The 144,179-nt window shown below is 41.5% G+C and overlaps 1 protein-coding gene and 1 long non-coding RNA gene across 2 annotated transcripts; one reads left to right on the plus strand and one right to left on the minus strand.

Moving 5' to 3' along the window:
• Positions 1 to 10,803: 10,803 nt before the first annotated feature.
• LOC139437106 (uncharacterized) lies at positions 10,804 to 118,174 on the plus strand. The gene is made up of 6 exons (XR_011646695.1): positions 10,804 to 10,907; positions 53,111 to 53,187; positions 109,579 to 109,779; positions 110,558 to 110,765; positions 116,851 to 116,978; positions 117,948 to 118,174. It is a non-coding gene; the product is annotated as an uncharacterized lncRNA (long non-coding RNA).
• On the minus strand, positions 103,249 to 109,342 carry LOC101426186 (NUT family member 2G-like). The gene is given in 7 exon segments (XM_071210039.1): positions 103,249 to 104,022; positions 104,358 to 104,416; positions 104,419 to 104,473; positions 104,805 to 105,097; positions 105,580 to 105,719; positions 106,979 to 107,107; positions 108,675 to 109,342. Coding segments are annotated over 7 exon segments (2,118 nt in total).
• Positions 118,175 to 144,179: the final 26,005 nt, after the last annotated feature.

The raw sequence follows: 144,179 nt of genomic DNA on the forward strand, positions 1-144,179 counted from the left end.
AAAAGTTGTCAAATTAAAAAATTCAGATATCTGCTGAACTGTCATTTTGTCTTCCTTTAAGATCTGAATTGCAGTGGGGAAAAGAGATGATATTAAGTAGTTACTCAAATCTCAGCATCATAAAATGAGTTAGGCACTGGTCTATCTGCTAGAGAGGTGAATAGACAGTTGAAAAACAGAAATATTCTTGCCATCTTGTCTCTTACATTATTGCAAGATAAAGAAATACAAAAAACACCATGGCAACTAGTTTGAATTTCTTCAAGTTTCCAGAGTTAGAAAAATTCCAGGACTCTGGCTGGGCCTTTCTTAGTTGAGAAATGTGGGTCCATAATTCAACATCCTGTACTTTAGTTATAGTACCAGAAGTTAGATGAACTTGGTAGGGGGTCTTTTTATTAATGAGGGTCTGTCACCTTGATGGAGCACCATAACTTGCCAAAATGTTTCCATCATTCCAAATAGGAATGCAGTCGATTTTAAACCTGTACTTCTCATTCTGTATACACACCGCAGGAATGAATACTCTACATTCTGATGCTATGAGATTATTTATTTTTTATATTTCAAAAAAGTGAGACTACAATACTTGTCCTTTGTGTCTGGTTTATTTCACTCAATAGGATGTCTTCCAAGTTCATCCATATTGTCCATGTATCATGAATTCATTTCTTTGTACAGCTGAATAATATTCCATTGTATGTCTATACTGTTATATATTTTATTTATCCCTTCATCTATTGAGGGAAACTTGTGTTGCTTCCATCATTTGGCAATTGTGAATAGTACTTCTATGAACATCGGTGTTCAAATATCTTTTTGAGAGCTGCTTTCAATTCTTTGGGGTATATACTGAGTAGTTGAGTTGCCAGATCATTTGATAAGTCTATACTTTGCTTTCAGAGGAGTCATCAATCTGTCATCCACGGCGGCTACACCATTTTGCATTGCTACCAGCAGTGAATGAGGGTTTCTTTTCCTCCACATCCCCTCCAACACTTGTACTTTCCATGGGGTTTAATAAAATAAGAGGTGGCCACTTCAGCTGTAAGAAGGACTCTCCCACTGCGGAGGCTCCCTTCTGACAGTGGGCCTGGGAAGCAAGTGCTGAGAGGGCAGGGCCACATGGGGAAAGAGACTCGGTCATCAGTCACCTCCAGGAGAGACCCCCATCCAGGAAGACTTGTATTAGAGGGGGACCAATGTCTCCACAGAAAATCCATGAAATTCTCAGACACTGCCAGTCCCAACAGATTTCTCCCAAGATCCTATGACTGTCATGCAGATCAATTTGGTGAGATGCTGCAGAAGTCCAGTGCCCCTGCTTGCCTTGAGGAAAGGGGAACCCATGGAGGGGGGAGGTTTCCTGTGATGCCTGCGGCAGGATCCTGCTTCCCAAAGGCAGAAAGTAACACTTAGGAGAATAAACTGACCAGGCTGTGGGCACAGGGGCCCTCTATTGGCATGACGGCCACCATTGTGCCCTGACATGCTCCTGTGCAGGGGAGGGGTGAGGTCAGGGCACTGCTTGATCCACTGGGCTTGCTGTAGGCCCAGGTGGGGCACAGAGAGGCCAGAGCACAGGGGCTGGTCTCCTTTGCCTGCCATCAGCAAGGCCCTTTCATTAATGCACAGGGCAACTAGCACTTTCTATTTATACAAAGAGCAAAACTAGAGAGCCCTGTTGTATAGAGCCTTGCTGGTCTCCCCCATGACAGCCCAAGGACAGTCTTCCCTGGTGACATCAGGACAGCTTCTCTGAAGACCCCAATACAGCCTCCTCTGGCTCTCCTTTCAGGGCTAAGCTCCTTAGAAACAGTCCCATGCCATCCCTCTCCAGACCTATTCATCTCTATTTCAGCCCTCTGTGTTTTTGAACTTGCTGAACCCTAGCCAACCTCTCCAGTGGAACAACTCTCCTATGGGTATTCCAATTACTTTCAAATTCTCACATGCAAAGGCCACTGTCTTTATCATTCTTGAACTTTCCTTCCTGAGTTTTCAGCAGTTTTACAGATTTGATTATGTTCTTCCCCTTCTGCTATCTTGGCTTCACCATATTTCCCTGGTGGGGCTCCCTGCTAATTTTCTTTCATACATCTCAGTGTCCTCTTCCTCTGTTAACTGTTTACATGTTGATGTTCCACAAGGTTCAATCTTCTTCTCACTTTCCTTTTTATTCACCATAATCTATTTCAGTGACCACATCCAAACCTATTGTTTAAAACAGGATGCCAAGGACTCTTAACTTTTCATATCCAGCCCAGATCTCGTTCCTGAGTCACACATGTGAATTTCACTTTTGTCTTTCATAGATCCCTCAAACTAAGGCTGTTACCCCACTCAACATCATTTTCTTTTTCAGTATGAATGTCACCACCCTTGCCCAATTCTCTAAGCCAGAAACTGGATGATTTCCTTCATATTTCACACTCTATCATTCTTAAATACAATTAGTCTAAAGATGTGTCAGTACTACTTCCTAAATATATCTTCTCAATTCCACTCCACCTCCCCATTTCTCACTGTAGACTTAGTCCAATATTTCATCACTGATAGGTTGGATTATTGTCACAAGCTTCCAAATATTTTTTCCACTTCTGGTCCAGCCTCCTTCAAATTTATCTTCTACACTGTGGCTACAAAATGTATAAAATTCAAAATATTTCTTATCAAAAACCATTCAATTATTTATAGAGTTTGTATAATAAAAATGAAATCCTTCCAGCATTTTAGAACAGAAATCTCCAAACTGGCCACGATTCACCTCTACAACTCATCTGTGAACCACCCAACAGAATTCTCTTACACTAAAGGTCAGCATATTCTAAAGTGTTCTAAGGAGCACTTCTTCCAGATATTAATAAAATTCTGGTCTAATAAGTTTGTGAACATGGAGAAATGGACTTAAAAACAGTGATGGGCAGAGAGTGTAAACTACAATGTAAATTATAATACACATTAGTGGCAATGCTCCAAAATGTATTCATCAATTGTAACAAATATACCACACTAATGGAGGATGTTGTTAATGTGGGAAAATGTGGAAAGGGTTGGGAGTGGGGCATATCGGAATCCCCTCTATACTTTTTGTAACATTTATATAGTCTAAGTATCTTTTTTTAAATTTAAAAGTATATTTAAAAAAATAAACACAGTAATGGGCATTGGGTATATCCAAATAAGAAAGAGAGAAGATAAAGTTTGAGTACTGAACTCCTGTTTTTCATCGAATAGCTACTAACATCTGAAGGCATTCAGTTTGGAAAATGTTACTGAAAGTGTTTGGGAAAACCTAAAGTTCCGACAATATGCTCTGCTCTCCTACTTCTTTACCCCTGCCTGGTGAGCCATCCATTCATTCAGTCATTCATTTGTTCACACACTCCAAAACAATCATTGGAAATCAACTAGTATATGCTTTACATTCAGGGGGAGAACATGCTCTTGGTGAGCCAAACTTTGTAAACATATGATTAAAACTGTCAGGGTAAGTGCTCTGAATTTTGGAGCATAGTGCAAGGACCTGAGTTTGGAAGATCAATCAACAGCAAGCTTTCCCCCTCTTCCTTGACAGGGCTATCCCTCAGATAGGTGTCAATTTTTTTTTTTTTAACTTTAGGTATTAAATTGAATCTTAGGTGTTAAACGAGCATATAGTTACATGTGTCATATCTTTCCCTTAGGTTGATCCTTTTATTGTTATGAAATCTCCCTCTCTGTTTGTAGAGGTATAGGTAAAGTATATGTACATGTCATGAAAGTTAAGTTGGTATCAAATGAAATATGATTTTATTATTTAGGATGTTGCATTTTAACGCCATGGAAAACACAGAAAATGGAAATGACAATAAATCCATATAGGAAAAGGAAGATAATCGATGTGGTACAATTCAAACATCCAATACATATAATAATAGGAAAAAAGTGCTGTGTTTAAAATGAATTGTTACATTAGGAAAAACTTTCTGGATAGAGTAAAGAAATTTATACTAATAATAATTTGTAAGAGTGGCAGAGTAAACCAGGCTGAAGGGACAGAAGTGACCGTGAGATTATTCTAGATAGATATTTTTCATTATGCACATGTACCTAATCAAGAAGACTAATATATTTTAATAAAATGCAGATTTCTGGTTCTCCACACTAAATCACAGATAAAAATAGCTGGGTATAAGTTATAGAAAATAGTATTTTAAATATGTTTCCTACAAGATTTTCATGTACAATAAAGATTGACACTTTCTGTTGGGAGACTATAATAAATTCAATAATTGAAAAGTTCAGAATCCCTGATATAAGTCATATATATTGGCCTCTTCATTTTCCACTGACCACTAAAATATTATATACTTGGACCACAGCTTAACCTCCTGCCAAAATGTCTTTATCAAGTGATACTTTATAATTATACTTTTGTTTTTTATTTACCAAGAAAGAGTTCTCATTTGCTAAAAAAAATTCTTTTTTATTATTGTTCTTTTTTATTCATTGTCTCTAATAACAGTTATATGTTATTTAATTACCCCTGTAAAAGCTACTACTTTCAGCATTCTTGCATCAGGAAAACTTTTTCTTAAGAATGGTATGTTTTCTTCCCTGTGAAAAACAAATACGTAATTGCTTTTTGGCCTGAGAAACTATTTAACAAAAATGAGAAAAGCAGGGCTGACCTGATGAAAGGGGCTGAGGGTCAGAACTGTGTACTCTCAGTTTCCTCCATGACTCCTGTGTTAATTTCCTACCTGCTCTAACAGATTCCATATAATGGGTTGGCTTACCAACAGGGATTTACAGACTCAAGGTTTCAGAGGCTAGAAGGCTTGCTTCCTCCCAGAGTCAGTATTTAGAACTCACCAGCAATCTTGGTGCCCCTTGGCTTTTCTGTCACGTGCAGATGTATATGGCTGCATCTTCTCCTTTCTCTTCTGGGTTCCATTGACTTCCAGCTTTTGGCTGCTCCCACAGCTTCCTTTCCACGTCCAATTTCTTTTGCTTATAAGGACTTCAGCCACACTGGATTAAGGCCCATATATTCAAAGGTCCTATTTACAAAAGTGTTCACACCCACAGAACAGGGGTTGGAACCTGAACATACCTTTTGTGGGGGATATTATGCAATCCCCAACACCAATGATACCCTCTGACCACTCACCTTTCCAATGGGATGCATAAAGCAATTCAAAAAATCATTAAGTGAAAAATCACTTTAGAAATCAGTATTTCAAATGTCCACAATTCTCGCTTTGCTCTGAATACTAAGAAATTCAGTCAAATTTAACACAATATTGTATTAACTCTCTTTGTGAGAATGTTTACTTTTGTCTTCTTTATGGTTTAACTTCTTTAGTACTTTAGTTTCAAGACAATTTCTTAATTATTTCTATAAATATATATTTTGTTCCTCTACTAAAAAATCATTATGGAAAGATGGGGTAGAAATAGTCTGAATACATATGCATTATTATTATCTTTATTAAAATCTTGTGAACTCAAATGGCTTCCATTACTTTACAATGATTCTTCTGGGAAGATGGCAGATTAGCAAGAGAGAGGACTCTCTTCTCTTCCAGAAAAATAGCTAGAGGACAGGCAGAAATGGCCTGGAAAGAAACTTCTAGGGTTCAGGACCCCAGGGGAAGGCTGGACACCACCCAGTAGAGAGAGGGGCAACGGAAAAGAACCATGATGTCAAAACTGTGAGTACATGTTGCAGCTGCCAGTATCTACCCCACCATAAGACACTTTGAATTCTCAGGCCTCAGGGCCACTGGCTACAAAGGGGGACCCACCTCCCAGGAGAAGTGAGAAGAGAGCACCACAGCTTAAGGACGACTCTGCTTTTGACTGACACCTTTGTTCTGCTGTGCCCCTGAGCTCCTGCAGGCAGCCTGGGGCCCTGCCATTGTTTGCCTGGGGAGCCAGCAGGGAACTAAAGAGATCCAGGACTAAGGGGATCTGGCCCTCTCAATGGCCCTCTCTATTGACCAGGACTGATTGTTAGAATTAGGAGGCTCTTAGCCTCCAGGCAGGATTCTCTATCACAGTGATCTGGTCTGGTGCATGCAAACACACGCTGACCAGGCTTTGAACTGAGGGGCTGACAAAGAGTGCCATCTGCTGGTGGACCAAGGAAAAGCATGTGGGGAACCCAGACATAAATAAGCAAGAGAGGCATTTTCTGGTCTTTACAGTCTCCATCACCAAGGCCCTGGGAAGCAGGTCTGCAACACATAACATTGCTCAGGGCCCAGATCTGAGCAACTAACAGGGACAATGCTAAAGACCCAGAACAAGTTGAACCAAGAATCAAGGACACCAGTAACACACAGCCTCCTGCCACTAAATCCCTATGAAAGGAAAGTGAGCATCTGAGTAAACTCACCATCCAAATCAGATGCCTAGACATCAGCAAAAGTTACAAGTCACTCTGAGAAAAGAGAAGAAATGACCCAAGAAAAGGAATCTATCAAAGTCCCCAGAAGAGACACAGGATTTCAGACACCTAACCAAGGAGATGCACACAAACTTCCAAAATCAAATTAATGAACTGAAAGATGATATGGATCAAAAGATAAAAGATATAAAGAAGACACCAAGTGAGCACAAAGAAGAATTTGAAAACCTGAATAGAAAAGTAACAGAACTCATGGGAACGAAAGGCACAATAGTGGGATAAAAAACAAATTAGAGGACAGCAGTTTAGCTCAAATGATTGAGGATCTACTTCCCATGTACAAGGTCCCAGGTTTGATCCCTGGCACCTTCTAAAAACAAACAAATGAAAAAATGAACTCTCACTGTGGAGCAGAAGCAGCTGAGGGGTTGGGCACCTGCTTACACTGCACAAGGTCCTGGGTTCAATCACCAGTACCTCCTAAATAGGAAACAAACAAAAAAACAACAACAACAAAATTACAGGCATACAACAGCAAGTTTGAAATGATAGAAGAAACAATAAGTGATGCAGAAGACAGAACAGCAGAAATGGAAGAGAGAAGAGAACAGAAAGAGAAAAGAATGTGAAAAATTGAGCAAGGGCTCAGGGAGTTGAGTGATAACAGAAAACACAACCACATGCGTGTCATGGCAGTTCCAGAAGGGGAAGAGAAGGGAAAAGGGGCAGAAAGAGGATCTGAGGTAATAAGAGCTGAAAATTTCCCAACCCTCATGAAAGTAATGACCTTGCATGTTCAGGAAGCACAGTGTACCCCAATCAGAATAAATGTGAATAGACCTACTCCAATAGGCCTCTTCATATTCATAGTAGGTCTAATAGGACTACTCCAATTGCCAAATGTCAAAGATAAAGAGAAAATTCTGACAGCAGCAAGGGAGAAGCAAACTATCACATACAATAGATGCCCAGAAAGATTTATTGTGAATTTCTCATCAGAACTTGGAGAAGACAGTGGCATGATATAATTAGGATACTAAAAGAGAAGAACTGCCAGATGAGAATTCTTTATCCAGGAAAATTGGCCTTCAAATATGAAGGTGAGTTTAAAATGCAAAGAAAACAGAAATTAAGAGAATTCATAAAAATGATTCCATTTTGCAGGAAATATTAAAGGAAGCCTTACAACCTGACAGAAAAAGACAGGAGACAGAGGCTTGGAGGAGATTATAGAAGAAAGAATAGCAGAAAGGATAATCAAAAGAGCAAAAATACAGACAGAAATAAGATATGACATATGAAAACCAAAGAATAAAATGATAGAAGTAAATAATGCATTTACCATAATATCATTGAATGTGCATGGATTAAACTCCCCCATCAAAAGATATAGGCTGGGAAACAGACATGGCTCAACTGCTAGAGCATCTGTCTACCACAGGGAGGGTCCAGGGTTCAATCCCCAGGGCCTCCTGGCCTATGTGGTAAGCTGGCCCATGCACAGTGCTGCTGTACTCAAGAAGTGCCCTGCCATGCAGTGGTGCCCCCACATAGGGGTGCCCCACGTGCAAGGTGTGCACCCCACAAAGAGAGCCGCCCCATGTGAAAAAAAGTGCAGCTCGCCCAGGTGTGGTGTCGCACACAGAGAGCTGACACAGCAAGAGGACGCAACAAAAAAAGAGACAGTTTCCCAGTGCCACCAGATAATGCAAGCAGACACAGAAGAATGCACAGGAAATGGATGCAGAGAGCAGACAATGGAGGGGGAAGGGGTTAGAAATAAAATAAATCTTAAAAAAAAAGATATTGGCTGACACAATGGATGGAAAAACATGAGCCATCCATGTGCTGCCTACAAGAGACTCACCTTAGATCCAGGGATAAAAACTGCCTGAAAGTGAAATCTTTGAAAAAGATACTCCATGCAAACACTGACCAAAAAAGATCATGTCCTCTACACAAGTAAAAGAAAAAACTTGCCAATTTTGATGAATGATTCTGCAGTTCTTTGGGATTTGAGGGTTCTATGACAAAGGAAATGAGGCCACTGCCTCTTGTGGTTTAGAAAAGCCTGAGAGAAGAGAGAGAAGGAGGAGGAAGAGGAGGATGGGGAGGAGGAACTGGAGGGAAGAGGGGAGAAATGGGACATAAAGAATGGCAGGGAAGGTTTCTGTGGTCAGAGGGGACCCTGCAAAGGCACTAATAGAAGAGGGGAAGCTTAAGGGAGCTAGGAGAAAAACCCTCTGACCAGGTTCTATACTAGAGCAGGGAAGAAAAATGATTTAATTGGTTCTAGTAATGAAGACTAGCAAGAGACTTGCTCAATTGCAAAATTCCATTTTCCTCCTAATTCACTCTTGAGTATGTCTGTGTTGATAATACTGGTTTAACTTAACACCCTAGCTTTTAGCCATTTTTAGAACTAGAGAAACCTATTCCTTAAACAGGAACCAGTCAGGATTTTTGTGGCTCCTTTCCAATGTAGGTACACCTTGTCCTTTTGGATGGCATGGAACCCTACCTTCAGCAGGTGACAACTCAGAACTATGCAAGTGAGATATACAGTAGAAAATGTTCCTTTCAAGCACCAAAGAGCATTATGATTATGAGAGTTTCTTTTTCCTCCACTTCACATTATCTATATATTTTTTTGTTATGTGTAAGTGACATAAAATTAACAATTTTAACAGTACATTCTGTGGCATTTAGTACATTCACTATGTTGTGCACCAAATTTATCTAATTTCAGAACATTTTTATCCACTCCGAAGGAATGGACCCAAAAGGAGTTACTCCACCTTCCCCACGCCCCTCAACCCCTGCCAACCATTAATCATCGTTCTGTCTCTCTTCATTTGCGCAGTATGGTGGGGGTGGGGAGTGCAGGAACCTCATATTTTTTAATGTAACATTTTTTGTCATCAAGGTAGCTTTAAAAAAAGGCAATTAAGTAAAACTTTTAAAAAAAGTTTCCATTTATATGATAGTTTTTTGACATTACAGGAATAATGTGTTTGGGGTGATTACACAAGTCCTAAAAGATGAATTACTGACAGTTGGTCTCAAATATTGCTCTAAAATATTCCAAGTGTTGATTCACTTATAACCATAGCATTTCATAGATTTTAATTTCCCTTTAAGATTTTCTGCTTTAAAATTCCCGTGTATCTTGAGAAACTACAACAATTCTGCCCATTTTAACTATTTTTATTATCTTGGGTCCTGGCATCATGACCTGTTGAAAAGGAGTCAGTAACCATCTGCTTACAATGAAACTCCCTGCTCACCCCACCAGCACACCTGCTGCTGCCCTTTATTGCGCTGCACCCTGAGCTTCAGTCTTCTATGACCTAGAAGAACGTTTAACTCACAACAGGGGGCGCTAGCAGCTCTTCCCGGGAGGTGTCCCCACTCCTGGCCAGGGGCGCGCCGCGTGGTCGCCAGGCGCCGGTGGGGTCTCGGAGGTGGGGAGACACTCCGCTCGAAGGACGCAGGTAGGGGTCCCCGAAACCTTGTGGGACTGGAGCGCGCAGGAGCCCCAAGTACCCTCGGGTCCGCCTCGGGCCGTGGCGGGGACGGGCTCCTGGTAAGGGCGTGGCCGGGCGCTCAGCCCCGCTGCTGGCCGCGCAGCCGCTTTCCCCACCGCTCAGCCCCGCCCCTGGCTGTTCAGCCCCGCTCTTGAGGCCACGCCCCCTGAAGCCCCGCCCAGCACGCGGCGCGGCGGCGGCACCTTCGGAGCATCCGGTGTTCGGGTCTGGCGGTTGATCTGGTGCTCAGGGCCAAGCTGAGGCGCCGAGCGGGGATCCCCGTGTGTGCCCCCCCCATATGCAGGGCCCCCCTGTGTGTAGGCCCCCCGAGTGTGGGCCCCCCGTGTGCGGGACCCCGTGTGCGGGGAGGGGCCTTGTCTGGCCCGCGGGCGGGCGGGCAGCGAGCGCCGGGCCCGGAACCTCAGGCGGGGCGCGCGGCCCCTCCTCAACCGCCGCCTGCGCGGGGCTCTAGGCCTGAACGTGTGCGGGCCCCACCTGACAGCGGCGGGGCGGGCCGGCGGGGAGCGCCCGCGGGCCTGTGGCAGGGCGGGGCGCGGGGCTGCGGGGGCCGCTGGCAGCGCGGAAAAGCGGGCGAGCGGCCGTCCCCGCCCTGCGCTGCGGGAGCGCCTGGCCCGGGCGGCTGCCGAAGCTCCCGCGCTCTCTGGGGTTTGGCGCCCAGGGGGGTGGGGGCTCCGTTCGCGCCGGGGTGGGGTGGGGTGGGGAGGGGCGCGCTCAGGGCCTGCTTCAGTCTTTGCATTTTTCCAGACAGGGATAACTTGTTTATTCTGTGAAAGTTAGTTGAATGAAATTACCTAGTGAGACCTTAGCGCTATTTACGCATGTACCACCTTCTCTTATCCAAGCCCTGGTTGATAGATCTTTGTATTTTTTTCCAGTTTTGGTGGCCATGAACTTGCTGTGGTAATCATGGTACAGCAAGTTGTCTTGGATAGATATCTCGGAGTGGAACTAGGAACAATGATGTAAGTTTATATTTTTAAGAAACTGACAAAATGTTTCCCAAACTGGCAGCACTATTTGGCATTCTCACTGGAAATATAATGAGAGCTCCAGGTTTTCCACATCTTCTTTAACAGTTGGTATTATCTTTCTTGATTTTAGTCATTTTACTATGTCTATATGATAAGTCATAGCAGATTTTAATTTGTGTTTCCCTAGTGATGGAAAGAATTGAATGTTTCTTCTCTGGTGAAAGTGTTATTTACATGGTTTCCCATTTTTAAGTACTGTTTGTCATTTTTTTTAACAAATCATTTTTATTGATACTTATCAACAAACAAAACATACAGTCACCACACAATCAGTGGTGTTTGGCACCATCACATAGTTGTGCATTCATCACCTCAATCTTATTAGAGCATTTTTAAATTTCAATAATAAAAAAAGTAAATCCGTCACTTCTCCATCTGTGCTTCCCCTACTGTTCACAGCTCCCGTTTTTGACTATTCTTCCAGAAATACTTTTTCCCCCTATAAATTGACTTATATTTACATTTTATATAAATGGAATCATACAATATGTTATACAATATATTTAGTTCACAGTAATGCTGTATTTATGGTATTGTCCTTTTGTGTTTGGCTTGCTTCACTCAATATATTGTTCTCCAGGTTCATTGACATTGTCAAGCGTTTTTTTACTTCATTTCTTCTTCTTTTTTAAAGATTTATTTTTTATTTATTTCTCCCCCCTTCCCCACCCCAACACCAGTTGTCTGCTCTCTCTGTCCATTCGCTGTGTGTTCTTGGTGTGTGCTTGTATTTTTGTCAGCGACACCCAGAATCTGTGTCTCATTTTGTTGCATCATCTTGCTGCGTGGGCTCTCTGTGTGTGTGGTGCCATTCCTGGGCAGGCTGTGCTTTTTTCACGCTGGGTGGCTCTCCTTATGGGGTGCACTCCTTGCACATGGGGCTCCCCTACGCGGGGGTCACCCCTGCATGGCATGGCACATCTTGTGAAAATCAGCACTGTGCGTGGGCCAGCTCATCACATGGATCAGGAGGCCCTGGGTTTGAACCTTGGACCTCCCATGAAGTAGGTGGACACCCTATCTGTTGGGCCAAATCCACTTGACCATTTCTTCTTAAGAGCTGCATACTATTCCATTGTGGGACTAAAGCACTGTTTGTTTATCCATTTCTCAGTTGATGGACATCTGGGTTGTTTCCAGCTTTTGACATCGTGACTAGCACTGCTATGAACAGGGTGTGCAGATGTGTATTTGTTTCACTGCTTTCATTTCTGGGTGTAGACCCAATAGTGATAGTGCTGGATCACTGGCAAATCTATATTCAACTTCTTTAGGAACTGCCCAACAGTCCTCCACAGTGGCTATACCATTTGCACTCCCACCAATTGTGAGTATCACTCCACATCCTCTCCAACATTTGTAGTTCTCTGACTTTTTAATAGTGGCCATTCTGATAGGTGTGAAATGATATCTCTTAGTTATGATTTGCATTTCCCTAATCATTACTCATATTGAACATTTTTTCATGTGTTTTCTTGCCATTTGTATTTCATCTTTGGACAAATGTCTATTCATGTCTTTCGCCCATTTTTTAATTCAGTCATTGGTTTTTTTTGTTCTTGAGTTGTAACATCTCTTTACATATCATGGATATTAAACCCTTAATGGACATGTGATTTCCAAGCATTTCCTTCCACTGAGGCAGCTGCTTTTTCACCCATTTGACAAAGTCCTGTGAGGTGCACTCATGTTTAATTTTGAGGAGGTCCCATTTATCTATTTTTTCTTTTGTTTCACGTGCTTTTGCTGTAAGGTCCAAAAAATCACCATGTAGCACAAGGTCTTTAAGATGTTTCCCTACATTTTCTTCAAGCAGTTTTATGGTCCTTACTTTTATATTTAGGTCTCTGATTCCATTTTGAGTTGATTCTTGTATAGGATATAAGATAGGGGTCCTGTTCCATTCTTTTGGTTATAGATATCCAGGTTTCCCAGCACCATTTATTGAAGGGACTTTTTTCCCATTAACATGGACTTGGTAGGTGTCTGAAAAACTAGTTGACTGTGGAGGTGAGGGTTTATTTCTGGACTCTCAATTCTATTATACTGATCGATGAGTCTCTCTTTATGCCAGTGCCATGCTGTTTTGACCACTGTAGCTTTGTAATATGTTTCAAGGTCTGGTAGTGAAATTGCTCCCACTTTGCTCTTCTTTTTTAGAATGCTTTTGTTTAGTTGGGTGCATTTTCCCTTCCAAATGAATTTGGTAATTGCCTTTTCTATTTCTGTCAAGTAGGCTGTTGGAATTTTGATTGGTATTACATGTGAGTCTATAAATCAGTTTAGGTTGGATTGACATCTTCACGATATTTAGTCTTAGAGTACATGAACACAGAGTGTCATTCCATTTGTTTAGGTCATTTTACATTTCTTTTACCACTGTTTTGTAGTTTTCCACGTATAGGTCCTGTACTTCTTTGACTAAGTTGATCCCTACATATTGAGTCTTTTTGTTGCTATTGTAAATGGAATCTTCCCCCGATTTCTCCTCAGATTGTGCAGTACTACTGTACAAGAACACTGATTTCTGCATGTGGATCTTGTATTCTGCCACTTTGCTGAACTCATTTATTAGCTCAAGTAGCTTTGTTATAGACATTTCAGAATTTTCTAAATATAGGATCATGTCATCTGCAAATAGCACAAGTTTTATGTCCCCTCTTCCTATTTGGATACCTTTAATTTTTTTTTTTTTTTATTCTCTAATTGCTCTAGCTAGAACTTGTAGTACCATGTTGAATAGCAATGGTGATAGTGGGCATCCTTGTGTTGTTCCTGATCTTAGATGGAAAGCTTTCAACATTTCCCCACTGAGTACCATGTTGGCTGTGGGTTTTTCATATATGCCTTTTATCATATTGTGGCATTTTCCTTCTATTCATACCTTTCGAAGTATTTTTTACCAAGAAAGAATGCTAGATTCTGTCAAATACCTTTTCTATGTCTATTGTGATCATCATGTGTTTTTTCCCTTCAATTTTTTAAATGTGGTGTATTATGTTGATGGTTTTTTAATGTTGAGCTAGCCTCGCATACCAGGAACAAATCCCCGTTGGTCATGATGTGTAAGTCTTCAATAATGCTGCTGGATTCAATTTGTCAATATTTTGTTGAGAATTTTTGCATCTCTGTGTTCATCGAAGAGATGAGTCTGTACTTTTCTTTCCTTGTAGTGTCTTTATCTGGCTTTGGTGTTAGGGTGATGTTGGCTTCATAAAAAGAGTGGGGTAATTTTCCCTCCTCTTCATCATGTTGGAAGAGTTTAAACAGGATTGTTGTTAATTCTTTTTGAAATGCTTGGTAGAATCATCTCTGAAGTCATCTGGTCCTGAGCTTTTCCTTGTTGGGAGGTGTTTGATGATGGATTCAGTCTCTTTAAATGTGGTTGGTTTGTTAATTCTTGTATTTCTTGTAGTGTCAATGTAGGTTGCTTGTGCCTTTCTAGGAATTTACCCATTTCTAGGTTGTCATTGTTGGCATACAGTTTCTCATAATATTGTCTTTTGATTCTTTTTATTTCTGTGGGGTCAGTCATTACTTCCCTCCTTTCATTTCTGATTGTATTTACTTGCCTGTTTTTCTCCTTTGCTAATCTTGCTAGTGATTTGTCAATTTTACAGATCTTCTCAAAGAACCAGCTTTTGGTTTTGATTTTCTCTATTTTCTTTTTGTTGTTGTTGTTCTCAATTTCCTTTATTTCTGCTCTAATCTTTATTATTTCTTTCCTTCTGCTTGCTTTGAGGATTGGTTTGCTGTTCTTTTTCCAATTTGTCTAGGTGTTCAGTTAAGTCTTTGAGTTTAGCTCTTTCTACTTTTTAAATATAAGCTTTTAGGGCTATAAATTTCCCTCTCAGGACTGGCTTTGCTGTACCCCTCAAGTTTTGGCAATTTGTGTTCTCATTTTCATTTGTCTCAATACATTTACTGATTTCACTTGTAATTTCTTCTTTGATCCACTGATCAATTAAGAGTGTGTTGTTTAGACTCCACACAGTTGCAAAGTTACCTTTTTCCTGTCTATTCTTGATTTCCAATTTTGTTCCATTATGATCTAAGAAGGTGCGTTGTATAACTTCAGTCTTTTCATATGTACTGAGACCTGCAGTGTGCCCTACATGTGGTGTATCCTGGTGAAGGATCCATGGGCATGTGAGAAGAATGTATAGTATAAACTGCTGCGTTTGAATGCAGCATTCTTTGTGTCTGTTAGGTCTAACTCATTTATTACTCTTTAAGTTCTCTGTTTCCTTGTTGATCTTCTGTCCAGTTGTTCTGTCTCATGATGTGAGTGGTGTATTAGAGCCTCCAGTGATTATTGTTGAGATGCCTGTTTCTCCCTTCAGTTTTGACAGAGTTTGTCTTATGTATTTTCGGGCACCGTGGTTAGGTGCATAAATATATCTTCCTGGTGGGTTGTCCTTTTTATTAATATATAATGGCCTTCTCTGACTTGTAACTTTTTTTCACTTCAAGTCTGTTTTGTCCAATAAGAATATAGCTGTCCCTGCTCTTTTTTGGTTACTATTTGCATGGAGTATCTTTTTCCAACCTTTTACTTATAGCTGGTTAGTATCCATGAGTCAAAGGTGGGTCTCTTGTAAGCAGCATATGGATGGCTCATGTGTTTGTTATCCATTACACCTCCACTGAGGCTCAGGGCCCAGTTGACACAGGAACTGTCCAGATTTTCAAGTCTTTTGGATGTACACCTACCAATTCCAGCATCAACTATAGGTTCAAATAAAAGAGATAGAAGAGGCGTGTGTAGAGAAGTCACATTTGAGTCCAACTCTGTCACACTCGGGAGCACAAACTCCAAAGGAGAACCCAGTGGCCAGGCCCAATCTCTGGAGTTACCTGCCCTGACCTTATGAGCTGGGTTTCTCTGGATCCCTCAGGTGTCCCACTATTCATGGTAGCATCTGCTTTGGCAGTCTATGAGATCCTGTGGATACTTTTATAAGGATAACTCTCTGATGGCCTCCTGGCTTACTTTGAAGTCTCTTAGCCATATCAACTTAAGTATCTTTACCTTTTCCCCATTTAGTTCAATGTCCTTTTCCAGTTGCATCATCAGCTGGTGCTTGATAGTAATCCCTCAGTGTCAGGGAGTCTCATTCCTGGGAGTCATGTCCCACATTGGGGGAGAAGGTAATGCATTTATATGCTGAGTTTGGCTTAGGGAGAGGCCACATTTGAGTAACATGAAGGCTCTCAGGAAGTAACTCTTAGGTATCCTACATCACTAAGCTAAGTTGCAAATTTAAGAGCAAAAAGCACATAAGCATAGTCATCAATCTCAAGGGTATATCAGTGGGCCATCCTTTTTCACTAGTCATTGCGCCTTGGGGGATTGTTGCTGTAGCATTAGAGAATGTGGCAGAGCTCCCAAGGATAGGACTTCAATATTCTTTCAGTTATTGTGTGAATTTCTACACACTGTAGCAATGCCCCATGAACATTTGAACATATTTATATACCTTGTACATATCCCCAGGTGAACTTCCTCCCATGTATCCCCCATCATGGACACCCCACACCAATGATCCTCCCCTACCATAATTGTAACCCTTCTGTGATCTAAAACTTCTTAAAAAATTAAGCCAAGAATATTTTCAAATTTACTTAATAGGAAAATGAAGTCATAACAAAAGGTTTAAACATAAATAAAATACATAATAATTTAAGAAAAGTAAAACTAAAAGAAGGTTAAAAAAGAGGTATCTAAAAAATGTAAAATAGTTAAAAAATTGTTTAAGTTTTGCCTTTCATCACTGTAATGTTTTCCTATATGTACAGTTATATTTTCTTCCATTACTTCCCCAGTATTTTACCTTTTTCATTTTGTCTTCAAAGAAGTCTTAGGTCACAGTAAAGTCACATATAGAATATACGGGACTCCCATATATACACAACATCCTCCCCTTTTTCCCCTTTCCTTGTTAAGAACCTTTTTTACATGTGGATGGTACATTTGTTACAACTGATGTACAAATATTAAAACAGCTGCAAACTATGGTCAGTGGTTTCTATTATGGTTTACATTTTAGACCAGATACTTTTATACATTTCTGATGAAATTTAACATGGCCTGTATCCATCATTGCAAGATCATACAGAACACTTCCTTTTCCCCCTAAATACCTACTCTTCCATTGATCCCTTTCCTCCCTCTCCCTCCCCTCAGGACCCACTGTGACCACCAGGCTTCACTCCTTGAAGGACAAAATTCATAATTCTTGCAACAATGCTGAAGGCTTGACATAGTAGTCTGTCCTACCTTATTAGGAACCACCCATACTCTCCAGAGACTCCCTCCCCTGTGTTTGAGAACATATCAAGACTCCCCTGTATGGGAGTTCAACTCCTTTCCACTCATTATGTGGGTCTCCCTCCACTGATCCAACACACTATGCCAACATCATCACTTGCACCTTCTCTAGAAGACTGCCCCAGGTGTGCCCTGTCCCAAATGTACCTCCATCCAACACCCTAAACCAGTAGCCCTTCCTTGTCATATTGTCAAAACAATTTTCTCAGCATCATAGTTTCAGCCACATACCTGCCAATCCCCAGTGTTCACCTGCTACCTTCCCCAACCCTTCCTCCATTTCCATGGACCAACCAAACCATCCTCCCTACCCTAGCTCTCTGTCAAGCTTGCACCACCCAACCGAATAGTATCCCTACACCCCTGTCATATCCCTTCACTGCACAACTACTCACACCTTATAGATTTCACCCCTATGGGCATTGGGTCACAATCTTCTGTTTCTATTTCCTGTAAACCCATCTTCCAGACTCTAGCTCCCTGAGTTGGCTCACTTAGCTTAATTCTTGTCAAAGAGGTCATGTAATATTTGTCCTCCAATGCCTGACTTGCTTCACTCAACATAAGGCCCTTCAGATTCATTCATGTTATCCCATGTGTTGTACTGTATTCCTTCTTACAGTTGAATAATATTCCATTGTATGTATAGACTATATTTTAATTATCCATTCATCTCTTAATGAGCATTTATGTTGATTCCAGTTTTGGCAATAGTGAATAATGCTGCCATTAACATTGTTGTGCGTAATCGGTTCTTGTCTTTGTTTTCAGTTCTTCTGTGTATATACCCAGCAGTGGAATTGATGGGTCTTATGACAGAATTACAGTTAGTTTTTTGAGGAAATCCCAACCTGTCATCCACAATGGCTGGGCCAGTCTACATTCCCACCAGCAGTAGATAAGGGTGTCCATTACTCCACATTCTCTCCAACACCTTAGTCCTCTGATTTTTTTAATGTCCACCAGTCTAATGGAAGTAAGATGGTGTCTCGTTGTAGTTTTGATTTGCATTTCCCTAATAGCTAGTGATGTTGAGCATCTTTTCATATGCTTTTTAGCCTTTTGTATTTCTTTGGAGAAGTGTCTATTCAAATCACTTGTCCATTTTCTTTTTTCCAAATTCTACTCAATTTATTCATTTTTTTAAAAGATATTACATTAAAAAAATATGAGGTCCCCATTCGCCCCCACTGCCCCCACCCCACCACTCCCCCCCCAATAACACTCTCCCCCATCATCATGTCACATCCATTGCATCTGGTGAGTACATCTCTGGGCATCGCTGCACCCCATGTCCCGTGTTCCACACCATAGCCCACACTTGCCCATGTTCCATCAGGTGGGCCATGGGAGGACATACAACATCCGGCAATTGTCCCTGGGGCACCACCCAGGAAAACTCCAAGTCCTGAGAATGCATCCACATCTCTTCTCTTCCTCCCCTTCCCCGCACCCAGCAGCCACCATGACCACTTTTTCCACATCAATGCCACATTTTCTTGATTATTAACCACAATAGTTCATGAATAGAATATCATTAAGTCCGCTCTGATCCTTACTGTATTCCTCCTTCCTGTGGCCCATGGCTTGGTTGTGTCCATTCCACATCTATGTCAAGAGGGGGTTTAGATTCCATGTGGATATTGGATGCAATCCTCCTGCTTTCAGTTGTAGGCACTCTAGGCTCCATGGTGTGGTGGTTGACATTCTTCAACTCCATGTCAGCTGAGTGGAGTAAGTCCAATAAATCAGAGTGTAGGAGCTGAAGTCTGTTGAGGTCAGGGCCAGAGATTCAAATCCCCTAGATATATCTTAAACCCCAGCACCAACTACAATTCCAGTAAAGTAGCATGAAAGATTTGTGAAAAGAGATCCCATCTGAGTCCAGCTCCATCACACAGAAACACCAGCTCCAAAGAAGGGTCAACTGGCATGGCAGTGAACCCCATCTGCCATGACCATAGAACCTGTGGGTCTCTTTCGCCCTCAAAAGGACAAATACCTGTATCTACTTTATCTGTCTCTGAGACTCTGCTCAGATGTGCATAAGGGCAATCCTTCTGACAACCTCCAGACTCTTTTTTTGAGACTCATAGCCATATAAACTCATTTGTCCTTTCCATTTCCCCCTTACTTTAGGTCAAACAGCATTTTTAACTTCTGTTATTATATGTAGACAGGGATATTCTGCTGGTCCACACTGAACCTTTAATTCAAGGTCATTTTCTAGTTACATCATCAGCTGGTACTTGGTAGTGGTCCCTCGGTGCCAGGGAGGTTCATCCCCTGGTGTCATGTCCCACGCTGGGGGAAATGTATTGCATTTACATGCTGAGTTTGGCTTCGAGACTGGCCACATTTGAGTAACACGGAGACTGTCGGGAGGAAACTCCTAGGCACAGTGCTGCTCTAGGCCTTTTTCTTATTTCAGGCATATAGGCTCACAAGAATAGTCATTAGTATCAGGGGCTCACTGTTGGACCCTCATTCCTTCCTGGTCCTTACCGTTGCACCTGGGGGACTGCCGCTGCTCCCCTAGGGACCACGACAGAGCCCCCCCTGGCTGGTAACCCATTACCCCCCAGCTGTTCTTTTTAATTGTTTCTACTATGAGTATATCCAAACATTACCATGCACCCTGGACATATGCCCTGTATAACTCCCTGTCTACCATATATCGCCTGTCAATAACATCCCTTACCAGTATTCCTCCGCTGCCATTGTTGAACCTCTCTGTGATCCAAAACTCCCTGAAAAGTGAAGCCCAATATAATGTCAGGTTCCCTTACTAGTAAAATGGAATATAGCAATGAGTTTAAAGGTTAGATATAGAATACATATTGATTTGGAAAAATTCTACATCCTATCTTTTTCTTTTCTTTTTTCCTAATTATTGAGCTTCTCTTCACAAGAGCCTTAGATCACAGTAATTCATATATACAATATACAGTACTCCCACACATCCACCATAAAACCTTTTCCCTTCCACAGCGATAATCTTATAACTTTTTCATATCATATTTACTGAAACTGATGTACAGACTCCGAGACAATAGCTTTCAAACAAGGTGACATCTGTGCTTACATTGTGGTCCTAAAGTATGGACCACTTGTCCATTTTTTAAAGGGGTTGTTTGTCCTTTTATTTTTGAAGTACAGGATTTCTTTACATATGCTGGATATTAGGCTCCTATCAGATATTTGGTTACCAAATACTTTCTACGGTTGTTGAGGCTGTCTTTTCACTTTTGTCACAAACTCCTTTCAGGTGCAAATGGTTTTAATTTTGAGGAGGTCCCATTTATCTATTTTTTTCTTTTGTTTCTCATGCTTTGGGTTTGAAGTTCATGAAGACATTTCCTATTACAAGGTCTTATAGAAGCTTCCCTACTTACCTTCCAAGGTCTTTATGGACTTGGCTCTTATAATTAGATCTTTGATCCATCTTTAGTTAGTTTTTGTATAAGGTGTGAGATAGATATTCTTTTGGATATTCATATCCAGATCGAAGCACCATTTGTTGAAGAGGCCATTCTCTCCCAGTTGAGTGGGCTTGGTGGCTTTACTGAGGGTCAAATGACTGTATATGCCATGATCTATACCAGAACTCTCAGTTCAGTTCCATTAATTATTAAGTCTGTTCTTGTGCCAGTACTATGCAGTTTTGACCACTGTAGCTTTGTAGTATGCTTTAAAGTCAAGTAGTGTGATTCCTCCTCCAGTTTCATTGTACTTTGTCAATATGTCTTTGAATATGCAGGGACTCTTGCCCTTCCAAATAAATTTCATAGTAAGTCTTTCCAATTCATTAAAAAATACTGTTTTGTTTTTTATTGGGATTGCATTAAATCTGTAGATTAGTTTGGGTAGGATAGACATCTCAATGATATTTAGTCTTCTTATCCATGAGCAGGGAATATTCGTCCATTTATTTAAGTCTTCTTTGATTTCCTTTAATCAGTTCTTTGTAGTTGTCTGCATATAAGTCATTTACTTCTTTAGTTAAATTATTCCTAGGTATTTGATTTTTTAGTTTCTATTATAAGTGGTATTTTTTCCTTGATTTCCTCATCAGATTGCTCGTTATTGGTGTAGAGGAATGCTACTGATTTTTTCCTATTGTTCTTATAACCTTTGACTTTACTGAACTCATAATTTCTAGAAGCTTTGTTTCTGAGGGCTTTCTATGTATAGGATCATGTCATCTGTAAATAAACTTTTACTTCTTCCATTCCAATTTTGGTGCCTTTTACATCTTTTTCTGGCCTCAGTGCTCATGAAAGTACTTGTAACACAGTGTTAAATAAGAGCAGTGACAGTGGGCATCCTTCTCTTGTGTCCAATCTTAGATGGAAAGCTTTTAGGATTTCACTGTTGTCTATGATTTAGCTGTGGTTTTTTCCTGTATAGCTTATATTATGTTGAGGAAGTTTCCTTCTATTCCTATTTTTGGAGTGTTTTAATCAGGAAAGGGTGTGTTTTGTCAAATGCTTTTCCTACATCTGTAGAGATGATTGGTTTTTTTTCTTTGATCTCTTTATGTGGTGTATTTTATTGATTGATTTTCTTATGTTTAATGCGCCTTGTATACCCAGGATGAAAGCCATTTAGTCATGGTGTGTAATTTGCTTGATGTGTTGTTGAATATGATTAGCAAGTGCTTTGTTGAAGATTTTAGCATCCAGGTTCATTAGAGAGATTGACGTGTAATTTTCCTTTCTTGTAGCATCTTTGTTTGGGTTTGGTATTAGGGTAATGTTGGCATCCTAGACTGAGGTAGGTGATGTTCCTTCTATTTTTTCACAGAGTTAAGCAGGATTAGTGTTAGTTATTCCTGGAATGGTTGGTAAGATTCACATGTGAAACTGTCAGGTCCTGGGCTCTTCTTAGTTTCGAGGTTTTTGATGACTGATTCTATCTCTTTACCTGTGATTGGTCTGTTGAGTTCATTTTTCTTCTTTCACCAGTGTAGACTACTTGTGTGTTTCTAGGAATTTGCTCATTTCCTCTAAATTATTCTTTTTGCATGTAATTTTTCAAAGTATCCTCTTATGATACACTTTGTTTCTGTGGGGTCAGTGGTGATTTCCCTTTCCTCATTTCTTATTTTATGTATTTGCATCTTCTTTTGTTTTCTTTGTTAGTGTAGCTAAGGGTTTGTCAATTTTATTGATCTCTAAGAACCAGGTTTTGGTTTTATTTTTTGTAGTCCTTTCTTGTTTTCAATTTCATTTAGTTCTGCATTAATCTTTGTTATGTCCTCCATTGTAATTCCTTTGGGTTAGCTTGTTGTTTTTCTAGTTCCTCCAGGTGTGCAGTTAGCTGTTTGATTTTAGCACTTCTTTCTACTATCAGCATTTATGGGTATGAATTTTCCTCTCAGTACAACTTTTGCTGCATCCCATAGGTTATGCTATGTTGTGTTATTTCATTCATTTCAAGGTAGTTACTGATTTCTTTGCAATTTTCTCTTCAATCCACTGATTGTCTAAGAGTGTATTATTTAACTTCCATGTCTTTGTGCCTAATCTGCTTCTCTGCCCCTTGCTGATTTCCAGCTTTAGGTCATTGTGGTCAGATAAGTTACTTTGTGTAATGTAAATCTTTCTGAATTCATTGAGAGCTTCTGTGGCCTAGCATGTAGTCTATCTTGGAGAATGATCCATGTGCTCTCAGAAAGATTGTATATTGCACAGTATTTGAGTATAATGTTATATGTGTGTCAATTAGATCCAGATCCTCTAATACATTATTTAGGGTCTTTGCTTCTTTATTGATTCTCATTGAGATGTTCTGCCTAATGGTGATAATGGTGTATTAAAGTTCCCCAGAGTATTTGTAGAGGCATGTATTTCCCCACTTAGTTATTTCCCTTGTTTGTCTCATGTATTTTGAGGTTCCCTGGTTCAGTGCATAAATGTTTATGATTGTTCTTTTTTCTTGATAGATTTCTTTTATAATACTTAGTGTCTTTTTTTGTCTCTTATAACAGTTTTGCATGTAAAGTGTATTTTGTATGTTTTTTGTATAGCTACTCTCACCCTCTTCTGTTTATTGTTTGCATGTAAAATTGTTTTCTATCCATTTACTTACTATCTGCTTGCATCCCTGGGTCCTTGATGAGTTTATTGTAGGCAGCATACGGATGGTTCATATTTACTTATCCATTCCGCCAATCTATGTGTCTTGACTGAAGAGTTTAAACCTTTAACATTCAGTGTTATTACTGTCAGGGAGTTACTTATATTAGCCATATTTTTTAGACTTATATATGCCATATGTTGTTGTTTTTTTTTCTCTTATCCTTTTATTCTTACACCCTCCTCCACCTCTCTCCTTTTTTTCCATTTCATCCTAAAGAATTCCCTTTAGTTTTTTTTTAAAGATTTATTTTTTATTTTATTTCTCTACCCTTTCCCCCTAACCACCCCGTTGTCTGCTCTCTGTGTCCATTTGCTGTGTGTTCTTCTTTGTCCACTTTTGTTGTTGTCAGTGGTATGGGAATTTGTGTTTCTTTTCGCTGCATCATCTTGTTGTGTCAGCTCTCCATGTGTGTGGTGCCATTCCTGGGCAGGCTGCACTCTTTTGCACTGGGTGGCTCTCCTTATGGGGCACACTCCTTGCACCTAGGGCTCCCCTACACGGGGGGCACTGCAGTGTGACACAGCATTCCTTGTGCACATCAGCACTGCATGTGGGTCAGCTCCACATGGGTCAAGTGGACCCGGGGTTTGAACCACAGACCTCCCATGTGGTAGACGGACTCCCTACCCACTGGGCCAAGTCCACTTCCCTCCCTTTAGTATTTCTTGAATGGCAGGTTTCTTATTGACAAATGCTGTTAATTTCTCTTTATCTGTTAATACATTGCAGTTTCCTTCATTTTTTGAATGCCATATTTGCTGGATAGAGATTTTTTGGCAGGAAGTTTTTCTTTTAGCACCTTAATTCCATCATACCACTGCCTTCTTGTCTGTATGGGTTCAGATGGGAAATCAGCACTTAATCTTTTTGAGCTTCCCTTGTATGTTATGGATCTCTTTTGCTACTTTCAGTATTCTCGCTTTGTCATGAGCGTTGGATAATTTGACAAGTATATGTCTAGGGTAGAGCTGTTGGGATTTATACTTTTTGGGTTGTTTTGTACTTCTTGGACATGTACATCCCTCTCCCTCAGTAGGGTTGGGAAGTTTTCAGCCATCATTTCCTCCAGTACTGCTTCTGTCTCCTTTTCCTTCTCTTTTCCCTCTGGCATGCCTACAGTGCATATGTTTCTGGGATTCAAATCCTTAAGTCCCTGCTGGAATTTTTCTTTTTATCCTTCTGTTTTACTCTCTGATTTCAGATATACTGCCTTCCTCATCACTGATTCTTTCCTCTGTCTGTTCATATCTGTTTTGTGCTTTCAGTGTATTTTTGATTTCCTGCATTGTGCCATTAATCACCATCATATCCATTATCTTTTTATGTATGTATGTTTTAAATTTCTTCAGTATGTTCTCCCAGTGTCTTTTTGTTAAGATTTATTTTTCTCTCCTTCCTCCCCTCCCCCCAGTTGTCTCCTCTCTATGTCCATTTGCTGTGTGTTTTTCTGTGTCTGCTTGTATTCTTGTCAGTGACACCAGCAATCTGTGTCTTTTTGTTGCATCATCTTGCCGCATGACCTCTCCATGTGTGTGGCGACACCCTGGGCATACTGCACTTTTTCATGCTGGGCAATTCTTACTGGGCACACTCCCTGACATGGGGCTCCTCTACACAGGAGACATCCCTGCATGGCATGGCACTCATTGTGCACATCAGCACTGCACGTGGGCCAGCTCATCCCATGGGTCAGAAGGCCCTGGGTTTGAAATTTGGACCTCCCATGTGGTAGGCAGACACTCTATCCATTAAGCCAAATCCCCTTCCGCCTTTGTCTTTTTAATATCCTCAATCTCTTCCTTCATTAAGTTGACTCATGATATTTGGACATCTTTGATTAGTTCCATGTTCTGTATTTCCTCCTTTTTTTCAATTTGTTCATTAGACTGGGCCATGTCTTCCTGTTGCTTAGTATGGGTCATAATTTTTTGTTGGTGTCTAAGCATCTGTTTATCTTGATGGGTTTATTCAGTTGGTTAGCTTCTCTTTCTGCTCTAGTATTTTATTTTATTTTAGCGTGTTGTAATTTTTAACTTTGACTCTACATTTCTCTTATTGTATTTCCTTGTCTGTGTTGTCTTGAAAAAAATATGACCAGAGGAAAGGAAAAAGATAAGAGGAAGAGAATAATAATAACAATAATAATAATAACAGGTAGACTTCATAGGAGTTATACAAGACCTAGGAAAATAAATACTCCACATGAGTAAAAAATCTTAAGAAGGACAGTGGAATAAGTTTTAAAAAGTGGAATAAAAAAAATGAAGTGAGAAAAATAGAGAAAAATGATGAATTAAAAGCCTGGAATGATGAGTAGAGAGGTGAAAAGAAAAGCAAAATGTAAAAAAAATAAGGAAAGAAAACAGAAAAACAGAGTGAGAAAAAGAAATAAAAATTTTTTTAAAAATTGAAGACCAAGCAAAATAAGCAAGGTGCATGAAAAAGAACAGGAAATAGAAGATAGATAAATGAAGGAAAGAAAATTATGTAGGTAGAAAAAATCATTAAAAGTATAAAATTGGGGGAACAAATAGAGGGGAAACTCCACAAAAGAAACGAAACAGCAGCAGCAACAGCAACAAGCCTTCTCTTTAGGCCCCTAAAGAGCTTCTCAGGCTGCTGGTGTTCATCATTCACCCTGCAGCCTACCTTCTGCAGGCAGATGATGTACCCAGGTTTAGTGATTAAAATTTAAAACGTTAAAATAAGAGGGGCCTTTTTTAAAGCAAAGAAATAACAGGTCCAAGAGCACCTAAATAAAAAAGAGTGTCTGTACATTCTTTGTCATAAACTACAAGCTGATGCCTGATAACCAGTTGGGTCACAACTTAGACCAGGGGCCTCATATATGCAAGGCAGGACTCCCTCCACTGAGCTAAATTGTCTCCTTAGGTTAATGGGTCTTTAGAGAGCTAGGTGCCACCTTCTCCAGGTGTTTGTAGACTTCTGTACCTGCTAGAGTTCTGCTGATTAGGTGGTTGTGCCCAGCCCCTCTCTAGTCTAATGGCTTTCTCTCCTTGGGAGGGCATCTGAGTGTGAAAGCCTGCCTGAGGGGATCCCGCCTCCCCTCTCGCAGGCAGGTCTGGGTCTCTTCCAAGATTCAAAGGGGCCTGAGCTGGCCAAACTCACCACAAAGAAACCACTGTCCAGTATCTGCCAGACCCCTCTTCCTCCCAGGGAACACCCCTTTCCAGTCCATTGGCAGCAGCAAGCCAGGGGCCATGTGGCTACTTGCAGGGATTGTGGGGTACATGTGTGATTTCCAGCCACAGGGGTGAGCAACCCTGGTTTTCTTCTTTATCTTTCCAGTACCTTCCAGATAACTCAGAGCACCTTCCTATTCTATAAATATCCAGGGCCCCTCCTTTAGATAGGTACCTGCCTTCTGGGTGCTTTTTTTTTTTTGTAGGCATGTCAGTCTCTACCTACATTCTTCATCACTTTTCCTGGCAGTCCTCAAGTTTGTTTTTTGGTGGAAGCAGGCTTGGTCCGATGAATAGGGCATCCTCCTATCACATGGGAGGTCGGTAGTTCAAACCCTGGGCCTCCTTGCCCCATGTGGATCTGGCCCATGCGCAGTGCTGATGCATGCAGGGAGTGCCGTGTCATGCAGGGGTGTCCCCCAAGTAAGGGAGCCCCATGTGCAGGGAGTGCACCCTGTAGGTAGAGCCGCCCAGCTTGAAGGAAAGCACAACCTGCCCAAGAATGGCACCACACACATGGAGAGCTGATACAACAAGATGATGCAACAAAAAAGAAACATAGATTCCCAGTGCTGCTGATAAGGATAGAAGCGGACACAGAAGAACACACAGAGAATGGACACAGAGCAGACAACGGGGAAGGGGGGGAGGAAGAGGAGAGAAATAAAAATCTTTAAATTTAAAAAAAGTTGTTTTTTGATGTTTGGTCCTCTAGAATATCTTCCCAGTTGTCTCTGTTCCCTTAAAAAAAATGCTAGACCCATAGGAAAGGAAAGAGAGAAGAAGAATAATAGTAATAAGAATGCAAAAAAGGTATAAAGGAACTGCGTAAGAGCTAGGAAACTAATGAATATAAGTAAAAAACCATAAAAGAATACAAGGGAATAAGAATAAAAAAAGTGTTGGAATAGAAAAAATTATACAAGAATGAAAATAGAAAAAAAAAAGAATGAATTAAAATGCCAAGCACATCAGAAGAACATAGAAGGAAAGAAAAAGGAAAGAGAGAAAATGAAAAATTGAAGACCAAAGCTGGTAGAAGGCAATCACCGGACATTGTAAATCCTCACAGGGCCCATGGAATGGAGGAGAGTATGGGCTATGATGTGAACCAATGTATATGAGGTGCAGAGGTGCCCAAAGATGTACTTACCAAATCCAATGGATGTGTCATGATGATGGGAACGAGTGTTGTTGGGGGGGGGAGAGGGGGGTGGGGGGATGGGGTTGAATGGGACCTCACATATATATTTTTAATGTAATATTATTACAAAGTCAATAAAAAATAAAAAAATTTAAAAAAAAAGAACTGGTAGAATGAAAGAAAAGCAACAGAAGTCAGAAGGTAGAAAAAAGGAAGAGAAATAAAATAGATTGAAAAAAATAAGTTTTAAAAAAAAGGAACAAAGAAAGGGAAAAGAACAAACAAAACAAAAGAGTAACAAAGAAGCCACCCCGGAAGAGCAGCCTTCCCTTTTAGGCCCCCAGAGACCTCATAGACTGCTGGTGTTCATCAGTCAGTCACCTACAGCCTGCCTTCCACAGGTGATGCATCCAGTTTTACGAAGTAAAATAAAGGAAAAAAAAAATCCAAGAAACCCTTAAAAAAAAAACAATAGAATCTCAGCCTTATGTCCCTATCATGAGGTGCTCATAGTGTGCCTGCTCTCTCTGGATACCTTCACTCAGGAGGTACCAGGGCTCCAACCAGACACCTACATGCAAGGCAGGGGCTTCCCTCTTGTGCTGCAGCAGCTCTGTGAGCTAAACAGACTTTTGGAAACTTGTCTGGCTCTTCCTGGCCCTGTTTCCCTTAAGAGTTGGACTTTCTAACACTTTTCAGGGGCTGGGCTAGTTGGGTACCTGTCCCTGCCCCTCCTTGATCAAGTTCCTCTCTCCCAGGGTGGCTGGGTGTGACAGCCTGCCTGAGCAGATTCCCTCTCTGCTCTCCCCAGAGCCACCCCCAGCACTGTCTGGTGTCCTCCTTGAGATTCAAAGGGGGCTGAGGTTTCCAAATCCACAGAAGGGAAACCATTCCCCACCCTGCACCAGACCCCCTTCCTCCAGGGAATGTTCCCTCCCCCTCAGCTGGCCTTTTGAGAGCCAGGGGATCCATGGAGGCTATTTGTCTTGATGGTGGGGCTTGCCCACTACCTTTTCCAACCACAGGGGTGAGCACCTCACGGTTTTCCCTTAGGGTCTTTATTTCTTTGTCCAGCTCTCTCCTGAATGATGCCTGCTGCCTCCTGCTCCTTGGATTCCCAAAACAGCTCACTCAAGTTAGGCCCCTGCCCCCTCTCTGCCATTTTTTTTTTCAAAAGAGATGAGCAGTGCCCACTTCCATCGACACCATTTTCCAGATTAGTGTATCTACAAATTTTTAATGTGCTCAGTGAGTGAAAGGAAAACATGAGAATGATGTCTCCCCAAGTAGAGAATATCAATAAAGGGCTAGAAAGTATAAATTTAGTGGAAATAGAAATTCTAGAGTTGAAAAGTAGAATGATGTGAGAACTTCTCTAGAGGTGGTCAACAACAGGTGTTTTCCTGACTAAAGATCTAAACTCCCTCAGCAGCCTGGAGTGTGCATCTTCCTATTTCAGTCCTTCCTCTCCCAGATCATGTGCACTCCAAAAGATGTAGCAGTGAGACCTAGTTTTCTTATTAATTTTACTGGTCACTAGTGATGTTGAATGAATTTTCATACCCTTGCTCATGCTTAACTCACTGCAGATCCTGTGATTTAGGGTATAAAGAGGAGGGGACTTGGTCAATTATTGTGTTTTCAGAGACCTCTGCTTCCTTCTGAGAACCAAAAACTGTACCCAGCCTGAATGAAAATCCACCAATGGAGAAACAGCTCTGTACTCAGAGATATTCTGCATCCTGGCCTCTGAGTCCCCATGAGATTTACAGGAAAATATTGCCCTCCATTAACAGGGAGAATTACAACTCAAATTTCTGTGAAACCCAATATCCCTCAGAGAATCCCACATATTCCTACCCAAGTCAACCAGATCTCAATGAAAGCCCTCCTCATGTTATATAAATTAGTCTGTCCCAGTCTCACAAGGGAGAAAGGTGATTGTTTTCTCTATTAAAGACACTTATTGAAGCCATATAAATTGGAGAATTGGTTTTTCCATTTCTGTAAACAAAAACGGCTGCTGGGATTTTTATAACTATTATAATGAATCTGTAGTTCCCTGTGGGTAGTATTGATATTAGAATAATACAGTCTTATCATCGTTCAACAATGGATGTCTTGCCATATGTTTAGGTCTTCTTTAGTTTCATTCAGTTGTTTGCTAGTGTTCGTGTGTTTTATCCTTTCATTAAATTCATTTTAGCTATTTTATTAGGAGGTAATTGAATGGACTTTTTTTTTTTTGCTGTGCTGTATAAATGAAACTGCCTTTTGTGCATTTATCTCCTACTATGCAAGTTTGCTTAATGCCTTTATTATTGCATTAGTATTGTTGTGGCTTCTTTGGAATTATGTATTTAAAGGAGTATGTCATCTATAGGGATAGCTTTCCTTCTTTCATTCCAATATGGATGATTTTATTTCTTTTTCTTACCCAATTGCTCTGGCTAGAACTTCTAGTACAATGTTGAAAAGCAGTGATGAAAGTGTGTTAAATTATCTTGTTCATGAACTCTTGGGAAAGATCTTCAGTATTTCACTATTGACTGTAATGTTAGCTGTGGATTTTTAAAATATAGCTGTGAACAGAGTAGAATGACTTCCACAAATGACCATCCACACAGTGAGCAGCAGAAAGTCCCCAGATTATAGGCATCCTGTGAGTGCATTCTGAAATCCTGTAATGTGAGTTATTTGTAGGATACCTACGTTTTTGTGGTTTTGAAGAACTTAGTTCTTGCTAATGTCCATATGTTCAAGGTTTAATATGTGGGGGACACCCCTGCGTGGCACGGCACTCCTTGCACACATCAGCACTGTGCATGGGCCAGCTCCACACGGGTCAAGGAGGCCCAGGGTTTGAACCACGGACCTCCCATGTGGTAGAGGGATGTCCTAACCACTGGGCCAAGTCTGTTTCCCTACCTTTTCTTTATTGTGCTCTGAACATTGGCATACAAATACCTGTCTGAATCCTTGCTTTCAATTCTTTTGGATATATATCAAGTGGGATTGCCAGTTCATATGGTAATTTTAGTTTAGCTTTTTGAGTTACTGCCAAGCTGTTTTCCACAGCCAGTGCACTATTTTATATTCCTACCAATGGTGTACAAGGTTTCCTATTTCTATGCATCCTTACCAGCACTTGCTATTTTCCAATTTTAAAAATAATAGCCTTTTGGATGGGTGTGAAGGATAGCTCATCATGCTTTGATGTGCCTTTCCCTAATGGCTAATGGACCTGAACATCTTTTCATATGCTTATTTACCATTTGTATATCTTCTTTGTGGAAATGTCTGTTTAAATACTTTGCACATTTTTAATGGGTTTATTGCCATGCCCACCTCTGTTACCGCCTCTCTCCACCCCTCCTCCCCTTTCAGCCCCCGCCGCCCTTCCCGCCAGTCCCGCCCATATTGCCAACCTACAATCTGCCCTCTTCCCCAGTAACTGCTTACCTCAGGTCTATCCATCAGCTTCAGCCTGTCCACAGCCGCCCCTTAGCCAACCCTCCCTTCATCACGCCCCTCCCTCTACCCAACCCTATATAGCTAAGTGTACTTCCATAATAAAGAGACCTGTTCTTGCGCTCAAGCGGTCTCCGTGGTTTTTCCCCAACCACGCGTCCCCCATGCCTGGAGAACCAGTGCTCCCTCTTGGGGCACCCCCCGCCGGCTGATCGGCAGGAGCAAGCCCCCCCGACTCTTGGGCCTGAGCGAGGTTGAAGCCCTCCCGCTCAGCCACAACTGGCTCCCAACGTGGCAGCTCCTCCCCCGGCCCCTCTCTGCTGCTGCTGCTGCTGTGATCGTCCTCCTCTCCAGGTAGGGATCCCTCACCGTCGTCCTGTCCCTATCCCGTCATGGGCGCCTCTTTGTCATTGCGTCAGGCGCCGCAAGTCAGGGCCCTCGCTGCCCTGCTCGATGCCAATGGAGTCCGCGTCTCCCTGCAGCAGCTCCAAAAGTACTGGGATCTCTTGCTCCCTTTTAATCCGTGGCTCGCCACCTGCCAACTCTGGAGCCCGGACACATACTCGCGACTCATAGATTGAGTCACCTCCGCCATGGAGCATGAGAAACGCACCTTCCCAACAGGCCTCTTACCCATTCTAGTTGCCATTCGCGCTTGTCTCCTTGGCGCTCTGACCGAGGCCGTTTATGAAGCTTCTCCCAAATGGCCTCTAGACTGTGATCCCGATGACCCGGCTGACACTGACTCTCTGTCTAACCAACTTGCTGCTGCTCTCGAGCGCGAGCCTCCCCGCCCGAGCTCCCCGCAGCAGACAGAAACCACTCCTGCCGCTCCCCAAGATGGCGGACTTCCGCCTTCTTCCCCCACTTCTGCCCAAGATGGCGCACATCCGGCTTCTTCTCCACCGGTGTCCTCCTCCTCCCGCCTCTACCCGCCTCTTCCTGCCCAGTCAGCATCCGGTTCGGGCCCGGAAACTGCATGGTCGCCATCTTCCGCTAAACCGGAAGCGCCCCTCGTGCCATTTTGTCCGCTGCCGGATGTGGCTGCTCCGCCATCTTGGCCGGCGCCCGGAAGGGCCCTGCTGCCATTTTGTTGTCGGCCGGAAGCCGCTAAGCCGCCATTTTCTCACCCGTGTTCCGCTTATCCCTTGCCGCTGCCGTACGGCAATAGTCCTTCACCTGCCTTGGCTGCTCCATTGGTCCCCTGTGCCACACCTTCTCAAACCCCTCAGCTGTATCCACTGAATCCGCAGCCTACACCACAGTGACCCCAAACTTGGCTACCCTTTACAGCGGAAGAGGTCAGAACCCTCCGCAAAGCTGTAAAGGAAGACGGGATTGGCAGCCCTTATGCGCAGCAACTGCTTGAGGAGTTGGGGACCCAACTTGTTCTCCCATATGACTGGATTGCACTAGCCCATGCCATCCTGACACCGAGTCAATTTATTGAATGGCGCGCCCATTACCAAGCGGCTGTTGACCGGCAAATCGTGGAAAATGCCCAGGCCGGCGTCCTCGATCCCTCTGATGCATACACGGGCACCAACAATTATGCAAACCCTCGTTCTTATCTCGAAATTGACCCAGGGTTTTGGCACCGGGTAAAAGTCCTCGTCCAGTGGTCATTCTCTCTAGTTTCCACCAAGCAGCCCACCAAGCTCACGCAGCTGCTTCAGGACTCCAATGAGACCTTCCCAGCATTTGTCGCCCGCGTCCTGGAAGCTTGTCAACGGAAAATTTCCAGCGAGGATGCCCAATTTGCGTTAGCCAAAGAGTTAGTCATTGACTGGTGCCTTGCGCCGTTCCGGGCTGTAGTCCTTCCCATACGCGACAAGGCTCTGCACAAATGGGTCCTTGCTTGCCGTGACGTCGACCCACAAGTCAAAACACTCACTACTGCCTTTGCCTCTGCCATGGCTGTTTCATCCGGCCCCACTTCCGTCTGCTTTCGGTGCGGCCAGCCTGGCCACTTCGTCCGCGAGTGCTCCCAGCCAGGCCCAGCGCCTCGCTCAGACCCGCTGATGCGACGGCCAAGGGGCCCTTCTACGCCATGTCCGCGTTGTGGGAAAGGATATCACTGGGCCTGCGACTGCCGTTCCACCCAAGGTTCCCAGCAGCCTTTAAACTCCCAGCGGGGCAGGCCTCAGCCCCACCCCCAAGAGGCCCCCAGAGGAATTCCCAAGCCATAATGTGGACAATGCCCATCACACGCCGCCAAAAACCTTCACTGGAGCTCAAAATCAATGGGCAATGGCTTGATGGGCTCCTGGATTCTGGCGCTGAAGTCTCCTGTGTTCCCTTCGAAATCGCTGTGTTCAATCACTGGCCCCTGGAAACTGGCCCTCAAGTCATCGGCGCCACTGGGGCCGCCACCTCCTGGAAAACATCCCAGCCTCTGCATTGGAGCTACCGAGAAGGCCACGAAGGCCAAATTCGCCCACTCGTCCTTTCGTCTGTCCAAACCATCTTATGGGGGAGAGATGTCCTCAGCCAGCTAAAGGCCCAAATCACCACAGAAGCCTTCTCAGCTGCGCTGCCCCCCCCCTTCTAGGGGCCACTGCTCCCATCTCAAAACCTGACCCTATCCCTCTGGAATGGGACACAGAGGAGCTCATCTGGGTCGAGCAGTGGCCCTTGCCAGCTCACAAGCTGCAAGCTCTCTCTGCCCTCGTCGAAGAGCAGCTACAAGCAGGGCATATAGAGTCATCCACTAGTCCCTACAATTCACCAGTCTTTGTCATCAGCAAAAAGAACACCGGCAAATACCGCCTTCTCCACAACCTCCGTGAGATCAACAAGCATATCAAGCCAATGGGATCACCTCAGCCAGGATGCTCGCATCCCACCGCAGTCCCCCAGCATTTTCACGCGGCGACCATCGACATCAAGGACTGCTTTTTCTCTATTTCTCTTCACCCCCGGGACTGTCCACGATTCACGTTCACGGTTCCACGCATCAACAACCAAGGCGCAGCTCAGGGATTTCAATGGTGAGTATTGCCTCAAGGCATGCGCAACAGCCCGACTATGTGCCAACTGTATGTCAACCATGCTGTTGAGCCGCTGCACTCCAAGTTCAATGCGGAGCACACATACATCCTCCACTACATGGACGACCTCCTTTTAGCAGCGAGCTCCAGTGCGCTCCTCAATGATCTGCTCTCGGCGATAATAACAAACCTCTTCAGCCTCGGGCTTACCGTGCAGTCTGACAAAATAAACCTCCAGCCTCCTTTCCAATTTTTAGGCTTTCATTTTCATCAGTTTATCCAGCCCACAAGCCAAAAAATCCACCTCTCTCCGAAGATGACATTAACTGAGCTCCAACAGCTCTGCGGGCAAATCAATTGGCTTCGCTCGGCGCTTCCCATCACAACAGTGCAAATGCAGCCTCTCTTCGAGCTTTTGCAGACAAGGGACAGCCCTCCAATGGCGACCACTCGCAGCATCATCATCACTCCTGAGGCTCGAGAAGCCGTCCAACAAGTCAGCGCCGCCCTGCAACAGTGTCACCTAGAGCGGTTCTCCCCCACCCTTCCAATCTTGGCTTTAGTTCTGCCAACGCCAATCACTCCCACAGGTCTCTTGTGGCAAGATGGCCCTCTCCTTTTTCTGCATACGTCAAAGAGCAAACTCCCGAAAATCTGCCCTTTTATAAGGGCCTGGATCGCGTTGGCCACTGACTTAGTACTTCTCTCCATACAAACGTATGGCATCCCGCCACACACCATTGTTTGGTCTTTAGATGCCAAGGAAGTTACCTCCCTCATCATGAACAATGCCCAAATGCAGAGCCTGGTAGAGCTCTTTCGCGGCTCCTTTGACAACCACTATCCTCATCACCGATTGCTGCAGGGAATGTCTCAATTGGCGTTTTCCAACCCGTTCCATCCATTGCCCGCGCGGAACCCAATCCCCTCAGCCATCACTGCCTTCACAGATGCCTCAAAAACGGCATTTGCAGCCATTATATACACTCCTGGAAATCCTGAGCCACAGCAACTGCTGTTCGCAAATGACTTCTCTGTTCAAGTAGGTGAGCTTCTAGCCGTCGCTGCAGTCCTTAACCTCCACCCAAATCAGTACAGCCTATACACCCTTCAAGTGTGCCGCAGCCTCCCGCTTGCCACTTTCTTACCGAGTGACTCAAACATTGACCGAGCGCTCGCCTTCGTACAGCGACTGCTTGAGGCGAGGCAGCAGCCTTGGTTCATTGCTCATATCAGAAGCCATTCTGGCCTACCAGGACCGCTGGCTCAAGGGAATGACCTCGCTGATGCTTCTGTGTCCAGCCGCCAGGTAAACCCAGTCCTTCTACATGAAAGCCCTGCCGATGGGCCGCGACTTGGAGACTTTGTTAACCAAGCCAAGCTCCTGCATTCCCAATTCCACTTCTCCACGCGGTCCATCCGGAAGCTCTTCCCCGACCTACCCATTGAAACTTGCAAACACCTTGTGCGCGTGTGCCGGACTTGCGCGCCATTGTTGCCACTTGGGCCTTTGCAGCCTCAGGGTGTTAACCCCCGCAGCCTCCGCCCAAACTCAAGGTGGCAATTAGATGTCACTCATGTCAGTGCATTTGGCCGCCTCAAATATCTTCATGTGGCAAATGACACCTATTCACATCTGTGCTATGCAGTCCCTCTTACGGGGGAAAGTGCTAAACACTGCGTCCAGGCGCTTTGCCAAGCTATTTTGTTCATGGGAATTCCATGGGATCTCAAGACAGACAACGGACCAGCATATCACAGTGCCGCCTTCGCCAGCTTCGTGCAGATGTATCACATCACGCATCATTTTGGCATTCCATACAATCCACAGGGGCAAGGAATCGTCGAGCGCACTCACCAACAGCTCAAGCTACTCATTCAAAAAGAAAGGGCCTCCTCTCCCCACAAGGCCCCAGCCGACGTCGTGACTGCCTGCCTCATTCATCACACTCTCCTAACCTTCGATGACCATGGACTCTCCCCCACCCATAAGCACTGGGGACCCATGTGGCAGCCCTCCCAAGTTCCCCTTGTCCATTGGAAAGACCCTGCCACAAATCATTGGCAAAACCCAGCTCCCCTCCTAGCACAGGGGAGGGGCTTTGCTTGCGTCTTTCCAGATTATGAGCCACAGCCGCTCTGGGTTCCTGGGCGTTGCATTCGGCCTGCCACTGACCCATTAGTTCCACCGAACGATCAGCACCCTATGCCTTCGGTGAGAGATAACATTGACAGTGGATACGGCCCAGAGGTCGCCCCGTTCACCCGGATCCAGCACCAGCCATCATCAAGATGCCGTACTGTCAGAGGATGCCTCTACACAGCCTCGCGACCATTATCTTCGTCCTGGCTTCCCTCGTTCTCCCAGCTGCCGCCAACCCGAGTCACCAGCCTTTCAATTGGACCCTCTCCCTCTGGCAACAAAAAAGACTCCTCGCCTCGAACGTAACCGCCTCCGCCCCCTCTTTCACAACTGATGTCGCCAACCTCACTGGACGCACGAACCTTCCGTCTTATGAGTGGGGGGGACACAACCCCGCTGCCACAGGTTTCTCGCCACCGCTGAGTCCCCCCCCAGCCGTCCACCATGCCCCTTCCGTCCGCGCCACCTACTCCAGACTGCATGCCTATAGCTTCTTGTCTTCCTCTCCTTACTTCTCCCCAACTACTCCTCCCCCTCCGGCGAGGGGTACAGGGGCATCACAGGCCCGTTTCACTGGCAAGGCTCGGCGCGCGCCAGGCGCCGGCGTGCGCCGACCCTAATGGCGGGCACATGCATGCTGGCCAGATGCTATGTTGTCCGCTCACGACCGGCCGGTCCTCGTGGTCTCCCCCCACCCTCGTCTTATCCCCGTGCCCGTCCCTATAACCTCCTTTTCCTCTTACTCTTCCTCCTAATCCTTGTCCTTTGTTGCTGCCCACGCCGAGCCATTCACACCCACCGTGCGCACCAAAACTTGTTGCTTCTATTTCCTTTTAAAACAAAAGGAGCAATTGTTACCGCCTCTCTCCACCCCTCCTCCCCTTTCAGCCCCCGCCGCCCTTCCCGCCAGTCCTGCCCATATTGCCAACCTACAATCTGCCCTCTTCCCCAGTAACTGCTTACCTCAGGTCTATCCATCAGCTTCAGCCTGTCCACAGCCGCCCCTTAGCCAACCCTCCCTTCATCACGCCCCTCCCTCTACCCAACCCTATATAGCTAAGTGTACTCCCGTAATAAAGAGACCTGTTCTTGCGCTCAAGCGGTCTCCGTGGTTTTTCCCCAACCGCGCGTCCCCCACGCCTGGAGAACCGGTGCTCCCTCTTGGGGCACCCCCCACCGGCTGATCGGCAGGAGCAAGCCCCCCCGACTCTTGGGCCTGAGCGAGGTCGAAGCCCTCCCGCTCAGCCACACACCTCCCTTGAAGGTAATGCAGTGATCAAGCTCTGTCTTCCTTCTCCACTTGTCACTGGCTATTTCCTTGGTGTGGAAATAGCCCCTCACCACTTGACTGCTTCCTCCTCCTCCTTTGATCTGCAGCTCCAGTCTTGTCTTCTCTGACTTAGGTAACTTTTTTTTTTTGAGATACCGGGACTGGGCATTGAACCTGGGACCTTGTATGTGGGAAGCTGGCACGGAACCACTGAGCCACATAGGCTCCCTTGAGTAGGTTTATTCGTTTGTTTCCTTGTTTGTTTTTAGGAGGCACCAGGAACCAAACCTGGGACATCCTATGTGGGCAGCAGGTTGAGCTTCATGTACTCACAGCATCTTTCTTACCTGCTCTGTTATCCTACCACTGACCCCTCTTGTTCAAGATGTATTTGCTGATTCTTTATCTCTTGCTCACTGGATTGTAAATCACTCCCTTAAGGTTTACATTCATCTCTCCCTGCCCTGTGCCTAGCACAGAGTCACATAAACAGTCACCATGCACTCACTTTAATAGAGTGTAAAGAGTGGAGACGGTGGCTCTTTCCACCATCTCTATGATGACTCTTCTGGCTGGGGAGGTGGTTTCAGACCATCATATTTGCAGCCCTTGGATGTAGTTGAGGCTCACCATGGGCTTTGAGGGCAGCCCAACTTGGATGGAATTGTGACTCTTGTGAAGTCATTTCCACAGTGGTTTATCTTAAGTCAGACTTCCCTGTATTTAGATCCTGACATGTACTTGGTGGGTCACTTCAGGAAAAGTACTTTGAGATCTTTGTACCTATCCCTCATCTGTAAAATGGTAATTAAAAAAACATACCTAATTTTTAGACCTTGTTTTATAATTGAAATCTAATTTTAGCTTGCCTGACTCCCCAGATAGTCTCCTTCCAGCCCTGTTTCCCAGAAAGGAGAGTGATGGACTCTGTATCCCATGCTTAAAAATTTTTTTTTAAATTTATTAAAGTATACCACCCATACATAAGCTCACATAGACATTAAGTGTATAATAATAGTTGTGAATTTACAAAACAAATATATATAACATCATACAGGACTCTCATACCTCACCCTATCACCAATGCCTTGAATTGTTAAACATTTTTAACTAATGATTAAAGAGCATTGTCACAATATTACTACTAACCTAGATATTTTCCCTCAACCCACCCTATTATCTTTATATCATTTATATATGATCATTCATAAATAAGTATGGTAACAATTGTGAAGTTAGAAAGCAAACATGTAACATCATTTATGGGTCCCATACATCACCCCTCCACCAACACCTTACATTTTCATGAGATGTTTCTTACAAATTATGAAAGATTATTGTCAAAATCTTATTGTCCTTATCTTACATTTCGTGTATTTTTCCCTCAACCCACCCTATTATTATTTTTGAAGTATATTTTTATGGCAGAAGTTGTAAACTTATAACACAATCATGCACATGTACAGAATCCCTGAACAACACCCCTCTATCTGAACATTTGTTAGAGACAAGATAATATCATCTGATTGTTATCATGACCATAGTGTACATTTGGCACACATTTTCCATACTGCCCCATTATCAACACAGTACATCTTTGGCATAGATGCAATAATATATTATTACTGCTAACCAGAGTCCATAGGTCACTCCAGTGTATTTTCCCCATGCTTCTCCACATTCCCACCACCTTGCAGTAGTGATGTACATTTGCTTTAGCTAACAAACACAGTCTGTACCTGTACCATCTTGCATCTGTACCATCAAACAGTTCTCATCTACTTCTTGGTTTACCGTACTATTCAGTTCCTAGATTATTCTTTAGCATTCTGTCAATTGGCATTTCATATCTAGACTACCATTTTCAGCCACATCCCCATTTATAAACTAGCTTTTACTCACTATGTGTTACCATCCACTCTATACATTTCCACACTTTCATGGCAAAGCTAATTAAAACTTCTATGTACATTAACCATCAGTAGTCCATCTCAGTCCTCCTACCTCCTTTAAGAATCCACCATGTACCACCAAGTCTTGAAGATACTTTCCTACAATTTCTTCTAGAAGTTTTATGGTTCTTGCTTTTATTTTTAGGTTTTTGGTCCATTTTGAGTTAATTTTGGGATAAGGTGTGAGATAGGGGTCCTCTTTCCTTCTTTTGGCTATGGATATTGAGTTCTTTCAGCACCCTTTGTTGAATGGACTATTCTACCTGAGCTGTGTGGGATTGACAGGCTAGTAAAAAATGGCTTGACCATACATGTGAGGGTCTGTTTCTGAACCATCAAATTGATTCCATTGGTCTATGTGTCTGCCTTTATGGCAGTACCATGCTTTTTTCAAACCACTATAACAAGGAAGTATGATTTAAAATCTGGAGGTGAGAGTTTGCTTTTCCTTTTTAAGATGTTTCTGGCTATTCAGGATTCCTTACCCTTCCAAATAAATTTGATAATTGTGTTTTCAATTAAAAAAATTCTGGTAGAATTTTCATCAGGCTTACATTGAATCTGTATATCAGTTTGAGTAGAATTGACTTCTTAATGATATTTAGTCTTCCAATGCATGAGCACAGAATGTTCTTCCAGTTATTTACAACTTAAAAAAAAATTTTTAACATTGAGTTGCAGTTATGAATACAAGTGCCTTACATCATTGGTTAAGATTTTTCTTGACTTTTTGAGTTTTATCTGCCATATTTTATTTTCACCATTCTTTTCCTCTTTTAGTTACTTTTATTGATATAATCTTCATTTCTAGACTCCCTCCCAGGCCTCTCTCTCCTGTCTTTTCTTGTCAGGGTCTAGCATACCCTTTAGTATTTCTTGAAAATCTTGCCTCTTTTTTAGAAATTCTCTCAGTTTCTGTTTATCTGTGAATATTCTAATCTCACCCTCAGTTTTGAAACAGTCTTGCTGGATATAAGATCCTTTGCTGGAAGTTTTTCTCTTGTATCTTAAATATATCAGGCCACTGTTTTATTGCCTCCCTGGTTTCTGAAGAGAAATCAGCACTTAATCTTATTGGGTATCTTTTATGTTCTGCATTGCTTTTCTCTTGTTGGTCCCAGAATTCTCTTTGTCTTTGGCATCAGATATTCTGGTTAGTATGTGTCTCAGAGTTGGTTGATTCAGATTTTTTTGGATGGGAGTACATTGTACTTCTTGGACATGGATATATATGTCCTTCAATAGGGTTGGGAAATTTTCTACCATTATTTCTTCAAATATTCCTTCTGCCCCTTTTTCCTTCTTTTCTCCTCTGGGTTACCCATGACATGTATGTTTGCATATCTTTTGCTGTCATTTAGTTCCCTGATTCCTTGTTCAATTTTTTCCATTCCTCATCTGTTCTTTTGTATGTTCACTTTCAGAGGCCATTTCTTCCAGCTTACCAATCCTTTCTTCTGCCTCCTCAAATCTGCTTTATATGATTCCAATGTTTTAAAATTTCATTTATTGCACCTTTCATTCTGAGATCTAATTTGCTATGTATGCTTTCAAATTCTTCTTTGTGCTCCTCCAATGTCTTCTTAATATCCTTAATCTCTTTAACCATCTCATTGAATTTATTAAGGAGATTTGTTTGAACTTCTATGATTAGTTGTCTCAACTCCTTTCTGTTATTTGGAACATTATCTCATTCCTTTTCCTGGACCATATCTTCCTGTTCCATGGTGTAGATTATAATTTTTTATTGTTGTCTTGGCATCTGGAGTAGTAGAGTATTTATTCTGGATGTAGTTTTTCTCTTTTGTTTATGGCTTCCTGCCCTTTCTCCTTTGCTGGTTGTGCAGTAGGAGTCAAGGATGTAGTTGGTGCTCTAAGCTGTGGATGCTTAAGCTGCCCGCATTACCCAGGGACCTATGAAGCGTCTCTCAACTTTCTCCTTTGCCAGGGGTAGGGACAGAATCACAGCTGTGTGGAATAATTCAAGTCATGCAGGCCTAGACTGTAGCTGCCCAGAGACACTGATGAAGCTTCACGCCCCTTTCACCCCTGCCTGGGCAGGGACGGAGCTGCAGGCGTGGGCAGCAATCTATGCATTGCAGGTCCAAGATGACCACAGTTGTCCTGGTACACTTCCAATTATCCAGTCCATGTCAGTTAAAGGTTCCTGCAGTTACCTGGATAGGCTGGTGCAGGGCTCACCAGGTTCCTCCCTGCAGAGGTGGGGCTGAAGCCTAGGATAGGACTGCAGGCTGATCTGGGTGCAAGAAACTGGTCCCTATGTTCACCACAATTTTCTTTCAGCCTGGCTTCCCCTCATGCTGGGGGTGGAGTTAAAATGGTGGCCACCAGCCTCTTTCCAACTTGGACAGGTTCCTACTTTAGCTGTTCTTAGGGTTAGACTCTAGCAAGCTGAATTTACTAATCAGTAGCTGAGATCAGTGGCCAACTCTCTTCCTCCCCTGTTTTTGGGAAAATGGAGCTTCCATTTCTAGCCAGAGGATAGCTCTTGGGGCAGCTTGTGCTGCCATATTAGGATATTCACTGGCATCTCAACTTGGCTGGTAATTTCCTCCCCCACCTTCCTCCCTGCTGGAGGTGAGGCTGGGTTCTATGCTAGAGCTGCAGTCTGATCTGGATGGAAAGGTGCTGGTCCCTACCAGCACTAGGGTTTTTATTATGTCCTGCTTCCCCTTGTACCTGGCATGGAGTTCAGATGGCAGCTCCCAGCCTCTTTCTGACTTGGTCAGATTCAAACTTTAGCTGTTCTTAGGATTATATAATGTAGTCCTCTGAATTTACTCATCAGTAGCTGAAGTTGGTGCCCAACTACCTTTTCCTTCCCCATTTTTGGGAAGTGGAACTTCCTATTCCAGCTGCAGAATAGCTCCCCAGGTGGCTTGTGCCTTCAGTGGAGGATGGGCACCAGCCTCCAGGGCATGGGGTGCTCTATTTCTGAGTCTTCTCTGCAGATGGGCAGTTTCCTTCCTTCCATTCTTTCAAGGATATTGCAGGATGCTCTTCTGGCTTCCTGGCACACCCAAACAGGTGCTTTAGATAGCACTGTGATCACTAACTGCCCTGTAGCAGGATCTGCCTCTAGGAGCTCTTTACTCTGCTGCCATCTTGCTAGTTGTCCTTGAATTTTGGATATTTTTAATATAGGTCTAAAGTTTCCTTTTACATTTTTGTTGTTGTTTATGTTTCTTTGTTGAGAACTATCTTTTCTTTCATTTCAAGAGGATTTACCTTTCTCATTGAGCAGAGAGTGCTTTGTCACATAATTCCTTCTGTGGTTCATTTGGGACTCTATTGGCTGATTGATTTTCCCCCTGGAGAATAGATGAGATTTTTCTAGTTCTTTTGATGTTATGTTGTATAATTTGGGATGATATCTTGGTTGCGTATGCTTATTATATAGTTAGAGACTTCTGAAAGATTGTTTTGGCGAGTTGGTGCCTTGCTATTCCATATGAATTTGATGATCAACTTTTTCCATTCCTAAAAAAAGATTGTGGAGATTTTGTTAGGTATTGCATTTATTTATTTTTCTTCTTTTTTTGTCTTTATTTTTAATGTTACATTAAAAAAATATGAGGTCCTCATATACCCTCCAACCCCCTTACCCCACTTCTCCCCCCATAACAACAACCTCCTCCATCATCATGAGACATTCCTTGCACTTGGTGAATACATCTCTGAACACTGCTGCACCTCATGATCAGTGGTCCACATCATAGCCCCCATGCCCCCACAATCCACCCAGTGGGCCATGGGAGGACATACAATGTCTGGTAACTGTCCCTGCAGCACCACCCAGGACAACTCCAACCCCTGAAAATGCCCCCACCTCACATCTCTTCCTCCCACTCCCTACCCCAGCAGCCACCATGGCCACTTTCTCCACACCAATGCCACATTTTTTTTCAATTACTAATCACAATAGTTCATGAATAGAATATCAGTAAGTCCACTCTAATCCATACTCTATTCCTCCATCCTGTGGACCTTGGAATGGTTGTGTCCACTCCACATCTATATCAAGAGGGGGCTTAGATCCACATGGATGCTGGATGCAATTCTGCTTTCAGTTGTAGGCACTCTTGGCTCCCTCGTGTGGTGGTTGACCTTCTTCACCTCCATGTTAGCTGAGTGGGGTAAGTCCAATAAACCAGAGTGTAGGAGTTGCAAGTCTGTTGAGGCTCAGGGCCTGGCTATCCCATGGACAATCCAGAGATTCAGGTCCCCTGTGTATACACTAAACCCCAGCACCAACTACAGTTCTGGTAAAAGTAACAGGAGAGGCTTGTGGACAAAGATCACATCTGAGTCCAGCTCCATCACACAGAAACACAAACTCCAAAGTAGGGCTAACTGACATGGCACTGAACTCCATCTGCTGTGACCATAGAACCTGTTGGTCCCTGTAGCCCTCAGAAGAACCAATACCTGGGGTAGTATCTCCTTTATTTGTCTCTGGGACTCTACTGAGGTGTGCATAAGGGCTACCCCTCTGATGACTTCCCAGCTCTTTTTGGAGACTCATAGCCATATAAACTCATGTGACCTTTCTATTTTCCCCTTTCATTCAGGTCAAAAAGCATTTTTAACTCCTGATATTATATGTAGACTGAGATATTCTGCTGGTCCAAGCTGACCCTTTTATTTAAGGTCATTTTCTAGTTACATCATCAGCTGGTCCTTGGTAGTAATCCCTCAGTGGAAGAAGTTATCTTGCCAGTTTGCATACAGGGCAACACTTATTGCAGTGATAGTAGGCAAAACATCAAAAATAAAGCTTTTGCATTTTAAAATTTTTGATACCCCAATTTATTTTTACCTTAATTTTTCTATTTAATATGTATTCTATATCTAACCTTTAAACTCATTGCTATATTCCATTTTACTATTAATGGAACCTGGCAATATATTGGGCTTCATTTTTGAAGAAGCTTTGGATCACAGAGAGGTTAACAATGGCAGGGGAGGAATACTGGGGTGGGATCGTATTGACCAGGGACACATGGTTGGCAGGGAGTTCTCCAGGGCATATATCCAGGGTACATAAAAATGTTTGGATATTTTCATAGTGGTTACAATTAAAAACAACTGAGGGAGTGCTGAGTTCCTAGCTAGGGGAGCTCTATCACAGTCCCTAAAGGAACAGCAAAAATCCCCCAAGTGCAAAAGCAAAGACCAAAAAAGAAGGAAGGTCCAACAATGAGCCCTTGATACTAATGACTATGCTTGTGAGCCTGTGCACCTGAAATAAGAACAAGGCCTAGAGCTGCAGTGTGACTAAGAGTTACCTCCTGAGAGCCTCCATGTTGCTCAAATGTGGCCAGGCTCAAAGCCAAACTCAGCATGTAAATGTACTGCCTTCCCTCCATTTTGGGTATTGCATTTAATCTGTAGATCACTTCAGATAGTACTAATATTGTAACAATATTAAATCAGAAACAAGGACACAGTATCTTGCCATTTATTTAGATCATCTTTAATTAATTAAAATTAATTAAGTCATAATTTAGGTCAAATTTACTTAAGTGCTATGTATTTTTCAGTGTATAGGTCATTCATCTATTTAAATTCATTATCAGGTATTTTATTCTTTTAGAGGCTATAGTGAATGGAATGTTTCAAAAGATATTTTTTATTTTTTCAAATGTACTTAGGTTACAGAAAAAGTTACACAAAAAATATAAGGGATTTCCAATGCTCCATTCCACACACCTCCCACCCTTCCCCACATTAACAACTTCTTTCATTAATATGGTACATTCATTGCAATTGATGAACACATTTGGAGCATTGCCACGAAGCATGGAATATAGTTTACATTCTTTGTACTCACTCTCATTCAATTCTTTAGGATATACAGTGGCCTGTATCTGTTTTTGCAGTGTCAGTAAAGACAATTCCATGTTCCAAAAATGCCCCCATATTACACCTCTTTTACCCTTTCTCTGCCTTCAGCACCTCCAGCAGCCACTGTCTCCACATCAATGATATCATTTCTTCCATTACTGGAGTATCAGTAAGTAGATATATAGTAGAATATTAGTAAGTCCACTCTCATCCATATTTTATTCCCCAATCCTGAGGATTCTGGAATGGGGATACCTACTCCACCTCTAATTGAAAGGAGGCTTCAATTCCATATGGCTGATGGATGGGACTCTCTTGCTTGCCATTGTAGACTCTCTCAGTTCGTTGGTATGGTGGTTGTCCATCCCCACCTCCTTGTTAGTTATCCTGGGTGACACCAGTGAACTGCAGAGTAGGTGTTGCAGCTACTGGAATTGATGTTTAATGCCCATTTCAGAGTGTTCTTTCCTGGTATGGAAAAACAAAACTGATTTTTTTAGTGTTTATCTTATACCCTGCAACTTTTCTGAATTTATTTCCCCTAGTAGATTTCTTGTGGATGTTTTGGGATTTTCAATATGAACGATCATATCATCTGAGAATAGTGGTAGTTTTTGATTTCTGATTTGAATGCCTTTCTCTTTTTTTGCCTAATAACCCTGGTTAGAACTTCCAGTTTAATTTTGAATAGAAGTGGTAACAGTGGACATCCTTGTCTTGTTCCTGACCTCAGGCTTCATTCTTTCATTACAAGCTTTCATTGTTTCTCACATTGACTGTGATGTTAGCTGTGAGTTATTTGTGTTTACTTGTTGTGGTTGTTTACCTTCCACTCCTATTTTTCTGAGCAATTTTATTATGAAATCATGATAGATTTCCTCAGAAGACTTCTCTGTGCTATTGAAGTGATCATAGATTGTTCCCTCCATTGTTTTAATGTGGTTTTACTATAGTGAGTGATCTTCTTAGGTTGGCCCACCACTGCATTCTGGGGATAAGTCACCCTTGGCCATGGAGTATAAGCCTTATAATATATGCAGTTTGATTTGATTTGCCAGTGTTTTGTTGGGAGTTTTTGCTTCTACATTCATATGGAAGTTGTTCTTTGTTTTCTTTTGATGTGTCTATCTGGCTTGGGTATCAGAAAATAGTAGCCTTATGGAATGAGTTGGGAAGAATTCCTACCTCTGCGGTTTTTTGGAAGAGTTTGGGAAGGATTGGTGTTAATTCTTGTTTGAATGTCCCTGAAGCCATCTAGACTTTGACCTTTCCTTGATGGGAGGTTTTTGATCATTCAATCTCTTTGCTTTTATAGGTCTGTTAAGATCTTTTATATCTTCTTGAGTCAGAGCCGGTTATTTTTATGTTTTAGGAATTTGTTCATGTCTTCTCAATTATCTAGTTTATTGACATATGAATGTTCATAGTATTCTCATAACCCTTTTAATTTCTGCCAGATGAGTGTTAATGTTCCCACTTTCATTCCTTAGTTATTTGCATCTTCTCTCATTTCTCTTTGTTTGTCTGGATAAAGTTTTGTCAATTTTATTAATCTTTTTAAAGAACCAAATTTTGGTTTCATTGATCTCAGTTGTTTTTCTGTGCTTTATCTCCCTTGTCTCCTTTCTAATCTTTGTTATTTCCTTCTTCCTACTAATGTTAGGTTTAGTTTTCTCTTCTTTCCTCAAGATATGAAGTTAGGTAATTGATTAAATATCATTCTTCCTTAATGTAAGAATTTATAGTTATAAGTTTCACCATGAGTAGTGCCTTGCTCCTGCCCATATTTTTTTGGACATTTAAAAAAATTTTTTTTTCTAAGAATTTTTTGGTTTTCTTTGTAGGTGGATTTCAGAAAATTATCCCATTGGTTATTTTAAAATGGGTCATCTAGTTTTGACTTAATTGTACAATTCCAGTTTCTGTTGATTTTTATATAAATCCATTGGGGTAGGAAAGGATTTTGTGTGATTTCTATCTTTTAATTTTTATTGTCTTGTGCCCTAACAGATAGATGGTCTAGCCTGGAAAATGATCCATGGACATTTTAGAAGAATGTGTAATCTTTTTGAGTGGTGTTCTATATATGTTAGGTGCAGTTTGTTTATAGTATTGTTCACATCCTCAGTTTTCATTCTGAAACTGTCCTGATGATTGACTCATTCTTTTTTTTAAAGATTTATTTTATTTCTCTCCCATTCCTCTCCATTGTCTGTTCTCTGTGTCCATTAGTTATGTGTTCTTTTTTGTCTGCTTGTATTCTTCTAAGGTAGCACCAGGAATCTGTGTCTCTTTTGGTTGCATCATCTTGCTGCATCAGGTCTCCCTTGTGTGTGGTAGCACTCCTGGGTGGGTTGTGTTTTTCATGTGGGGTGGCTCTCCTTGAGGGGTGCACTCTTTGTGTATGGGGCACCCCTACACGAGGGACACCCCTATGTGGCATGTCACTCCTTGCCCATGACAGCACTATGCATGGGCCAGTTCACAACATGGGCCTGGAGGCCCTGGTTATGGAACCCTGGAACTCCTATATGGTAGGCAGATGCTCTATCAGTTAAGGCACATCTGCTTCCCTGATTGATTCTTGAAACTGGTGTTTTGAAGACTCCAACTATTATTGTATAACTATTTCTTCTTTTAGTTTTGCCAATGTAGTTTCATGTATTTTGTGGCTCTCTGCATACATGTTTTTTGCTATACCTTCTGGTGGATTGACCCTTTTCTTAATATATAGTATCCTCCATTTTCTTTTGTTGTAATTTTGGACTACAAGGCTATTTTATTCTAATAGTAGTTTAGCCACCCCTGCTCTCTTCTAGTTACTCTTAATATGTAATGTTTTTTTTCATCTCAAAACTTTCAAACTATTTGTTTCTTTGGATCTAAAATGAGTTCCTTTAAAATAACATAGGTGTTTGAAGTATTTTTTTAATATATATTTTTACTTATTTCTCTCCCCCCCAGTTGTCTACTCTCTATGTTCATTCACTGTGTGTTCCCCTGTGTCTGCTTCTATTCTTGTCAGTGATACTGGGAATCTGTGTCTCTTTTGTTGTTTTTGCATCATCTTGCTGCATCAGTTCTTGGTGTGTGCAGTGCCACTCCTGGGCAGGCTGGACTTTCTTTCATGCTGGGTGGCTCTCCTTACAGGGTGCACTTCTTGCACATGGGGCTCCCCTACACAGGGGACACCCCCGTGTAGCACGGCACTCCTTGCGCACATCAGCACTGCACATGGGCCGGTTCCACATGGGTCAAGGAGGCCCTCGGTTTGAACCATGGACCTCCCATGTGGCAGGTGGATGCTCTATCCATTGAGCCAAGTTCACTTCTCTGAAGTATTTTTAAAATACATTCTGCCAATATGTGTATTTTGATTGGTGAGTTTAATCTATTTCTTTATTTTTTATTTTTTAAAAGATACTTAGATTACATAAATGATGTATAAAAACATAGGGGATTTCTGTATGCCCCATTCCCTAAACCTCCTAAATTTTCCAACATTAACATCCTTCATCAGTGTGGTACATTTGTTACAATTGAACACATTTTGGACCGTTGCTTCTAATCATGGATTATAGTTTACATTGTAATTTATATTCTCTCCCACACAACTTTATAGTTATGGGAAGATACATAATGGCCTGTATCTGTCATTGCAATGTCATTCAGGGCAATTCCCAAGTCCCAAGAATGCCCCCATATTACATCTGTTTTTCCCTCTCCTTTCCCTCAGAACCTCTAATGGCAACGGCCTTCACATCAATGATATAAATCTTCCATTGCTAGAATCACAAAAAGTCTATAGTAGATACCAGTAAGTCTACTTTAGTCTGTAGTTCATTCACCCAGTGCTGAGGATTCTGGGATGGTGATGCCCATTCCACCTCTAATTGAGAGGGGGCTTTGCTCCCATAGAGCAAGATGCATGAGAATATCTTGCTTACAGTTGTAGACTCTTTATGTTTCTTGGGATGGTTGTTGTGCCATCATCCCATCATTATTGTGCCATCATTTCCTAGTTAGTTGTACTGGGTGAGTCCAATGAACTGTTGAGATTCAAAGCCCAGCTGGGACATGGACACTCCAAAGATTTAAGTCTCTTGAATGTACACCTTAAAATCTATTTATTTTGAAGCAAGTACTTTGAAAAGCAGGATTTATTTAGGCATTTTAAATTCATTTCTTATACATCTTGTACTTTCCCCCCTTATTTCCTCCATTCCTGCCTTCTTTTGTGTATAGTTGATCTTTTGTAGTGAAACAGTTTTTTCCCATTCTTATTTCTTTTTCTGTATATTTTTTAGATATTTTATTTGTAGGGTTATGTTGGAGTTTATATTTAATGTCATAAATTGATAATAATCCTCTTTGAATTGATTTGAACTTACCTTCAGTTTCAAGAGTAATAAGAAACTAAAGGGAAGCAGATTTGGCCCAATGGTTAGGGCATCTGCCTACCTTATGGGAGGTTGAAGGTTCAAACCCAGGGCCTCCTGACCTGTGCGATGAGCTGGCCTACACACAGTGCTGATGCACACAAGGAGTGCCGTGCCACACAGGGGTGTCTGCTGCATAGGGGAGCCCCATGGGCAAGGAGTGCACCCTGAAAGGAGAACTGCCCAGCACGGAAAAAGTGCATCCTGCCACACACACGGAGAGCTGACATAGCAAGATGATGCAACAAAAAGAGACACAGATTCCAGGTGCCACTGATAAGAATACAAGTGTACACAGAACACACAGTGAATGGACACTAAAAGACAACTGGGGGAAGCAGTGAAGGGGAGAGAAATAAATTAAAAAAAATAAAAGAAGAGAAACTAAAAGTTAATTATTAGATTAAATACTTTCAAACAAAATTAATTCAGAAATGAATTACATTTTAAGACATATAACTGAAAATGCCTTTAAAACTAAATGATCCTGAAAATATATGCACATTTAAGGGTTATGACTAGATTTTAGCAAGATGATGACAGTTGTTCCATTTTAGAAAAAGAACTTAAGATTGGGTTAAAAGGCAATAATCAGATGCAGAATGAAAAGGACTGGTACAATAGAGACAGTGAGAATAAAGGCCTATATTTAAGAGTGGGAGAAATATGGAACCAGGAAATACCCAGAATTAAGCTGCCATGTCTTTGAGCATTTCACAGAAACTACAGGAGAGACAGCTCTGTGAGGTTTGGAAAGCTGTTCAGAATCATAATACTGCCTACAAATTCAAGGGAAAAAATCATATAAAATGACCAATAGAAAAAATATGTCAATTGACATACAAAGGTAATAAAGGGCAAAAACGGAATAAATGCATAGTAACAGCATACAGTGAAATGAAAAATCTTCATTTTGGTGCCCTTTATGGTGTAGTTTTTCAAAAAACAAGGTGTTAGGCATTAAGAAAATGAATCAAGATATGAAAAGACATCAAATGAAAAATGAAGGGACAAATGTGGAAAGAATATGGGGGGGGGGAAAGGAAAAAATCACTTCAAAATGTAATGCAAGCTAGAAGAAATACAATGAATGATAATGCCTTATAAGAAATAGAAGTTGATGAGAGAAAAAATTATTCAAGAGAAAATAAATATTTTTAAAAGATTTGAGAAAAAGTGTCAAAAGCTAATGATAGGTACAGAACAGCCAATACATGAATAACTGGAGTGCCTGAAAGGACAAAACCAAATCAGAGACCTGAAATAAATTTAAAGGTATCATTTTTGTCTATAAATAGAAGGAATGCTTTCAGCACTGAATGAGAATGAATATAATGACAATATATAGTCTAATAGAATTGATGGACTCTACAGAAAAAGAAAAAATCATTTGTGCATTTAGCACAATAGAAAATTAGATCCTTATCAAGGTTTTTGAAGACAATACATTGTGTCAGAAGAAGATGGAGCCATTAATTTTATACCCAACAAAATTGATTTGCAAGTATAAAAGACAAGGAAGTCCATGTTATACTGTTAGACCCTGGGTAATATTGTTCCCACATTCCCTTCCAGCTGAGTGAACAGAATTCAGTAAAGGTAGTGTTAAGAAAGAGATTGGCCTGAGGACAGATGCTAACTAAGTATTACATTTACATTTGTTCCACTATGACTAAATGGGGTTGTAAGAGAGAGGGAGTGTCTTTGGTGAAAGTTACTAGGGAGACAGACATAGATAGGAAATTCAGGAAGTTCTAACGCTCTTTAGGGTGCTTGATAAATATTAAGAAAACTTGTAGGAGATAAATATTGTTTAATATAATAATACCTAACATTAAAAGTAAAGTCTCTTTCTAAACCTCATTTTATATCTGTCAAACTGAAAACCAGACTTTCACTAAATCAGCTGATTAGAGAATGGGTATAAGGGGTTGAGTACTGAGGTGTCTCCATTTCAGGGAATTATGCCTTCTTTCAGTCTGCAAACACCATCTCCTCAGAGGGTCTGACAAAGACCTTCAGTTCATGCATAGACTTCGTAGCTGTTGATACTAGGGCCTGGAAAGCAAACACAAGTTCCAGAATCTGGAAAGGCACAGAGATTAATGGAAGAGGAAGTTGTACACAGTGACCCTACTTGCCCTCTTGCCCAAATTAAGGAGCCATTGGATGGATGGCCGAGCAACTTGGGCACTTTTATGGAAAGTGTTTCTGTCCCCTGGGTAGAAGTTGTTAGGGCATCCTTTACCTCCTGTGCCTATTTTTACCAACTAGTTCCTAGCTCCACTTGTATGTTCACATAAAATGTTAATCGCAGTTACCTAGTGTTCCCCTCCGTTTTGCTGAATTTCCTGAAATGCCAGAAAGAAAGCTAGAAAAGCAGTGGACTCCATATGCACTTATTTTCCTTCCCCTCTTCTTCTGACCTGCTCCACATTTTCTCTTCTTTCTCTTCATCTCTTTTTTCTTCCCAAGTCTCTTTTCTTGAACCAGAACAGAATAATTTCTGGAACCAGGCTTGTTCTGGAACAGTGTTGACAGCTGGGGGAGGGAGGGAAGAAAACATTTATGCATGTCCAAGTGACCCAGTGCAAGAAAACTCCTGTGTGGCCTGAGGAAAGTTCACAGGGAGGGGGTGGTAGAGTTTGGGGGACAGGGCTGACCCATCTCACTGGAGCTGTGGGTTGAGAGAAGCAGGGAGCCCTGGGCCCTGTGGTCCAGAGACTCTATGGTGGGCCTGGTTCATTCCAGGAGACCAGGTCAGCAGGAGGGTGAGAGCCAGTGTGTGGAAGAAGCCAGGCAGTAGCCCTTTCACACAAGTCCTCCAGAAAGCCTGCCAGGCCTTGGGAAGTAGTGAGGGGCAGCTGGACAGCAATCCCTCTCAACTGAGAGCAAGTTCAGGTTTTATTCCTAATGCTTGGATTTGGGTTCTGGGTGCAGAGTGGAGGCTAGAAGTGTGTTCAAGGATATGCATCCCACTGCCCCTCTCTAGGACCCACACTCACACCCCCTCCCCTGCCCCCACATTCACAAACACACCACTCAGGCTTGCACATACAGTCCCCAGTCCCTGCACACAGAGTCCATACCACCTAAGGGAACACTGATGCTTATAAGAACTAGTTCTTTACCTGGAAAATCTCTTTCTTTAACCATACCCCAATCCTCATTTCTTCCAGGATATGGAAACAGAATGACTCTCCAGACAAAGCCAGGAAGAATGCTCTGATTTTCTTATGCAGATATTTCCTCAAGAGTGAGTGCTTCCAGAATATGTGCTGTTTTTGCTTCCGCTTAGCATCATTCCCAATTACAGAAATGAAAACTCCATATAGGATCATGCTGTATAGTATTTGCTCGGGTACTTTGTTCCCTTGGTGCTTTAGAAGAGCAGATGGGAAACGGTGGTCAAGTCAAAGGCCCCATAAGCAAGTGGAGGGACATCTGTGGCAGAGCACATGCTTTGCTTGAACATAAATCTCTCAAGCCCATTTTGCTTTGTGATTACAAAATTCCTAATCAGTGGAGGAAAAAAGTTGCTGAGGTAAAGATGCCTACCATGGAGTTTATAATCTGCTGCCTTTTGTGGATGCCCTTTTAAAGAAGGGGTCAGTTTGAAGAGGACCCCACTTGACACTTTTCTCTACTAGGAAATTGTGTATATCAAATATATTATCCATAATTAGATTTCCTTATCTGAAGTCAGTGGAAAGAAAAAGAAACAAAAAAGTTAATATTTATATCTTAGACAAAGAATAGTGACCTCACCTCAGCATTAGATGGGCCACCTCATCTTCTTGGTCTTTGGGAAGCTCCACTATCATTTATTCCTTGGGAGCTCGGAGGTCACAGAGTATCTGTGAGCACATTGGTGTTTAACCATGAATTACTCAGGGAGTATTCTGGCTTTGGGCAGGAGGGTAGAGTGGAGTTTGTGGATTAACAAGTACAGTATGAGCTGCTGCTGGGCCATCCTTCTTACTGTAAGAAGAATAGCAAAGACAGTAGAAGAAAAGAATTGTAGTTAATGGCAACCTAAAGTAACTTGTAATAATCAGCCTACAAATGGTTCTAAAATTCAATGACAGATTCCCATGGTGCCTCCCCTTTGTTCTGTATCTCACCAAAATTTCCAAAATTGGCAGTGTCTTCTTGACATCTTCCAGATCATTTCAACCTCCATGGAGTCACAAATGCTGACCCTGCCAATACCATATGTTCTATAGGAATTTCCCTAATGAATAATGACTTTGAATATCTTTTCATGTGCTTATTGGTATTTGATATATCCTCTGCAGAATTATCTGTTCAAGTCCTTTGCCCATTTTTAATTGGGTTGTTTTTCTTTTTGTTGTTGAGTTGTAGGTTTTCTTTTATACATACTGGCTATTTAAACCCATACTGGAAATAAGATTTTGCATCTATTTCTCTAGGTTCTTTTCACTTTCTTGATAACATCCTTTGACAAAACTTTTGACTTCTGATGAAGTTCACTTCTGTTTTTTGTCATTGTTGCACATAGAATTCTGTACCTCAGTTTTTCCACCTGAGGAGGATAGTAAATCAACCATGACGTTTGTCTGTGAATGACTTAATATATGTAAAGTGTGTAGTTTAGATGCTCAGGAAGGTTAAAGGTCCAATGTCATGCCTGAGATCTCACAACTTAATATGACTCAGAGCTGGATTCACACCTGGGAGTGGAAACTCCAAGGTCAGTGCCCTATCCATGAAATGCAGCTGCTTTGTCAATAAATGGCCACTTTATTTTAATCCTTGCTTAAATTTAAGTGTTTGTCAGAAATGGTGTAGAGGGTTGTGAGCCAGTGCCCTTATGGGGAAAACTGATGATAAGGTGGAAGGGTGTAGCTGTGCAGTGGATGGGCATGACGGTGGTACAGTGAGGCTATTGGGATGGGTGGTGCTGGTCTGTGAGGGGGTAGGGTGGGGGTGGGTTGCACTGTCCATGGAACTGGGGTGAGGGTTGGGGGAGGGAACAGATGAACTCTGGGGATTAGTTGTGTAGTGAATGGGTATGACAGTGGTGCAGTGATGCTGTTGGGTTGGGTGGTGCTGGTTTGTGAGGGGTTAGGGAGGAGAGGGTGGGTTGGACTGTACATGGAACTGGGGGGAAGGTTGGGGGAGGGAGCAGGTGAACACATTAACATTTGTGGGTATGTGGTTGAAAGGACAACATTGAGAATGTTATTTTGGCAGATATGGTAGGGAGAGTTATTGGTTTAGGGTGTTGGATGTAGGGAGCATGCAGGACAGGGCCCACCTGAGGCAGACTTCCAGGGATTGTGTGAGTGTTCATCCCATCATAGTATGTGTTATCAGAGAGTGGAGACCCACATAATGAGAGGGAAGGTGTGGCCTCCTGGGGAGTCCTGCTATGTTCTCAGAGTAGCAGGAGTCTCTTGAGATTGTAGGCAGTGCTTAAATGGGAGGACAAGCCAGTATGTGGAGCCCTCAGTGTTGTTGTAAGTAACTATGAATCTCATTCTTTAAGGAGTGAAGCATGATGCTTGCCCAGGTCCCAAGGGGAGGCGAGAGAGAAATAAAATAGGTAGAACATTGGGCATTTTTTGGGGTGATGGAATTGTTCCACATGGTCTTACAGTGATGGATACAGGCCTTGTTAAATGTCATCAAAATTTATAAAAGTGTAGGGTCCAAATTATAAACCATAATGTAAATCACTGACCGTGGTTAGCAGCAATGCTTCAATATTTGTACATCAGTTGTAACAAATATACCACCCACATGTAAAATGTTATTGATAGGGGAAACAGGAAAAGGAGGAGGATATTGGGTATATGGGAATACCCTATATTCTCCACATGGCTTTTCTAGAACCTAAAGATTCTCTGAAGATACAATGAAGAAAAAAAGACACTAGGGGAATAAATGGAAGAAAATGTCACTGTACATACAAGACAACAGATCTTATAGTGATGGAAGGCATAGTAAAAAATTTTTAAATTTTTTTTCAATTAAAAAAAATTTTTCATTTTTGTTATTTTTTAAACTATCATTTCATTTTCTTGTTAATTGTGTTTGGTTATTTCATTGGCTTCATTTTTTGAAGAAATGTTGAATCTAAAAAAGGTTCCAACTGTGGCAGGGGAGGATCATTGGTGTGGGGTTTCAGTGATGGGGGATTCATGGGAAGAGGTTCATCTGGGGCATATATGTGAGGCATGAGGTCAGATGTTCATGGGCATTGTCACAGTGGGTGAAGAATCACACAATAACCAAGAGAACATTAAATTACCAGTTCTGCCACATTCCCTAATGGGACAGCAAGAATCCTCTGAGTATAGGGGCAGTGACTAGTAAAAGAGGATGGGCCATTGATGGGCCCTTGATATTGATGACTGTACTTTTGAACCTTTACTTTTGAAATTGAAACTGAGTTTAATGTTATAGGCTGCCTAAGAGTTACCTCCTGAGAGCCTCTCATTGCTCAAGTGTGGCCTCTCTCTAAGCAAAACTCAATATATAAATGCACTATATTCCCCCTGGCATGGGACATAACGCCCAGGGATGAGGCTCCTTTACACCAAGGCATTACTACCAAGCACCAAGTAGCAATGCACCTGGAAAAAGACACTGACCAAAAGGGGGAAAGAGTAAAGACAAATGAGTTTATATGGTTAAGAGACTTCAAAGTGAGTGGGGAGATCATTCTAGAGGTTACACTTATGTCCTAGTAGGATCTGATTGACTGCCACAGTAAATATTTGCCTCAAATAGCTGGGTTCCTGAGAGCTCTGGAGACATCCAAACACTATAGGCTGGGTCAACATCTGAGGAATTTGGCACCCCACCATTGGGTGCTACTTTGGAATTTATGCTCCCCAGTGTGACAGAGTTGGACTCAGTTGTGGTCTCCAAACACATGGCTCTTCTGCCAATTGTATTTGAACCTGTAGTTAGTAATAGAATTGATAGGTTTATGTCCAAGAGACTTATAGTTTTGGGCTTTCTATGTGCCAGTTGGGCTCTGAAACTCAAGAGATTTGCAACACCTACTCTCCTGTTCATTGGACTCACCAAGGACATCTGACAAGGAGATGAGAATGGACAACAGCCATTCCAAAGAACAGGCAGAGTCTGCAACGACAAGAAGATAGTCCCATCTGCCTGCCCCTTGGGAACTAAGCCTCCTCTCAGTTAGAGACAGACCAGGCATCACCGTTCCAGAATCCTTGCAATTGGGGAATGAATGATGGACTACAGTAGACTTACTGTTATTCTGTTACAGACTTATTGTGATTCTAGTAATGGGAGACCTTTTATCATTGATGAGGAAGCAGTGGCCACCAGAGGTTCTGAGGGGAGGAAGAGGGAAAAATGGGTGTAATAAGGGGCCTTTTCAGGACACAGGAATTGTGCTCAGTGATGTTGCAGTGTCAGGTACAGGCCTTTATATATCTTGTCATAATTTATAAAATTGTATTGGAGAGAATTTAAACTATAATGTAAACTATAATCCCCACTTAGTGGCAGTGCTCCAATATGTGGTCATCAATTGTAACAAATGTACCACACTAATGAGGGATGTTGTTAATGTGGGAAAGTGCGGGAAGGGAAGGGAGTGGGGCATTTGGGAATTGGGAAAGGGAAAGATTTTCCTGAGCCCTTTAACCTTCCCAGCACCTTGGGCCTTCTCTTTGCCAGAGCTCTGAGTGAGGGGCTAGGTGTGGCAGATTAAAACAGTCATCTAGGCTATGGAATTAAAAATCAGTTTGTCCTGTGGTTCCCCAATTTAAACCTTTTGATAGCTTTAAAATAAGGGTGGTTAATAATCCTATTAATGAATTTCAGGAAGCAAATGAAAAGTCCTTGAAAGCTATGTAAGACCTTTTCTAAATTATGATTGAAACAAATTAAACAATTGTAATATATTCCAGAACCTAGCATTCAGTATGCTTTTAAGATTATTCAGTTTTAGAATTTTATTAAACAAGAGAAGTTTTAAACCTTTTTTAAAATAAGGAAAAAGAACATTCCTGGAACAAACTATAATGATTTCAATTTTATTTAACTTAGATGTAATCTGCCTACATTTATAGAATGCCAGTTAAATAAATATTATATTTATTAGGTCTTTAAGACAATGAAATTCTAAATTCATGTTTAATGGAATTAAGTTAAACAGAGGAAATGTAGATCTGCCCTCTTCAATGAATAAAGTAAGCTTCATTGGCTGCTAATTGTAATTTTTAAAAAAAGATTTATTTTGCTGTTTGATCTAATGTAAGGGGGAAATAGAAAGGAGAAATGAGTTTATATGGCTATGAGTCTCTAAAAAAAAAAGAGTCTGGAGGCTGTCAGAAGGATTGCCCTTATGCACAACTGAGCAGAGTCTAAGAGACAGATAAAGTAGGTACAATCCCCAGGTATTGGTTCCTTTGAGGGCTAAAGGGACCCACGGGTTCTATGGTCATGGCAGATAGGGTTCACTGCCATGTCAGATGGCCCTTCTTTGGAGCTGGTGTTTCTGCATGATGAAACTGGACCCAGAGGGGATCTCTTTTCATAAGACTATCATGCTACTTTACTGGAATTGTAGTTGGTATTGGGGTTTCAGATATATTTAGGGGATAGAATCTTTTTACTGACAATATGATAACCAGGCCCTGAGCCTCAACAGACTCCAGCTCCTACAATCTGATTTATTGGACTCACCTCACTCAGCTAAGATGGAGTTGAAGAAGGACAACCACCACACCATGGAGCCTAGAGTGCCTACAACTGAAAGCAGGAGGATTGCATCCAGTAACCATGTGGAATCTGAGCCTCCTCTTGACATAGAGGTGCAACGGACACAACCAATCCAAGGACCTCAGAGAAAAGGTGGCATTGGAGTGGGAAAAGTGGACATGGTGGCTGATGGGTATGGGGAATGGCAGGAAGAGATGAGATGTGGAGGCACCTTTGGGACTTGGAGTTGCCCTGGATGGTGCTTCAGGGGCAATCACCGGACATTGTTAATCCTCCTAGGGCTCACTGGATGGAATGGGGAGAGTGTGGGCCATGATGTGGACCAATGACCATGAGGTGCAGAGATACCCAGAGATGTACTTACCAAATGCAATGGATGTCATGAAAAAAAATAAAAGATTTATTTATTCCCCCACCTTTTTGTTTTTGCTCTCACATGTGTCTTTTCTTTAAGAGGCTCCAGGAACCAATCCTGGAACCTCCGATGTGGGAGAGAGGCATTCACTTTCACAAGCTGCCTCATCTCTCCAGTCTGCATCTCTCAGTGTCTCTCCAGTCTGCATCTCTCAGTGTCTCTCCTCTTTGTCTCACTTTGTTGTGCCACCTTGCTCCACCAGCTGTGTGCAGCATGGGCTGTCAGCTCTCCATGTCAATGGAATTTCAGCTCTACAGTGCTCAGGCCAGTTTGCCTTTACCAGGAGGCCCTGGGAATTGAAGCTGGGGCCTCCTATGTGGTAGATGGGAGCCTGGTCACTTGAGCTACATATGCCTCCCTAATTGTAATTTAATAATCTTATTTTAATGTGAAGTATCCAGTCCATGTGGTTATGGTAAATTATATGGAGTTTGGAAAAGCATCTTCTAAACTGAAGCATTTAAGTGACTAATTCCAGGAAACCATTATTAATTAGAAATGTACATTGATAGTAATAATGAAGGGTAACTTCATAGCAGGGAAACCTATCAGAGGCCACCTCAATCTGCATGTTAAAGTGGTGGTATGGAAAGATAATCTTGATTGCTTTGGGAACCCTTAGTTTTCATAAAGTACTGCAGAAAGTAGTTTCTCCTATACTGCTAAAGTAAAATACCTGCTCATTTACATAACTTGGCAAAAGTAATATCATTTAGTATGTTCTATATCATATTGGAAGTATTTAGAAAGTATATAAAGATTAACAATATGGAAGTCTATTTCTTTTAACCTCTATTGTGCATCCAAACCTGGCTGAAATACCCTGCATGTTGCCTGTCCAATTGAGTTGTTGGCCAAGTTGACCACGGACCTCTACAAAATAAAGGTATCAGATCTCTGGTTATGCTCCTGAAGTGGATGAAGAGTACATTGCAGCTTCAGACTCCTGCAGCAGCCAGCGATGGATTGATAATGGTCAGATGGACAATGGACATTGCCTCCATAGTGGCTCTGTTTCATAGTGTCAAAGGGCACTATGTACCAGGCATGTGAAACACTGGAGCCTTACCTTCTTAGTCTCTCTCTAGGATCAACTGTGCTGCAGCATGCTGGCTGCGTGAAGGACTTACCATGTGGAGCAACAATGATCAGAGTACTGTGGGTAGAACTTAAACACAATTGGCATTATGGCCTGCTCCCATGGGGAGATAACATGTATGGTATTGCAAACCTGGAGCTTAGATCTATTAACTATAGCTCAAAAAGGAATTTGTGCATTGATTCATGCATTGATTGCTATTAAGTACTTACCTACATACTGATGAATATGATAATATCTCTTCAATTCCAGATCATATGCAGAAGGCTTTTGAGCATGTTAAAAATCTTGATAAACTTAATTCATTTTATAAGTAGGTAAGGAATGTAGCTGTAAGATAAAGGAATGGCTCTCATAAGTACCATCTTTATTTTCTTTGCCTTGTGCTTGTCTTGCTACCTATACTGTCTCTGTTAGTTTCTGTCTAGGGCAGTCCTTCTTCACACCTCTCCTAGCTGTCCTAAGCATAACCACTGCTGTAGGAATTGGGATTGAAGTTCATACCAAAATCTAGCAGGTCTACTACAATCTCTCTCAACTTAAAAGAATTCAAGGAAGAATGCTGTTTCTGTCAACTCTGGGAGGAAGCAGCCTCTGAAGGTACCTGTCCTTTCTCACTCTTGTGGTCTAGTATGTCATGACTGCACCCTTTTTTGGGTCTTTTGGCCACCATCTTCTTTATCTCTTTATTGGGACCATGGATTTTCAAAATTCAAATAAAGTTTATTTCTTATCAATCAATGCCTTATTAATCATGTGGGGATTTCATCCAGTTCCAACTAGGATGTGGACACATTTTTCCTCAAACACAATAGAATAGTGAGAGAGGTTCATGCCCTGTCAGGCAGGGACTACTGCCCTAACCAGCAGGAAGCAACTACAGAAGAATGACCTTGGCCCCTCAGCACCCCATTAAGAATAATGGCATGAACTCTCTGAGGGGGAGTTGAGACAGTTGAGTACAGGGAAGTGAAGAGATGAGCCACAACATGGCCACCAGACTATGTGGCCATGAGACCCTACTGAGTCCTTGACCTTGACTTTCAGGTTCCAGTTGGGACTCTTTCCTGGGCTGAGGGGAGGCACTGCATATTCCAAAGAGTACTCAACTTTGGCCCCCATTATTGGTGGGATAACCAATAGCAGCTTGGGACCCTCCCATTAACATTAGTAAAGGGAGGAAAAATTAATAGCTTTGAAGGTGACCCACAAGCCAGAACTCACTTTCTCTGCCTAGAGGAGCTGACACCAGTATTGGTGCTTATTTCCATACTCTCCATTTCTCAGCAAGTTCTCTTCTTTTTCCCATTTCTAAATAAAATCTTTTTCTTGGCCTAACTAAAAAAGAAGATAGAAAGAAAGAAAGAGAGAAAGAGAGAGAAAGAGAGAGAAAGAAAAGAAAGAAAGAAAGAAAGGAAAGAAAGAAAGAAAAGAAAGAAGAGAGATTCCACAATAGATGTTACAGCTCTGAATAGGGTTTAGTGACTTCCACAAATGACAGTCCACGTAGCAGCAGAATGTCCCCAGGGCACAGGAAGCCTGGATGTGCAATTCTGAAATCCTGGAATGCTACCCCATTAGTAGGAGACCAACATTTTCATGGTTTGAATCCACACAATTCTGAGTAATGTACATGTTTTCAAGATGCTCAGTAAGAGAATCAAGGTGTCTTGTGGCTGGCAGGATTTTTATGTGTAGATGGAAAAATTTAAAATATCAGTAAACAAAATTACATCTATTCTTTCTTGCTAGAGGCTATTTCTAAAATAAAGTGTTTAAATACAGTATGCGCAAAAGTTACTGATGAGTTTTGGACCGTGTGATATAAATAAGTTATTTTGGCAGATCTTTTATATGCCTGATAATAGGAAAACCAATTATTGGTAAAATTGTAGGTCCTATTAAAATGACTCTGAACCTATGTGATTGGGAATCTATAGCACTAGAAATAAAGTTTTTAAAAAAAATCTAAAAATAACTGCCACCACTAAAACCAAATTAAAAGACTAAATAAAAAAAAAACACAAATTCAAAAGCCTCATATGAATGATAAGAGTCATTGAAAAGGTAGCACTAAAATACAATGAGAAATTAAAATTTAATTGTAAGAGTAAAATACTCATAAATATAAGCTTAATTTCAGAAATAAAATGTATTTGAAGACATGTAATTGAAAATACCTTTAAAGATAATTGATTCTGAAAATATATACATATTTAAAGATAGTACCTAGACAAGATGGCAGTTGTTCCCTTCCAAAATAAGAGTTTAAATAAGGGGCAATAATAATCAGATGGAGAAAGAAACTAGAGAAGGACAGGTGCAGTGGAGAAAAGCAGTATGAAGACCCATACTTAAGAGGATATGAAGATATCTTGCTGTGGAAGGGGTGAATAGGGTTTGATGTTGACTATATGGGAGTCCCCTATATTGTATATGTGACTTTACTGTGATCTAAATTTTTTGAAGACAAAAAAAAAAAGGGTGTAGACACTGAGGAAGGAATGGAAGAGATTGCCTTGCCACTGTACATACAGGGCAACAGCTATTACAGTGATGAAAGGCAAAACATCAAAACCAAAGTTTTATGATATTTTTCATTTTTTAGTACCCCTGTTTTTTACTTTATTTCAGTTTTTCTAAATTAATATGAATTTTGTTTCTAATCTTGAAACCTATTACTATTTCATTTTCATACTGATCAAATTTGGCAATATATTATGCTTCATTTTTGAAGAAGTTTTGAATCACAGTGGGGTTCAACTATGGCAGGGGAGGAACACTGGTGTGGGGTGTCATTGATGGTGGCACATGGTTGGGAGGGAGTTCTCCTGGGCATGTATATAGAGTATATAAAAATGTTTGGATATTCATTGTGTATTGTCATAGTAGGTAGAGTTACAAACAACTGAGGGAGTGCTGAGTTCCCAGCTAGGGGAGCTCTGTCACATTCCCCAGCAGAACAGCAACAGCCCCCCTAGTGCACAGGCAAAAACCAGTGAAGAAGGATGGTCCAATGATGGGCTCTTGGTACTGATGACTATGCTTATGAGCCTCTGTGCTTGAAATTCCAACTAGGCCTAGAGCTGCAGGGTGCATAAGAGTTACTACTGAGAGCCTCCATGTTGCTTAAATGTGGCCTCTTTCTAAGCCAAACTCAGCATGTAAATGTGTTACCTTGCCCCCAGCGTGGGACATGACTCCCAGGGATGAGCCTTCCTTGCACCGAGGAATTACTCCCAAGCAGCAGCTGGTGATGCAACTAGAAAAAGGCCTTGAATAAAAGGGGGAAATGGTAAAGACAAATGAGTTTATATGACTAAGAGACTTCAAAATGAGTCAGGAGGTCATCAGAGGGGTCACACTTATGCACACCTCAGCAGGATCCCAGAGACAGCTAAAGTAGATAACAACCCTAGGTAGTTGTGCTCCTGAGGGATACAGAGGCACACATGTTCTACAGTCATGGCAGATGGCTCTCATGTTCAGTGCCTTGCCAGTGGGCCCTACTTTGGAATTTGTGCCCCCGAGTGTGATGGAGTTGGACTCACATGTGACCTCTCTACACAAGCCTCATCTTTCACTTTTGCTTAACCTGGCATTGGTGTATACTCAGTAGGCTTGAATCTCTGGGCTGTCCATGTGCCAGCTGGGCCCTGAGTCTCAGCAGAGTTGTGGCACCTTACTCTCCGGTTCGTTGGACTTATCTAAGTCAGCTAACAGGGAGGTGAGGATGGTGAACCACCCCACCAGGGAACCAAGAGAGTCTACAACTGCAAGCAGGAGAATTGTATCCATCAGCTATGTGGGATCTAAGCCTGCTCTTGATTTAGAGGTGGAGCGTACATCACTATCCCAGGGTCCACAGGATGGTGGAATAAAATATGGATTAGAGTGGACTTACTGGTATTCTACTATAGAACTGTTGTGACTCTAGCAATGGAAGAAATGCTATCATTGATATGGAGACAGTGTACAGGGGAGTTGCTGAGTACAGGGAGAGGGAGGAAGCAGTGTGATATGGGGGCATTTTCAGGACTTGGGGTTGTCCTGAAATTGCAGGGACAGATGCAGGACATTATATATACTGCCATATCCCACTGAATGGACTGGGGGAGAGTGTAATCTTTAATCCAGGTGGTATAGCAGTGCTCCAAGATATATTCAGCAAATGCAGTGAATGTATCCCTGATGAAAGAGGTTCATGTGGGAGGAGTGGGGTGGGATGGGGTGTGGCATAATCAGAACCTCTTATTTTTTTAAATTTTTAAATTTTTATTTGAGTTTTTTTTAAGATACATAAATCACAATAAATGTTGCATTAAAATATATAAGTGGCTCCCATGTCTGAGGGACCATAGATATGGTGAGAATCATTAGAAAGAAACTTCTGGTTGTAAAGGTGCACAATTCAAAATGTGTGGAGTAACTGTGAAAGTTAGGCTAATGTGTCAACTCATCCAGGTAATTGTGCCCAGTTGTTTGGCCAAGCAAGCACTGAGCTAATTGTAATATAAGGACATTTATGGACTTTAGTCACCAGTGACTTTACTGCATAGATGGCTGATTGCATCTCTGTCAATCAAGGAGATTGTCATCAGCAATGAGTAATGCTTTATCCAGTCAGCTGAATGCCTTAAAAGGGGAAGTGATTCCAGCATTCTGGGACAATTTCCCAGCTCATGTTTGGACAACCACTGTCTCCCAGAAACTCATCAAGAACCTTCATTGGACTTTCATCAGAGCCCTTGGTTTGCAGTCTGCCTGTGGAACTGGACTTGTGCATCCCCACGGTCATGTGAGAGACTCTTATAAAATCTCTTACTATTGACAGATATCTCCTATTAATTCTGTTTCCCTAGAGAACCCTGACTAATAGAGTAACAATGACTATCAAAAAGATGTCAGAATATTGAATTGTTACATAGACTCACAGGTATTTTCAATCTAAAATATGGTATGTGTACTCTCAGATAATTCCATGTTAAGTGAAGGATTATTTCTAGAAACTGGTCAGAATTATGTTGAAGGAATACATTTTATTCCACTATTCTTGGAAACAGAGAAACATTTTAAGAGAAAATACATGTCCCAAAACTCCCAGAGCCATTTTCTCCACATTTTTATTATGTAATGCATTAATCTCATAGAATGTTGAAATTGAGACAAGTTCCATACATCAATTTTCCCATGAAAACTCTGTAGAGAAGACAATATTCAAGAAACATTCTATTCAAAGCTACCCCAGTTAATATGTTTTATTTAAGCAAAATATTTTAAAGCTGTAATATACTAATTTATGTTAAATTTTATTTCTTAAAGAGTTATTTTTGTCATTTCTGTGTTTAGTTTTCATATCTAAGGATGAAATTTTTGAAATGTTCTTTGATCTTATCTGCCACAGTGATTTTAGTTCATAGTTCTGTGATTCTTCATAGATTTAAGTATTCATGGTCTTACTGTAACTATTTTTACCAAGATAAAATAGAATGGTAGATCTAGTAACACGTGATCTGACTTCTAAACTTTTAAAAATTGTGAATAGTTTTAAGTGGATTTATCTTTTACTGAATTCATTTTGCATACTACAAATGGTCCAATTATTTTTGGTCACAGTCGGCACTTACAAGTATCTATAAGCTATTTGTATGATGGTTTTCCATGGTATAAGTTTTACTCATATATAAATATATCTCTGGCTTTGGAGGAAGGTGTGAGTCAGGAGGGGGACCAAAGAAAATGCCTCAAGCAATTTAAACCACTGCTTGGTGTCATTTTGAAGTGACTTTGTACAAATCTAGCCTGTAGTCCTGGAACATGGACCAGAGTTTCATAGGAACAAAAGGGATGAATCCTTTGCCTTTAGTAAGTTTTAATAAGGAAATTTCCTTGGACACCAAGTACTTTTTAGTATATAATACTGCTACTATAAATACCTATTTTTATTATCACACTAACACAACAATTTACTAAGAATAACTTATTTCCTAGTAAATGTTTTAAATACTTAATTGGGAAAAATGGCTAGATATGAGTCTCTTAAAGGTCTGCATATATCTTTTTATTTTTACCCCATTAATATTGGATTTTTCTATGTAATTGTTTATGTGCATATCTCAGATGTGCCTGATTCATTTGTGTATCATTAGATGAGTGATGTGCATTTTTTTATATTTTAATTTTTACTCATGTTAGACATGTAGCGTCAAGGTACCCAAATCCACATACATAAGTCATAAAATATTAAAAAATATATAAATTCCCTCCAGTGAATGATATACACATCAGTTGTTTATGTTCATTTGTAACTCTTCATACAATATGGGTTAAATACTTCAATTTCTATTTGTGATTCTTTCCATTTCTGATTGTTCAAGAGCATTCATTTTGGTATATTTTCATCTGAGCTGTGTAAGCACTTACTTCATTCAAAAGCAAGCCTCTCATATGTCTTGAGAAGCACTGGAGAGAAACTTGAATGAAAAGGAAGACATGATTATAAGTTTGGAATGCTGGGATAGTATTTAGGGCCTGGTCCTAAATTTATTGCATGACTGTGAGCAACTCTCAACCTGTAGGACAGCCAGACATTTCACTTTTGCTTGTAAAATATTATATATAATTATATGTGTGAAATGTAACTAGAGCTCAGTGAGGCAGTAGGGATAGGAAGTTAAAGCTCTAGTGGTTTCTCTCCATACATCGAAAGGATATTGGGAAAGAAGGAATCAGGTTAGCTCTTAAGTGGTGTGGGATGTAGTGACATCACATGGAATCTATAGTCTATCTCTTGCAGTATCCATGAAGACACATCCAGTTCTAATACAAGAAATTGGGTTATAAAGGGAGACAGGATGGGGAGCTTCCCTCCTTCTCTGACTTCTGTGTGAACCCATGAGGCAAGTGTCACCAGACAGTCTGCCACAGAACAGGCAGCAGAGTATGCAGCTAGGGCTGGAGAGATGAGTGAGCACCTGTCAGTGTGCAGCCTTCTCAGCAGGGATGGGCTGCTGAGAGTTCAGGAATTCTTTCCAGGATTAGAAATGGAAAAAAAACAGATATAGGTGTTGTTTTGTCCTGTCACTAAGAAACTTAAAAAAATTTTAACTTGGCTTGTGGAACTTCTGCATAGATGACAGTTATCAAATTTGGTATCCAAATTTTGGATGGATAACCCCCATCCAAAAAAACCCAAAGAGAGTGTATATAACTTCAAGCAAGACAATTCCTTCTATCTGCCAAATAAGATCTAAACCCCCTCTCATTCTTAAGCAAGTGGATGTCATTCCCAGTACCTCAAGACTGAGGGATAAACAAAGTGGGGAGTGCAACCATGGACCACTGTAGATGTATTGCTATTGTAGTTATTAGCATGTGTAACTGAAGAACTTGTAAAATTGATATAAAATAGTAGTTACCAAAGCTCATGAGAGGAGGAGTAGGGAAGACTAGATGGAACATGGAATTGCTTTAAAGCTGACACAGTTTTGGTAGTGTGGGTGCAATGTCTCTAAAGGAGCTCCCAGATAGCCTTTTGGCCTGCACCCCATTGAGCCCCCGCCATGGCAGCCACCTGTTTGCCATTTCCTTCCGGGTGGGAAAATGCTTAACCCTGGTAGGATGGCATGTGGGTTTGTCAGTCAGTCCCAGGATATGAGTGGGACAGGTTTTGGAATAAGGGCTAGGAAGAGACCTGGGTTAAGCATGCCTTTCATTAACTACTTAGAAAATGAAGTTTACCAGGACCTTTTAACATGTTCAGTATCCATCTGCATATGATCTAGAACAGAAATGTCTCATTATAATTGTTAGGCATATAGGTACTGTGCTTATTACTAATTAATGCACTAACTGATGCATAAATTTCTTTTCGAGTGGCAATTAATAGATCTAAGCTCCAGGTTTGCAATACTATACATGTTCTCTCTCCATGGGAGGAAGCCATAGTGCCAATTGTATAAGATCTACTTACATGTCTCTGGTAATCATTGCTCCACTTGGTATGCCCTTCATACAGCCACCATGTTGCAGCACCATTGACCCTAGAGAAGAGCTAGGAAGGTAGGCTCCAGTATTCCACCAGCCTGGTGCATAGTGCCCTTCAGCACCATGAAACCGTGTCAGTCTGGAGGTGATGTCATTGTACATCTCACCATTTTGAGCCATCGTTGGCTGCAGCAAGACTCTGAAACTCACCCCCACTCTTCTCCATTGAGAAAATCTTTGATTAGTATGGTACATTGGTTCCAATTGTTGAACACATATTGAAGCATTGCTACTGAGCATGGACTATAGTTTACATTCTGCTCAACACAACTTTATAAGTTATGACAAAGTGTGTCGAGGGCTGTATCTGTCACTGCAGTGATATGCAGGAAAATTCCAATGGCCTGAAAATGCACCCGTGTTGAACCTATTCTTTTCTTTCCCTCCCCCTCAGGACCTCTGGTGACCACTGCCTGTACAATGATCAAAGTAATTCCATTGCTAGAATAAAATAGCAATAAGTTTTTAATTGTATACTACTAAGTCTACTTTAGTCCATTGTTCACTCCCCAATCTTGAGGGTTTGGGGATGGTGATGCTCACTCTTGTTTCTAATTGAGAGGAGTTGGATCTCATGGGGCAGATGGATGGAACCATCTTGTTTGCAGCTGCACACACTCTCTGTTCCTTGGCATGGGTGTTGTCCATCATCATCTCCTCATTAGTTGTCCTGGGTGAGTCCAGTGAACTGGTGAGTAGGTGTTGCAACTCTGCTGAGATTCAGGGCTCAGCAAGCACATGAACAGACCAAAGATTTTAAGTCTCTGGGACATGTATTTAAAAGTATAGTGCCAATTTTAGTTTTATAGTTTCAAAGAAATCCTTTTAATTCTGAGTCAGTGATATATTTTATTATGACACTCTCCTTTTGGTATAGTTGAAGAACCACACTTCTGTTATTCTATGTAATCGATTTTTGTGGATGGTGTTTTGTTTTGTTTTGTTTTTTTGGATGCTCAGAATGAGTTTAGAGGACTTGGAATTTTTCTATTGGAAAAATTGTGGTAGAAGAAATAAGTATCCCTTGTCTACAATATTGAGACGTGATATGATCAAGTAAATCTTTCTACATGCACTTGTAAGTTTTGGTCATCCATTTATATCTACACCTACATAAATTTTTTAAATTGATTTTGTAAAAATATTACATTAAAAAAAATATGCGGTCCCATTCATCCCCACTATCCCCACCCCACCACTCCCCCCCCCCCCCCGGCAACATTCACTCCCATCATCATGACACATCCATTGCATTTGGTAAGTACATCTCTGGGCATCTCTGCACCTCATGGTCAGGGGTCCACATCATGTCCCCTACTCTCCCCCATTCCATCCAGTGGGCCCTGGGAGGATTTACAATGTCCGGTGATTGCCCCTGAAGCACCATCCAGGGCAACTCCAAGTCCCAAAGGTGCCTCCACATCTCATCTCTTCCTGCCATTCCCCATTCCCATCAGCCACCATGTCCACTTTTCCCACTCCAATGCCACCTTTTCTCTGTGGACCTTGGATTGGTTGTGTCCGTTGCACCTCTATGTCAAAAGGAGGCTCAGATTCCACATGGATACTGGATGCAATCCTCATGCTTTCAGTTGTAGGCACTCTAGGCTCCATGGTGTGGTGGTTGTCCTTCTTTAGCTCCATTTTAGCTGAGTGAGATGAGTCCAATAAATCAGATTGTAGGAGCTGAAGTCTATTGAGGCTCAGGGCCTGGCTATCATATTGTCAATCCAGAGATTCAAATCCCCTAAATATATCTTAAACCCCAACACCAACTACAATTCCAGTAAAGTAGCATGAAAGTCTTATGAAAAGAGATCCCATCTGAGTCCAGTTTCATCACGCAGAAACACCATCTCCAAAGAAGGGCCATCTGACATGGCAGTGAACCCCATCTGCCATGACCATAGAACCCGTGGGTCTCTTTAGCCCTCCAAGGAACCAATACCTGGGGATTGTATCTACTTTATCTGTCTCTTAGATTCTGCTCAGTTGTGCATAAAGGCAATCCTTCTGACAGCCTCCAGACTCTTTTTTACAGACTCATAGCCATATAAACTCATTTCTCCTTTCCTTTTCCCCCTTACATTAGGTCAAACAGCATTTTAAAGTCATGTTATTATATGTAGACAGGGATATTCTGCTGATCCGCATTGAACCTTCAATTAAAGGTCATTTTCCAGTTGCATCATCAGTTGGTAGTTGATAGTGATCCCTCGGTGCCAGGGAGGCTCATCCCCGGGTGTCATGTCCCATGCTGGGGGGAAGACAGTGCATTTACATGCTGAGTTTGGCTTCGAAACTGGCCACATTTGAGTAACATGAAGGCTGTCAGGAGGAAATTCCCAGGCACAGTGCTGCTCTAGGCCTTGTTCTTATTTCAGGCATATAGGCTCACAAGCATAGTCATTAGTATCAGGGGCTCACTGTTGGACCCTCATTCCTTTCCGGTCCTTGCCGCTGCACCTGGGGGACTGCTGCTGCTCCCCTAGGGACCACGACAGAGCATCCCCAGCCAGGAACCCTACCCCCCCAGCTGTAGTTTTTAATTGTTGCCACTATGAGTATATCCAAACATTACCATGCACCCTGGACATATGCCCTGTATAGCTCCCTGTCAGCCATATATCACCTGTCAATAGTATCCTATACCAGTATTCCTCTGCTGCCATTGTTGAACCACTCTGTGATCCAGAACTTCCTGAAAATTGAAGCCCAATATAATGTCAGGATCCCTTACTAGCAAAATGGCATATAGCGATGGGTTTAAAGGTTAGATATAGAATATGTGTTGACTTGGAAAAATTCTACATCCTATCTTTTTCTTTTCTTTTTTTTTTGTTCCCATAATTATTGAACTTCTCTTCACAAGAGCCCTAGACCACAGCAATTCATATATACAATATACAGCACTCCCACACATCCACCACAAAACCTTTTCCCTTCCACAGTGATACTCTTACAACCTATTCACATATTTACTTAAAGTGATGTACAGATTCTGAGACAATAGTGTTCAAACAAGGTGACATCTGTGCTTACATTGTGGTGCATACTTTAGGACACACAGTTTTCTAAATTTTTAGTTATCCTATGTTTTACATTATGGTTTACATTATCAGTCTGTCATCCCCTATATGTTTATGGTGTAATATTACATGTTTTATATCCATCCTTGTGTACTCTCGTGAAACTCCTCTCTTACCCCACATTTACCTTGGTTCCACACATTTAACATCCATTTTCCCATCCCCTTGGTTCCCACAGTGACAGCCAACCTCCGTTTCCCAAGGAGCCACATGCAGAGATACTTGCAACAGTGTTCAGGGCCTAACCTGCTCAACTGCCCCAATGCCCTGGGAGCCACCCTTTCTCTCGAGAGATACACTTCCCTCTATTTGATGGCATTAGTCCTCCCCAGGATGTGGGTCCACCCCCACTCTCACTACTTGGGTCTCTACCCAATGGTACCACCCACTCTGGCAAAATGAGCATTCAGACATTCCCCAGGAGCCCATCCCGCATCAGACCATCCCCTCCGAGCATCCTAAACAGGTAACACTCTTAATTATATTTTGATACGAATTTCTCAGCATTTTACTCTCAATCAACACCTGATGCTCTCCTATGTTCGTATGCTACCCCTCCCTCCCCCCACTTTTTGGGCAATATTACCCATCCTTCCGTCCCCAGCCCCCCTCAAACACGCAAAGCCCGACCCAAAGGCAACCCCTTGCCCCCATTTTATCTCTTCTTTGTGCTCATACTTACCTCCAGCTCATCATAAATTCCACCCCTGCAGACATCGGCTCACATCCTTTCTCCACCCCCCAATTTCCTGTAAGCCTATTGTTCAGTCTCTAGCTCTCTGAGGCAGCTTGCTTATTTCATATCATTGAGGTCATGTAGTATTTGTCCTTCAATGCCTGGGTTGCTTCACTCAACATAAGGTTCTCAAGATTCATCCATGTTATCACGTGTGTTTACAGTGTATTTGTTCTTATAGCTGAGTAGTATTCCATTGCGTGTATATACCACATTTTATTGATCCACTCATCTGTTGGTGGGCATTTGGGTTGATTCCAACTTTTGGCGATAGTGAACAATGCTGCTATGAACATTGGTGTATGTATATCGGTTTGTGTCCTTGTTTTCAGTTCTGCTGAGTATATACCCAACAGTGGTATTGCTGGGTCATATGGCAAATCTATGGTTAGTTTTTTGAGAAACCGCCAAACTGTCCTCCAGAATGGTTGGATCTTTCTGCATTCCCACCAGCAGTGGATGAGTGTTCCCCTTTCTTCACATCCTCTCCAGCATTTGTATTCTTCTGTTTTTTTTTCATAGCTGCCAATCTTATGGGAGTAAGATGGTATCTCATTGTAGTTTTGATTTGCATTTCCCTGATAACTAGAGATTTGGAGCATTTTTTTCATGTCCTTTTTAGCCATTTGTATTTCTTCTTTGGAGAAGTGTCTGTTTAAATCTTTTTCCCATTTTTTAAATGGGTTGTTTATCTTTTTATTTTCAAGATATATGAGTTCTTTATATATGCAAGTTATACGTTTCTTATCAGATATATGGTTGCCAAATATTTTCTCCCACTGTGTGGGCTCCCTTTTTACTTTCTTGACAAACTCCTTTGAGGTGCAGAAGGCTTTAATTTTGAGGAAGTCCCATTTATCTATTAGTTCTTTTGCTGCTGGTGCTTTTGGTGTGATATTCATGAAGCCATTTCCTATTACAAGGTCCTGTAGATGTTTCCCTACACTGCTTTCCAAGGTTTTTAGGGTCTTGGCTCTTATATTTAGGTCTTTGATCCATCTTGAGTTGATCTTTGTATAAGGTGTGAGATGGTAATCCTCTTTCATTCTTCTACATATGGCTATCCAGTTCTCCAGGCACCATTTGTTGAATAGGCCACTCTCTCCCAGTTGAGAGGGTTTGGAGGCTTTATCAAATATTATATGGCTATATATGTGAGGTTCTATATCAGAGCTTTCAATTCGATTCCATTGGTCTGTGTGTCTCTCCTTATGCCAATACCATGCTGTTTTCAATACTGTAACTTTGTAGTATGTTTTGAAGTCAGGTAGTGTGATTCCTCCAATTTCGTTTTTCTTTTTCAATATGTCTTTGGCTATTCGGGGTCTCTTTCCTTTACAAATAAATTTCATAGTAAGTTTTTCTAGTTCCTTAAAGAAGGCTGTGTTGATTTTTATTGAGATTGCATTGAATGTATAGATCACTTTTGGTAGGATAGACATCTTAATAATATTCAGTCTTCCTATCCATGGACAAGGAATATTCTTCCATTTATTTAGGTCTTCTTTGATTTCCTTGAACAGTCTTGTATAGTTCTCAGTGTATAAGTTTTTTACCTCTTTAGTTAAATTTATTCTTAAGTATTTGATTTTTTTATTTACTATTGTGAATGGTATTTGTTTCTTGATTTCCTCCTGCTCTTGCTCATTATTGGTGTACAGAAATGCTACTGATTTTTGTGCATTGATCTTATAACCTGTGAGTTTACTAAACTCATTTATGAGTTCTAGAAGCTTTGTTGTAGATCTCTCAGGGTTTTCTATGTATTGGATCATGTCATCTGCAAATAATGAAATTTTGACTTCTTCCTTTCCAATTTGAATACCTTTTATATCTGGTTCTTGTCTCAGTGCTCGAGCAAGTACTTCTAAGACAATGTTTAATAGGGGCAGAGACAATGGGCATCCTTGTCTTGTTCCTGAGTTTAGAGGGAAGGATTTTAGGGTTTCTCCATTGTAAACAATGTTGGCTTTAGGTTTTTCGTATATGCTCTTTATCATGTTCAAAAAATTTCCTTGTATTCCAATCTTACGGAGTGTTTTTATCAAGAAAGGGTGCTGTATTTTGTCAAATGCTTTTTCTGCATCTATGTATATAATCATGTGATTTTTATCCTTCAATCTGTTTTTATGGTGTATTACGTTGATTGATTTTCTTATGTTGAACCATCCTTGTATACCTGGAATAAATCCCACTTGGTCGTGGTGTATAATTCATTTAATGTGTTGTTGAATACGATCAGCAAGTATTTTTTTAAGTATTTTTGTGTCTAGGTTCATTAGAGAAATTGGTCTGTAATTTTCCTTTCTTGTGGTGTCTTTGTTTGGCTTTGGTACTAGGGTAATGTTGGCATCATAGAAGGAGTTCAGAATGTTCTTTCTGTTTCGATTTTTTGGAATAGTTTCAGCAGGATTGGTGTTAGTTCTTTCTGGAATGTTTTGTAGAATTCACCTGTGAAGCCATCTGGCCCTGGGCTCTTCTTAGTTGGGAGGTTTTTGATGACTGATTCCATCTCTTTACTTGTGATTGGTTTGTTAAGATCATCAATTTCTTCTTTTGTCAATAGAGGCTGCTTATGTGTTTCTAGGAATTTGTCCATTTCCTCTAAATTGTCATTTTTGTTGGAATATGGTTTTTCAAAGTATCCTCTTATGATCATCTTTATTTCTGTGGGGTCAGTGGTGATATCGCCTTTCTCATTTCTTATTTTGTGTATTTGCATCTTCTCTCTTTTTTTCTTTGTTAGTCTCGCTAAAGATTTTTCAATTTTGTTGATCTTCTCAATAAACCAGCTCTTGGTCTTGTTTATCTTTTCAAGTGCGTTCTTATTTTCTATTTCATTTAGTTCTGTTCTTATGTTTGTTATTTCCTTCCTTCTTCCTGTTGGGTCACTTTGTTGTTATTTTTCTAATTCCTTCAAATGTGCAGTTAATTCTTCAATTTTTGCTCTTTCTTCTTTTTTGATATATGAATTTTATGGCTATGAATTTCCCTCTCAGTACTGCTTTTGCTGCATCCCATAAATTTTGGTATGTTGTGTTATCATTATCATTTGTTTCAAGGTAGTCATTGATTTCTTTTGAGATTTCCTCTTTGACCCACTGTTTTTCTAAGAGTATGCTGTTTAATTTCCAAATCATGGTGTGAAACCTGGGCCTCTCTCCCTTGCAAATTTCCAGCTTGACTCCACTGTGGTCAGAGATATTGTTTTGTATGATTTAAATCTTTCTTAATTCATTAGCCTTTCTTTGTGGCCTAGCATATGGTCTATCTTGGAGAATGATCCATATGCGCTTGAGAAGAATGTATATCCTGCTGTGTTTGGGTGTAATGATTTGTATATGTCTATGAGATCCAGCTCCTCTAATATACTGTTCAAATGTTTTGTTTCTTTAGTGATTCTATTTTGAGATGTTCTGTCTAAGGTAGATAGTGGTGTATTAAAATCCCCCACTATAATTGTAGATGCATCTATTGCTTCACTTAGTTTTTCTAGCGTTTGCTTCACGTATTTAGAGGCACCCTCGTTAGGAGCATAAATATTTATGATTGTTCGATCTTGACAGATTTTCCCTTTCACTAAAATGTAGTATCCTTATTTGTCTCTCACAATTGTTTCACATTTAAAGTCTATTTTGTCTGATATTAATATAGCTACTCCTGCCTTTTTTTCATTATTGTTTGCTTGTATGATTGTTTTCCAGCCATTCACTTTCAATCTCCATGCATCTCTGGGTCTAAGATGTGTCTCTTGTAGACAGCATATGGATGGGTCATATTTCCTTATCCAATGTCCCAGTCTGAATCTTTTGATAGGTGAGTTTAATCCATTGACATTCTGTGTTATTACTTTCAAGGAATTATTTGTGTTAGCCATATTTTGATTGGATTTGTATTTGTCATATTTTGTTTGTATTTTTTTTCCTTCTATTTTTGTCTTTTTTTGTTGCTCTTATACTCTCCTCCAACTCTGCCTGTCCTGTTTTTTCCTTTCTTCCTTTTTTCCTTTCTAGAACTCCCTTTAGAATTTCTTGAAGCAGAGGTTTCTTGTTGGTATACTCTCAGTTTCTGTTTATCTGTGAATATTTTGAACTCTCCATCATGTTTGGATGCTAGTTTAGCTGGATAGAGTATTCTTGGTTGGAATTTTTTTTCCTTTAGTACCTTCACTATATCATACCACTGCCTTCTTGCCTCCATGGTTTCAGATGAGAAATCAACACTTAATCTTATGGAGCTTCCCTTGTATGTGATGGTTTTCTTTTCTCTTGCTGCTTTTAGGATTTTTTCTTTGTCTTGAGCATTGGATAATTTGACAAGTATATGTCTTGGGGTGGGCCTGTTGGGGTTTATGACAATTGGGGTGTACTGTGCTTCTTGGATATGTACATCTGTCTCTTTCAGTAGATTTGGGAAATTTTCAGCCATTATTTCCTGCAACACTCCTTCTGACCCCTTTCCCTTCTCTTGTCCTTCTGGAATGCGTATAATATGTATGTTTGAGCATTTTGCACTGTCATTCAGGTCCGTAAGTCCTAGCTGGATTTTTTTCTATCTTTTTATCGACCCCTTTTACTATCTGTTTGATTTCTGATGTACTGTCTTTCACATCACTAATTCTCTGCTCTGCCTCTTCTAGTCTGCTGATATTTACTACAAGTGTATTTTTGATTTCTTGAACTGTGGTGTTCATTCCCATCATATCTGTTATCTTTTTGTGTATGTCTGCAATTTCCCCTCCAAGTGTTGTCTTCATGTTGCTAACCTCTTTCATTACTTCATCAAATTTGTTGGTGATAAATGTTCTGAGATCTTTCATTGCTTGTGTGAAGTTCTGCTTCCCTTCCTGATTTTTGGTTTGTTGATTGGATTCAACCATGTTTTCCTGATTACTGGTTTGGTTTGTAGATTTTTGTTGCTGTCTGGTCTTCATTTTATCTTGACAGGTTTAATTAGTTCCTTAGCTTCTTTGTCTACTCTTGGAGATTAATTAGCTGTTGTTTTTGCGTAAGTGTTATATCTTCTCTTTGTCACTTTGTTCTTCTTATTCTAATTTCTTGTTGCTGGTTAAGTTAACTTTAAAGGAAAGTATTAGTGCCGGGGAAAGGCAATTGTGTAAACAAGGAAAAAGTATTAAGTAGTATTGGTGATATATGTTAACAAAGCAAGAATATGAGATCTGGGAGGATGGAGGTTAGATTCATGTAAATTGTGTAGAGTTATAGCAGTAGGTAGAGTACCTATTATGAGGTAGATGACTGAATATGGGAGGAATATGGTATGAGCTAAAAAGCTATTGTTTTCGTGAGAGAGGGAAAGAGAAAAGAAAGGTAATAGTTTCAAGAGTAGATAACAGAAAACAAAACAAAGGTATTAGAAATTAAGAAATTGTGGATCAAAGAAAGGGAGGTGGGAGGTGGAATATAGGAGAGACAGTAGATGATGGTGGATATCAAGATGTTGGGGAAAGGAGATAGTGTAGGTAGCCTAAATCAGTTCACACAGAAATGAGGCAGTGGAGGATGAGAAAACCCAGCAAATGTGAGGTGTTCCCTGCTGCACCTATTATATAATTGAGTTAAAATAAAATAAGTAGAAAATGAGGGCCAAGAGGGAGAGAGAAAACAGAAAAAGAAAAGAAAAAAAAGAAAGAAGAAAGGAAGAAAGAAAAAGGGGGGTCAGCAAAGGGTGGGGAACAGGTAGGGGAAAGAAAAAAAACAGATATACACGAACCACAATTGCAACACCAACTACAGCAACAAGAAGGAAAAAAACCCTAAATAACTGAATAAAAAAAAAGACTTTGGGGGATACGCTGGGAGAAAAGACAAGGGGATAATGCAATATTAGTAATCATGACATTAAAAAAAAGTAAAAAAAAGAAGATAAAATGAAAATAAACCAAAACAAAATGAAATGATAAAGAAAAAATGCAAACATTGTAGGCTAGGGCATTCAAGTACCTTGGATAGACCTCAGGGCGTGATGGATTCAGGGGTGGAAAGTCTCAGATATTGAAGGCTCAAGAGGTGTGACACTCTGGGGTGTGGGCCACCAGAGTTTAGGGGATTCAGACCCGGCAACCTCAAATCTGGTCAACAGGAAGCCTAGGAGCCCCGCAGCTGGGTGCCAGCCCTATGGGGGAAGTCACATCCGAAAACTCTATATTATGACTGAACCCTGCAAATCACTTACTCACTAGGGTTTATTTATGTGGGTATATCATCAATTCAGCTTTTGGATAGCTCCCACCCTGTGATCCCACAAAACGGCCACGTGAGGGCACCTCTATACCGCAGCCAATTTAATGACACAGATCTGAAGCCCGACCCATGGGTTGGGCTCCAGTTGGAAAGGCCGAAAACAGATTCTGAAACCAGAATTCCCAGGCTTCGGAAAATATTCCCCACTCGTCTTCCAGACGTGTCCCCCTCCCTCGCCGCACCCTGTAACAGCCTCCCAATTACGTCCCTTTATTGCCAACAATCTAATTCCATTGCAGAGCGGCAGCTGGGCTTGTGGGGGTGGGGCTCCAGGCGGAAGCACTATTATTTGTGTCCACAATCAAAAATTCCCCCGCTTCACAACAAAACACCGTCTGTCTCCCCAAATCAATCCGCAAAGGCGTCCCGTCCCATCAACCCCCAAACAGCCCACCGAGGACTTGCGAACTCCCCAGCACTGCAGAGCCACTAAAAAGCAGAGCCACCGCACCGGTACCACGGCTCCACCCACCCCCAAAGAGGGAGCAACCCGTGTGCAGGTCTCACCTCCGGGCAATAGAACCCAAATTATATCTTATAGACCAATCCTCTCCATTACCTTTCCAACAAATCAATGTCCAGACACTTCCTGCCCTGCAAAAATCCTGAAAAAGCCCGGCCTCAGAGAACCTCCAGCGGCGCCCAGCCACCTCTTCCCAGGAGAGACCGCAAGGCAAGTTCACTCAGCCACCATCTTGCTTCCTCTCTTTACATAATTTTTTTGGTGAAAATATTCTGTAGTTCTAATGAACTAAGAAAAGTCAAAACAGTGATTCAAAATCCAGTGTTTCTTCTTACTCTATCACATTGTTTCTCAAAGTGATTAGAAAGTCACAGACTTTCAAAGTCATAAAAAGCACCTTCCATTGCTATGACATAGATTCTTCCTGAATCGTTGCTTTTTCTTGATTTCTGCAGCCCCGTTGTTCAGATTCTCTTGGGCCCTTATTTCTCCCTCTTTTACAGTTCTTCTATATTCTCAGTTTAATATTAGTGGTTAAGGCTTTTTACTTTTGCTTTTTACCCCCTCCAGTCTTTTTCCCTTTGCAGATCTCTTATTTACCCACATTTACTTGTGCTTTTTATACAATTACCTGCAAATCTGTAACTTAAGCATTGGTTTTTCATCAATTTGTTTGAATCCAGCATCCACCTTTTTTCTTTGGTAGCTTTTACATGAATGTCCCCCCTTTGGATCTGATGTAATGTGTCTAAAATGTAATTTCTTACCTTTCTGTGAAACCAACTGCCCTTTTGGAACTGATCTTGAATCTCACCTGGGATTGGAAACTCATGTCATCCTTCACCTTATCCTCACCTTAAAAAAATGCAGCATTTGCTTGAGTTCTGGAAATTCTGTCCTTTTTAAAATTCTTAGTACCACTTCTTTGCCCCATGTATTAAGAAGTATTTATCTTTGCCTTCAGGATTTTTTTATTAGAGAGATTGTAGATTTCCAGAAAGATGCATAAAGTGTTCCAATTCCTGCCCCCATTTTAAACATTTTACATTAGTGTGGTACCTTTGTTACAATCAATGAGTAAATATTATCATTGTGTTATTTTTTATAACCTTATTTCAAATTCAGAAAAATATAAAAAAAAAATGAAGCTCAACAAGTTATGGATACATTCCTCCTAAAAAGTTCTTTCTTATCTTTATCTGATCTAACTGCAAATTCTAACTCAGTTGTTCCTGTAGTGTTCATAAAGATACAGAAATTAATTAAATGTCATAATTATGCAGTATTAATGAAAAAATAAGAGAAAAACTGCTTAATCCTATTCAGATTTCACAAAACCAAACTCCTGTCTTTTTTTTAACCCTGAGCATTAATGTAGTATCAACCTTGCTTTTGCTAGAAAATCATCACAATGGTGTTAATTATAGTTCCAAATAATTTATATTTTTCCATTGTATCAGCACATTCTTAACATTTAGTAAGTCCATTCCTCCATCTTATTAATCACAATCTCCTGCCAAAATCATTGTTCTACATTCCCAATATTATTATTCAGCTGTCCTCTAACTAACCTTAATTTTCTTAGACACTGTTTTTGGCCACATTCTCATTCATAAATCATCAGTGTTTGTTACATTCATTATAATGTGTTGCCATCAAGTTCAAGCATTACCTTCTATGCATTTTACCTGATTAAGCATTCTATATATTCCCAGCATCATCTTCCCCTTTTCATCCACATTCCATCTCCCACCAAACGTTATTTCATAGTCCCAACTCCATAAGTTTATTCATTGTATTTAGATCATATTAGTGAGGCTATAAAGTGTTTGCCCTCTTGTGTTTGTTTCCTTTACTCAACCTAATATCCTCAGTGTTCCTCCACATTGTCTTTGCTTCTGCAATTGATTTTTCTTACTTCTGAATAATGTTCCACTGTATGAAAATACCAGATTTTGCTTATCAATTCATTGGTTGATGAATACTTAGGTTTTTCCATCTTTTAGCAATTGTGAATAATATAACTGTCCTATTAATTATAGCCCTGTTTCCTTTAGGGTTCACTGTATTGTGTAGTCCTATTGTTGTATACTTTTAATTTTTATTCTGTCAACGTATATATCACCCCAAATTTCCCCTTCTATCCACATTTAGATAGTGGCATTAATTATATTCACAATGTTGTGTTACCATCACCACTGTACATTAACAAAAGTAAGTGATCTTTTCACTTTCCGTTTCTTCCTTCCAGTATGTAACAGTTCTATTCAGTTTGGGCCATTTACTCCTCATGACTTTCCTTGTAGCTGAAAATCTTTAGTTAATAACTTGATCTATGCTTATTGGATCAAGTCCAAACTACATTCTCTGGTTTTCAGACCTCCTCGGGCTTTTTCCTATTGTTTTACAACTTACGGTTTCTTCTTTTTTAATATAGGTAATATAGCTATGAATTTCCCTATTGGTACACCTTTTGCTGCAAAACCATAGGTTTTGATACATTGTGTTGTCATTTTCATTCTTTCAAGGTCGTTACTAATTTCTTTTGTGATTTCCTCCTTGACCCACTGCTTGTCTAAGAATGTGTCATTTAAAATGTATATCTTTGTGCCTGATCTGGTTCTCTGTCCTTAACTGATTTCCACCGTCATTCTATTGTGGTCAGGGAAATGCTTTTGTATAACTTCAATCTTTCTGAATTCATTGAGAGTTGTTATGTGACCTAGCATGTGGTCTATCCTGGAGAATGATCCTTGTGTGCTCAAGAAGAATGTATATCCTGCAGTATTTGGGTGTAATGTTCTGTAATTGTGTATTGGGTCCAGATCCACTAATGTATAATTCAGAGTCTTTGTTTCCTTATTGATTCTCTGTCAAGATGTTCTGTCTAATGGTGATAATGGTGTATTAAAATCCCCCCACTATAATTGTAGAGGTATCTATTTCTCCATTTAATTTTTCCAGTGTTTGCCTCATGTATTTGGATGCACCCTGGTTAGGTGCCTAAATGTTTATGCTTGTTCTTGTGTTCTTGATAGAGTGTCCCTTTTAATATATAGTGTCCTCCTGTCTCTTATAATAGTTTGCATTTAAAGTCTAATTGTTGGATATTAGTATAGCTCCTCCTGCTGTTTTTTGGTTATTATTTGCTTGTAAAATTGTTTTCCAACCATTCACTTTCAGCTTCCTTTCATCCCTGGGTCAAAGGTGCATTTCTTGTAGACAGCATATTGAGAGGTCATATTTCCTTATCCATTCTACCAGTCTGTGTCTCTTGACGGGAGGGTTTAATCCATTCATGTTCAATTTTATTATTGTCAAGGAATTACTTACATTATCCATATTTTCTTTAGGTTTATATATGCTACATATTGTTTTTATTTCTCTTTAAAATGAGAAATTATTGCTCTTATACTCTCCTCCAACTCTCTCTGTCCTGTTTTTTCCTTTCAACCTGCAGAACTCCCTTTAGTATTTCTTGAAAGGCAGGTTTCTTATTGACATAATGTCTTAGTTTCTGTTTATCTGTGAATATTTTGAACTCTCCCTCATTTTTGAATGCCAGCTTTTCTGTTTAAAGTATTCTTGGCTGACAGTTTTTTTCTTTTAGCATGTTAACTATGCCATACTACTGGCTTCTTGCCTCCATGGTTTCAGATGAGAATTTACACTTCATCTTATCAAACTTCCCTTGTATGTGATGGATCTCTTTAACAGTTTGACAAGTGTAAGTCTTAGAGTAGGACTGTTATGATTTATACTAGTTGGGGTTTGCTGCACTTCCTGGACATGTACATCCATCTCCCTCAATAGGTTTGGGAAATTTTCAGCCATCATTTCCTTCAATACTCCTTCTGTCCCCTTTCCCTCCTCTTCTCTCTCTGCGATGCCTAAAATGCATATGTTTGAGCATTTCATATTGTCATTCAAATTCCTACACCCCTGCTGGATTTTTTTTCTTTTTATCTATCTGTTCTACTATCTGCTTCATTTCAGATGTACTGTGCTCCACATCATTGATCATTTCTTCTGCTTGTTCAAATCTGATGTGCTTCCAGTGTGTTTTTGGTTTCTTGGGCTGTGTCATTCATCACCATCATATCCATTATCTATTTAATGTGTATTTACAATTTCTTCAGTATGTTTTCCCAATATCCTCTTAATATCCTTAATCTCTTCCTTCTTTTCATTAAGCAGCTCATGATACGTATTTGGACATGTCTGATTGTTGTTCCATGTTCTGCATCTCCTCCTGCATTTTAGTTTTTCATTTTACTGGGCCATGTCTTCCTGTTTCTTATGATGGATTGTAATTTTTTGTTGTCATCTAGGCATCTGTTTATTTATTTATTTTAAGTAACAGAGTGTACTACAGTAATTTATTTTTAAATTTTAATGGTGATAACATATATACAACACAAAATTTCCCATTTTAACCACTTCATGTATACAATTCAATACTAATCGATTACATTCACAATATTGTGATGCCATCACCACCATCCATTACCAAAACTTTTTCATCATCTTAAATGGAAATGTTGTACGTATTAAATAATTACATAAATTGATTTTGAATGTTAAATAACTTTAAATTTCTGGAATAAATTCCTTTGTATATGTTGCTGGATTTGGTTTGCTAATATTAAGGACTTTTGCTTTTGTGCCCATGAGAAATGTTGGTGTGCAGTTTTCTCTTCTTGTGACGGTCTTGTCTGACTTACATTTTTTTTTTAAATTTTATTTTATTTATTCATTTTTAAAAATATATTACATTCAAAAAATATGAGGTCCCTATTCACCCCCACTACCCCCAACCCACCACTACCCCCACAGTAACACTCTCCCCCATCATCATGATACATCCATTGCATCTGGTGAGTACATCTCTGGGCATCACTGCACCCCATGGCCTGTGGTCCACATCATAGCCCACACTCTCCCACGTTCCATCCAGTGGGCCATGGGAGGACATACCATGTCCGGCAATTGTCCCAGCAGCACCACTCAGGACATCTCCAAGTCCCGAAAATGCCTCACATCTCATCTCTTCCTCCCATTCCCCGCACCCAGCAGCCACTATGGCCACTTTTTCCACACCAATGCCACATTTTCTCGATTATTAACCACAAAAGTTCCTGAATAGAATATCATTAAGTCCACTCTAATCCTTACTGTATTTCTCCTTCCTGTGGACCTTGGCTTGGTTGTGTCCATTCCACATCTATGTCAAGGGGGGGCTTAGATTCCACATGGATACTGGATGCAATCCTCCTGCTTTCAGTTGTAGGCACTCTAGGCTCCATGGTGTGGTGGTTGACATTCTTTAACTCCATGTTAGCTGAGTGGGGTAGGTCCAATAAATCAGAGTGTAGGAGCTGAAGTGTGTTGAGGCTCAGGGCCTGGCTATCATATTGTCAGTCCAGAGATCAAATCCCCTAGATATATCTTAAACCCCAGCACCAACTACAATTCCAGTAAAGTAGCATGAAAGACTTGTGAAAAGAGATCCCATCTGAGTCCAGCTCCATCACACAGAAACACCAGCTCCAAAGAAGGGCCAACTGACATGGCAGTGAACTCCATCTGCCATGACCATAGAACCTGTGGGTCTCTTTAGCCCATAAAAGAACCAATACTTGGGGTTGTATCTACTTTATCTGTCTCTCAGACTCTGCTCAGGTGTGCATAAGGGCAATCCTTCTGACAACCTGCAGATTCTTTTTTAGGGACTTATAGCCGTATGAACTCATTTGTCCTTTCCATTTCCCACTTACTTTAGGTCAAACAGCATTTTTAACTCCCATTATTATATGTAGAAAGGGATATTCTGCTGGTCCACGTAGAACCTTTAATTCAAGGTCATTTTCTAGTTATGTCGTCAGCTGGTGCTTGTTAGTAATCCCTCAGTGCCAGGGAGGCTCATCCCTGGGTGTCATGTCCCACACTGGGGGGAAGGCATTGCATTTACATGCTGAGTTTGGCTTCGAGACTGGCCACATTTGAGTAACACGGAGGTTGTCAGAAGGGAACTCTTAGGCACAGTGCTGCTCTAGGCCTTGTTCTTATTTCAGTTCTATAGGCTCACAAGCATAGTCATTAGTATCAGGGGGTTATCGTTAGACCCTCATTCCTTCCTGGTTGTTGCCGTTGGACCTGAGGGACTGCTGCTGCTCCCCTAGGGACCATGACAGAGCCTCCCCCCCCCCGGCCGGGAACCCAGTACCTCCCCAGCTGTTGTTTTTAATTGCTTCCACTATGAGTAAATCCAAACATTTCCATGCACCCTGAACATATGCCCTGTATAACTCCCTGCCAACCATATGTCCCCTTTTAATAACATCCCATACCAGTATTCCTCCACTGCCATTGTTGAACCACTCTGTGATTCAAAACTTCCTGAAAAGTGAAGCCCAATATAATGTCAGGTTCCCTTAATAGTAAAATGGAATATAGTGATGAGTTTAAAGGTTAGATATAGAATACATATTGATTTGGAAAAATTCTACATCCTATCTTTTTCTTTTCTTTTTTCCCTAATTATTGAGCTTCTCTTCACAAGAGCCTTAGATCACAGTAAGTCATATATACAATATACAGTACTCCCACATATGCATTATAAAACCTTTTCCCTTCCACAGTGATAATCTTTTAATTTATTCATATCATATTTACTGAAACTGATGTACAGATATTGAGACAATAGCTTTGAAACAAGGTAACATTTGTGTTTACATTGTGGTTTATACTTTAGGCTATACAGTTTTCCAAATTTTTTAGTTATCCTATGTTTTACATTATGGTTTACATTATTAGTCTGTCGTCCCCTATATGTTTTTGGTGTAATATTACATGTTTTATATCCATCCTTGTGTACTCTTGTGAAACACTTCTTTTGCTCTCACATTTACTTTGGTTCCATCTCTTCAATATCTATTTCCCCCTCCCCTTGGGGCCCACAGTGACAGTCAATCTTCATTTCTTGAGGAGTCATGATCAGAGATACTTGCAACAGTGTTGAGGGCTTGACTTGCTCAACTGCCCTAACGTCTTTGGAGCCACACTTTCTCTTGAGAGATACAGTTCCCTCTATTTGATGGCATTAGTCCTCCCCAGGTTGTGGGTCTACCTTCACTCTCATTATATGGATCTCTACCCAATAGTATAACCCACTCTGGAAAAATGAGCATTCAGATATTCCGTAGGATTCTGTCCTGTGTCAGATTATCCCCTTTGAGTATCTTAAACTGGTAACTTTCCTAATTATATTTTGAAAAGGTTTTCTCAGCATTATACTCTCAACCAATGCCTGAAAATCCCTGTGTCCATGTGTTGCCCCACCCTCCCCCCAATTTCTTGGGCAATATTACCCATTCGCCCATCCCTAACCCCCCTCAAACCCCCAAATCCCCACCCAAAGGTAACCCTATGCCCCCATTTTATCCCTTCCTTGTACACATACTTACCTGCAGCTTATCATAGATTTCACCCATGTAGATGTCAGCTTACATCTTTCTTCTAACCCCGATTTCCTGTAAGCCTTTCTTCCAGTCTCTACCTCTCTGAGGCAGCTTGCTTATTTCATATCATTGAGGTCATGTAGTTTTTGTCCTTCAATGCCTGGGTTGCTTCACTCAACATAAGGTTCTCAAGATTCATCCATGTTATCACGTGTGTTTGCAGTGTATTTGTTCTTAAAGTCTATTAGTATTCCATTGTATGTACATACAACATTTTATTGATCCATTCATCTGTTGATGGGCATTTGGGTCGATTCCAACTCTTGGCGATAGTGAACAATGCTGCTATGAACATTGGTGTGCATATATCGGTTTGTGTCCTTGCCTTCAGTTCTGCTGGGTATATACCCAGCAGTGGAAATAGTGGGTCATATGACAAATCTATGGTTAGTTTTTTGAGAAACCGCCAAACTGTCCTCCAGAATGGTTTGATCCTTCTGCATTCCCACCAGCAGTGGATGAATGTTCCCATTTCTTCACATCCTCTCCAGCATTTGTATTCTTCTGTTTTTTTCATAGCTGCCAATCTTATGGGAGTAAGATGGTATCTCATTGTAGTTTTGATTTGCATTTCCCTGATAGCTAGAGATTTGGAGCATTTTTTCATGTGCTTTTTAGCCATTTGTACTTCTTCTTTGGAGAAATGTCTGTTTAAATCTTTTTCCCATTTCTTAAATGCGTTGTTTATCTTTTTATTTTCAAGATATAGGAGTTCTTTACATATGCAAGTTATAAGTCTCTTATCGGATATATGGTTGCCAAATATTTTCTCCCATTGTGTAGGTTCCCCTTTTACTTTCTTGACAAACTCCTTGAGGTGCAGAAGGCTTTAATTTTGAGGAAGTCCCATTTATCTATTAGTTCTTTTGCTGCTCGTGCTTTTGGTGTGATGTTCATGAAGCCATTTCCTATTACAAGGTCTTGTAGATGTTTCCCTACACTGCTTTCCAAGGTCTTTATGGTCTTGGCTCTTATATTTAGGTCTTTGATCCATCTTGAGTTGATCTTTGTATAAGGTGTGAGATGGCAATCCTCTTTCATTCTTCTACATATGGCTCTCCAGTTCTCCAGGCACCATTTGTTGAATAGGCCATTCTCTCCCAGTTGAGAGGGTTTGGTGGCTTTCTTGAATATTATATGGCTATATATATGAGGTTCTATATCAGAACTTTCAATTTGATTCCATTGGTCTGTGTCTCTCCTTATGCCAATACCGTGCTGTTTTCACTACTGTAGCTTTGTAGTATGTTTTGAAGTCAGGTAGTGTGATTCCTCCAATTTCGTTTTTCTTTTTCAATATGTCTTTGGCTATTAGGAGCCTCTTTCCTATCCAAATAAATTTCATAGTTTTTCTAGTTCCTTAAAGAAGGCTGTGTTGATTTTTATTGGGATTGCATAGAATGTGTAGATCAGTTTTGGTAGGATAGACATCTTAATAATATTTAGTTTTCCTATCCATGAACAGGGAATATTCTTCCATTTATTTAGTCTTCTTTGATTTCCTTGAACAGTCTTGTATATTTCCCAGTGTATAAGCTTTTTACATCTTTAGTTAAATTTATTCCTAAATATTTGATTTTTTAATTTACTATTGTAAATGGTATTTCTTTCTTGATTTCCTCCTGATCTTGCTCATTATTGGTGTACAGAAATGCTACTGATTTTTACACATTGATCTTATAACCTGTGAGTTTAGTAAACTCATTTATGAGTTCTAGAAGCTTTGTTGTAGACCTCTCAGGGTTTTCTATTTATAGGATCATGTCATCTGCAAATAATGAAATTTTGACTTCTTCCTTTCCAATTTGAATGCCTTTCATATCTGGTTCTTGCCTCAGTGCTCGAGCAAGTACTTCTAAGACAGTGTTAAATAGAAGGGGAGAGAGTGGACATCCTTGTCTTGTTCCTGACTTTAGAGGGAAGGATTTTAGGATTTCTCCATTGTAAATGGTGTTGGCTGTGGGTTTTTCATATATACTCTTTATCATGTTCAAAAAATTTCCTTGTATTCCGATTTTTGGAATGTTTTTATCAAGAAAGGGTGCTGTATTTTGTCAAATGCTTTTTTATGCATTTGCAGATGTAATCATGTGATTTTTTTCCTTCAATCTGTTTATATGGTGTATTACATTGATTGATTTTCTTATGTTGAACCATCCTTGCATACCTGGAATTAATCCCACTTGGTCGTAGTGTATAATTCGTTTAATGTGTTGTTGAATACGGTTACCAAGTATTTTGTTAAGTATTTTGCGTCTAGGTACATTAGAGAAATTGGTCTGTAATTTTCCTTTCTTGTGGTGTCTTTTTTTGACTTTGGTACTAGGGTAATGTTGGCATCATAGAAGGAGTTCAGCAATGTTCCTTCTGTTTCAATTTTTTGGAAGAGTTTCAGCAGGATTGGTGTTAGTTCTTTCTGGAATGTTTTGTAGAATTCACCCATGAAGCCGTGTGGCCCTGGGCTTTTCTTAGTTTGGAGTTTTTTTGGTTTTTTTTTAAGATTTATTTATTTATTTAATTCCCCCCCCCCCTCGGTTGTCTGTTCTCTGTGTCTATTTGCTGCATCTTGTTTCTTTGTCCGCTTCTGTTGTCGTCAGCGGCATGGGAAGTGTGGATGGCACCATTCCTGGAAAGGCTGCACTTCCTTTCGCACTGGGCAGCTCTCCTTATGGGTACACTCCTTGCGCGTGGGGCTCCCCTACATGGGGGCCACCCCTGCATGGCATGGCACTCCTTGCGCGCATCAGCAGTGTGCATGGGCCAGCTCCACACGGGTCAAGGAGGCCCGGAGTTTGAACTGCGGACCTGTTGTTGGGAGGTTCTAAATGACTGATTCTATCTCTTGTGATTGGTTTGTTGAGATCTTCAATTTCTTCTTTCATCAATATACGCTGCTTATGTGTTTCTAAGAATTTGTCCATTTCCTCTGAACTGTTGTTTTTGTTGGAATATAGTTTTTCAAAGTATCCTCTTATGATAATCTTTATCTCTGTGGGGTCAGTGGTGATATCTCCTTTCTCCTTTCTTATTTTGTGTATTTGCATCTTCTCTCTTTTTTTCTTTGTTAGTCTCACTAAAGGTTTGTCAATTTTATTGACCTTCTCAAAAAAACCAGCTCTTGGTCTTGTTTATCTTTTCAAGTGCTTTCTTATTTTCTATTTCATTTAGTTCTGTTCTTATCTTTGTTATTTCCTTCCTTCTTCTTCCTGTGGGATTACTTTGTTGTTTTATTTCTAATTCCTCCAAATGTGCAGTTCTTCAATTTTTGCTCTTTCTTCTTTTTTGATGTATGAATTTATGGCTATATATGTCCCTCTCAGTACTGCTTTTGCTGCATCCCATAAATTTTGGTATGTTGTGTTATCATTATCATTTGTTTCAAGGTAGTCATTGATTTCTTTTGAGATTTCCTCTTTGACCCACTGTTTTTCTAAGAGTGTACTGTTTAATTTCCAAATCTTGGTGTGAAATCTGGGCCTCTGGCCCTCGCAGATTTCCAGCTTCACTCCACTGTTGTCAGAGATATTATTTTGTATGATTTTCTGAATTCATTAAGCCTTTCTTTGTGGCCTAGCATATGGTCTATCTTGGAGAATGATCCATGTGCACTTGCAAAAAATGTATATCCTGCTGTGTTTGGGTGTAATGATCTGTATATGTCTATTAGATCCAGCTCCTCTAATATACTGTTTAAATATTTCATTTCTTTAGTGATTCTCTTTTGAGATGTTCTGTCCAGAGTTGATAGTGGTGTATTAAAATCCCCCACTAGTATTGTAGATGTATCTATTCTTTCACTTAGTTTTTCCAGCGTTTGCCTCATGTATTTAGAGGCGCCCTTGTTAGGAGCATAAATATTTATGATTGTTCATTCTTCTTGAGAGATTTTCCCTTTCACCAATATGTAGTATCCTTGTCTCTCACAATTGTTTTGCATTGAAAGTCTCTTTTGTCTGATATTAATATAGCTACTCCTGCCTTTTTTAGGTTATTGTTTGATTGTAAGATTGTTTTCCAACCATTTACTTTCAGCCTCCATGAATCTCTGGGTCTAAGACGTGTCTCTTGTAGACAGCATATGGATGGGTCATATTTCCTTATCCAATGTCCCAGTCTGAATCTTTTGATAGGTGAGTTTAATCCATTGACATTTGGTGTTATTATTTTCAAGGAATTATTTATGTTAATAAATCTGGTTAACAGGGAGCTTGGGAGAACCACAGTGCAACACAGCCTTCAAGGATCCCTGCAGCTGGGTGCCAGCCCTATGGGAGAGGTCACATCCGCAAACTCTAACCTTTGTGTCTGAGCCCTACAATTCACTCACTCACTCGGGTCTATTCTGTGGCTGTATCACCAATTCAACTTCAGGACACCTCTTACTCTGTAAGTCCCCTGAACAGCCACCTGGGGGCGCCTCTACACTGTAAGCAATTTAATGATGCATATCAGTAGCCAGGCCCGGGGGTAGGGCTCCAGCCAGAAATGCTGATAACAGAGTCCAAAACCGAAATTCCCATGCTTTGCAAAATATTTCCCTAATCGGCTTCCAGATGTCTCCCACCCTGCAGGCCCTGAAACAGTCTCCTGGTGATGTCTCTTTATTGTGAACAATTTAACGCTGCTCCAGATTAGCGGTCGGCTTGGGGCGGGGCTCTAGGCTGAAGTGCGATTATTTGTGTGCGTAATCAAAAATTCCCCGCTTCACAATAAAACTCCTGTTTGTCTCTCCAAATCAGTCTGGAAAGGCCTCCTATCCTGTTAGTCCCCCAATAGCCCGCTCAGGGCTTATGAATTCCCCAGTACCACAGAGCCTCCAGAAATTGCCACCACAGTGCCAGTGCCATGGCTCCGCCTACCCCAGGAGGGAGCGTCCCACATGCAGCTCCCAATTCCATGTAATAGAGCCACAATTTTATCTTATACACGAATTTTCTCTGTTACCTTCCCACCAAATCGATGTCCAGACCCCTCCTGCCCTGCAAAATCATGAAACAGCCTCATCCTGAAGAATTTCCAACGCTGCCCAGCCGCTTCTTTGCAGGAGAGAATCTCAGGTATGCTCCCTCAGCCACCACCTTGCCCCGCCCCTTTGTATGATCTCTTTATATGACACGGATATCAATCCCTTGTTGGATATGGAATTTTCAATAATTTTAATTATTTTCTCCCATTGAGTATGCTGCCTGTGTATAATTTTTTTTTGTGTGTGTATAATTTTTAATGTGCCTTTGGATTCTGTTTGGAAGTGTTTTTGGAACGTTGCTACATATATATTCATTATAAGTATTGATCTGTAATTCTATTTTTTGTAGCATCTTTATCTGGTTTTGATATTAGAGTGACATTGGCTTCATAGAATGTGTTTCTTTGTTTTCTCTCCTGTTTGATTTCTTGGAACATCTTGAGGAAGATTGGTATTAGATCATCATTGAATGATTGCTTGTTCGATTACAATACCTCCTTGAGTTTTGATTCACCTCATTCTGAGGCTTTTCAATTGCCAAACATATGTAACCAAAACCAGGCAAGGGATTTACTAATGGGTTAGAGAGATTTTTTCCCCAGGGTTTTGGGAAAAAATTGACCTGAAAGCAGTTTTTCTCATTGCTGTTTCCCAACTGGCTAGTAGATGACACTCCCTGGCAAACATTTCCAAGGAAGTGCCACAATCCCCAGGTTAGCCTTGCTTCTGGTCTGGCTCTGCTGGTCAAATTCACAGAAGAGAAACCACTCTGTCCTCTGCTACACCCTCCCTCTTCTCAGGGAGGGAGATGGTTGTTCCCCTCTCAGTCAGCTGCACTTAGCCATGGGTTTTATCAGGCTTCATGGTTTGAGAATGGGTGCTGGGAGCCCTTTCTTCCTGCCCGGGGTGTTTAGTACCTCACAGTTGACATTTTGGGCTCTTCGGCTCTCTGTCCCTTGCCCTCCTGGGCCTTGGGAAGTACTGTCCAGGTTAGTTAACCCCCAACACAAGTCCTTCAGATATCTCCTTGCACTTCTCCATTGCTTGTGTGAGAGTTGAGCCCTGCTTGTATACTCTGATGCCATCTTCCCCAAAGTCTGTAAGCTTTGCTCTTTGATGTATCCCATAGGTTGTGATATGGTGTGTTATTTTTTAGATCACATTAAGATATTTAGCAATTTCCCTGTGATGTCTTCATTGACCCATGGGTTATTCCAAAGGGCATTAATTAACTTCCACATATTGGGAGGTTTTCCGGACTCCTTTCAATTGTTGATTCTAATTTCATTCCATTGCAATTGGAGAAAATACTTCACATAATTTTAAAGTTATACATACTTTAGGTTTTTGCCTTGTTGTTTTTTCCATTTGAACAGCAGAATTTCTGTTCTGGAGGACATTTCCTTTGTACTTGAAAAGACTGCATATTCTGCTGTCAAAGGATGGAATGTTTTGTTCATGTCAGTTAGGTAGAGTTGGTGGAAAATGTTGTACAAATCTTCTATACCTTGCTGACTTCATGTCTAGTAGTTCTATCAATTATTGGGAGAGGGTATGGAAACCTTAGACTATGAATGTTCAGTCTCTTTCTCCTTTCAAATCTCTCAGGTTATTTCTTCAGGCATTTGAAGTGTCTGTTGTTAGGCCTGAACGTATTTTACAATTATCATGTCTTTAAGATGTAATAACATTTTAATCATTATGAAATATTTCTCTTTGTCTTTATAACACTTATTGCCTTAAAGTATTCTGTCTTAGTTTGCTAAATCTGCCAATGCAAAGTTACCAGGAATGGGTTAGTTTTTACAAAGGGACTTGAAATATCCAAATCAAGGCACCAGCAGAGATGTTTTCTCAACCAATGTCATCTGCTAGCAGATCCTGGAGTCTTGCCACGTGGCAAGGCAAGATGGCAGCTAATCACTGCCATTCCTGAAATCTTCTCTCTCAGATGACATGGTCAAAGTGGTGGCTCTCTTTCTGAGTATCTCTTCTTTCAGTTCTCAGTTTAAATAAAACCCTACAAATGGATAGAGACCCAACCTGGGTCACACTGCACTGATGTAGCCCAATCAAATGACCCCACACTCGTGGGAATGGATGGGTTCAAGAACATAACCTTTCCTAGCCTTCACAATATTTAAACTTTTGCACTTAGTATATTGGAAAGCAATAGACACTCCACCTCTTTTATGATTTCTGTCACATGATAATCCTTTTTCATCCTTTTACTTTCCACCTATTCTTCCTTTGAATCTAAGGCATGCCTTTGCAGATTACACTTTTAAGACTCTGGCTGCTTTTTCGAATGTATCAATCAGACCAATGCCTATTCAAATACACACAGTTCTCCATTTATTCTGAATATGAATTTTTCTTCTCTGAAAACATCAACCTGACAAAACTACCATCTGTGTACTTACAGAACATCTTATCCTTCATCTTCATATTCCACACAGCTTTGCTCCTGATCATGGAACCCGCTTCATGGTTAATGAAATGCAGTACTGGGCATATGCTAATGGAATTCCCTCATCTTTCATTTTCATACTGGAGCAGCTGAATTGACACATCAGTGGAATGACCTTTGGAAGATTCAATTATGCGGTTAGCTGGGTGGCCATACCTTGCAGGTCTAGATAAATGTCCTCCAGGAAGCTGTATGTACACTCAATTACAATCTAATATATGGTTCTGCTTCTCCCAAAGCCATGATTTGTGAGTCCAGAAATCAAAGGATGGCAATGGAGATAACTCACTAGTGATCCACTACCAAGTGTTTTGCTTCTTATCACCAAAACTTATGTTTTCCTCCAGGAAACCTAAAAATGATTTCATCGAAGTGGAAGTCAAAATTGCTGTGGACCACTTTGGTTTCCTCATGCCTCTGAATCAACAAGTAAAGGCAGGATTGAATGTACTAACTGAGGTTATTGATCCCGATTACCTAGGGGAAATTAGACTGCTACTTCAGAATGGAAGTAAGGAAGAGAATTCCAGAATACAGGATATTCCTTAGGGTATCTACTTGAATTTCCATTCCCTGTGATTAAAGGCAAAGGAGAACTCTAACAATCAATTTGCACAGGACTACTAATAGCCCATACCATTCATTAAAAAGGTATGGGTTACTGCATTAGGGAAAGAACCATAACCAGCTACTTCGTTTGTTGAGGGGAAATGAATTATGCATGTGTAATAGAAGTAGGTGTTTGTAATTACCAGTTATGATCCTGTGACCATTTGCTGCAACAAGGACTATAATTGCTATTAATATTTATTTTGTTAGAAGCATTTTTGCATATGTATATGTTTGTGTATGAAGCAAACGTCTTTCTTTTCATCCCTCTCCTATCTCCCTGTAAGATTAGTTGTATTAACTTTGCATCATAGTATTTATGTTACAGGATAGCAAGGGTAAGAGTGAATATTGGTCACCCAAGGGCTTGCATCCTATTTTGAGGAAACATTAGTGATGTTTCAGTAGTACACGGGATAGTTGTATCATGTCAGATGGAAATGTGGTTTTGCTATTGTCTTTATTTTGAGATAAAGTATAGTGTATCTGAGAAGTCATGGGTGTCCAAATGGCAATGGATAGACAGTTACGATTAGTTTTATGTGTCAACATGTCTAATTTATGTGTTCAGTTGTTTGTCACAACCTGCCCTAGTTGTTTCTGCAAAGTTACTTGATAGATGGGATTAGTGCCTAAAAATGTTTTGACTCTAAGCGAAGAAAGTTACAATGAACAAAATGATTGGGACCAATGCAAACAGTGAGAGGTCTCAGAAGGGAGAAGTGGGTATTCCTGGTATCATAAGGAGTACTTCCACAAGACTACATCTTCCACTGCCTCCTCTAGTTCCAGCATAAGGAATACAGACAGAAGATTTCAACTACCCTCATACTGGAATTTCCAGGCTCTGCACCCTCTTTCAATCAAATGAATCAATTCCTTAAAAGGAATCTTTTCCTGTATATATATTTCTGTCACTGGTGTCCCCTGATTGATCCTGATTCTCTATAGAGTTTCCAAAGAAGAGGATGGGACCATGGAACTCGCTTTATTTTTCCATTTTTAAAACAATTTATTGAGGCATATCATTCGTACATGAACATACATAAACAATAAGTGTATAGTAAATGTGTGGACTTAAAAAACAAATATGCAAAACATGACGCAGGACTCCCATAGGTCATGTATCACAAACACATTGCATTGTTGTGAAATGTAATAAATTATGTAAGAGTGTGGTCTAAGTAAAATTATACTAAGTATACTTTAAGTATAATTATAGTAAGTATAATTTGGAAGACTTTTCAGTGGTATAATAACCGAAGGAAGAGAAGATATTTGAATAGGGTTGAAATAGTTTTGGCAGGAGATCCAAGTTGTGGTCACATATTTGAAAAATACTGCAATTTTAGTTTCCCAGCTCCTAAAAAAATATCATTCAGTGGAATGGCTTCAACAATGGAAACTTACTGGATCATGGATCTCAGGATCGAAGTCAAAAATTGAGGTGTTAGCAAGGTGATGCTCTCGCATTAAGACCTTTTTCTTCTGAGGCTGGCTGCCAGGGACCGTGGGGCATTGGCTTATCTGTCACATGACAATGCAAAGCACATCATCTTCCCTTTTGTTTTCTGAGTTCAACTGACTTGCAGCTTCTGGCTGTTGACCATGGCCACTTCTTCTGTGTCCATTTTCCTTTGCATGTAAGGACTTCAGCTATTTTGGAATAAGGTCCACCCACATTCACTTTGTATTCCATTTGGGCATACCTTTACTCATACCATCTTCAAATATTTTAATTATAAATGGGTCCACACCCATGGGACCAGGGGTTTGGACCTGAAGTTGCCATTTGTGGGGCACATGATTCAGTCCCCAATACCTTCCTTGAGAAGGAAGTGTCCATCCCATATGGACAAGAATTCTATGGGAAACTGTGATAAGCAATATTTTAGGATATCCCCAGGACTTCCCACCCTCTCATGTCTAGTGTGTGCATAAGTCCAAGCTCTGTGGATGAGGTGAACTTCACTCCCTAGACTATGCAGTGCATCAGGACAAGAACCAGGGATTTAAGGCTCCTGGAGGAATTGCTACACCCCTATGTGGTCAGCTGTAGCTTTATATCTGCTCCATAATGACATGCATAATGCAAACTCCCTTTGGAAAGGAATGCCACCTGCTGTAAAATCTGCCCATTCTGAACTTGTGGTAGTTTGGTCAAAAGGACAGAAAATCTGGTGAAAGTATTTTCCTGGGATCCTATGCCCATCAATACCTACCTGTGCTCTGAGATGGTTCAGCTAATCATGGAGATATGAAGAGATGCAATGAGGACACTTGTGTCATTGCCAATGACTTTGCCTATCCTTTTGTAATTGCCAGTGGCTTTGTGGTTTTTGTCAGCCTTCATGGGGAAGAGGCTGTGAAAGGGATATTTTAACACCCATTGCAAGCTGACTCCACCACAAAAGTTATACTCAAAAAGCCAGCGGCAGGGACCTTGAATGTTTCCTTTAATAGGTTTATTCTCCTACCAGCGCTGCCCCAGTCCCACCAATCCCCAATGCACAGCAGGTCGTCAGAATGACCAACACCATGGCTTTCCTTGAAAACCGATGGGGCGTTCTGACTTCAAGATCCACCTTCAGCGTCCTTAATACCAACAAATATAAAAGCATAAACTTTGATTTTCAATTTACTGGGTAATTATGTACTTCAGCCTTCCTTCCTAAATATATGACAAAGTACATATATAACATGAAGTATAATATATATATACCTTAAAAAGTATGCTGAATTTTTTGAAACAATTCTCACTTTGTATTATTTACTCATTTGGATGAGCCACATTGGTGGTATGTGGTTAGTTTGTATTTCCTGTTGATTTAAAATATAGCTCTCCTGTTTAATGTAGAGCATTGGTGGTCAGCTGTGTTTTCCTTGCTTTTTCCCCAAAACCCACATGTCAATCCCATCTATACCGTTGATTGATAGGAGATTTATTTAGAAATTGAGGACATCCTCCCACAGAAGGAAATGCACAATTGCTGTGTATTTGACTCATCCTCTTTGGAGAATATGCTCTCTCTGTCTTCTCACCTCCTGAGAATTATTGATGTGGAATACTAAAACATAGTTGTGGAAACAGTGTTTTAGTCTGCTAATCTACCACAATGCAACATACTAGAAATGGACTGGATCTTACAATGAAAATTTATTATCTTCCAAGCTTAGAGATTTGAGACTGAGAAAAATGTCCAAATCAAGGTGCCATCAGCTGAGAGAATGTCCCTAAAGACCAGCTGCCAATGATCTTTGCTTCCTTTGTCACATAGCCAGGCAATGGTGGTATCTGCTGGGCTTTCCTTTTTCTCTGGTTTTCATTGCTTCAGCTCCTTGCTTTTGGCTTTCTCTCTTAGCTTCTTGGTCTTTCTTTTTATTTCTCTTAGTGTATTCACCCCATTTATAAAGGACTCCATTAAGAGGATTAGGAACCAGCCTGGGTCACACCTTAACTGAAGTAACCTAATCAAAAGGGTCCACCCTCTTTAAGTTCACACCCACCGGAATGGACAGCTTTAAGAACATGATTTTCTGGGGTACATGCAGTCTCAAGCGACCACAGTTTGTTAGCTTTAGAATTTTTTCTGATGCTGTGAATGCATTCTCTGTTGGCAGCGGATGACTTGGATGCAAAAGAAAAAAATTTTAAGATTTATTTTATTTCTTTCTCTCCCCTCTTCCCCCACCCCAGGTGTCTGTTCTCTGTTTTCTGTGTCCATTTGCTGTGTGTTCTTCTTGATCTCCCCTTTTGTTGTTGTCAGCGGCACAGGAATCTGTGTTTGTTATTTGTTGTTGTGTCATCTTGCTGCGTCAGCTCTCCGTGTCTGCGGCACCATTCCTGGGCAGGCTGAACTTTCTTTTGCACTTGGCGGCTCTACTAATGGGACACCCTCCTTGCGCGTGGGGCTCCCCTATGCGGGGGACAACTCTGCGTGGCATGGCACTCCTTGTGGGCATCAGCACTGTGCATGGGTCAGCTCCACATGGGCCAAGGAGGCCCTGGGTTCAAACCGAGGACCTCCCATGTGGAGATGGATGCCGTATCCACTGGGCCAAGTACGTTTCCCAAGAAAATTATTTAATATGTCTAGAAGTGTTAAGTTACACCACCCTTCAGCAGAAGGGAAAAGTAAGTGCAAGGTGCATAATACTGGAAAAGAAACTCTTAGATCAGTGATATGCTTGTACAACTATCCTGCCTCCTGTTCTTTGCCACTATTTATTCCTTAGTTTAAGTTCTGCCTTTTGAAGAAATACTGAACAGCCAAACTCTCATTTTTTCTATGACAGCCTTCAGAATATTTGAACTTCCTCATTTATCTTAAGTTTAAACATTCTCTACTTCATTTACTCTGTATGTGCTCAATAAATATTGTTTCTTTTTTTAAAGTTTTTTGAAGATACATAGATGACACAAAATGTTACATTAAAAAATAGGTTCCCATATACCCCATTCCCCACCACCCCCACTCGTCCCACATTGACAATTTCTTTCATTAATGTGGTACACTCATTGCAGTTGGTGAGTACATTTTGGAGCACAGCTACACAGCATGGATTATAGTTTATGTTGTAGTTTACACTCTCTCCCAGTCCATTCACTGGGTTTTGACAGGATATATAATTTCCTGCATCTGTCCCTGCAAAATCATCAAGGACAACTCCAAGTCCCCAAAATGCCTCAATATCACACCACTATTTCCCTCTCCCTGCCTTCAGCAACTCCCATGGCCACTGATACATTATATCAACTATATCAATTATATCAATGCTATAAATTCCATTGCTAGAGTCACAATATTTCTGTAGAAGAATATAGTAGAATTCTTCTCTGTTATGAATTAAGTAAATCAAACTGTCTCAGAGAGTTAGGGACTGGAAGATGGGCTTACAGGAAATAGTTGATGAGTGAAAGGTTGTGAGTTGACACCCACATAGGGGAGACCTATGATAAATTAGTGGTAAGTATTTGTGTGTGAAGGGATACAACAGGGGCATAGGGTCACTACTGGGTTCGGCTTTGCATGCTTGAGGTGAGGATGGGTCAGATGGTCCAAGGAATTGGGGGACGGTTAGGCGGAGCAGGAAAACAGAAGAGATTGTCAGGTAGTGGTTGAAACTGTAATCATGAGAAACCTCTTTAGAAAATATAATAAGGAAGGGTTACTGGTTTAAGGTGTTTGATGAGTCTTCTGGCACAGGGGGCACCTGGGTCAGGCTTCTAGGGCGTTTGTAAGTGCTCATCATGTCATAGTGTGTTATATGAGTGAGTGTAGACCCATACAATGAGTGGGAAGGTGTTATGACCCCATCCTGGGGAGGCCTGATATTCTCCCACAGAGGGGAGGATGTTTCTCAAAGGATAGGTGGCTCCCAGTGGGGGAGGACAGACTATTGTGTCAAGCCCTCAGCATTCTTGCAAGTATCTACAAATCTTGTCCTTCAAGAAGTGAAGCTTGGGTGTCAGTGTGGGCCCTGAGGGCAGGGGGAGAGAGGAATAGAATAATTGGGAGAGGGGATCACTGGGGAGCAAGGGAAGTGTTCTGCATGATCCTGAAGTGATGGATACAGGCCATGTTAGATGTCACCAAAAATTTATAAAGGGTTATAGCCTAAAATGTAAACCATAATGTAAACCATGATGGAACCATGGCTAGTACCTAATCTTTCAACATATGTAATTGGATATTTAAAAAAAAAAAAAAAGGAGCACACTATTGATGTATGCAATAGTTTGGATGTTCCTTAAGGGATTTATCCTGAGTGAAAAAAAAAATTGAGTCCTATACCTGTATATTTTCATACAGTTCTGGTGTAAACAATTGCAAGAGTTGTTTGCTATGAAATATAAACCCTGGGGAGGACATTGATAGTATATAGTGAGGTGGCTGTGGACAGTGGAGTGTGTGTGTGAATTTGTGAACGTCAAGCAGACATGAGGGCAGCAAATTGGACTTCTCCTCCAAAGGCTTCCTCCATTCCTGACCATCTTGGGAGAATATTCAACACTTCAAGTCACAAACTCTGCCCTTCCGTATGTTCCCAAAGAAGAGATAGAAACCAGGGGAAGAAGTAACAATTCAGTGGAATGAATGCCTAGTATGTGCCAACACTTCTGTTGGGCTTTGGCACATGGTTGCCAGATGGTGGTCAATGAGACAGTTCAGGCAGAATGGCCCTTCAGGCAGTTCTCACTCTGCAGGCTCACGGACATATTTTAGGGATTGGGCACGGAACAGTGTTTGGACAACACCAGAATCTCCCACGTGCTGTCAACTCTTCAGCCAAAACAAGGATGGGAGGTGGAGATGACACCCAGGTATGTGAAAACATGAGAGCAAAGCCAAAAAGCCCTGGACTAAATGTGATGATGAATTCCGTCCCTGACTGAGAAGAGAGACCACAGGAGAGTTGAACTAGTTTCTTACAAGCAGGATTCATTTACTACTTCAAACATCCTGAGCTGAACTATGTTACATCCATTTTCCAATAAAGAACTTGGAGTGGAAAGGACTTGGTGACTTTCCCAAAGTCATACAGCTGTGAATGGTGGTGCATGGGCTCTTTTGTTCTCTCAATATATTATCAATTAATGACTGATGTGGTCACTGATTTAAACAGCAGGAAGAAGCAGTATGGGAACACATGATGAGGATGCTCTACCCAAGTGGAGCCTGCATGACATGGTGCTTAGGAATCTTCTAGACATTTGTTGCTTGGTGCCCAACCCTTGTCATACTGCCTCTGTGACATACAGCCTATGAGTCCCACATCACTTTGGTGAGGTCCAGCTTGGAATGAAGAGAGGACATCAGCTGTGGAAAGCATGGCCAAGTATAAAATTCCATTACAGAAAGGACAGTAGAGGGTAGACAGCCCCTGGATGCTGCTCACTTTGGAACAAGAAGTAGAGGTGAAGGAGAAATTGTGGACAGAATTGTGGGTAATATGTGAAGATGACAAGAGGAGAGAGTCCTGATATGTGACTTTGTATCGCAAGCTCTTTGCCAGCAGCAAGCATGGGTGCCAGGAAACCTTGGTGAAAGGGCAGCCTTATCGCCATTTTGCCTACGTGGTGGGACACTACCCTGCAATGCAACCCCAGCTGTGTGTGCTGAGCTGTTGCAGAGGACACACTCTGGGAGTCATGGGTTGCCTGAAACCACAAAGTCAATGCGGAAGGAATCAGAACTTAGAACTTAGAGAAGGCAGCACTGGCCAAGAACAAGTGTGTGTGTCAGGGAATCTCAGTGTTTGTTAGGGCTGACAGGATGAGTTGAGAGACTGGACCATGGACACCTCAATTTGAGGGGTTAATTAGAGATTGGAGGGTGACAAAGAAAACTTTCAATACAAAGAGGGTGTGCACTGTATCTCCTTGATCTCGGGTTTTTTTTCTTGATTGTATCCTCATAGGACACTTACCGCTTAATTCAGGTCCAGAAGATGTCCACCCAGTGCTCAACTAAACTCTCCACAACCCCCAGAATCAAATCCTAGTTATGAAATCCCACATCCCCAGGCTAACTGCTCTAACAATGGGCCTGGAAAAGAGCCCACGTAGGGGGGTGATCGAGTGCCTCAGCCCTTCTCCACCTTCCTCCCAGCTTAATTATACCTTGCACATGCAGGGCAGCCTACGGTGTGCTAAACAAATCAAACCATTTATTTTTCTCTTTGTTTTTTTTTACAATGAAGTTGGTTTGACTTTCATTGGAAAGAAACAATTTTAGACATGAGTGTAATTTTCTACCTGTGTTCCATATAAAAATTTCAGTCATTATTTAGGGAGGAGAGGAAGCAGTGCTTGTGAAGGGATCCTTGGAAGAGCCCAAAGTTTCCTGAGGTCAGCCCCGTTGGCCACAAAATGAATCCTTCCCCAGCTACTGGGACAAGACTCATTCCTGCACCGAAATACACAAAGTGACTTCATATCCTCTGTCCCTATATCCTATTGCATACACGTATATTTTGATGGACTTGTGAATCTTCTTTTGGCCCACATCCTTTTTCTGTCCTTATTAGCATTAAGAAATAGGCCAACTCTAATTACACATTTAGTAACCCTGAGTCTTAATGTGCTGTCTCCTCTATAGAGGCGAAAATGCACAGATTCATGCCCCTGGGAAGCAGGCTTGTGGGTGTCTACTCAAACCAACCACACAACACATGGCCTGCATGTGCTGAGGACCATGGAAGCTCCAATGTCCACATCCTGTAGGTAAGGAAAGCACAAGAACACTCGGGGAAGGTGTTGACTCACATATCAAGTATAGAAAATTAGCTGATATTCCAGCAACCAAAATTGTAGAAGAGCAATTTTCCATGAGGAAAGTATTAGGAGATACAGATAATATCCTGATGGCCATCCAATGATGACCACCCACAATGGAGCCAGGCCTTGTGAGAAGGCATAAGGAAAGAGACCAGTGGGGACTTGTCACTAAACAGGAAGCCATGACATTTCTCTTTTCCCAGGAGCAGGCTGAAAGAATATAGACTGAGGCAGGAGCACAGAATTAGGTCAGTCACCTGTGGGTCCACCGAGACTGCAGCCATCCGTATCCCTCCACCTTCAACATCCCACCATCCCTGAAGTAACAATGTTGGACATATACAATATTGCAGAATGGAGAGCATTTTAAATCAAAACGAACTTTATATACATTTTCAATAAAACTCCCCAAACTACCACTCCTCCTCCCCTACCAAGGGTATCATATTCATATTGGAAAGTCTTTGAAGGTCCTCACTGTCCTCCCCACAGTCTCTAGAACTTCCAAAGAGTAACAGTAGGACCAGGAAGCTGCATGTAGAGTCATTTGGTTAAAGCAAGAGGAAATCTACTGTGGGGGTCCACATTGGCAGGTCTTCTATGTGGAGAGTTTGGTCCCACGGCTCCCTACACTCCACATCGGGGCTTCTTCTTTCTAGGATCCAAAAGTTGGTCACACCTTCTTTTTTGAGACTGAGAGGATTGACTTGCACCCAGCACCAACATTTGCCTCCCAGGAGCCCCAAAGTCAGCTATGAGGTGGGATTTTCTTCCAGCAGAAGATGGTCCTTCAACTAAAGCTGTGTTTGGAGACTTGGCATCAGGATGAGGAGTTTGATTGTGACCTCTTTTCAGGGATGATACAGACAGATATTCTCCACGTGCTCTCTTGATTCCAGAGGTGTGATGGGCTGAGTGAGCGAGGGGACTCTTGACAAGTCCCCGTGGCAGCAGTTGATGTGGCGGTTTCAAGAGGAATGCAAGGCTGGGAAGCTCCTCATCCTCCTCTTCATTGGACCCATCTGCGGGCTTGGATTTGGTTCTTATAGGAAAGGTTTCTTGCAGAGGCACCTCATCTCTGCTTCCAAATCTAAGGGAAGAGTGTCTTTGGTGTTGGTGATGATAAGACATTTGTTTCTTTATGATTTGTGGGTCGTCTTGACTCCTTGGAGAGACAGCACTGTCTTTAGGGAGGTCCAGGCTGTTGTCTGCTCTGCCATCCCAATGTAGGGTACCAGTACTGACTTGAATCCCTAGAAGTTGGCCATGGTCAGCTTTAGTCTCTGCACCATTGCTAGACTTGCATGTGGAAGGAACTGTGTCCAGTTCAGGTGTATCATAACTCGGAGGTGCTTCCATACCCTCTCCATCTTTCAAGGACAGCAGACGCTTCTCAACCAGCTGTTGTCAAGGAAATAGACAATTAATGACTGCAGATGTTTCTCACATGAGGGGGCTGAATGTGTGGTGAAGATGACTGCACTTGGCCAGAAGGAGGGTAGGTTTTGTATACATATATTATAGCTTATTCTTCCCATCTTCCTATGCATGATTCCCAAACTTGCCGTTCTAACCACACCTGCCCCGTCCCTCTCCATAATTTCCTCCCTACTGGTTCTGCATTTGCCCCCACACCTTCCACTATTTTTCTCCAGGAGCCATGCCACCCGAGACAAAGCAGGTTAGAAAAAGTCATGTGGATTACATGTTGTGAGGCCCTCCCACCCTTGGTTTACCTGGATGGGCGTGAGTCCTTCCTCTTGCTGCAGCTCCTCTGTTAGGGACAAGAAGTCTACATGTGCTCCGGGGAAAGCAATTCTGCTAGGAATCGAGGGTGAATGACAGCCTCCACCTGGGAACAGTAATAAAAGGGGATTGTGCACACTTGGGAAAGAGCCACCTGTCGGTTTTGGAAGCAGGAGGGAAAGCACTGACACTGCACCTCAGTCTGCAATCTGTGGATGTTTTGGATGATGACCTCCACCAGCTACACATATAGACACTCCCACGTGCTCACACACACACAAAGACTCAAATACACATACATGTACCCACTCCACACTGCTCAGGAGATAAGGAATAGCCCCAAGTTTCAACAGACTGGGAAAGAAGCACAGACCTGAACATGCTGACAGTGCTAAAACTAAGGACTCTGCTAGACACCTCTCCTAAAATCCACCCACCTTGGTGATGAAGTCTTCCTCTGCACACAGCTGGTGGATGTAGTTGAGGAGATCCGGGTCTGCATAGATTCCATCACATTCCTGCTGTCCATGTTCTTCCTCTTCCGGTTTTCCATCTTCCCCCTCAGAGGCTGAGTGCAAAGGCCCCACCAGCCCATCCATGAGGTCAATGTACTCTTTTACGGCTTCAGGTGGGATCTCCTTGGGGGCCTTTGTCTTCAGAGCCCGCTGCTGTCTGCATTGCCTCTGCCTGGAAACCTTGGCGTTGGACCCTGACTTTTTTGGATTGGACACTAAAGGTAGGGACAGAGGTCAAGAAGTAAGAGTGCAATGAGTGTCCAGCTTTTATTTTCCAACCATATATTGGTTAGAGTAATATTTTAGGGATAGAAAATGCTTCCACTTGGTTCAGGCTAATCTGAAACTACACGAACATTTATAGGATAAAATTTAAAAGACGAATGCTCTTAGAGAAAGTTTCTGTTCAAGAAAAAGAGGAACTTGTGATATTGAAAGCTATCCCTTCCTCCATCCCCTAATCATCAGGAATATATGAACGTGTCCCTTTTGACAGTCAAGATGAGAGTGCAGTTATGACAGCTGACAAAATTGACCTAGCCCGTGACAAAGGGTAACTGAGAAACTAGGTTCTCGATGTGTTTCTCCTTTGGAAATACAGAAGGCAAATCTTGAAAGGAATGTAGCTCATGAGTCCTATTGCCTTCTCTCAGTCCCCTTTGCACCTAGTCTTCTGTTGGAATGTGACGAGCCATACCTGGCTTCTGGCCTTCCACGGTGCCTGGGGGCACCTGTGGATGAAGATTTGGAGGGGCTGGAGGTGAAGGGCACTGGAAACCATTCTTCTCCTCCAACATCCGAATCTGCCTCTCTTCTTCAATTTCAAACTCCTGGAACCTAGCATGGGACGAAGGCACAAGCAGTGTTGACAAGATGGCCTGGCCCACTGGATGCCTACAAAAAGAGATCAGCACCAACAATAGGGGAAACTAAGTGTCTTGGGAGGGCTATCAAGGTCTTGGATAAGTGCTTTTCCAAGAGGGCTTTTGCTCCTGGCAGTACAACCACAGTTTGGGGGTACTTCGTGAGGTCCCCACATCACCCATTCACCTACAGCAAAACTCATCATCACTTAAGGGGAATGTGAAAGAAATGAATCAATTTGGTACTGGGCAGATTTTCAAAGTTGAGTCTACAGGTTGTAATTGCTTGACTATACACTGTTTTAACTAGGATCTAGTGGGCTTCAACAATCTTGATATAGGTTGTTGAATTAAATTAGTCAGTGTGATACATGACAGGATCTCAAAGGTGGCCATCATCCCCAAGTCAAGGATGTCATAGCAAAAACTAGACAGACGAGCTGACAGTAATCGCATGGTGGGATCTGGGATGTTAATATTATAAATAAAGGAGGGATCAGTGCCCAGATCTAAGAATCCTAGAGCCTTGGAGCAGTAAACTGAATGAAGACATGGGGTGCAGAAATGCTTGGAGAGAAAGTAGAAGGAAACATTATGGAGGGGATTCAATTTCCAATGCTGTACTTTTTATTTTACTTTTTGTCATTGCGTTGTGTTTTAGCCAAGAGTTTAACATGCAGTTGAACAAATTGTTCACAGGATATCTGAGATCCTGGCTTCCCCTAACCAACCTCCTCCACCTCTAACTCATCTGGAATGACAGAGTGCCACTTGGACGTTATCTCATGAGGAGAGGTGGGCCCAAAGTCCTATGCCAATAGGCTCCAGCTGCCCAGACACCCAGACAGGCAGAAACATGCCTTGTCAAGCATGTCACCCCTGCAAAGTACCTACAACCTAGAGGCTACAACCGACAATCCTAGAGGATCTGTAGGAGTTACCCTCAACCCCATCCTAAGACCTTCAATTTCATGTCATCTGCAGACCCAATATCAGAGAAGGGTTGAGCATCCTATGAGAGAAAGGTGAAAAACTGTCCAGTACTAAAGGTGAGAGTGACTGCACAGAGGAGTTTGTCTCTCAGTATCCAGGGAATAGTGACCTAGTTGACACCCCCTCTCTAAGTATCCCTTCTATTGACCAACAACAAAGCAAGACCCCTGCCTGGCTTCATCCTCCCCAATCACACCCAGCCACGAAGCCTCGCAAATTAACAAGGATCCTTGGACTCACTTTGCTGCCATCTCGTAGTAGATCATCCGATCAAAGTTGCTTGTGTGCCGCCACTCCTGCACAGCCCTCTGCAGTCCCTCGTCCAGGCTCATGGTAGGCTTCCGATGGGCCAGTGACCGAAGCACTGGGCTAAAATTCCCCGTGTGAGTAATATGCTACATGCACCTTCTCCTACCCCTTCCTGATACTACCCAGCCAACATCACCTGAACCCCATCACATCTATCCACCATCTGCCCCTTCATGATCTCCTTCCTATGTGTACCCTGTGACTTTAAGTGCATCTGCCTTGTACGATCCCTGACTGAATATTGAATATCAATACAAGGATTCATTTCTGAATGTCCAGCTCAATGAAATGATTGTTTTGGAATCTCTGACTTCCCTTTGTAGCTTCAATGGCACTGTGTAGTGAATGAACTGGGAGAACACTTTAAAAGGAGATTCCGGGCCTATTCCCAGGGGCCCAAAGCTAAGTAAACAACTTCCCAGGTGACTATTAGGTGATCAGTGCTTTGGAAAACAGAGCATCAGAATACGAAGAGGAGTTAATATGCAAAGCCAAGGGTTGTTAAAGCCCATGTCCATGGACAGCCATGGGCTGCCTCAAGATCATGCTGCTGACTGCATTTGAGAGTTTGCTCCAAGAGTGTTCAAGAATGTGGGAGAATCATGAAGACTCTTAAGCTGGAAATTTGGGGGACATCCTTGAATTTTTCCCTGGGGCAGAAGATATTTTCGGGAGTTCAAAAATTGAAAAGCGTTGTGTAAATAAAAAATAAGTGTCTTGTTATTTGATATGGGCTCTATTGCTATTGCCACATAACTACTGGGGGCAGTGCAGAGCAGAGACAGCTGGCAGTTCAGGGTGTGGAAAGAGGAAAATATTATCATGGTTTCTGTCTCATAGTCACAACAGCAATGGTCTTGGGTCACATTGCTAATCATTCTTTCACACTCTTTAGTTAGGATAATTTTGCCTTTTGTGAGCTCTTTTGCTCTTCTTGTCCTTTCAAAATCTTAAAATGATAATATAACAATTAAAAGCACTAAGAATTGTACTAATAAGGAAAAAGACTGGTTATCACGTAATGTAGGAAAGCATGAGAAATGGTGTCTAAGAAGTACTTTATCTATTAGCTCATGTAACCTTCTCAGCAATACTCTGAAATAAAAGGAATAAACCCATACATGTAAGGTCACCAAGTGAGGTAACCTCTCCAGGATTACAAATCAAGTTGGAGCCAAGTACTTCACAACTCTACAGTTTTTACCACCTCCCATTTCTAACTGGGAATCTCCAGAACAATGTGTATGGGGGCAAAACTAGAGTTATTTGCCTGATCTCGGTGGATTTTGCTTTCTGTGGACAACACATGCTCAAATCTTGTGCTGGAAGGTAGAATGCAAGGGGAAGAGTGTGGTGTTTGTAGTCACACCTCGATTCAAATCATGGCTCCTCACTCGATCACAGGACACCTCTCTGTTAGTTTTTATGTCAATGGTTACTAGGATAATGATACCAAAGTAGAGAATGGCTGGACCCCAATAGAGGGAGGTATCAGTTGAGATAAGACTTCTGAAAATCAGTCATAAACCAGAGATAGATCTTCTCTCATCATGGTTATCCAGCCCTCGTCCTCTGTATCCAAATGGTGCAAAACGGTCAAATGTGTCTCCAAGAGGAAGCCACTCACATGAGAAAGCAGGAAAGAGCTTCAGCATCAGGACTTAGGCGAATGTGCCTGCGGGCCATGGGCTTGAAGCACTGCCAACATCAGAAGTTCTGGTAAACTCTCTTGGGGTTCCAGGAGTCATCCTTGGACTGGGTGGAGGGAGGACCTCTCTCCATGGAGGCCCCCTGTGGCCTGAAGAAAGCATTCCCTGGAGGAATGCTGGGGGCCAACTGGGCAGCTGGTGGTGGAGCTTGAGGAGGAAGGCCTGGGGTCCAGCCTCCCTCAGCAGACTGGGTGCACCCCACAGCTGAGGCTGGGATCAAGGGCTCCAGAGCAGAGGCCCTCAAGATCCCAGGAGGGGCATGCCGAGCACCCCCACAGAGGATCCTTGGGTCACTTGAAATGTGGGGCATCTGAGGGAGGACAAAGGGCTGAGTAGGAGGCGGCTCTGCTGGTCCCCCTAGTTTTCTGATTTGAATAATGATCTTCTCAGCTCCAGTCCCACTGGGGGCAAGGCCCCCCTTTCCTGTCACCAACTGTGGCCTGGGGAAAGCAGGCAGCTGCAGAGAGCTGCCAGGGAGGAAAGATGGGGGTAGGTGCTGCCCCCAGGGAGGTGGGGGTGGTGGGCCAGGAATGGGTGAAGGGATTGGCAGGGCAGTGCCAGGATACAGGGAGACTCCGGAGTTCATGGTCTTGTCTGGTCCCAGCACTGGAGATGCTGTAGAGACAAGGAAATGGGTGGATTTAGAGGCCACAGAGGCAACACTCTTGAGGCTCTCAGGAGCTGTCCTTCACTCCTTAGGAAATTGAGAGCTGGAAAATGTGCTTATTAAAACTTTCTTCACCTACGCAGCTCTGAAACTACCCAGACATAACTAAGAAGTTTTCTCTTAATCCAATCTTAATAGTTACTCTTTGTTCTTAGCTCCCTAAAGGACATCAACCAGACCTTCCCAGTTCTGCTTACAGGAATAAGAAGAATAAAATATCAACTGAAGGCAAAACCAGAGAATAGCATCAGAAGCACCAATATCTGAATCTAAACTGTCACTGATAAATCACCGAAACTGGAACAACGGTTATGAGTTTAACGTGCTTGAGATGACACAGGACTGGGAAATTGCAGGTACCCTCCTCACAAGACCCCTGGAAGGTCTAAAGTCATCACTTGCTTCTTGTTTTTGACTTGCTTTTCTTTTCCCCTCCCCCCTGGTTTTTTCCCTATACAAATTCAAGTTCCCATTCTCACTTTGAACTGGTTTTGGGAAGATTCTCCCAGGTCCTTGCTTGTGCATTTGCAATGCATCACCTTCTCACAGAGAGACGTGTTTCTCCTTTGTGGTGCTGGAACAGGCATGCCGTTCTGTTGGAATGGCCATGCATACGTCACGAGAATCAGAGCTATGAATTTCAAAAAGTGAGCAGGCACACAGGTGAAGGAAATTCAGAATAGCACCTGTCCCTCTGGTGATTTTAGGTTCTAGAACTCCAGGTCAGGGCTTTCCCATAAGAGAACTTGCTCCCATTCAGTGAGGCTCCCAGACCTCTGAGTGCTAAGGAGAAAGAAGCATGTGCTATCAGGACAGCCCCTCTCTGAGGAAGTCGCTACCAGAAATTCAGCCAGACTCAATATTTGGTGAAGGCATTCGGTCAGCCTCTTGACCAAAGAGCTGGTGTCAAGGAATTCTTTGGAAAAAATACCCCTCAGCATGCTCACGAGCAGATAAGGGATGTTCTTTTGGGTAAGTTCTAGGCAGCACAAGGGCGTTATGAAGGTGGCAAATTCTTAAGATTATGTTCTGCTTCGTCTCTTCAGACTGTTACCAATACTACTATTACTTCTAGTACTATTAGTGATAGAGTAAAATAGACCTAATTGTATCCCTTCTCCTTTCCCTCTTCAGAAGGAAACCACCCTTCATTGCGTGTTTTACTGAAAACACAATAGCAGCCACTATCTATTCCATGACCATGAGGTATTCATGGACTATGAGCAACATCTTCACCTCAACTTTAAAATGAAGAGCTGCGGGTTCACCGTGAGGAATTAGAGAAGATGAATTGGTTGAACATCTGAGTTTACACAGTTTAAGGAAACGTCATAAAATCCAGGTAAACCCAATCTCTAAAACTAGCTGAAGTTACCACAAGTGCCCTGGAAACATTGAATCGAAGAAAACATTTGCCAGGAGTGAAAGCAAAAGGCCTCTGGGCTGGTAGGAGCTTAGAGGCTCTGGGCTGGGACAGTTAGAGTAACTTCCAGGCTGCCTCACAGACAGGATATTTCACCGCTGACTTGGCCACGATATTTCACTGCTGACTTCGCCACGATGAACTCTCCCAAAAAGTTTTTTTGCGTTAGACCATTGCCTCTAACTGTCCCCATAGGATCTCATTTACTCCAGGTCATATTCTTCCAGTAAAATCATAAATTCCCAGGTGCCTGAAGTAATGACAAAGGGCGGAGACAACCTCTCTACACTACCACACCACGTAAACCCACTGCCATTTAATGCACTTGTTATGTGGCTTTTTTCTAGAGAGAAACTCTTCCTGCATCCAAACTTTCTCATACCTATTGTAGCCCTCTCACATACCTAGATCTACCTCTAAGGAGATCCCTTCCTCAACTCTAAGTCTTGGCTTTCCAACCTACCCCACCAACTTCCAGGTGAGAGGTTCTTGGTGGAGTCCAGTGATTTCTCCTTCCTCTAGATTCATCTGAAATCTTGTTCCAAGAAGATGGGTCAAATTTGAATTTCTATGGATTTGAAGGATATCAGGGACCCTGATAACACACCACCTTATCCTAAGTGCTTACCTTTTTATTTTTAAATTTTATTCATTTTGTAAAAATATTACATTCAAAAAGTATGAGGTCCCATTCAACCCCACCACCCCCACCCCACCACTTCCCCCCCCAGCAACACTCACTCCCATCATCATGACACAGCCATTGCATTCAGTAAGTACATCTTTGGGCATCTCTGCACCTCATGGTCAATGGTCTACATCATAGCCCATACTCTCCCACGTTCCATGGGACGTGGGAGGATTTACAATGTCTGGTGATTGTCCCTGAAGCACCATCCAGGGCAACTCCAAGTCCCAAAAACACCTCCACATCTCATCTCTTCCTCTCATTCCCCATACCCATCAGCCACCATGGCCACTTTTCCCACACCAATGCCACCTTTTCTCTGTGGACCTTGGATTGGTTGTGTCTGTTGTACCTCTATGTCAAGAGGAGGCTCAGATTCCACTCGGTACACTTGGACACTGACCACCACTATCTGACAAACCCAAGCAGAGATTCAATTCTACGCCCTGAGCATGAACCGCTGCCAACAGATTCTCAGGAATCCACGGAAAGGGTGGAGAAGTTTGAATCTCAACAGGACTAGAACAGAGCACTCAGACATTCTACAGGGGGAGGGGCCGAGGGCAGGTGGGCTTGAAGTGGGGGAGGGTAGAACTTTATACAGGACTCTGACAGGGGAAATTGCAGGTGGTCCCTTCAAAGTATAATGGAACAGCACAATTATGATGGACTTTGTTAGAGCAATGTATTGATTCTTCCTAATTCATAGCAGAAAGACTTCTTCCTAGGTCTATACTTAAATTATTTATAAAAAAAAATATTGGCTTGTGCTGGAAAGCCCCTCCACATCAAAGAACTCCAGGCTTGTAGGCTTACAGGAAAAATCGATGCTTTTTTCTCATTAATTGTTTAAGTATTAAAAATTTACATTTCCATGATTTTGGTTGTTTTTAACAGGTAAACATTTCATGGTGTGAAAGTCAAATTTTGCAGAATGGAAAATGTAGTGAGAAGCCTTCCAACCACCCACTTCCCCTGGCGTCCCAGTCCACATCACCAGAGGACACTAATGTTTTTGCTCCTGTTGCATCTTTCCAGGAAAATATCATGCAACTCAAAGCAAACACGTTGTAAATTCGTTATAAACATTTTGTGTTTATTTCTGATTATAAACGGTATATACAAGAGTATATCTATGTTACCTAGTGTCAGTTTTACTGCAATTACTGTCTTTTGGCTGGTAGCTTGTTTTCAACTCTTCTTTCCTTGGCATACACTACAAGGAGAAGTTCTTCAATTAATAAAACCTCTAAAATATCCCTAAGAATAATGTTCCCAGTTTTAGCAAATAAAAAATAAACCCCAGTAAGTTTTGAAATTCAGTAAACAATGAATTATATTCTAACATAAGTATGTCTCAAATTGTATATGACATACATGCTAATATACATTGTTTTTATGAGATTTAAGTTCAAGTTAGGTGTCCTCTATTTCATCTGGCAATGCTACATAAGAAGTGTAACTCATTAGGTTTTTAATGATTACCCCATAAAGAAAAAGAAAGCACTGAACCTACAGTAAAGACAACTGAATTTCTACCTATGCTCCACCCAAACATGATTTTTACATTTCTATGGAATCAGAAAACAGTCACAGGAAGTATTACTGGATTTTTATTCTGCTTCATTGCTAAAAAGCCTGCTAAGAATTTTGCCTCAAGTTTAAGGACTCAAGAAAGCCATGAACTAGTTTCTGGACTCAGATTATCAAGTGTCCTGGTGAAAGCTATCAAAAACATAACCTTCAAACAAAATCTTACTGAGTCCACATTTACTGTAGATATTAAATAAACTCACTTAAAAATATTCTAATACAGGAAAAGTCCTAGGATACAACCAACAATGGAGTTCAGAGGAAGCATAGCTTTGAAGGAGTTTCCAGATCCCAAATACTTTGCCAGGATTGTTCTATAAGGAACCCTGCCTCTGCATAGGGAAAAGACATATTCTTTGAAAGGCCATGAACCAGAAGAAAACAAATGCAGCCAAGGCGTGCATAAGCAATCCTTCCAATCTGAGGACACTGCCCTAGGCTAGACCTCTTCTAAAATACTTCACGGAGGACCCTATCTCAGTGCACGGACTGTCCTCCACATCTGTCAGTCTAAAATCATGAGTGGTCCTTTCCCACATGCTTTCTCCCAGAGCCAGGGAAGGCTGCTCGGGTTCCTGGAGAGGAGGCATGGCCTGAATATGCCTGACAGAGCCTTATGAGGCTCCACCTCCTGCCTCTCCTCCATGCCCCTCCCAGGACCTGGTCCCTGCAGGACCTGGCAGCTTGGCGCTTGTGCACGTGGCTGTGGGGGCGGGGCTCTGTCACGTGTTCTCTGGTCCTCCAACCGCCTCTGATGTCAGTTGGGAACCGGTTCCAGAATGGAAGTGCGTGTGCACAGGGAGGAGGGCGAGTCCATAACTGTGAACCCCAGGGTCTGAGGGGGAGGGGTTGTCCCATCACCCTAGTCCCACCACTTCCACCTGCTTTTCTATGTCAGTTGTGTAAAAAATAAAGGTGAAGAATGCACCAACTCATGGCTTCCTAGTGGTGTCTCTGGGCTCAGCACTGTGTGTGCTCCTGTGAATCAGGAGCTGCTCCCTAAGGCTGTGGCCCTGCCCTCACTTGTCCCTTCCTCTGTGGGGGGAGCATCTATACTGCGGGAGGGAGGAGCACTGCAGACCAGACCCACTGCATTTGTTCAACTAGGTGGTATAGAGTTAAATTAACTTTAAATTGTTAATAATGTGACCTAAGTCTGTATCCGTTACATTGTGATAATACAAAAAATGAGGGACAATATTTCAGTATATAAAATACGTTCTATTGAGGAAAGAGGGAACACTAAAAAGTAAGGGCAATTCCAGCATATCTTGGTTATTTCACTATATTACTTTTTAAGGTAGAAATATTAACCAGTGTTCATGATGAAACCATTATGTTATCACGAACCTGAGAGTCTTTGCTTCATGGACGAATAAACAGTTTTTCAAGGTCTGGTGTCAATTGTGATAGATTTTCAAGCACAGGTTATATATATAATAGATATAAGATGTGGGCAAAAATGGACAAAAGTTTGTGAGAATCAATTCACCAAGTGCAATTTACAAAAGATAATGTATATTTTCTAACTATTTGTAAAATTTGTGCTGCACATACAGTATGGTATTAAATGATTGAAATGTATTCTCTGTGTTTATATATATACACACACAGAATTATTTTAGAGAGAGTTGGTTCACAGTGTTAAACCTGGCTACATACCACTACGTTCATAACTGGAGCTTTAACTACTTTTATGATTGTATCCAGGAGCTGAGTTCCTCTGGGTGGAAGTGTGTTTCGTGGGGTTGTTACCAGGTCAGTTAGTGTAGTTGAGGATAGAAAGATGTTCTGTACCCGATTGTGGGTATGCATAGAAGAGGTTGATTGTGTATCTGAAAATTGTGATATTCTACCCATGTATTGGTGGGCCTCTTACGCACTGTAGAAATTCAGGGAGTGTGAGCTCTATTGTGCATGTCTTTTGGAACTGTGTTCATATGAATTGCAAGTTTGACACTCGTATTTGCATTTCATGGGTTGGTTGGAATGTGACAGATACCTTGAAATCTGTGAATCAGTGGTGTCTGTGTGGATATTTGGGGTTAAGTGGAGGACCTGACTATTTTTTCAGTGAGCCTGCGGCTTTGGGTTCTTGCATCCTGTGAGATGCAGTGCATGTATATCAAGGAATTGGTGTTCTGTATTTGCAGTTTGAGGCTATGGAAACATTATATGTTGTGTGTGCTTTCCCCATGACTCTTTGGGGTTTTTGTGTGTTAAAGTTTGGAATTGCCTCTGCATAGGCATATGGGCAGTGATAGGGAGCATGTCCGTATATTAGTTGGTAGGGACTCTGTATCTTCTGTATATTGGTTGGATGTGTGGGATCATTGAAATGTACTCAGGCTACGTTGAGTGGTGATGTATGTTTGGGTGGCTTTCAGGAGTTGTGCGTAGATATTTTGGTGTTGAAGGGGAACTGTATAATACTGTTTGAAGCTGGCAGATGTATATGTTCAGATGGAAGGATTGTTGTGTTTCATGTGCCTATTCTAGAAGATGCTGGAGAAATTTTGATGATCACTAGCAAGTGTAGGGACTAAGTAAATGCAGGAGCTGTATATGTATTTGGTGATACAGGGTGGTATTTGTTCGTATTTGTATTCGGGAATTGTGGGTAAAATTGAGGCATGTGGTACATTTTATGTGTAATGAGCATGTACTCTGGGTCACAGTGATTTGGATGTATATTTCCCGGTAGTATGTTATTGAAGCTTTCAGTGGAGAGCTTTTAGTACGTCTTGTGGGCACTTAGTATGTGTATATATATCTCACTGAATGGTGGGGTTGTGTGTTTATACATGGAAGTGAACATCTTAGTGTGCTTGAGCTGATCTCACAAACCCCACACCATGGTTTTGCTTAAACAGTGTATGTTGGTCTCTCCTTTGAGACTGGAAGTCTAGGTCAAAGTGTGTGGAAAACTTGCTTCCTCTGAAAGCCTGTAACATTCTGGTGTATCTTCTGGGAATCCTTGCAGTTCCTTGGATTGTTTCTCAGCCTCTGGTCAGTTGGTGATATCCGTTCCTTCCTAGCTTCTGTGACTTCTAGCTTCTCTTCCTAAGGCCTACAGCCATGTGGAGCAGGGCCCATCCACAATTTTAGATGGGCCACGCATGACCTGAAAATAAAAACCAGAGGAAATCCTGTTAACACTGGGTTGACCGCCACAGGAAAATGGAATAAGATTAAACACAGTTCAAAATTGCAGTACCTAATTCAATCTGCCACAGTGGCATGATTGTATTGGAAGTATGTCTAAAATTTCGAGTTGTGGGAGTGGGGGTATCTAAAACCCCCACATAAAAACCACAAAGACATAATGTGCGGAGAGACAGAGGGTGTGCCTTGACCTGGGAGGATGGAGCACGGTCTGAGGGCTGCAGACCCCAGCCTGGCATTGCTGCCCCCATGTTGGATGTGGAGATTGAGGCCTGGAGGCAACAGCCCTCAACCTGGGGGCAGGACATGTCTTACCCTCCTCTTCCCACCTCAGGTATTCACTGAGTGACCCTTATGGCCAGGCTCCCTGATGCCCCAGACTCTTCTACTCTCCAAAGGCTGGTCACAGGCCCTTTTCCCTTCAAATTCTACACCAGGGCATGGGGTCACACGGGCCCTGCAGTAATGCACTGGTAAGGTCTGAGGAGACTCTGAAGGTTATTTTGCCACCACTGGGAAACTGCTCCTAAAAGGAAGTCTTTCTGATTTCTGCTGCAGGAATGTGGAGCTGAAGGTGGAGGTTGTGTTTCAAGAGCCAAGGAAGGAGGCCGAGGACCTGCAGATGTGGAAAGCAGAGCACGCTGCATGGAGCCCAGACAAGGGCTGACAGAGGCCAGGAATCAGGGGTGAGGTCAGAACAAGGTTTAGTTCTGCAGTAGGAGGTGGAGAGAGCATGTGAGGGATGAGATGACCCCAACACCAACCCTAAAGGCACCCACACCTCCCCTTTTCCCAGACTCACCTTCTGGCTTCTGCTTCCTCAAGCAGGAAGCCCTGTGGTATCATCAGCCCGGAGCTTACCAGTCTAGGTTCTGGCTGCAGGGCAAGATCCCTGCTTACCCATCCTTCCATCAGCAAATATGTCTTAATATGATGACTCCAGATGAGAAGTGGGTATTAAAGCAAACGCAGTATCTCATCATTGGGTGTCTAGAAACCATAAAGTTCAGAAACCTGCTCAAACATTGGGGCAGATGTGGCAGGAGGCAGCCCTAGCATGAAGTAGCCATAGCAGCAGGGGAAGCAGCAGCAGGAGATTAGAGTCTCCTCTGGGTGAGGAAACTGCTGCCCCTGTTGAGAGGGGTCACCTGGAAAAGGCCTTGATGGAGAGGTCCTGACCTTTGAGGGCTAGCATTTTTTAGGTAGCTCCATCCCAGGGAGGTATGTGAGGTGTCCTTCCTGTAGTGGGTGCCTTCTCTGCATTCAGTCCTTCCCCAGCTTCAGGGAACACAAACAAGAGGGAGCCTGGGGTCAGGGCTAGAGCAGAGCCTCTGCTTCCAGAAAGCCTGGATCAAATTTGGTTCCCCCATGTTGATTCCATGCCCTTTGTGACTGTTTCAATAGTGTTCCCCCTCGAAGCCAGGTCTCACTTCTTTGTGAAATGAGGATAACACTGCTAGCTCTGTAGAGCTGTAAATATTATAGTTAGTACATTAGATTTTTAGGAGCTGTGATTGGCATATTGTGAGTTCTCATAAAAATGTTTCTTCTTACTTTTACTAGGTAGAACACAACTGCCCAGTCCCCTAATGCACTCCACTCTGATTCCAAACAAAATTAATTACAAAACCCTCTATGTGATTTTGATCCTCTAGAACTGGGACCTGACACATTCAGCTCTGAATTCTGTACAGCAGCCTTCACAGTGTTCGCACAAAGGACGCCCCAAAGAATCGTTTGCTGAATAAGGATTGGATGACCTGAAAATGTGTTTTTAGCTGCCTCCCAGGATAAGAGTGCAGTAACATGCAGTAACAGTCTCTTCTCCAAGTGTACACCTTGGTGAGTTTGAAGTCACAGCTACCTATGGCAGAAGGCAAAATGACAGAGTGCTTCCCTCCAGGCCTCCTTGCCCTTCCCCTTGTCACACTGCAGTGTCTCCCGCTCTGCCTCTGGGACCTCCCCTTGCATGTCAGTCAGTGACAGGTACATGTTCTCATGCTCTCCTCCTGAGTGTGAGATGTGGACCAGACTGCTTTTCTTTAGTCCACCCTGACATGTGAAGGAGCCTAGATCAGAGGAGAACTTCCAGAAGAGCCAAGCTGCAAACTCGCACCCTCAGACACCTGAGGGAAATCTACACCTATGGCTGTAATCAATTGAGCTTTGCAGTAGTTCATTTATCTGCACTATTGTGGCAATGGATAATTGGTATACCTGGAAAATATCTTGAACCTTAGTGCTCAGATGCAGATATCCCAGGAAGAGGATTCCAGTGTAGGGTAAATATTTTTATGTGAGGAAATTGACTCTCTCCTTGAGCATTCAATTCTTCTCTTACGTTTTCAATCAAGGGTTTTTTTGTTAACACTCAACCTTATTTTCATTCCCCAGTTTCTATCTGCAGAGTTCACTAGGATTATAGCACTAAATCTCACTGCTGAGTGTACAGTTCAGAAATTCAGTTTGCATGTGACTCCAGGCTAGTTATTTGCTTATATCTGGTTTCCTGCACTATTATGTAAGACTTTCATGAGGCATCTTTACCATGACATTGATGCTCCATAAATAATTGTTGAATGAAGAAATGGGTTATATCTGTTTGAATCTCTAAAAGGTAACCTGGAATTCAGAGGTTATTGAACAAGATGGTTAGTAAGGAACCTCTATAAAAAGATAGGTAAATGTGTATGGGCAGAGGGCGTAGTCTAATTGTGACATAGGCCCCAAAAGTGTCTCAACTGGCCAGGTGGACTGTGGCTCTAGAAAGTCTGCCATTTCCTCAGTTGAACTGAGTTATGCAGATGTTTCTCACGTGCTTCCATCAGGAATGGATTGTGAGCCTCCTGGGAAAGGGTAAGACCTGGAGAAAGTGGCTCCCTGTGCTGACAATCTCTGCAGGTGCTGCCATCTAGGCCATCTCCCGCCTACATTCCCATCTACTAGAGCCTGGAGGCCTTCCGTGCAGATGCAGAGAGATCTGTGGCCCTTGACAGTCTTCACAAAACTCATCCTTTTTTAGGCTCAGAGCCATTTCTTTATATGCTTTATTTTTTTATTGTATTTTCTTGAGGATACATATATTATGAATAATATTACATTTAAAAATTTAAGAGGTTCTCAATTACACCAGCCCACACCTCCATGCATTCTGAGTGTGTGTGTATTCTCCAGGTTGTGTGAGATGTTGGTGTGTTTACGGAGATGGGAATTTCTTAGATGGTAAATACATGTGTGGGGTGGTGTTGGAGGTTTCTGTATATACATGAAGACTTGTGGGCTGGGTGTCCTAGGGCTATGGACAATTTATGTGAAAATTCAGGGAGTTTGTAGGTTTGGAGAATGTAGGTAGCTCAGGTGAACTCTGGAGTGTGTGTTAATTCACAAGGCTATGTTTACCCTTCTAATGCATGCATTGGAGGACTGGCCATTAGTAATTTGTGGGTATTCATGGAACAAAGCAAGTCAAATGGCCACCTCTGGGTTCAACAGGGAGGAGGTTGTAGTATTTTCTCATCAAAGACACTGCAGAAAGGAACAGCAAATATTCTGCCTAGCAACACTGTGGACCACTTTGGAAACTTTTGCATATGTGTGTTCTTGGGTGGCTCTGTTTATTTTGAGGGTAAAGGGAGATATCGTATATGTGTCTCTTTGTGAGGTGTGCACTGGGTCTGTGTCTATTCAGAGCATAGGCATTAAGTACGTGCTCACACTGCCTGGATGGGAGTTCAGGACATTTGTTTTTGGTGTGGACCAAATTTGGAGAGGAGTGACTGGATTTTGTGGGGGACTGGGTTTGTGAAGTTGAACATATCAGGGCCTATGGGCACATTCTGTTCATAGTTTCTCAAGAGGGAGACTTGTGTGAGTTTGTGTTTGGGATGTGAGGTTATTGTGTCCATTTGGGTGAAAGAGGAGGTGTGGTGTGTGAGATTTAGGAGCATGTGGAAAAGTTGCTCTTTGTCTTCAGGTTCTACAGCATCGTACCTAGGTGTGTGTTCACAGCTTTTGGGGGATTGACTGTTCCTTAAGGACATGGTAATATCCAAGTTTGTCTTGAATGCACTTGGTTGTTGTCAGAGTCTACGGGATTGATTTGGGGGTTTAGTGAGTTTTGGTGTATATTTTATGGGCTACGAGGATATGTTTACTACTAAGTGCTTGTTTGTCCATGGATGTTTAGAGAGTGTGTTTTGTACTGAAGATTAATTTTTACTGGGAATTGTGGGGTTTATATAAATATATTTTTAAAGTTACATTCAAAATATATGGGGTTCCCATATAGTCCCCACCCCCTCACCCCCCTTCTCCCACATCAACAACCTCTTTCATCATCATGGCACATTCACTGCACTGGGTGAATAATTTTGGAGCACTGCTGCACCACATGGACAGTGGTTTACATAGTAGTTTACACTCTCCCCCAGTCCACCCAGTGGGCCATGGCAGGACTTACAATGTCCAGCAACTGTCCCTGCAGTACCACCCAGCACAACTCCAAGTTGTGAAACTGCCCCCACATCATATCTCTTCTTCCCTCTCCCTACCCTCAGCAGCTACCATGGCCACTTCCTCCACATTAATGCTACATTTTCCTCCATTACTAATCACAACAGTTCCAGAATAGAATATCAGTAAGTCCACGCTAATGCATACTCTATTCCTCCATCCTGTGGACCCTGGGATGGCTATGTCCCCTCCACCTCTATATCGAGAGGGGGCTTAGATTCCACATGGATGATGGATGCAATTCTCCTGCTTGCAGTTGTAGGCCCTCTTGGCTCCCTGGTGTGGTGGTTGACCTTCTTCACCTCCCTGTTTGCTGGCTGGAGTAAGTTCATTAAAATAGCGCATAGGAGCTGCAGGTCTGTTGAGGCTCAGGGCTTGGCTATCACCTGGACAGTCCAGAGATTCAGGTCCCGAGCATACACTAAGCCCCAGTGCCAACCACAGGCCCGGTAAAAATAACAGGATTGGCTTCCGAAAAAAGATCACATCTGAGTTCAACTCCATCCCACTCAGGAACACCAACTCCAAAGTAGGGCCAACAGACATGGCACTGAACTCCATCTGCCACGACCATAGAACCTCGAGGTCTCTGGAGCCCTCAGACGAACCAATACCTGGGGTTGTATCTGCCCTGGCTGTCTCTGGGATCCTGCTGAGGCATGCTTAAGAGCGACCCCTCTGATGATCTCCTGACTCTGTTGTGGAGACTCATAACCATATAAACTCGTATTTTTTTGTACAAGGAACTCCGAGTGTACATTGGAAGTCTGGCAAATATATAATTAGTGTCAGAGGTTCTTCAGGCTTCCGTGCATTTGTGTGATTGTTACCATGTATATCCATTAGGCAAGGGAATGTCTTGTATGTGTCTGGTTGTTTTGGGACTGAGGTTTGTGTGTCTGCAGACTGTGGGTAGATGGTTGCTATGTAGTTGCTGCCACGGGGTGTCTTTTTTGTTTAATATTACTATTGAAATAATGGAAATGCTCTAATAATGATCGAAGTGATGACTGTACAACTTTGTGATTGTACCAAATACCACTGATTGTGTGTTTTGGATTAATTGAATGATTTGTTCATATGTATTAATATAATTGACTCATTTTAAAAATAAGTATTGTCAATGTATAATTCCCCGCTACATAAATAGAAGTGAAACTGCTTTACTATAAGTTTGAGTGCATGTGGAGGAAAGGGATTGCTCATTAACTGATGGTGTGAGTGGAGAATGGTGGAGCCCTTGTGGAGGACAGTTTGGCATTTCCTCAGCAAGCTAACTGTAGAACTGCCATTTGCTCCAGCAATCCCACTTCTGGGTATATAACAGGAAGAATTGAAAGCAGGAACACGAATGGATCTATGAACACCAATGCTCATAGCAGCGTTATTCGCTATTGCCAAAAGATGGAATTAACCCAAGTGCACATGAATAGAAGGATGGGAAAGCAAAGAGTGGTATATACATACCATGGAACATTCCTGAGGTATAAGAAGCAATGCAGTATTAACACACAGGATAACGTGGATGAATCTTGAAGACCTCATGTTAGGTGAAGTGGGCCAGGCACTGAAGGGCAAATATTGCATGACCTCACTGATTTGAATTAAGCAGTTTGAACAGTCTCATGGAGCGAGTGTCTCCAGGGGACACAGGGAGTAAGGTTTGTGAGCCTATGCCCATATGGGCAGTAACTATGATAAGGTGGAAGGGTGTAGTTGTGCAGTGGATGAGGAGGACAGTGGTGCAGTGATGTTGTTGAGATCAGCAGTGCTGGTCTGTGAGTTGGGTAGAGTGGGAAGATTGGTCTATCCATGGGCTGGGAGGAGGGTCACGGGCAGGAACAGATGAACTCTGGGGATTTGCAGATCTGTGCTTAAAACTATAATGTTGGGAATATTCTTTTAGCAAATATGGCAGGGGAATATTACTGGTGTAGGTATTGGATGGGAGTGGCATACAGGAGAGGTTGTACCTGGGGCAGGTTTCTCTGGAATATGTAAGTGCTCATCTTGTCATTATGTGTTATCTCAGTGGGTGGAGACCCACACAATAAGCAAGAAAATATTAAATCCCAGTCCGGGGGAGTCATACTATGTTCTCAAATAGAGTGGCAAGAGTCTCTCGAGAACATAGGCAGTGTCTAATAAAAAGAAAAGAGACAATTATGTCAAGTACTCAATATTATTGCAAGTAATTATGAGTCATACTCTTCAGAAAGTGAAACAGTGGGTACCATAGGTGCTGGGGTTGGGGGAAGGAAGAATAAATAGAAGGAACACAGGACAGTTTTAGGGCATTAGAATTGTTCTGCCTGATCTTGTATAATGGGAGACTCTGGAAATTTAGGGTACTAAATAGTAGAAGACTTTAGAAAACAGAAAAATATTTATTATTATTGTGTTTTTAATTTGTATTCACGATACGAAGAACTTTTAATGAATTTGAGTACGTATTGGTCAAAATATGTCAAAACCCAGAGGCTAAATCACAGAAATATTCCATACACTGAAATATCCTCATACTAAATTACCTTTTATGCATGCAAAGGATTTTGGTTGATTGATGTTTTAACAGACAGAATTACCCCCTCATTGATTCTCATAATTCACTGGTAGATTCCGGAGGGTTTCTTGGCTATATGATTGTGCACATGATTTCCAAGCTTTAAAACACATTTCTTTTTTTAGCTTTTTAATTGCACTTGTAAAGACTTGTATTGCACTGCTGAATAGAAATGGTAATGACTGCTCTTCTTTGTCTTTTTCCTAATGTTAGGGATATGGTGGTAGCCTGCAGCTGGTACCTGTAATGTTTGCTCTAATTTCTGTTGGATGTATTTCTTTTAGGTTGTGGAAGGTCTATTGATAATAAGTGGAAACTGTTACCACATGCTATTTTCATCTGTTTGTATTTTCATAAACATTTTGTTTTTGATAAGTGTTCTGTAAGGATAATATTTTTAAAAATTTCATCAAACGTATAAGGGATTTGCATATAACTGACCCTTCCCACTCCCACAAGTTTCCCTCTGAGTAGCATCATACAATTGTGTGGTACATTTGTTACAATTGATGAATAAAACATTAAAGCATTACTACTAACCAAGGCCAATAGTTTACACTGCAGCTTACACTTAATTCCAGTGCCTTAAAAATGCCCTATTTTCTACCTAGTATTCCCAGCCCCTCCCCTCAGAACCTCTGCTAAGCACTATCTTTGCATCAGTGTTACATGTTCTTCCATTGTTACAATATTAACGTTTACTTTGCCCATGGTTGCTGACCACCTCAAGTTGGTTCTTTCCTAAGCCGTACATTTTTGGGGGTTTTGATGCCCACTCTGTCTCAGATACAGAGGCGGTTTAGATCTTATGGGGCAGATGGAAATAGCTTTTTTGCTTGCAGTTGTAGACACTCTGTTTCAGATGACAGTTTCCTTCATCATCATTTTGTCCGGTGTCTTTGGCAGACCCCTAGAGGTGAATCACAACACTGACCTTAGGATTTTGGAGCTAAACCCTGCCATCCTGTGCAGATAACTCCTCCCCTTTTGAGAAAGAGCTTTTGGCATGCTGCTGGACCTTAGTAGAGAATGCATGCTTAACTAAGTGCCATCAAGTTACCATGAGACCTGAGTTGCCTATCATGAGCTGGGTATTGTCTGACCCACCAAACCATAAAGTCGGGAGAGCATAATAGCACTCCATAATAAAGTGGAAGTGGTATATATGAGAAGGGCTTGAGCGGGTCATGAAGGTATGAGAAAGGTACATGCAGAAGTAGCCCAAATGTCCATGATCACCACCACTGCCATGTTACTTTCTCCTTCCCAGCTCACAGCTTTGGCTTCTTGGGGAGTCCCTTACAAACACTTGACTGAGGAAGAGAAACCTCAGGCCTGGTTTACAGATGGTTCTGCATGATATGCAGGTACCACCCAAAAGTGGACAGCTGCAGCATTGCAGCCCATTTCTGGGACATCACTGAAGGACACTGGTGAGGCGAATCCTCCCAGTGGGCAGAACTTTGAGCTGTGCACCTGGTTGCTCATTTTGCTTGGAAGGAGAAACGGCCAGAGGTGAATTTGTACACTGATCCATGAACTGTTGCCAATGGCTTGGTTGGATGGTCAGGGACTTGGAAGAAACATGATTGGAAAATTGGTGAGAAGGAGGTCTGGGGAAGAGTTATGTGAATTGATGATTTTCAGGGAGCAAAAACCATGAAAAATTTTTGTCCCATGTGAATGCTCACCAGAGGGTAACTTCAGCAGAGGAAGATTTTAATAATCAAGTGGAAAAGATGACCCACTCTGTGGCTAATGCTCAGCCTCTTTCCCCAGCCACTGCTGTCATTGCCCAGTGGGCTCATGAAAAAAGTGGCCATCGAGGTAGGAATGGAGGTTATGCATGGGCTCAGGAACACGCAGTTCCTCTTACCAAGGCTGACTTGGCTACATCCACTGCTGAGTGCCCAATCTGCCAGCAGCAGAGACCCACACTCAGCCCCCAATATAACAACATTCCTTGACGTGACCAGCCTGACACCTGGTGACAGGTTGACTATATTGGACTACTTCCACTATGCAAGGGGCAGCGATTTGTTTTAACTGGAATAGACACATACTCTATATATGAGTTTGCATTTCCTACATGCAATGGCTCTTCCAAAACTACCATCCTTGGGCTTACTGAATGTCCTATCTACCGCCATGGTGTTCCAAACAGCATTGCTTCTACTCAAGGAACTAATTTCCCAGCAAGTGATGTGTGGGAATGGGCGCATGCCTATGGAATTCCCTGGTCTTACCATGTTCCCCATCAGCTGAAGCAGCTGGATTGATAGAATGGTGGAGCGGCCTGTCAAAGACTCGTTCACAGTGTCAACTAGGTGGCAATACCTTGCACGGCTGGGGCGATGTTCTCCAGGAGGCTGTGTATGCTTTAAATCAGCATCCACTTTATGGTGCTGTTTGCCCCACAACCAGAATCCATGGGTCCAGGAGTCAAGGGGTGGAAATGGGAGTGGCACGACTCGCTCTTACCCCTAGTGAACCACTGGGACAAGTTTTGCTTATAAGCTTTTTGCTTCCATAGTCTTAGTAGTCATGTTCCCATCCTTACTCCTGGTTTTGGTAATTTAGTCCTCTTTTACTTCAGTTGAGCTCAAGCTTTGACTATTTTATTGATCTTTTCAACATAGTATTGCTTTTTATTGGTTTTCTGGTCTTTCATTGGTTTCCTTTCTGATGTTTATTATTTCCTTTCTTATCTTTGCTTTGGACGTAGTTTGCTTTTTTCTACTATCTTAAGAAGAAGTTTAACTTACTTATTTGAGGTGCTTATTTTCTGATTTGAGCATTTAAGCAACAATGTTCACTCTGAGTATTACTATAATGTGTTACACATGTTGCTCTCAACCCTATTCATTTCCACTCTATTACAGTTAACCAAATTATATCACTACATACATCAATCATCAGCTCCCATTCTCAACCCTCATTCCATTTCTTAGTAACCCATACTCCAGAGTTTATTTCCACGAGTTTACTCATCTCCGGGAGTCATAAAGCATGCTGGGGGGAAGTTATTGCATTTATATGCTGAGTTTGGCTTAGAGAGAGGCCACCTTTGAGCACAGGGTGGTTCCCACTAGCTAACTCTTAGGCACCCTATAATAGTAGGCTACGTTTCAATTTCAAGAGTGAAGGCTCACAAGCATAGTCATCAATATCAGAGGCCCATCAATGGACCACTAGTCATTGCCTGTGTACTTGGGGGATTCTTGCTGTTCCATTAGAGAAAGTGGCAGAGCTGCCTACAATGGGAATTTGATATTCTTTGCTTATTGTGTGAATGTCCACTCACTGTAAAAATGCCCCATGAACACTAAAATACATTTTATGCCTTATATGTATGCCCAGGTGAGCTTCCTCCCATACATCCCCACACTGACACCCCACACCAAGGCTCCTCCCCTACCATAGTTGAAACGCTTCTGTGACACAAACCTTCCTTAAATGACACCCGGGGATGAGCCTCCCTGGCACCGAGGGATCACTACCACATACCAGCTGAAGATGCAACTAGAAAATGACCTTGAATTAAAGGTTCAATGCGGATCAGCAGAATATCCCTGTCTACATATAACATAACTTCAAAATGCTGCTTGACCTAATGTAAGGGGGAAATGGAAAGGAGAAATGAGTTTATAAGGCTACAAGTCTCTAAAAAAGAGTCTGGAGGTTGTCAGAAGGAATGCCCTTATGCACAACTGAGCAGAGTCTAAGAGACAGATAAAGTAGATACAACCCCAGGTATTGGTTCTTTTGAGGGATAAAGAGACCCACGGGTTCTATGGTCATGGCAGATGGGGTTCACTGCCATGGCAGATGGCCCTTCTTTGGAGCTGGTGTTACTGCGTGATGGAACTGGACTCAGAGGGGATCTCTTTTCACAAGACTTGCACACTACTTTACTGGAATTGTAGTTGGTGCTGGGGTTTAAGATATATTTAGGGGATTTGAATCTCTGGACTGACAATATGATACCCAGGCCCAGAGCCTCAACAGACTTCAGCTCCTACACTCTGATTTATTGGACTTACCCCGCTCAGCTAACATGGAGTTGAAGAATGTCAACCACCACACCATGGAGCCTAGTGTCTACAACTGAAAGCAGGAGGAGTGCATCCAGTATCCATGTGGAATCTAAGCCCCCACTTGACATAGATGTGTAATGGACACAACCAATCCAACGTCCACAGAGAAAATGTGGAATGGGTGTGAGAAGGGTAGCCATGGTGGCTGCTGGGTGTGGGGAATGGGAGGAAGAGATGAGATGGGGAGGCGTTTTCGGGATGTGGAGTTGTCCTGGATGGTGCTTCACGGTCAATTACGGGACATTGTAGATCCCCCCAGGGCCCACTGGATAGAACGTGGGATAGTGTGGGCTATGATGTGGACCATTGACTATGGGGTGCAATGATGCTCAGAGATGTACTTACCAGGTGCAATGGATGTGTCATGATGATGGGAGAGAGTGCTGCTGTGGGGGGGAGTGGGGGGTGGGGGTGGTGGGATTGAATGGGACCTCATATTTTTTGAATGTAATATTAAAAAAAAAAAATGAACCCAAGGATATCACCAAGTATAATTAACAGGAAAATGAAATAGTGATAGGTTTAAATGTAAGAAATGAAATACATAATAATTTAGAGAAACTAAAATTAAAATTTTAAAATTGGGATATTAGAAATATAATGAAAAATAATTTTTCAAAACTTTTGTGTGTTTTTCCTTTCATCACCGTAATACTGTAATATATATCATCCTGCATGTACAGTGATCTTATTTTCTTCCATTACTCCAGTGTCTTTTTTTTTTTTTTTTTGGTCTTCAAAGAAGTTTTAGGTCACAGTAAAGTCACATACAGAATACAGGTGTATAGTCAGTGAAAGGGATGCTGATGCAAAATACCAGAAATCTGCTGGGAATTATAACGGGTATTTATTTGGGGTAGGAGCTTACAGATACCAGGCCATAAAGCATAAGTTACTTCCCTCACTAAAGTCTATTGGAGCAAGATGTCTCGCAATGTCTGTGAAGGTTTTGGCTTCTGGGTTTCCTATCTTCCTGGGGCTTGCTTTTCTCTGGGTTCAAGGTTCCCTCCTGGTGCTGGCTTCCCTTTCCTCTGGGTGCTGACTTCCCAGGTCTTCAGCATCAAACTCTCACATCAGAAATCCCGAACTCTGTTCTTCACCATACCTTTTATCTGTGAGTCCCCACTCACCGAGAGGTAGGGACTCAATGCGCTAATGATAATTCAATCATGTCCATGTACAGATCAGATTACAAGCATAATCCAATATTTCTTTTTGGAATCCATCAATTATATCAAACTACTACAACAGGGGACTCCCATATAACCATCATCTTTCCCCCTTTACCCCTTCCCATATGACTAACATTTTTATATGTAGATGGTACATATTTTACACCTGATGTACCAATACTGAAATATAGCTACTAAGGGTGGTCCATGGTTTACATTATGGTTTACATTTTGGACCATACATTTTATAAATATTTGATGAAATTAAACATGGCCTGTATCCATCATTGCAATATCATGTAGAATATTTCCATTGCTCCTCAAATGCCCTGTTTCTTCTATTCTTCCCTCCTCTTCCCTTGAGGCCCATGGTGAACATCAGGGTTTATTTCTTGAAGGACAAGATTCAGTTACTTGCAATAACACTGAGGGTTTGACACACTGGTTTGTCCTTCCCTATAAGGCACCACCCATACTCTCAAGGGACTCCCACCCATCTGTTTGAAAACATAGCAGGTCTCCCCACGATGGGAATCCAACAACATCCTGTGGATCTTTACCCACTGATAGAACACACTATGGTAAAATGATCTCTTGAACACTCCCGAAAAGCCTGTCCCAGGTATGCCTTGCCCCAAATGCCCTTCCATCCAACACACTAAATTAGTAAGTCTTCCTTGTAAAATTGACAAAAGAGCATTCCCAACATCGTACTTTTAATCACATCCCTGCCAGTCCCCAGTGTTTACCTGCTACCTTCTTCAGCCATCCCCCACGTCCGAGGACTGTCTACCTCTCCCTCCCCATCCTACCCCCTGTCAGATCTGCACCAAACCCAATAATATCACTACACCCCTGCCATGTCATTTCACTGCATAGCTACACATTTACACCTCATCATAGTTTGCACCCATATAGGTTTTGGCTGACAATCTTCTTATCCATTTCTATTTCCTGTATATTCTTCTTCCAGACGCATGCTCTGTGAGTTAGCTCAAATTGCTTAATTTATATCAGTCAGGTCATGAAATATTTGTCCTTCAAAACCTGACTTGCTTCACTCAACATAAGATGCTCAAGATTCATCCATGTTGTATTATCTGTTGTGTTAGTGATATAATCTTTCTTCCAGCTGTGCAATATCCCAATGTATTATGTACCACATTGTTTTTATCCATTTATCTCTTGATGGGCATTTGGGTTGATTTCAACCTTTGGCATTAGTAAATAATGCCACAATGAACATTGGTGTGTATGTATCTGATGTGTCCTTGCTTCCAGTTCTTCTGGGTATGAATTCAGCAGTGGATTTGCTGTATCATGTGGTAGACCTCTAGTTAGTTTTTTGAGAAACTGTTGAACTATCATCCAAATGACTGCACCATTCTACATTCCCACCAGTAGTGGATGAGGGTTCCCATTCCCCCACATCCTCCCCAATACTTGTAGTCTTCTGTGTTTTTTTTAAAATAAGGTTTCAAGTTTAATGGGTGTAAGATAACATCTTGTTGTAGTTTTGATGTTCATTTCCCTAATAACTAGTGATGTTGAGCATCTTTTCATGGGCTTTTCAGTTATTTGTATTTGTTTTTTGGAGAAGTATCTATCCAAAGCACTTGCCCATTTGTGAAAACGGTTTTTTGCCTTTTCATTTTCAAAGTGTAGGATTTCTTGATCTATGCTGGATATTAGGCTGCTATCAGATATATGGTTTCTGAATTTTATTCTCCCAATAGGTAGGTTGCCTTTTCACTTTCTTGACAAACTCCTTTGAGGTGCAAAAGTTTTTAATTTTGAAGAGGTCCCATTTATCTATTTTTTCTTCCTTGCTTGTGCTTTGGGTGTGAAGTTCATAAAACCATTTCCTAATACAAGATCCTTTAGAGGCTTCCCTACATTATCTTCCAAGATCTTTATGGTGATGGCTCTTATATTTGGATCTTTGATCCATCTTGTCTTGATTTTTGTATAATATGTGAGATGGTGTTCCAGTCTCATTCTTTTGAATATGGAAACCCAGTTCTCCAAGTACCATTTGTGGAAAAGGCCATTCTCTCCCAGTTGAGTGGGCATGGTGACCTGGTTAAATATCAGATGAGTGTGTATGGAATGATCTATATTAGAACTCTCAGTACGGTTACATTGATCAGTGTGTCTTTGTGCTAATACCATGCCGTTTTGGCCACTGTAGATTTGTAGTATGTTTTTTTCCCCTTGTTTTCATATATATTTCATTTTTTCACTATATTTTTAATTAATTTTTAAAAAATATTACATTCAAAAACTATGAGGTCCCCATTCACCCCCACTCCCCCCACTCCACCACTCCCCCCACAGCAACACTCTCCCTCATCATCATGACACATCCATTGCATTTGGTGAGTACATCTCTGGGCATCGCTGCACCTCATGGTCAGTGGTCCACATCATAGCCCATACTTTCCCACGTTCCATCCAGTGGGCCATGGGAGGTTCTACACTGTCCAGTAATTGTCCCTGCAGCACCACCAAGGACAACTCCAAGTACCGAAAACGCCTCCACATCTCATCTCTTCCTCCCATTCCCCACACCTAGCAGCCACCATGGCCACTTTTCCCACACCAATGCCACATTTTCTCTGTGGACCTTGGATTGGTTGTGTCCATTCCACATCTATGTCAAGAGGGGGCTTCAATTCCACATGGTAGTGGATGCAATCCTCCTGCTTTCAGTTGTAGGCACTCTAGGCTCCATGGTGTGGTGGTTGACATTCTTCAACTCCATGTTACCTGAGTGGGGTAAGCCCAATAAACCAGAGTGTAGGAGCTGAAGTGTGTTGAGGCTCAGGGCCTGGCTATCATATTGTCAGTCCAGAGATTCAGATCCCCTAGATATATCTTAAACCCCAGCACCAAATATAATTCCAGTAAAGTAACAGGGAAGGCTTGTGAAAAGAGATCACATCTGAGTCCAGCTTCATCACGAAGAGACAGCAACTCCAAAGAAGGGCCAACTGACATGGCAGTGAACCCCATCTACCATGACCATAAAACCTGTGGGTCTCTTTAGCCCTCAGAAGAACCAATACCTGGGGTTGTATCTACCTTATCTGTCTCTGAGACTCTGCTCAGGTGTGCATAAGGGCAATCCTTCTGACAACCTCCAGACTCTTTTTTAGAGAGTTATAGCCATTTAAACTCATTTGTCCTTTCCATTTCCCCCTTAATTTAGCTCAAAAAGCATTTTTAACTCCTTTTGTTATATGTAGACAGGGATATTCTGCTGGTCTGCGTTGAACCTTTAATTCAAGGTCATTTTCTAGTTACGTCATCAGCTGGTACTTGGTAGTGATCCCTTGGCTCCAGGGAGGCTCATCCCCGGGTATCATGTCCCACGCTGGGGGGAAGGCATTGCATTTACATGCTGAGTTTGGCTTCGAGATTGGCCACATTTGAGTAATATGGAGGCTGTCAGGAGGTAACTCTTAGGCACAGTGCTGCTCTAGGCATTGTTCTTATTTCAGGTGTATAGGATCACAAGCATAGTCATTAGTTTCAAGGGCTCACTGTTGAACCCTCATTCCTTCCTGGTCTTTACCATTGCACCGGGGGGACTGCCACTGCTCCCCTAGGGACCACGACAGTCTCCCTGCCCAGGAACCCAGCATCCCCCCAGCTGTTGTTTTTAATTGTTTCCACTATGAGTATATCCAATCATTTCCATGCATCCCATACACATGCCCTGTACAACTCCCTGTCAACCATATGTCCCCTGTCAATAACATCCCATACCAGTATTCTTCCACTGCCATTGTTGAACCACTCTGTGATCCAAAACTTCCTGAAAAGTGGAGCCCAATATAAAGCCAGGTTCCCTTAATAGTAAAATGGAATATAGCAATGAGTTTAAAGGTTAGATATAGAATAGATATTGATTTGGAAAAATTCTACATCCTATCTTTTTCTTTTTTCCGAATTATTAACCTTCTCTTCACAAGAGCTACAGATCACAGTAATTCATATATACAATATACAGTACTCCCACATATCCAATATAAAACCTTTTCCCTTCCACAGCAATAATCTTTTACCATATTCATACCATATTTACTGAAACTGATGTACAGATATTGAGACAATAGCTTTGAAACAAGGTAACATTTGTGTTTACATGGTGGTTTATACTTTAGGCTATACAGTTTTCTAAATTTTTAGTTATCCTATGTTTTACATTATGATTTACATTATTAGTCTGTCGGCACTTATATATTTTGGGTGTAATATTACATGTTTTATATCCATCCTTGGGTACTCTTGTGAAACACTTCTATTGCACTCACAGTTACGTTGGTTCCATCTATTCAATACCTATTTCCCCCTCCCATTGGGGCCCACAGTGGCTGTCAATCTTCATTTCTTGAGGAGCCATGTTCAGAGATACTTGAAACAGTGTTGAGGGCTTGACTTGCTCAACTGCCCTAATGCCCTGAGAGCCACCCTTTCTCTTGAGAGATACAGTTCCCTCTATTTGATGGCATTAGTCCTCCCCAGAATGTGGGTCTACCTTCACTCTCATTATACGAGTCTCTACCCAATGGTATAACACACTCTGGCAAAATGAGCACTCACATATTCCCTAGGAGTCTGTCCTACATCAGGTTATCCCCTTTGAGTATCTTAAACAGGTAACTTTCCTAATTATATTTTGAAAAGGTTTTCTCAGCATTATATTCTCAACCAACGCCTGAAAATCCCTGTGTCCATGTGTTGCCCCACCCTCCCCCAAATTTCTTGGGCAATATTACCCATCCGCCCATCCCTAGCCCCCCTCAAACCCCCAAATCTCCACCCAAAGGTAACCCTATGCCCCCATTTTATCCCTTCCTTATACACATACTTACCTCCAGCTTATCATAGATTTCACCCATGTAGATGCCAGCTTATATCCCTCCTCTACCCCCCGATTTCCTGTAAGCCTATCTTCCAGTCTCTAGCTTTCTCAGGCAGCTTGGTTTACTTATTTCATATCATTGAGGTCATGTAGTATTTGTCCTTCAATGCCTGGGTTGCTTCACTCAACATAGGTTCTCAAGATTGATCCATGTTATCACATGTGTTTGTAGTGTATTTGTTCTTAAAGTCGAGTAGTATTCCATTGTATGTATATACCACATTTTATTGATCCACTCATCTGTTGATGGGCATTTGGGTTGATCCCAACTTATGGCAATAGTGAACAATGCTGCTATGAACATTGGTGTGCATATATCAGTTTGTGTCCTTGTTTTCAGTTCTGCTGGGTATATACCCAGCAGTGGAATTGCTGGGTCATATGGCAAATCTATGGTTAGTTTTTTGAGAAACCGCCAAACTGTCCTCCAGAATGGTTGGATCCTTCTGCATTCCCACCAGCAATGGATGAGTGTTCCCATTTCTTCACATCCTCTCCAGCATTTGTATTCTTCTGTTTTTTAATAGCTGCCAATCTTACAGGAGTAAGATGGTATCTCATTGTAGTTTTGATTTGCATTTCCCTGATAGCTAAAGATTTGGAGCATTTTTTCATGTGCTTTTTAGCCATTTGTATTTCTTCTTTGGAGAAGTGTCTGTTTAAATCTTTTTCCCATATTTAAATGCATTGCTTATCTTTTTATTTTCAAGATATAGGAGTTCTTTATATATGCAAGTCATCAGTCTCTTATTGGATGTATGGTTGCCAAATATTTTCTCCCATTGTGTAGGCTCCCTTTTTACTTTCTTGACAAACTCCTTTGAGGTGCAGAAGACTTTAATTTTTGGAAAGTCCCATTTATCTATTTGTTCTTTTCCTGCTCATGCTTTTGGTGTGATGTTCATGAAGCCATTTCCTTTTACAAGGTCTTGTAGATGCTTCCCTACACTGCTTTCCAAAGTCTTTATGGTCTTGGCTCTTCTATTTAGGTCTTTGATCCATCTTGAGTTGATCTTTGTATAAGGTGTGAGATGGTAATCCTCTTTCATTCTTCCACATATGGATATCCAGTTCTCCAGGCACAATTTGTTGAATAGGCCATTCTCTCCCAGTTGAGAGGGTTTGGTAGCTTTATCAAATATTATATGGCTATATATATGAGGTTCTATATCAGAACTTTCAATTCGATTCCATTGGTCTGTGTGTCTCTCCTTATGCCAATACCATGCTGTTTTCACTACTGTAGCTTTGTAGTATGTTTTAAAGGCAGGTAGTGTGATTCCTCCAATTTCATTTTTCTATTTCGATATGTCTTTCGCTATTCAGGGCCTCTTTCCTTTTGAAATAAATTTCATAGTTAGTTTTTCTAGTTCCTTCAAGAAGACTGTGTTGATTTTTATTGGGATTGCATTGAATGTGTAGATCAGTTTTGGTAGGAGAGACATCTTAATAATATTTAGTCTTCCTATCCATGAACAGGGAATATTCTTCCATTTATTTAGGTCTTCTTTGATTTCCTTGAACAGTCTTGTATAGTTCTCAGTGTATAAGTTTTTTACATCTTTATTTAAATTTATTCCTGAATATTTGATTTTTTAATTTACTATTGTAAATGTTATTTGTTCCTTGATTTCCTCCTGAGCTTGCTCATTATTGGTGTACAGAAATGCTACAGATTTTTGCACATTGATCTCATAACCTGCGACTTTACTAAACTCATTTATGAGTTCTAGAAGATTTGTTGTAGACCTCTCAGGGTTTTCTATGTACAGGATCATGCCATCTGCAAATAATGAAATTTTGACTTCTTCCTTTCCAATTTGAATGCCTTTTATATCTGGTTGTTGCCTCAGTGCTCGAGGAAGTACTTCTAAGACAATGTTAAATAGAAGGAGAGATAGTGGGCATCCTTGTCTTGTTCCTGACTTTAGAGGGAAGGATTTTAGGATTTCTCCATTGTAAATGATGTTGGCTCTGGGTTTTTCATATATACTCTATCATGTTCAAAAAATTTCCTTGTATTCCAATCTTTTGGAGTGTTTTTATCAAGAAAGGGTGCTGTATTTTCTCAAATGCTTTTTCTGCATCTATAGATATAATCATGTGATTTTTTTCCTTCAATCTCTTTATATGGTGTATTACATTGATTTTCTCATGTTGAAACATCCTTGCATACCTGGAATGAATCCCACTTGGTTGTGGTGTATAATTCATTTAATGTGTTGTTGAATACTATTAGCAAGTATTTTGTTAAGTATTTTTGTGTCTAGTTTCATTGGAGAAATTGGTCTGTAATATTCCTTTCTTGTGGTGTCTTTGTTTGGCTTTGGTACTAGGGTAATGTTGGCATCATAGAAGGAGTTAGGCAATGTTCCTTCTGTTTCAATTTTTTGGAAGACTTTCAACAGGATTGGTGTTAGTTCTTTCCGGAATGTTTTGTAGAATTCACCTGTGAAGCCGTCTGGCCCTGGGCTCTTCTTAGTTGGGAGGTGTTTAATGACTGATTCTATCTCTTTAATTGTGATTGGTTTGTTGAGATCATCAATTTCTTCTTGCATCAATATGGGTTGCTTATGTGTTTCTAGGAATTTGCCCATTTCCTCTGAATTGTCATTTTTGTTGGAATATAGTTTTTCAAAGTATCCTCTTCTGGTAGTCTTTATTTCTGTGGGGTCAGTGGTGATATCTCCTGTCTCCTTTCTTATTTTGTGTATTTGCATCTTCTCTTTTTTCTTTGTCAGTCTCGCTAAAGGTTTGTCAATTTTATTGATCTTCTCAAAAAACCAGCTCTTGTTCTTTATCTTTTCAAGTGCTTTCTTATTTTCTATTTCATTTAGTTCTGCTCTTATCTTTGTTATTTTTTTCTTCTTCCTATAGGATTACTTTGTTGTTTTTTTACTAATTCCTCCAAATGTGCAGTTTGTTCTTCAATTTTTGGTCTTTCTTCTTTTTTGATGTATGAATTTATGGCTATAAATTTCCCTCTCACTACTGCTTTTGCAGCATCCCATAAGTTTTGGTACATTGTGTTATCATTATCATTTGTTTGAAGGTAGTTATTGATTTCTTTTGAAATTTGCACTTTGTCCCACAGTTTTTCTAAGAGTGTGCTGTTTAATTTCCATATCTTGGTGTGAAATCTGGGCCATTGGCCCTTGCAGATTTCCAGCTTCACTCCACTGTGGTGTGAGATATTATTTTGTATGATTTTGATCTTTATGAATTCATTAAGCCTTTCTTTGTGGCCTAGCATATAGTCTATCTTGGAGAATGATCCATGTGCACTTGAGAAAAATGTATATCCTGCTGTGTTTGGGTGTAATGATCTGTATATGTCTATTAGATCCAGCTCCTCTAATATACTGTTCAAATATTTCATTTTTTTAGTGATTCTCTTTTGAGATGTTCTGTCCAGAGTTGATAGTGGTGTATTAAAATCTCCCACTATAATTGTAGATGCATCTATTCTTTAGCTTTGTTTTTCCAGTGTTTGCCTCACGTATTTGGAGGCGCCCTTGTTAGGAGCATAAATATTTATGATTGCTCGTTCTTCTTGAGAGATTGTCCCTTTCACTAATATGTAGTATCCTTCTTTGTCTCTCACAATTGTTTCACATTTAAAGTCTATTTTGTCTGATATTAATATACCTATTCCTGCCTTTTTTTGGTTATTGTTTGCTTGTAAGATTGTTTTCCATCCATTTACTTTCAGCCTCCATGAATCTCTGGGTCTAAGATGTGTCTCTTGTAGACAGTATATAGATGGGTCATATTTCCTTATCCAATGTCCTGGTCTGAATCTTTTGATAGGTGAGTTTAATCCATTGACATTCTGTGTTATTACTTTCAAGGAATTATTTATGTTAGCCATATTTTGATTGGACTTTTGTTTGTCATATTTTGTTTTTCTTCTCTTTTTGTCTTTTTTGTTGCTCTTTCACTGTCCTCCAACTCTGCCTGTCCTGTTTTTTCCTTTCTTTCTGCAGAACTCCCTTTAGAATTTCTTGAAGTGGAGGTTTCTTGTTGGCATCCCCTTTCAATTTCTGTTTATCTGTGGATATTTTGAACTCTCCATCATTTTTGAATGTTAGTTTAGCTGGATAGAGTATTCTTCATTGGAAATTGTTTTCTTTTAGTACCTTGACTATATCATATCACTGCCTTCTTGCCTCCATGGTTTCAGATGAGAAATCAGCAGTTAATCTTATGGAGTTTCCCTTGTATGTGATGGTTTTCTTTTCTCTTGCTGCTTTTAGAATTTTCTCTCTGTCTTGAGAGTTGGATAATTTGACAAGTATATGTCTTGTGGTGGGCCTGTTGGTGTTTATGATGTTTGGAGTGCGCTGTGCTTCTTTGATATGTACATCTTTCTCTTTCAGTAGATTTGGGAAGTTTTCAGCCATTATTTCTTGCAACACACCTTCTGACCCATTTCCCTTCTCTTCTCCTTCTGGGATGCCTATAATACGTATGTTTGTGCATTTTGCATTGTCATTCAGGTCCCTAAGTCCTAGCTGGATTTTTTCTATCTTTTTATTGATAAATTCTACCATCTGTTTGATTTCTGATATACTGTCTTCCACATCACTAATTCTCTGCTCTGCCTCTTCTAATCTGCTGTTATTTACTGCGAGTGTATTTTCGATTTCTTGAACTGTGGTGTTCCTTCCCATTATATCTGTTATATTTTTGCGTATGTCTGCAATTTCCCCTCCAAGTGTTGTCTTCATGTTGTTAACCTCTTCATTTACTTCATTAAATTTTGTCTGTGATATATGTTCTGAGATCTTTAAATACTTGTGTGAAGGTCTGCTCCCCTTCCTGGTTTTTAGTTTGTTCATTGGATTCAGCCATGTTTTCCTGATTACTGGTTTGGTTTGTAGATTTTTGTTGCTGTCTGGTCATCATTTTATCTTGATGGGTTTAATCAGTTCCTTAGCTTCTTTGTCTAGTCTTGGGGAGTAATTTGCTGTTGTTTTTGCATAAGTGTTATATCTTCTCTTTGTCACTTTGTTCTTCTTGTTCTAATTTCTTATTTTTGGCTGAGTTCACTTTGAAGGAAAGTGTTAGGGCCAGGGAAAGGCAATTGTGTAAGAAGGAAAATGTGTAAAGTAGTATTGGTAATAAATGTTAACAGGCAACAATATGAGATCTGGGAGGATGGATATTAGATTCATGTAAGTCGTGTAGAGTTATAGCAGGAGGTAGAGTATCTATAACGAGGTAGTCAACGGAATATGGGAGGAATATGGTATGAATTAAAAAGCTAGTGTTTTTATGACAGAGGGAAAGAGAAAAGAAAGATAATATTTTCAAAAGTGGATAAAAGACAGAAAACAAAACAAAGGTAGTAGAAATTAAGAGTTAGACAATTTGGAGATCAAAGAAAGGGAGGTGGAATATAGGCGAAATAGTAGGTGATGGAGGATATCAAGATGTGGGGGAAAGGGGAAAGTGTAGGTAGCCAAAATCAATTCACACAGAAATGTGGCAACAGAAGATGAGGAAACCCAGCAAATGTTAGGTGTTCCCTGCAGCACCTATTGTATAATTAAGATAAAATAAAATAAGAAAATGAGGGACAAGAGAGAAAAAAGAAAAAAGAAAAAGAAAAAAGACGGGTGGGTAAAGGAGGTGAACAAGTAAGGAAAAGGAAAAAAGATATAGAACAACCACAACAGAAACAACAACAACAACAAAAAAACCCTATATAACTGAAAAACAACAAAAAAAGACCTTCAGAGACACAATGGGAGAAAAGACTAGGAGGTAATGCAATGTTAGCAATCAGGACAATAAAAAATAAAAAAAGAAAAGAAAAATTAAAAAAACAAAAAAACAAAAAAGGAAAAATGCAAACGTTGAGGGCTAGGATTTTCAAGGACCTCCGATGGCCCTCAGGGCGTGGTGGATTCAGGGATGGAAAATCTGTTATTTTGCAGACTCAAGAGGTGTGGGCCACCAGGGTTTAGGGGACACAGACATGGCAACCTCAAATCTGGTTAACAGGGTGCCTGGGAGTACTGCAGTGCAACACAGCCTTCAGGGATCCCCGCAGCTGGGTATCAGCCCTATGGGGTAGGTCACATCCACAAACTGACCTGTGTGTCAGAAACCTGCAATTCAACCTCTCACTGGGTTCTCTTCTTTCGCTGTATCACCAATTCGACTTCAGGACACATCCCACCCTGTAAGCCCCTGAAACGGTCACCTGGGTGCACCTCTACACTGCAGCCAATTTAATGATGCTGCAGATCAGTAGCCAGGACCAGGTGGTGGGGCTCCAGCTGGAAGCACTGATATCAGTGTCCAAAACCAAAATTTCCACACTTCACAAAATATTCCCCTAATTGGCTTCCAGACATCTCCCACCCCTGCCAGTCCCTGAAACAGCCTCCTGGTGATGTCTCTTTATTGCGAGCAATTTAAGGCTGCTGCAAATCAGCAGCCAGGCTTGGGGGGCGGGGCTCTAGGCAGAAGCACTATTATTCATGTCCACAATCAAAAATTCCCCGTCTCACAATAAAACTCCCATCTGTCTCCCCAAATTGGTCTGCGAAGGCCTCCTGCCCTGTTAGCCCCCCAATAGCCTGCTCAGGGCTTATGAATTTCCCCATACCACAGAGCCTCCAGGAATCACCACTGCGGTGCCGGTGCTGCAGCTCTGCCCACCCCAGGAGGGCAAGTTCTGCGTGCAGCCCCCACCTTCATGTAATAAGAGCCTCAATTTTATCTTATACAAGAATTTTCTCTGTTATCTTCCCACCAAATCAATGTCCAGACACCTCCTGCCCTGCAAAATCCCAAAACAGCCTGGTCCCGAAGAATTTCCAATGCTGCCCAGCTGCTTCTTTGCAGGAGAGATTATCAGGTACACTCAACCACCATCTTGCGTCCCCCCCCCCCCCCCCCCGTTTTGGGTTTAATCTTAATCCATTTTCCCGTGGCGGTCAACACAGTGTTAACAGGATTTCCTCTGGTTTTCATTTTCAGGTCATGCGTGGCCCATCTAAAATTGTGGGTGGGTTCTGCTCCACATGGCTGTAGGCCTTAGGAAGAGAAGCCAGAAGTCACAGAAGCTAGGAGGGAAAGGATATCACCAATTGAACAGAGACTGAGAAACAATCCAAGGAACTCCAAGTATTCCAGGAGATGTACCAGAATGTTACAGGCTTTCAGAGGATGCAAGTTTTCCACATACTTTGGCCTGGACTTCCAGTCTCAAATGAGAGATGAATATACGCTGTTTAAGCAAAACCATGGTGTGTTTTTTCTGAGATCAACTCAAGCACACTAAGATGTTCACTTCGATGTATAAACACACAACCCCACCATTCAATGAGATATATATACACATACTAAGTGCCCACAAGAATTAATAATAACTCTCTACTGAAAGCTTCAGTAACATACTACTGGGAAATATACATCCAAATCACTGTGACCTAGAGTACACACTCATTACACATAAAATGTACCACATGCCTCAATTTTACCCACAATTCCCCTATACAACACAAATATGAAAAAAATACCACCCTGTATCACCAAATATAAATACAGCTCCTGCATTTACTTTGTCCCTACACTTGCTAATGATCATTAAAATATCTCCAGCATCTTCCAGAATAGGCACATGAAACACAACAATCCTTCCATCTGAACATATACATCTGCCAGCTTCATACATTATTATACAGTTTCCTTTCAACACCAAAATATCTACGCACAACTCCTGAAAGTCACCCAAACACACATCACCACTCAATGTACCCTGAGTACATTTCAATGATTCCACACATCCAACCGATATACAGAAGATACAACTAATATAATGACATGTTCCCTATCATTGCCCATATGCATATGCAGAGTCAATTCAAAACTTAAACAGACAAAAATCCCAAAGAGTCATGGGGAAAGCACACACAACATATAATGTTTCCATAGCCTCAAAGTGCAAATACTGAACACCAATTCCTTGATATACATGCACTGCATCTCACAGGATCCAAGAACCCAAAGCCTCAGGCTCACTGATAAAATAGTCAGGTCCTCCACTTACCCCCAAATATCCACACAGACACCACTGATTCACAGATTTCAAGGTATCTATCACATTCCAACCAAACTATGAAATGCAAATATGAGTGTCAAACTTTCAATTCATATGAACACAGTTCCAAAAGACATGCACAATAGAGCTCACACTCCCTGAATTTCTACAGTCCATAAGAGGCCCACCAATACATGAGTAGAATATCACATTTTCAGATCCACAATCAACCTCTTCTCTGCATACCCACAATCAGGTGCAAACCATCCTTCTACCCTCACATACACTAACTGACCTGCTAACAACCCCACAAAACACACTTCCACCCGGAGGAATTCAGCTCCTGGATACAATCATAAAAGTAGTTAAAGCCCCAGTTATAAACGTAGTGGTATGTAGCCAGGTTCAACACTGTGAACCAACTCTCTCTAAAATAATTCTGTGTGTGTATATATATAAACATACAGAATACATTTCAATGATTTAATTGTATACTGCATGTGCAGCACAAATTTTACAAATAGTTAGAAAATATACATTATCTTTTGTAAATTGCATTTAGTCAATTGATTCTCACATACTTTTGTCCATTTTGGCCCAAATCTTATATCTATTATATATAACCTGTGCTTGAAAATCCATCACAGTTGCCACCAGGCCTTGAAAAACTGTTTATTCGTCCATGAAGCAAAGACTCTCACATTCATGATAAAATAATGGTTTCATCATAAACACTGGTTAATATTTCTACCTTAAAAAGTAATATAGCAAAATAACCAACATGCTGGAATTGCACTTAATTTTTAGTCTTCCCTCTTTCCTCAATAGAATGCATTTTATATACTGAAATATTTTCCCTCATTTTTTGAATTATCACAATGAAACGGATACAGACTTAAGTCACATTATTAACAATTTAAAGTTAATTTAACTCTATACCACCTAGTTGAACAAATGCAGTGGGTCTGGTCTGCAGTGCTCCTCCCTCCCGCAGTATAGATGCTCCCCCCACAGCGGAAGGGACAAGTGAGGGCAGGGCCACAGCCTTAGGGAGCAGCTCCTGATTCACAGGAGCACACACAGTGCTGAGCCCAGAGACACCACTAGGAAGCCATGAGTTGGTGCATTCTTCACCTTTATTTTTTACACAACTGACATAGAAAAGCAGGTGGAAGTGGTGGGACTAGGGTGATGGGACAACCCCTCCCCCTCAGACCCTGGGGTTCACAGTTATGGACTCGCCCTCCTCCCTGTGCACACGCACTTCCATTCTGGAACCGGTTCCCAACTGACATCAGAGGCGGTTGGAGGACCAGAGAACACGTGACAGAGCCCCGCCCCCACAGCCACGTGCACAAGCGCCAAGCTGCCAGGTCCTGCAGGGACCAGGTCCTGGGAGGGGCATGGAGGAGAGGCAGGAGGTGGAGCCTCATAAGGCTCTGTCAGGCATATTCAGGCCATGCCTCCTCTCCAGGAACCCGAGCAGCCTTCCCTGGCTCTGGGAGAAAGCATGTGGGAAAGGACCACTCATGATTTTAGACTGACAGATGTGGAGGACAGTCCGTGCACTGAGATAGGGTCCTCCGTGAAGTATTTTAGAAGAGGTCTAGCCTAGGGCAGTGTCCTCAGATTGGAAGGATTGCTTATGCACGCCTTGGCTGCATTTGTTTTCTTCTGGTTCATGGCCTTTCAAAGAATATGTCTTTTCCCTATGCAGAGGCAGGGTTCCTTATAGAACAATCCTGGCAAAGTATTTGGGATCTGGAAACTCCTTCAAAGCTATGCTTCCTCTGAACTCCATTGTTGGTTGTATCCTAGGACTTTTCCTGTATTAGAATATTTTTAAGTGAGTTTATTTAATATCTACAGTAAATGTGGACTCAGTAAGATTTTGTTTGAAGGTTATGTTTTTGATAGCTTTCACCAGGACACTTGATAATCTGAGTCCAGAAACTAGTTCATGGCTTTCTTGAGTCCTTAAACTTGAGGCAAAATTCTTAGCAGGCTTTTTAGCAATGAAGCAGAATAAAAATCCAGTAATACTTCCTGTGACTGTTTTCTGATTCCATAGAAATGTAAAAATCATGTTTGGGTGGAGCATAGGTAGAAATTCAGTTGTCTTTACTGTAGGTTCAGTGCTTTCTTTTTCTTTATGGGGTAATCATTAAAAACCTAATGAGTTACACTTCTTATGTAGCATTGCCAGATGAAATAGAGGACACCTAACTTGAACTTAAATCTCATAAAAACAATGTATATTAGCATGTATGTCATATACAATTTGAGACATACTTATGTTAGAATATAATTCATTGTTTACTGAATTTCAAAACTTACTGGGGTTTATTTTTTATTTGCTAAAACTGGGAACATTATTCTTAGGGATATTTTAGAGGTTTTATTAATTGAAGAACTTCTCCTTGTAGTGTATGCCAGGGAAAGAAGAGTTGAAAACAAGCTACCAGCCAAAAGACAGTAATTGCAGTAAAACTGACACTAGGTAACATAGATATACTCTTGTATATACCGTTTATAATCAGAAATAAACACAAAATGT

The sequence above is a fragment of the Dasypus novemcinctus genome, chromosome 20 (genome assembly GCF_030445035.2).
Source record: "Dasypus novemcinctus isolate mDasNov1 chromosome 20, mDasNov1.1.hap2, whole genome shotgun sequence".
In the NCBI taxonomy this organism is placed as follows: Eukaryota; Metazoa; Chordata; class Mammalia; order Cingulata; family Dasypodidae; genus Dasypus; species Dasypus novemcinctus.